The sequence below is a fragment of the Syzygium oleosum genome, unplaced genomic scaffold, assembly GCF_021117445.2.
Source record: "Syzygium oleosum isolate NSW1041296 unplaced genomic scaffold, Sole_v2.1 Sole_v2.22, whole genome shotgun sequence".
Lineage (NCBI taxonomy): Eukaryota > Viridiplantae > Streptophyta > Magnoliopsida > Myrtales > Myrtaceae > Syzygium > Syzygium oleosum.
The window spans coordinates 557,743-697,185 of NW_026607506.1; the positions used below are offsets into that span (position 1 = coordinate 557,743).

Sequence of the window (139,443 nt, forward strand, 5' to 3'; positions counted from 1 at the left end):
ACAGCAGGTTTTTTTATTTATTTGGAACCGGAACCGGGCCTGTAGGCCACGGGCCGGTTCCAGTTCCGAACCGTGGGCCCGGTCAACGGGCCGGTCCCGGGTTTGACTCGGGCCGGTTCCGGGCCAAAACCGGCCCGTGGCCATGACTAGTTGCATGTCTTGGCGACTGCTCCTTGTGGATGGGCCTCTCTGGCTGTTGAATACATACAGTGACGAATCTAACTTTAGGTTCACTTTCTGGCTCAAGAAGTAAAAGCTTTTGAGTTCAATCACCCACCGTTTGCACAAGGGGGTGAGCATGGTCCAGGCGGACGGTTCCCAACATGGAACCAGGAGCCGCTTACTAAGGACCGGTTCCGAGAAATTGGAATCGGGAATTCGATGGATCCACCTGGGAACTAGATCGGTCCTCACGGGAACCGCCGGTCCGGTCTAGTTCCGGGTGGTCCGGGCGGTTTTCGGATCCTTTGCACACCCCTAGTCTGCACAGTTGATGTAGTGTCTCATCTTTCTATTGATAAACTCACTCGTTGATAAGATCCAATTATGATTGATTTTCCAAAAATATTGGATCGGAGGGTGAGCTTGAGTGAAAACTTGTAAGTTGAATTATGTAAGGGGTGAGAATAACATTATTGAGTTAGATAGGTATTACGTCTTTGCAAGACACGACATAGTAACCTTGTCATATATGTGAGAGAGAGAGATTTTCATGGAGAAGAGTCTCAAAATCATGCCCAGGTTATGACCAAAAAAAAAAAAAAAATTAATGCCCATGCAAAGTAACTTAGAAAAACACCTAACTAAGGTTTACTTAGTGACAAGGGTATTTTCGTGTTTTTGGCTTAGAAAAAAAGATATCATAGATTCGATTATAGTCCTAGAAAACTCATATTTAAGTAGGAGGTCACAACGATGGGTTGATGTGATAATTTCCCTTCAGATAGATGATTAATTATGGCCGTGATCTTGAATTACCCAAAAGAGAAAAGAAAAGTGATGACAAAGAGAGGGTGAAGATGCTTTTCCCCGCACGATTATAACTCTCTTCAATCATTTCCATCTCCACTTTCCACCTCCGCCCACTGCAAATGCAAAGCCAACCCGTCTAAGGCCCGTTTGGTTCAATTTTGTAAATGAGCCTTGGGGTAAAGCAAATACCTTTAGGTTAAAATCTCTTGGAGAAATACAAATGGCGTTTGGTAAAAAATTCTTTTTAAAGCTACTTTAGCCCAAGTAGTATTTGGCTAATTTTTTTTTGCAAAGGGCTTTGGGACACTTTTTTATTAAAAAAAAAGTTACCCTTTGCCGGCTACTGCCGCCGGTGAGCCAGATCTGGCGCCGGCGGCCGTCGCTCGAGGTCAGGCGATCCCCAACGAGGGTCGCGCGACCCAGGCGGGCGTCGCCAGTGCCTGACCTTAGGCATCGTCGCCTGGACTTGTGCGACCCCAGGCGACGGCCGCCTGAGGTCGCTCGACCCAAGCACTACCTCAGGCGATGTCGGCCTCGCAACCCAAGCAACGACGCACTACCTCAGGCGATGTCGGCCTGGGTCGCGACCCAAGCAACGACGGCCTAGGTCGAGCGACCTCAGGCGGCCGTCGCCTGGGGTCGCACGAGTCCAGGCGATGACGCCTGAGGTCGAGCGACCCCCGGCGATGGCCGCCTGGGTTGCGTGACCCTTGCCGGTCCTTCGCCGTCTAGATCCAATGTCGTTAGCCACCCTCGTCGGTCACACTTTCGTGAAGAAGATGAACAGTAATAATGGGGCAAAATCGGAATATTATAGAATAAGTGAGGGTAATTTGAGAAGGGAAAAAATAGTTTCGGCATTTGTGGAATGCCGAAAGTCCAAGGTTGGTCCGGACCAGGTTTGGGCTTTCGGCATTTGGCTAATGGAGTCCGAAAAGCTGAACCAAACTGTTCAGTATTTTCCCAATGGGCCTTCGAGGCCGAAAGCCCATTCCCAAAGCTGAACCAAACGGGGCCTAAGCCAACAAATCTCACCTGCAAATTCGCGATGCCTTTTGGCTCCTTTCACCTTCTCTTTTCATCCAGAAAGGAATTAGTGAAAAGCCTAGAACAAATCTCTATGTTGGGAGATTCTGCACTTACACCTCTCCACTCAAATCCTGTCTACTAAAGACTGAATGAAGCACCTCCTTATTCCCTCTAAAGCTGGCTTTCCACTTTCTTTATGTTGCACCTCTTTTTTCGTTTCTTTTTTGCTCCTTTTGTTAGATGTATTCAACCTTCTTTTCGACTCGGATTTGCTGAGAATCTTACTGCGGAGAAGATCGTTACAGCTTTTGAAAGGTGTTCGCCAAACGCTTGATGGCCGCACTACCTTCGCGGATGCAGCATTCGACAGCTAGTTTTAAGAAGCTATCCAGTCATATTTTAAGGCAATGTAGCTCTAAAATATGTATCTTACCGACTATAGGACTTATAGTCGCGGCACAACTACAGCTACATCGAATGGTAATTCCGAGCTGAAAACGGATAAACTGAACTTGCAAATCAAAGCCTATCCTTCCGTGTTGATTGGACCATTTGGTCCAGAAATCAAGGATTCTGAATCCATATCAAATGGGTAGGCTTATCAAATGTGTATACTAGAGTAGTAAAAGAAAGTATTCAGCTCAAGCCAAAATCGAATTAATGAGTCGATGCTGTGAATATTTGCATATCTGCATTTGCTTAGGTTTAATTCTCTAGGAGATTTCCAACATGGTTGAATTTCCTCCTTGATCCTACCTCTGAGCCTTCTTTACGTAGATCCCTAACTAGTTTTGGACTTAAAGGACCTACTACTACAAAGTTCAAAGTTGCTCAATATGTGAAAAGAACTTACAAGTTAGCTAAATATGCACGGTACAGCCACACGTGAGACTAGTCTGCAGTGCCGGAGATTGTCTTCAACCTCTTGCCGAATCTCATTTGACCCGGTTATGGATCTTTCGACTCCAACAAAGTTGGACAGCAATCCGACGGAAACCGAGACGTCAATTCAATGGATCTCGACATTACAGAAATGGTTTGCTTGATCATGTCCATCAAACAACGACAGCTCAAATTGTATGTAAAATTGGTACAAATGGCTACCGATAACATACCCTAGACATAAATTTTCATCTCAATGCAATGCCACAAAAAGTTCATCCCAAGTTCGACAAGTCATTCGCATAGTATTCGCATATGCAAAACATTCATTACATCGACCGACCTTTTCAAATAAAGATCCGTGGTAAAAAATCCCTTGTTTAAAGGAATTTGCATATGGTCACGCGTTGTCTCCTTAGCTATGATGAACTGAACTTGGGTTGATACGATCATTTGCTCCATAATTTTCGCAAAATTCCATGAAGCAGATTACCAGTTTCATGTCGTGCAATTATTGGTCGTCCTTTGGCAATGATAATGTCGCTTCAAAGACTGCTTTTACCAGCGGTGAAACCTCCTGCAAATAGAAAAGAAATCGCTTTTCGAAAAGTAAGTGATCTGCATCACATGATAAAATCAGAAAATTAACATACTTATGAAATTTCAAATAATCGAACTTTAATCATCTTTCTTCATAATGATATAATTAGATAGGCAGTGACTTCAATCAAAGAGTATAATGCATGAGATGATTGGGGATTGATGATCATGGAGAGGGTGGGACCGGCATAATCTTGATCATTAGGATCCATTTAATTAGGGTTCAATTTATATTGCGACTGTTTTCTTTTTAGAACCAATCATATTCGACTAGTGTCGGTATATGCGGCTCTTATCCCTTTTTCTCTATATATATTTTTCTTTTAATGTAATGAAATCTAGGCATTTACGTAATTTTGTGGTCATTATGTTGAATTAATGCATCATAGGAATTAATTTAATTTTATGTTCGGATAGGAGCCAAATGTCTTGTTTCTTGGGACCCCCTTATACGATCTTTCTTTCTTGATGAATGTCTTATAGTCACAATCATGAAAAGAAGAGAAGAAAGAAGAAAAAAGGTGTGAATGCATGTGATCCAACACCCTTTTTGTTCCCCGTTCCTTTCTTTCTTTCTATCTTCTTTTGCAATTCTTTTACGTATTAAATCTTTGTTTCTTTTGGCTAAATATACGTAAACCTTCAGTCTCATTGACTCGAGAGTAGCAGATCAGGAGCAACGACCTGCTACATCCTCAGAATAAATCAAATAATAAGCTCAATAGTATCTATAAACGAATAAAAAACAAATTGATAAATAACTCTCTGTTTTGGACAAAAATCTCTATGAAAATCACACATGAATCTCTACTTTCCAGATATTCAATCTCAACCAATCTGAATCTACCTGTAGTAAGAATTCGTGTCCTCATCTGCATAACATCTAGAAACTTCTGTTGGTGGTGACTTCCTTCTCGAAAATCTCTTTGACTAGCATGTTATAGGAGTCAGTCATTCAAGGCTGCATGCACAACGCCTTCCTATGTATATGACGGAATTTCACGAGGTCGTTTTATGCATATAAACACTCCTAATAAACCCTAATAGTCCCTGTGAAGTGATATGGACGATTTTACTGTTTCATCTGTTAAGGCCAAGTAATTGCAGTAAATTTGGCCTGAACTACCTCTTGGGGGAGTTTTGCTCCGTGTTTAGTATTTCTCCGAAAACCTCCATACTCTTAGTCACAACTTACATTCTTCAAATTGTTCAAAATAAAAAATCTTAAACAAACAAGCCGGATTTAATGTTGGAGATGGGAGAACTACAACATTCTGCAAATTGTTTCTGCGAAAACATATATACAAGCAAACAGCATGGGTGTCTTCTTGAGTCAGAGCGACAAGATACTCTTTAGTCATAAGTTACAGACGTCATTCGTTGTGCGGTGAAATGGTCGTGCTCCTCGCTGTGCATGCAGGGTCAATGAGACAGCGACAAGAGAGAGCGCAAGAAGAGACAACCGAAAAGAGACTCTTGTGGCTTGTCGTATTGCTCACAGTTTCGATTCTTTTTTCATTTTACGTAGACCTAGAAACTGTCTTCTTTTATCCCGATAAAAGATGCATAGAAACCATCAGTCATCAACTCTACATAATTGGATTTATCCGTATTCTGTCGGACTGTCGAGCTTTCCCTTCTTGAAATTCTAAAGAACTTGAAATCTGATATGTTATGGCGTGGACACTTTGGAAGTTTATGGAAGCGATGCTGACTCCTGTTCCCTGTGTTCTCACATTACAGAATAGATTCTCCTTGGCTAGTCTTCCTCATCGACTCCTTTCTTGCTCTTTATCGATCGCTTGAAAGTTCAGTAAATGTACATTAAACTTAGGTAGTGATTTCTTCGGTTTACAATATTAGAGAATGTTAAGCGGCGTATAGTGTCACAATTTTTATTATGATTAATAAAAAGCGTTCGACTATAAATTAAAAACCTTCAGAGAACGTCATCAACTGGAAAAAGTTATCGATCATCCCTTTCTTTCTTCCTAAATATGTGTTATGAACACAGGTTGTGCAAATATGAAATGCAAACATATTTTTCCGATGGCAAGTGCGTATGTACTGGTTTTGGTAACAGTTATACGCACGTATAGTATAGTCCACTAGTTCGTGTAATTCACTTTTTACATAGGCCGTGTGGTACGGTAGCACCCTGTAATTCAAACGGTTGCCTAACTAATGGCTTCTTTCTTCTTTAGACAAAGCTATGTATATGGGATTGATGACTCTATTCAACCATCCAAATGCATTGAAGGTACGTTTATGTTGTAAGTGCAGTAATGTTCCTCAAATCTTGATATACCGCAGAAGAGGAGGATAATGATATGTTGTCTCCAAACAAGTGTTGGTCCTAATCTCACGCGTACTTCGATGCAACCTTGACCTTGTATGTATATGCTAAAACAAAAGATTGAATAACGTGTGGGATTCGAATCTTGGAGTGGTGTTGGGTTGGTGACGTTAAACAACAAAGGGAAAACTACAAAATAGAAAGGAGACGCTCGTTTGACGTGAAATGAAAGCACCTTCCTCTCCTTTCTTTTCTTAATAACTTTTTCTTGAGATGCCAAACTCCACTCCATTTCGCAGAACTACCCTTCTCTCTCTCTCTCTCTCTCTCTCTCTCTCTCTCCACACTTTTGAAACTAGATTTGGCATATATGACTTTATACTCTCGCTCGCGTATAAGCTGATTTAATCATAAAGTAACACAAGATGTGGGCATAACCACATTAAACAGATTACCAGCAATGGAGAAATATACAGAATAACAGGAGTTACAAGCATGAGAAAGTTGAGAGAGACCCATAAGATTCAAACTCTTGACCTGCAGTCCGTAATCATGTTAGGAAATAGGCTTTTTTTTTTTTTCCAAATGGTAAAAGATGATAGAATACTATTAGAGTTATAACATCTATATAAAAATAATTTGTATATAAAAACTCAACTTCTATTGTAACCATTCGTCTTTTTTTGTTTTAAGAGTGGTATGTGACTCGTGATGGTAGAAAATTGGAATATCTGTGCTTGCATTAGCTTTCGTACAATAATTTGCATATATATTATATCCCTAACGTTACTCGAAGCTGAATATCGAAATGAGAAACTTAATGAGTAATTATCGTAAAGACGATATCTTGAGCTTCGGATTAGACATATCTCATCATCAACTTGCCAACACGTTACTCGTTTCTCAAACTGAGCGAGTTTTATCTCTTGTTAATCACGATAGTAGATACTTCCAGTACCGAGCTTTCAAAAAAAAATCGCATGTTTAATCAAGTAAAAAATAAAATGCACCGAAAACATATCCTCTAGAGTTTTGGAGGCTTTAAAGTCCATTGACCAAATGCAAATGGCGTTTGGTTCATCTTTTGGAGAATTTTGGGGAAATGCAATTGCTTTCCAAAGACCTTTGGCCCAAGGCAAGTCCAGAGGTACTTAGGAAAGCAGCATTCTTGGAATACAAATATACTTTTTTTTTCCAACTTTGCCCTCACTCAACTTTCATAATTCCGAAAATATCCTTGAAAAGACTAACTTGCCGGCGAAGGCCTCAGCTACTAGCGAGTAACCTGCAAGCCACCGATGAGCTACCGCCACCCTCGCCTAAGGTCATGCGACCTCAGACGAGGTTGATCGGCGGCCGATTAGCTTAAGCGGTGGCTAGTTAAAAAAAAATTAGTAAAAATCCTTTATAAATTGTAGTTTTTACCAAACGGAATTTGGGTCAAAGTTATTTCACAATGTGTTTTATACTTTACCAAATAATATTTGCATTTCGAAAAATTTATTTAGCCCAAAAAATTTTGCATTTTTCCAAAGACATTATCTCAAAACCGAGCCAACCGCACCAATTGACTACGGTTCAACATAATTTGTGGGTTCTACTTGTTTTTACACTGTGTTTGAGAGAGAGAGAGAGAGAGTGAAGGGGGGCAGAAAAGGACAATTTTGCATGATAGGCTGCCTCCATTTTCCTAAGTGAGTGTAGATTTCAAAGCGGGCGGAATCAATGTCAGAAAGCGGAGTGAGACTCACGGGTTTGTCTCGAAAGCCCCTTTTCATTTCACTGTTCTAGACACTCAGACACAAGATCCTCCTCACCAACATCCGATCATCGTGAGCCCAACTCACAGATACTGTCAGATGAGATGGGCTCCATACGGAAGTCGCGTGATCTAGCGGTAGACGTTAACCGGGCTCACACAATCCGAATTGCACTCGATGTTTAGCTCTTCTTCGGACACATATTCTCCCCCACTTCCATCTATCGAGGACGCAAGACCCCGTGTACTTTACTACTGAATTATGTTAGGAGGGATACTTTCTTTTGGAGATTGTCTTATTAGTGTTTTGAATATAGTTCGTCGTGCAACATTGGAGAGATATTACGATTGATCCACCATGTTGTAAATACAAAAAAACATCCTAACCCCACATTATTTAAGGCGGTGTTTTGTTTAGATTCCCGCTCACGGTCTCCGATGGAATAATTGCATAAATCAATCTGGGTGAGCAGTGTGTCTTCGCTTTTTAAAACTAGAGGAGACTGGTGTGCTTGCTAACTCAGTCCCAAGTTCAGTAGCTATCGCTGTCCTCCATTATCACCCCCTTTGCAAAAGCTTGGCATACTTCACATTCATCTCTCATATCTCAGTCTCAGCCACAGCCACCAAAAGACCATCTGTTAGTCTCTCTTTCTCTCTCTCTCTTGCATGAACTATGGCTCTTCTGCTGGAGAACTCGTGTGAAGGCATACTGCTGTCCTTGGAATCCCAGAAGTCCATACCTGCGCCGTTCCTGACCAAGACCTACCAGCTGGTGGACGACCCGTCGACAGACCACATCGTCTCGTGGGGCGACGACGACACCACCTTCGTCGTGTGGCGGCCCCCCGAGTTCGCTCGCGATCTCCTCCCCAACTACTTCAAGCACAACAACTTCTCCAGCTTCGTTCGACAGCTCAATACCTATGTATGCAGATTCTCTTGTTTCATTCTTTGGCTAGGTTTTTACCCAATTACTTAAGAAACTCGAATCTTAACTTTTGAATGAAGCCGCCCTTCTTGCTTTGTTGCACTGCGCTGACAGCCGAAACTTTTACTACAGTTGATTGTGTGCATTCATTCGCGCAGATTTCATGAATGAATCGTAGAAATCATTTCTAATGAGAAGCAACGAAAGAGAGAATAAGTAAAAGAACATTTCTGCTCTAGTATCATGTAAAATCTAGGTAAACTAATGGTAGGAACCTTAATTTTTTGCTGAGAGGCTTTTGTTGTTCTGTGTGATGATTTAGGGTTTCAGAAAGATTGTACCAGACAGATGGGAGTTTGCCAACGAGTTCTTCAGGAAAGGAGAGAAGCACCTGCTCTGCGAGATCCATCGGAGAAAATCTCCGCAGCCCCAACAATTGCCCATCAACCACCACTATCCACCGTCTCCAATCGGTGGATGTGGCAGCTATTTTCCCTTCGTTGGTGGCCGAGTCAGCTGCTTCTCTCCTCCCGATTCAGACGAGTTGGCCTGGTGTGACTCGTCCCCACTGATCAATACTCCTAATGTTTCAGTGGTGGACAACTTTGTTAGCTACAACAACAGCCCTTCATCGTCATCGTCATCATCGGTTGTTGCGGCTCTCGCCAAGGACAACGAGAGGCTGAGAAGAAGCAATGATATGCTCGCTTCCGAGCTCGCTCACATGAGGAAGCTGTACAACGACATCATCTATTTCGTGCAGAATCACGTGAAACCCGTCGCTCCGAGTAATCCTGTCATTTCGAACCAGGCTTTCGGGAACTTTCCTGCGACAAATGGCCTTAAGAACCACGTCGCTCAAGTTGGTAATAATGTTGCGGACTCTCCCACCAACACTTCACAGAGCTCCGTCACGATTCTCGATGAGGAAGACGCGACTAATTGCAGCAGCAGCAAGATGAAGCTATTTGGAGTGCCTCTCCGGTCGAAGAAGCGGTTGCATCCCGATAAGTACACTCCGTTGAAGATCTCGGAGACTAACAGTAATAAGGCTCGTTTGGTGTTGGAAAATGATGAGCTGAGGTTGAATCTCATGCCTCCTTCCACATTTGCAAGCTATTAGTATTTTGTTATCCCCCCTCTAGCGAGTAGACTACTCAATGAATGCGGGTATGGGTGTTATTGCATTTGCGATTTGTACAGAACATTATTGCTTGTATCATGTTGTTCCGCTAGCTGAGATTGAAAAATCAAGTCTTTTTCTCTCGTCTGTCTTAATCTTACTTGTCTCTCTTTATCTGTTTGGAAGATAAGTGATTTGTCGCTCTCTATACACTAATTAGTAAGCCGACTGATCTGAAGATACTCATCATGGAAACTAGATTATAGATGATGCACGCAGAGTAATAAGAACAATCGCTAGACATGTAAAGCTTTTACTAGATGATTAGCAAAACTTCAGGCCCATTATACCATGAATGGTTTAAATAATCATTTTTGCATGCTGAAGAGGATGTTTCAGGGCACATGGAGGAGAGATTGTCTGAAGCTGAGGAATGGAGATGGTAGGCAGGATGAACCCACAATGTCATATACTAAAAGAACATAATTATGAACCTCATCAGACGCAACTCTTTTGCACTTCGATTGGTTATTGTTTTCATGATTGTGCACAAAGTATAAACAAAATATTGCATTATATATAAATCACGTAGACTAAGCTCATCTAAACAAAAACCTTTCGAGCCCAGTCGTAGGCTTGGTGGGCGTTTTCTTGAAGATATAGTTTTTTTTTATATATTTAACTTTGTTTACAGCAGATTTGCTTAATATAAATATGGTCTCTCTTCACTACGAACACAATGCTGGGATGGTTTCAAGGGAAAAAGGAGTCGGTCTCGGGCTATCGGGCGCCTAAAAAGGGTGCTTTAGGACTGTGTGTGAATTGCTTCCAGCCGCATCGCACCGAGAGAGATCCAATTTTGAACGGAGCTCTAACGAAAGAGAACAAAAAGAGAACGAAGATTTTAAAAAAGAGAAGATGGCTTCGTCTTTAGTTTGAGGACCCTTTTTGGACGCACTTTATTGACATTTCTCTCCGCACATTAGCATGGCTCAATGAATGATTCGGAGTTCGTATTGCAGATCATTTTTAAAGCCCGAAATTGCGACTTACGACGTTATGAACGGAGGCGGACACGATGCACAAGAAAGTGTGTTATAAAGTTTCTTGACGCAAAAGGGACTCCTACTAGTATCGCAGTAAGCGAATAGGATTGCACTTTCTCGAGTCTCCCAAGTCCAACTGCAATTGTGGGACAAAAGTAGGGTTTACTATCGTTTAAACGACAGTGGAATCAGAGTAAGGTGGCATCTGGTGCACTCTGGGATTGAAGTTGCTAATGATGATGATGATGACCGATTAGGGTTTGCTGACTACAAAAATCAGTAGCCTCCTATTCACAAATTACACGAATCTCTCCGACGACAGTGATACTACATGTACTTAGATTGATGCACTAAATTAACCTGTAAAGTCATAGTGAGAAATTGATGTTAGGTTATTTAAATATTACTAATTTAAATAACTACTTATAGTTTTTCTCATATCACTTTGTAGGGAAAGGGGAACATATCAAAATCCCCTACCTCCCCGCACGGGTACTTCCCTCGGTGTCTTGATAAATCTCCACTGTCGATAACAACCCCATTTTCATAAAAACAACGGTTGATAATCATTGAGACACTCGTTAAAGTACTGTGTGGGATAGAGGATTCATGTCCAGGCCCCACCTATTGTACCGGTGATTCAAAGAACAATCGAATTCGTGTCACGTGATAATAATTTCACGCCGCACTAAAATAACCCAGCTCTCTCTTTTCTCTTTGCTTTGCCTCGACGCGTGGAGATAGAGGTCGTTGCCAAGTCCTCGTGACCCTGGATCAAGGTTGATCCTTGGTGGTTGATCAACTTAACAATGAATATTGGTACGGTATGCGGGGACACCTCTCTTGCCCCAATTTTCTACAGTATACTAATGATCTTGTTATTGTTGTATACACATACAAGTATATATATAATTGATGCCGGAGCATTCTGTGAAGATGTCGAGTTGTCGACGAGTTATCGACTCTTGCCGATATTATCAACACCAAGTCGGCTCTTGTCAATATTGTCGATTCAAAGTCGACTCATCGATCACAACGAACTGAAGACTGTTCGGTTCCTTCAAAAATATAAAGGCCATTAAATTATCCACTTTGAAAATGGTAAAATTATGGAGACCTTCAATCGGTTACATTTAATTATCATATATTTTCTACGTCTAGTTAATGCCATTCAAGTTTCTAAAGTCCTTATTTATTTATGGTTGTTTTCTAGTAATTGTTGTTTGTCTTTCCTATGAGTCTTTTGATTTTCCAAAGAGTCTTAGTAATTACTCAAGGTTGGAGGGTTGTTCCATGCTCTATTTAAGCGTGCTATGATAAATAACAAAGCAAGACTTATTTTGAGTAAAATTAATTGAGCATTTGGCTTGAGAACAATAAGGATTTCTTGTTTTACTATTATCCCTTAGGTGGATTCTTACGGGTGGCAAGTATTTGCTCTTATCTCCTAGGTTAATTACTTACGTGTGGCGAGTGACCTATTTATTCCAGTTCTCACTTATGTTGCCTCCTACTTCTCTACACTTTCTCCGGCGTCAAATTGGTATTAGAGCACGATTCAATAGCTGGTCGTCATCGACGTGGACCAAATGTTGAGTCTTCTATAGCTCGAGAAAGAGACCTACGAGACGTGGAGGTGGATGATTTAAGGAGACAAGTGCAGCAACTGCAAGAGCATTTGCAACGCTTTGAACTTCTGGAACGTGATGATTTGCGTCACGATTCAGAAGATGCTCTTTCTGATGAAGAGGATGTTAACCTTTTCACTGGCGCTCGAAGTCATGCTTCGAGTGAGGAGGGACTTCCTCGACGTCAGTATCGAAGGTTTCAAGAAAGTCAGCAAGATTCCTATGTGAAGGTTGAAATTCCTGAATTTGAGGGGAAGATGCAACCGGAAGAATTCATGGATTGGTTACACGCGGTAGAAAAAATCTTTAACTACAAAGAAATACCAACTGATCGGAAGGTGAAACTAGTCGCCATCAAGCTCAAAAAACATGCGTCTATTTGGTGGAAGCACTTGAAGAAGCAAAGAGCTTGTGAAGGAAGAAGCCGTATCGTAACTTGGGAAAAGATGAAGAAAGAATTGAAGAAAAAGTTCTTATTGACGAACTATTGGCAAGATACCTTCGTCCAGTTTCACAATCTCAAACAAAAGGAACTGTCCATGGAAGAATATACTTGGAATTTAATCACCTCATGATGATTTGTGATATTTCTGAGCCTGAGGAGCAAACTGTTGCCTGCTACCTTGGTGGACTTCGCTCAGAAATTGGTAATGTTGTCCAACTTCAACCTTACTGGACTTATAATGATGTTTGCCAACTTGCTTTAATGGTGGAACGGCAACTTAAAAAAGCTCGTGGTTGTGGCTCTCGATATCGAGACAAGGAGGGCTATTCCAAAAGTGGGAGTATTCCTACTAAAAATAAAACAGCCGCTTCAAAGTCCACTCCTAAGAATGAAGGAGCATCGAGTTCAAAGCACCCTAACTCTATCCGATGTTTCAACTGCCAAGGATTTGGACATATTGCCTCTGATTGTCCAAATCGTAAGATTGTCTTTCTAGTAGAAGAAGAGCATGAAGAAGACAATTTCGAAGACTTCCCTAGTTCCAATGAAGGATTGGAAGAGGGAAATAAAGTTATCTATGGAGATCAAGGAGAGTCTCTAATCCTTCGTCGGGTCTTGAATGCTATTCCTAGTGAAGATGGTATGTGGCTTCGCAACAACATTTTTCACACTAGATGTGCTTCTCATGGGAATGTTTGTGATGTTATTATCGATGGAGGAAGCTGTGAGAACGTCATGGCTACAACAATGGTAGATAAATTGCACCTCAAGATAGAGAAACACCCACAACCTTACATGCTCTCTTGGCTTCGCAAAGGGAATGAGGTAAGGGTTGATAAACGATGCCTTATTCAATTCTTCATTGGAAAAAAACATAATGATGAAGTATGGTGCGATGTTGTTCCCATAGATGCTTGCCATTTGCTTCCTGGGAGGTCGGGGCAATTTAATAGAAAGACTAAGCATGATGGTTTCAAAAATACTTATACTTTCAAAAAGGATGGAGTCAAAATCACTTTGGGTCCTTCTAAAATAGAGAGCACTCCTAAACTATCCAATGGGGAGGGAAATAATTTACTCTCCAAATCTGAAGTTGATAAGGCTTTGGAAGATTTCTTGGAGACATATGCTCTTGTGGTGTTAGAAGAGAATGAAGAACATTATGTCGTTCCTTCTCAAGTAGCACCTCTTCTCCAAGAATTCAAGGATGCTGTTTCGAAAGAAATTTCGCCCGGTCTTCCGCCTATAAGAGACATTCATCATTGCATTGATTTTGTTCAGGAGCCGTCATTCCAAACAAAGCCGCCTACCGAATGATATCTAAAGAGCATGAAGAGCTTCAACGACAAGTGGATGAACTCTTGGCTAAAGGAATGGTGAGAGAAAGCATGAGTCCATGTGTTGTCCCAGCTCTTCTCGTGCCGAAGAAGGATGGGTCTTGGCGTATGTGTATCGATAGTAGAGCGGTGAATAAGATTACCATCAAATACCGCTTTCCCATTCTTTGACTCGATGATCTTCTCGACCGACTCCATGGCGCAACTATCTTTTCCAAGGTTGATCTTCGAAGTGGATATCATCAAATTCGAATGAGAACCGGAGATGAATGGAAAATTGCCTTCAAAACAAGAGATGGACTCTATGAATGGATGGTTATGCCTTTCGGTCTCTCTAACGCTCCTAGTACATTTATGCGCCTCATGAATCATATCTTCAAACCATTTATCGGCAGCTTTGTTGTTGTTTATTTTGATGACATTCTTGTTTATTGTTCTACTCAAGAACAACACTTGGAGCATCTTCGCCAAGTTTTCAAGGTTCTTCGGGAGCAAAAGTTATATGCCAACTTGAAGAAGTGTCACTTCTTTACTGATAACCTTGTCTTTCTAGGCTATATTGTCTCTGAAGATGGCATCAAGATGGATCCTAGCAAGGTGGAAGCAATTATAAGCTGGCCCATTCCGACATCTAAACATGACATTCGGAGTTTCCATGGTTTGGCCTCATTTTAACGTCGCTTTATCAAGCATTTCAGCACTATTATTCTCCTATCACCGAATGCTTGAAAGAGGGGAGTTTCAAGTGGACCAAAGAGGCACAACAAAGCTTCGAACTCCTTAAAAAGAAGGTAACCGAGGCTCATATTCTTGTATTTCCAGATTTTAATAAAGTATTTGAAGTTGATTGTGATGCTTCCAATGTGGGGATTGGTGCGGTTCTTAGCCAAGAAAGAAAACCTATTGCATTCTTTAGCGAAAAGTTGAATAATTCCCGTAAGAATTACTCTACTTATGATAAGGAATGTTGTGCTATTGTTCGAGCTTTGGATCATTGGCAACATTATCTGTTGTTTAAAGAATTTGTTCTCTATTTGGATCATGAAGCCTTGAAGTGTGTAAATACTCAACATAAGCTCAACAATCGGCATGCCAAGTGGGTAGAGTTTCTTCAAGCTTTCACTTTTCTTATTAAACATAAAGCTGGAACTCTTAATTGAGTGGAGGATGCATGAAGCCGTAGGCATTCCTTGCTATCCACAATAAAGAATTTATTCTCTATTTGGATCATGAAGCCTTGAAGTGTGTAAATACTCAACATAAGCTCAACAATCGGCATGCCAAGTGGGTAGAGTTTCTTCAAGCTTTCACTTTTCTTATTAAACATAAAGCTGGAACTCTCAATTGAGTGGAGGATGCATGAAGCCGTAGGCATTCCTTGCTATCCACAATGCAAGTGAAGGTCTTAGGCCTTGACATGATCAAGGAGCTTTATGAAGAAGACCCTGACTTTGGGAAAATTTGGAAAGATTGTTCGAGGGGTCTAATTCAGCAATTTTTATTGCAAGATGGATTTCTTTTTAGAAATAATTGCTTGTGCATACCGAGAAGTTCTCTAAGAGAAGCCATTATCCATGAAACCCATGGTGGTGGTTTAGCTGGTCATTTCGTATGAGACAAGATATTCTCTCTTGTCAAAGAAAAATTTTATTGGCCTCAAATGGAGAAAGATGTTATCAGCACCAAGTCGATTCTTGTCGATATTATCAGCACCAAGTCGACTCTTGTCGATATTGTCGATTCCAAGTCGACTCATCCATCACAACGAACTGAAAGCTATTCGGTTCCTTCAAAAATATAAAGGCCATTAAATTATCCACTGTGGAAATGGTAAAATTATGGAGACCTTCAATCGATTATATTTAATTCTCATATATCTTCTAGGTCAGTTAATGCCGTTCAAGTTTCTAGAGTCCTTATTTATTTATGGTTGCTTTCTAGTAAATGTTGTTTGTCTTTCCTATGAGTCTTTTGATTTTCCAAAGAGTCTTAGTAATTACTCAAGGTTGGAGGGTTGTTCCATGCTCTATTTAAGCATGCTATGATAAATAACAAAGCAAGACTTATTTTGAGTAAAATTAATTGAGCCTTTGGCTTGAGAACAATAAGGATTTCTTGTTTTACTCTTATCCCTTAGGTGGATTACTACGGGTGGCAAGTATTTTCTTTTAACCCCAAGGTTAATTACCTACGAGTGACCAGCAACCTATCTATTTTAGTTCTCACTTGTGTTGCCTCCTACTTCTCTATACTTTTTCCGGCGTCAATAATGTACTCACCAATAATATTTATTAAGATTGATTTTTATACTTTTCATCCCGTGTGTTCATATATGTTTTATTTTGGAGGAGAAGAAAAAAAGAATAATAATGGGTCGGTCAAACTTAGACGAAAGACTCAATTAGTTTGTGAAAGTTAAATGATGTCTTATTGCATGAAATGGTGCAAGAAGCAATTTTGTTTCGTAAAGTATAATGCTTAGGAAAAATTTTGTTCTAAAACGTGTGACGCCAAAAAGTTTCTACTTGTCACCTTTTGAGGAGATGCAACATTTGACGTTATTTTGGAAGAGTTACGACTTTTCAAAATTCACACACCTATTCACTTTTTGGGTCTTTAAATAGATCAAAGGAAGACTGAAAAGATAAGGGAAAATTCCAAAAAATGGCCCGAAGTGAAGTCATTTTATCAAATGAGGGCCTGAAATGGACATTATATCAAATAAGAGCATGAAGTGGCCAAATCGTTTCAAGTAAGGGTATGAAGTGGCCAAATTATCTCAAGTAAGGACATTTGGCCGGCCGGTGACTATTCCGTCAACGGAAAAAGGATATTTTAGTCAAAAAAATTATAAGTATATTTTTTTGATTTTTTTTACTTTCTTTTTCTTTTCCTTTTTCTTTTTCCTTTTTTCTTCTTCCATCCCCAGCCGTCACTGCACCTGTCTAATGACCTTCACTGGCCTCAGGCAAGGGCCTCCCTCGACGGCGTCGGCCGAGGGCCGCCCAACCCGCATTGCGCAAGGGTAGCCCTCGTTGGCGTCGGGCAAGGGTTGCCCTCGCCGGATCTGGTGAGGGTCACCCTCGCCCACCCTTGCCGACATTGGGCGAGGGCCGCCCAATCGGCGTCGGGCAAGGGTCGTCCTTGCTCGATCTGGCGAGGGTCGCCTCGCCTAGGCTGGGCGAGCTAGGGAGACCCTCGCCAGATCTGGCATGGGCGGCCCTCACCCAACGCCGGCGAGAGCGGCCTCCGCCTGAGGCCGGCGATCTCCGCTGGCCTCGGCGATGGCCGACGGAGGGAAGAGAGGAAAAAAAAAAAGAAAGGAAAAGAAAAAAAATTCAAAAAAGTTAAAGACGAAAATATCCTTTGGCCAGAGAGGTTAGGTCATTATTTGAGATTGATATGGCTACTTCAGGCTCTTATTTGAGACAAGATTCACTTCATGCCCTTATTTAAGAAAATAGGAACACTTCATGCCCTTATTTAAGACAAGGTCCACTTCGGGCTCTTATTTGAGAAAATGACTCCACTTCGGGCCCCTTTTTGGAATATTCCCAAAAAATAATAATAACAAATCTATATTTGAGATTTTCTTTTTCCTCTCCACCATACAATGTTTCTCTTGAATTTATGGGTTTGAGTTCCTAAATGAAAAGCACTATGAAGTGCATCAATATCGTGTTCTTGCAGAGGCATCGTATCCTAGAGTTACTATTTCCGTTAAAGCCATCTTGATAAAATCATAACTTAAAGTCAATCACGAAATTTTTTTGATGGAATGGATACAATTGGGTCGTGCATGATTAGGACTCTCTTTACTTAGAAGTTTAAGCTTTTGCTGTTGTTGAAAAAATAGAAGTTTGACGGAGAGATTTTGTAGAGAGGGAAAAGGAGAAGCTGAGTCCATGGAGCGCAGACAAGCTTTTAACACAAGTTTCCACAAGGCCTTAGATTTGTTGGGTTGGGCTTCAACCGTTTGAAGAAATTACCTTAGAAAATCATACCTAAATCTACATTACAATTACTTGCTATCGACATTACTAGGGTTCTCTGTTCATGACGTGTTATTCAAAATAACATACATCACTAATTCCCTATTGGCGAAAATCCATGCTTATCTTGTTGTTATTTTTTTTATAAAAATAAGATATAAGGAAAAATAGCTAAATATTACATATCCAAAATAGGAGGCATACCCCTATGGTGGGATTATTCATCGTACTAGAGCACAAAATTCCAACAGTGTGCATACGATCATAGAATTCGACCATCAAAGAAAGTTTTTACATGCGAAATGCTTTCGAGCCCTCAACTTTTTTAATTGGCGTACTTAAGTCCTAAATATATATTGCAAAAATTTTTGAGAACCCTTTTTATAGTTTCTTATCAGATGGTTGATTGTGATTACCTGCAGTACCATATTTTCAAGCTCCTTGAACACTTGTAAACAAAAAAACATATAATAGCACGACGGCCCTTGGTCGTGTCATATTAAAATATGGGATAAAGAAAAAATATTTTAATCTAGGGTGTCTTTATTTCGCGAAAAACAGAACAATTAAAAAAATATTTTTTTTTTAAAAATGATCACTTGAATTGTTTGAAATAATTAGTTAATAAAAAATATTTTTATTATCAACAATACTTTATGTATAAAAATTTTCATGGACAGTGAAAATAGTCTTCATTCATTCACTTTTGTCAACGATATAAGGGCGCGAATGACAACCATTTTGTTTCAGAAATCAATTTTATGTTTCATGGATGAATTTCTCAGCAAAAATACATATTTGATAACAACACAAAATTTTTATTCCCGAAATAAAATTTTGTTTGATAACGGCACACAATTTCTTCCTCTCGGGTGGCCAGCGAGTGGACGGCAGGCGGATGGCGGTGGCGGATGACGAGCGACGGGCGGCGGACCATGGTAGCAAACAGTGGGCTGCGGACGACGGGCAGCAGGCGGCGGATCGTGGTAGCGAATAACAGGCGGCGGATGGCAGGGCGAGGCAGCAGTGGACGGCGACACGGCTAGTGTGGAGGACGGCAGCTGGAGGCGACCAGCGTAGGGTAGCGGCAGGAGGCAAGCGACGGCCGGCGGCGGGAGGGAGGCGGTGGGAGGAGGGCAAACAATGGCAACAAACGGCAGGCGGCGGACAGTGGCAGCGAACAGCAGGCGGCGAACGGTGCGGGGAGGCGGCAGCGGACAGCGGCGCGACTAGTACGGAAGACGGGGGCTGGAGGCGGCCGGCGTCGAGAGCAGCCGGAGGTGAGTGACAAGCGACGGCGGGAGGCGGGCGGGTTGGCGGGTCAGCGGCGATAGGGGACGGTGGCCGGTAGACGGACGGCAGTGGCAAGAGGAAGGTGGCCGGCGGCTAGAGACGGTGGCCCATGGTGATTGGCGGCAGGAGACGGCGAACAGCAGGAGGCGGCGGCCGGCAAGTGGGTGGGCGACCGACTAGTAGCGAGGTCTAGCGATGAGAAGAATTTTTATTTCTCATTTTTGTTTCAGAAATAGAAAAGTTCTTCTTATTTCTGTTCCAAACCTATTTCTGAAATCAAAATTTGTTCCATAAATTGAAAAAAGAAATTGTTGTTCCAAACTTGTTTCTGGAACAGAAAAATAGAAATAGAATGGTTATCATTCATAACCATTTTTAAAAATATATATTTTATATCATTCATTTTTCATAAAAAAAAAACCTTTAAACAATTAATTGTCACGTTGCATCTACTTGGGGCACAAGCACAAAGCGTTCTTAGGCGGTGACGTGGGGACGAGAAGATAAGGTGGTGCAGCCGTGATAATGCAAAGTAAAAACAAATATGAATAGAAAAGAAGAACGCACCCAACAGCGATATCTTTCTCGATTGGATTCTTTTTATCCAATCGAACCTGTTCTTGCAGAGAACATGTCCACTTTATTCATGTGTTCTTAGCTTAAATGAAACAAAAACTTTGAAAAATAGAACATCAATGTCTTAATATATGCTATTGAAATCAGGGTGCTATGTTTGACCAAAAAAAAAAGAAATCAGGGTGCTATGGAGTTTTTCTGAGTTTTGGATTGATGTTGCAGAAAATGTAGTACAAATTAGAGACCAGGCAACAGCCATTCCAACATTTTTCACCCCTTTCCCTATGCATATTTTAACAATCGACCACTAAGAAATCCCGGACATCAGGTATGCCTCTATACCCCCACGTCGCTCGTAGATAGGGTTGTTGCGTTGATGGATAAGTCCCGCGCAACCTCAAGCTAATTTGGTGCCTTTTGAAGGCATGAATGAGCAGTGATAAGAGCGGATAATATTGGTATGGCGCGTTAAGCTTGAATGGGGCTGACTGCCTTTCCCCAGTAATTTCCACTTGTCAGACAATTGTTATGAATTTGATACTTAAGCCTTATGAATGTTCCCGATGGCATAGTGCAATTCTCTCGTGCAAGTCCTTGTAAAGCAAACCCGGCTCCTTATTCGTTAGACCGAACTTGATACATATGGCTTGGTGTGAATCGTTGCTTCGTATAGCGCGATCTTCTTCTTGGGCCGTAGTTTTACTACTCCTAGTTGCATTGTGGGTAGATATGTCAAAATAATTCACAAACCCATTTCTTAACCCATATTTGATTGACTGAATTATTAAATAGATTAGTCATATTTAATAAATAGGTTTAGAATGATTAAGCCTTAAATAATATAGGTGTTAAATAATTTCACAATTTACTTATAGCCAACCCACTTTTATGACTCTTGTTCGCCTTCACTCGATCTCGCGCTCGCTCATTCCGCGCTCTCATCTTAGTTTGGGTATGCATTTTCCTAAATATGGTAAAATGTGGAAGTGTTAGCAATATGGATCGGATAAAGGTTGGGCCGGATATACGTCATTAAATTTGTATTGTATGAAAATAAGTCATAACGGATTAAATAGATCAATTTGGATCAAACCATTTTCGATCCGATCCACCCGTTTGACAGGTCTAATTATGAGTAATGCCTCTGGAAATGAATTTGCTTGTATTAGGTGTGCAGATAATGATCTTGTTATTACTTCTTCCTTTTTGAAAATCTCGGTGATTCAAATCCTTGCATATAATCAATAATTATTTACAAAGAAAAATCATTAGGTTTTTGGGAGAAAGGCAGTGTGACACGTTAAAAATGTTATTGAACCCGTCGATCTTGTGGGCTCTGTGTTGTTTGTGGGTTCTCACAATTTTCTATGTTCTAAATGTAGTTTTCCACAGGTCACGATCATGCAATAATTTCTCAGTTTCTTAATTTGTAGACATTGTTCCGGCCATCTTGTGGACCTGAGTAAGTCCTAAAACTGCTTCATCTGAACTCTTGGACGTTAAATTCGGAAGTAATCCCTAAGGAGAGGGAAGAAAAACTTCTACCTAACTTGAGGGCTAGGCGTGCGGGTACCGGTATATTAAAATAATGAATGCGGTCCTATCAGCCCGTCGGGTGTATACGCCTAAACAGACGAGACAACCCTAGTCGAAAGCTTCTGCTTCCCCTGCTTTAGTGAGGTATTCTCAGTAACCACCACCACATATTCAAGATAGGCCCCGATTTTTTTAGAAAAGTGTGCTAGAAAACGTGGACATAAGTTCAACAGGTCTCCACCTAACAGTGAACAGCCACGTTAGGAATTTATAAATCGAAACCCTAATTATAAACACAACTGAAAAGCCAATTTCCTTCCCTCACCACCATCGCTGCCATCGGAATGTCGTCTCCGTCTCCGTCTCAAGCAAAATCGCCATCGCGACCACCTAATTCGACCGGTCACCCCTCGATGTGATCATTAGTCAGTCTAGTCCTGGCTCTTAGGTCAATCATATACTGTCGTCCAAGACCACCTATCTTAAAATTCTATATATAGTTTTTTGGGTTAGATGGAGCTTGGCTCAGGCCTATTAGGGTTGAGCTCAGCTTTCTAACTCCGTAACCTTGCCCAAACTCGCCAACAATGCCCTTCGCGCTCATTTAGTATCATCCATCACTATGTTGTGGACTCTTTCCGTGGCCTCGACTAGACCGCTACTACAACTATGTCTTTGGCTGGTAACGACGAGATCTAGCGCGTCAGGGTCAATAACTGGTTGCAAGCCATTTCATAGAAGAAAGAAATTAACTTTTCGTCCTAAAAAATGGTCTTGCTATTGGGACAACTTCTTAGCACAGGGCAACTATTTCACCGTCCATACCAATCACAGCAAAAACCTAATGGGAAACGAGCGTGATGCAATGAGATCTCTATCGTCCTCTCAGTGTGAACAGTGCCGCATAGTTTGGCTCTCTAGCCTTGACCTATTCGATGCGCCATAAATGTCACCTAACAAAAGGTCCGCATCATATCACCAAATTGCACCTAGAAATTTCTCTTTCTTCTTCTTCTTCTGATTTTCCTTTTCTTCTTTTCAGATTCTTCGCTTTTTCGAAATCGAATTGCAATGCACTTGCATAATTCCTCCAAAATAGATAAATGGAAAAAAAAAAAAAAAAGGGTTCCTTTGCTCGTGAAAGTTGGTTAGCTATAATTTGGTCCAGCACATGAAACCAGTGAGCAGAGCAGCATCGCAAGAACCTGATCCGTCTCGAAAAGCGTTCCTCTGCAGTATCTATCTGATCAGGATAATAATGCAAAAAGTTGTCTAATTGCATCCCCTTCTCCTTGGACCATCGACCTTATGCTATAAATAAAACAAAAGAAAACTCATATGGGGCATCCATCGTTAGAGCCCTCCTCATAATAATTTCCGGGTATGATTTCTGACACCTGTCATGTGAGTGGGGCTTTAGGGTTTGTAAAGAAAGTGAAATTTGGAATTTGATTTTGTGTTTTTTGTTTTTTTATGAATTTTCTGCATTCACTCTCTACACGGCGATGTGTATTCAGATGAAATAATTCATGCACCATCAAGAGCGCCTACTTTTGGTAGCCCCCAGGAACAGTTGGCACATATTAGCCCTTCATTTTGACGTCATGCACACGTCGTGTATCTAGGTTTACTCCCGTTCACGTGCATATAGTGCTTTGCCAATTGGGAGATGATTAACAGACGAATGTATCGGAAACATGAAATCACAATCGTGACTCTTGAGTTTAGTTCCATCGCTTGGACACACATCTCTCTCGTCCTCGTGTTCCCACGCATGATCCCTTGTCAATTCATTTTTTAAATTGATCTTACACAGGTTCAATCATTCAAAATGGCTAGTTCCTCCGGATTTTTTAGGTTAATCAAGAACGAGCCGGGCGTGCGCGTATGCGTATTTCGCATATGATTTTGAATCCATCATGGCAATTAAAGTCTTGTGCATAAAGATTTCATATATCATCCCCAGTACTCTCTCTCTCTCTCTCTCTCTCTCTCTCTCTCTCTCTGTGAAGCCACCTGCAGTGGCAGCAATGGCTGGATGTGTAGAGGGCATCGACGACAGTAGTGTCTGAGTTGGCCTGGATGACAGCTTCCTATCTACAGTGACTTTGGTCTTTATATATATATATATATTTATAGAGAGAGAGAGAGAGAGAGAGAGAGAGAGAGAGAGAGAGAGAAGAGATAGCAGAAGAAGTATGATGCTAGAGAGAGAAAATCAGATCACAAAGGTGGTGTCATGCGAGAGAGAGAGAGTCGTTGCCGGAAGGTGGTGGTGGTGGTGGAGGATCGTGAAAGACGATACTTCTTCGGCAAAGTGGTCCTCTAACCTTCGAATGGAATAGTGGCGATCGACGGACTAGAGTACAAAGATCTAGATGGTTGGCTAGGGTTTCTTCGAAAGAGGAAGGGGTTGAAATTTTTGTAGGGGTGGTCAAAGTCACGATGGGTTGGCATGCATGTAATATAAGGTTCAATTTTAACGTTAGGTGGTTCTAGTCTAGGACAGTCCGTTTCTTTGCCCAAGCTTATGCTTAGAAGGTAAGATGTGAATATAATAATAATAGTAATGACGATGATGATGACAATAATAGCGGTGAAATGAATGTTAGGGAAGGAAGAGCACAATCGTCGAATAAGACGGAATAGCGGGGCATCATAATAAATTGCCGCCGATACTAGTTATTATCAGTATTATTGTTGAAATATCCCGCATTGTTTGATGATGGGGTTTATATACTTTTTAGATACACGCGATCTCCCTTCATTTGTTAACTTAAACTTTTTGGTTTAACTATTCAACATGTATCAAAGCTAGGTTTTGTCTCTTTCGAGTGTGCGTCCACCTTTGCTAATCAAATTAATCGATCTTTGTGATGCGGAGAGAGAGAGAGTAGGATTCGATAAGTGTGTCTACGGTAAGTGCATGATTTTCTATGAAAATTTGCATCCATTGGCTCTTATAAGAGATTTAAAGAAAGAATTACACTGTGGATCTTGTGATTATAGTCCCCAAAAGTCAAGAGTTATTATAAATACTTATAAAATTATCAAGCGAATCAGGAATCTATCAAGAATGATTATAATATCTTTCACTATATATTTTTTAATATAAGACATCTATCTATTACAACAGAAAAGAAAACATCTTTGTTACATGAATTAGATTTTAATCACACGCACGAATAAATTACATGATTTTATGACAAAATCGTCTATCATACACTTGTTGAGACCTAAATTTCGGGGAGGTCGCGATAACACTCACTAAATAAAACTAGCTACTAATCAACATGATATACCGACTAAAAAGTTTCTCAACTGATCAACTACACATTCGCCCTCCCAAACATACTTGCTCAAGATACCTCCCTAGTTGTCTCCGGCAGACCTGGGGGTAGAGGCGGCCAGAGGTGGCGACCGCCGAGGTTGGGGTCCGGCGAGGGAGGAGGAGGAGGAGGAGGAGAAATGGACATAGAATTCCGTCCCTTGTTATGACGATGTTGGCCGCACATACAGCGGCCGGTAGGCCTCATGATATGACGCGAAACTTGTCCACATCCCATATAGATGAAAAGACATTAGAGTGTACGAATAAAAACAAAAGCTCAACGAATCTACATTAGTAAGAAGGGCCACAACCTTGGAAAAAAAAGAATATTTCTACCCTAAATGTGTGATTTATCATATATTATTCAAGCACTAGAAGTCGCGAACTGTTATATATATATATATATATATATAGTCATCACCTCCACTACATGGACAGTAGTAAGTCCATGATAACACTATTCTATTCCTCCTTCCTTCATTGCTCCTCTCCCTCTCTCCTTACCCTCAAGGCTCAGCAGTTTCTCTTCAAGCCAACTCTTTCTTCCCCATTCCTCTGTCTGTCCATATCAGACCTCTCATCAGTGCACTTTCAACACACTCCACTTCAAGTTCACACACACACACAGACAGAGTCTCTGTCTCCAAGAAAATAGAGAGAAAGAGGCCATGAATAATGTTGATGAGCTGAATTCTTCAGCCACACCAAACCAGCTGGACCTGCTCATGACAATGCACATGGAAAAGCCGCCCGAGTTTTACGACGGTATGTGCAGAGAGTTGGCCAACCTGACACCCCCCGAGTTCAACACCGCCAATATGGATATGAGAAGCTTCGGGGACAATGGCGTTGACGTTTGCCCGCATTTCGTCGCTCCCTACTCATTCCCAAACCTACCCCCGCCGACGTCGTTCTCCACCCCATTCCCGTTCTATGAACAGACCCTGAATGCGCCGCCCCGGAGCATGCCCGATGGCTCGCAATTGCCGTCGATGGCGGCGATGAGGGAGATGATATTCAGGATCGCGGCAATGCAGCCGGTGCACCTAGACCCGGAGGCGGTGAAGCCGCAGAGGAGGAGGAACGTGAGGATATCGAAGGACCCACAGAGCGTGGCGGCGCGGCACCGGCGGGAGCGGATAAGCAAGCGGATTAGGATCCTGCAGCGGCTCGTGCCGGGCGGGACCAAGATGGACACAGCGTCGATGCTGGACGAGGCCATCCACTACGTGAAGTTCCTGAAGGACCAAGTGCGGTCGCTCGAGCGAGCCTCGGCTGACGGCAACAGTGGGGCTCATAACGGGGCGAAATTCCCTGCGGCCGGGTCGGATGGGAGCTATGGTGCTCCGGCGTACCAGCATTCGCATTGTGATGCTAATTCGGGATATGGAGATGATGTTTAAAATGCAACGACAGCCATTTCCCGAATTAACAATGAAATGACTGATGCATTTATGTTGTTTTCTCATGTTGGCATGGTTACGTGGTTTAGATCAAATTAATTTTAAATACACAACTTACATATTGCTTTTTTACGCAATCCACTTCCATCACCATTAATAATTTGGATAGCTGGTCAATCTTTCAAGTCATGACTACCCACATCACCATTATTATGTATCCTATCAAAATCCATAGACTAAATTTATTAGTTCAAGTGAAACTCATTTTAAGAATATCTAAGACTCATGCTAGGTCCCACTAACAAAACACAAGTTTCTTAGGCCCCGAGATCAGTTTGTCCACTACATCGTCCATAAATAAAGTCCATAAATGCTGACATTATAAGTGATGTTGGAAAACCGAACTCTTTCGTTTTATTTATTTATATTTAACATCTAACTAAGGTGTGCCACTTTACATAGTAGGGATATTTTGCGAACCCATGTTAGCAAATCTAGCATTATTCAATCCTATGACAGGCATAACATGATACAGGTGACTTGACTGCTTTATTATATCATTGCAAAAAAAGAGATATTATTAATCATATATTATCAAGCAACGTGAATTTCGAGAGAGACAGAACATGTATAAAAGCCTCTCCGAATAGAAAAAGAATATCTCGCAAACAGTATTCAATGATTAATATGTGTACATGCTAAATGTAGCAAATCAATAATTACTAATAATTAATCTGCATGTCACATTCACATCGTCCTGGAGACTTCTTCATCTGCTAACTCTGCACATAACAAAAAGATTTCGAGTCTTCTACTTTGTTGGGACTAAGTGTAAAATAATTGGAAAATAATAACTAGCTAGGTATATAAGCATAGATATTAAATAATTAAACAAATTCATGATTCATGATACTATATAGTTGCAGAGTAGTTAACAACGTAATTCTAGAAATTCGATTTCATATAATTAATCGGGTGAATTTTAAATACAACAAATGGAAAATCACAGTGTTGGTTGAAAAATAGAGAAGACATGGCAGGACTTGCAGTTTCTAGGTTGTCCTGTGCGACATCATTCGATCTTGGACTATGCATGTCCCGTGATTGTCCACGTCACATTTAATAACCATGTCACCATGTCCATGTCACATTTAACAGCCATGTCACCATGTCAATAGACCAATGTATCTTAACATTTCGAGTCATCTACTTTGTTGGGACAAAGTGTAAAATAATTAGAAAATAATAACTAGCTAGGTATATAAGCATAGATACTAAATAATTAAACAAATTCATGATTCATGATACTATATAGTTGCGAAGTAGTTAAAATCGTAATTCTAGAAATTCGTTTTCATATAATTAATCATGTGAATTTTAAACACAACAAATGAAATATCACAGTGCTGGTTGGTTGAAAAATAAAGAAGATACGATGGGACTTGTAGTTTCTTGGTTGAGTCCTGTGCGCCATCATTCGATCTTGGGCTAAGCATGTCCCGTGACTGTCCACGTCACATTTAATAACCATGTCACCATATCCACATCACATTTCATAGCCATGTCACCATATCAATAGACCAATGCATCTTAGGACCATGTGAAGTTCTGACAACTAGGCGGAAAAACGTTTTACGTAACTCAATTAATGTCACATTGTTGACGAGATAAAATAATGCATTTTAGGCAGTTTTCCATCTCTTTCAATTCACGTTACGAACAGTGACGGGTTTGGAATTTAGATTGAGGAACACAGAATTTCATGATTGAAATATGTTTATATTAGTCCGAAAATTTTTCAAAAGGAAGGTTAATCTTATATATAATAAAGCAAAAAGTCATAAAAAATTTCAAATTATGCTCACTACAACACATTTACTTTGAACTTTTTTGTGATTTCAAAAATCAAACTAAGTCAACTGTGGCATATTTACCATAATTTTTTTCTTGTGACATAGAAGACCCCAAGTTTGTACCTATAAGACACATTTATTTTTCGTTAATGTTCTGTTATATGATTTTTTAGTCAAAACGTCATTTTTATTTTACTTAAATCACATGGGCATCATGTCAACACTATTTGCTTTTTGTCGTCCGTGTATGCAAATTTTGAACGATTTTCATTGACAAAACTTTGACGGAGAGTAAATGTGTCAGGATGGGTATAATTTGGTGACTTTTTCCCTATAATAAATTATATACAGTTATCATTAAGATAATAATTTCTAATGTAGAAAATGCAAAAATATAGGGAAAATTTTAAAAAAGAATTTGAAATGACCTCATTTTCTCAAAAAAAGCCCCAAAACGAACTTTGTTTCAAACTACGTTTTTAAGTGGCCATGACAATTTGAAATAAGACCCTAACCTCGCTGGTCGGCCATATCTTCTGGCATTTTCATCCAAAGGCAATGATTTTATTTATTCCTTTCTCTTCTTTCCTGTTCATATTCTTTTTCATCCAGCAAGATCAACAAGAAGAGCCACCAGAGGGGCGGCCGGGGTGACTAGAGCTGTATGCAAGAACAACCAACTCAAGGACGTGTTAGTACTTGGCGGCGAAGGCCCGGCCATGCCATGGCCAATGTTGCCCTTTGAGCTCCTGGTGATGAGGACCACTTGCTACCATTGTCATGCTCCTCGCGATCGGAGTCAAGAAATCACTATTGCGGCAAAGGATTCGTATCGAAATTGGACAAATAAGTTTGATAGATAAAAAAGGGGCCAGCGTACTCGTCTGCCATTTCATGCCCATTCATTGTCTTCATTTTTGTGTCTTCCGTCGGCTACCCACTTAACGTCAGCGCTTCGTGCTCACGATCCTATCCTTGGGGACCATTCTACTCACGGCGGCACTCCACGGAATCACCAAATTTGCCTTGAATAACCTCATATCTTATTCTGCTATGTTCTTCCCTATTTTCACGATGATGAACAGTGATCCGAGCTGCGCCGGGTTGGGTGTTATCGGAGCTGTGCCCCGTGACTAAGGCTGAGACTGAGTTCGTTCGAACGCGCATGATAACCATTCTGTTTATATGGTTTTCTTATTTTTGTTCTCAGGAACAGGTTTGGAATATAAATCCGTTTGGTAACGCAATTTCATTTTTCAATTTTCGGGACAAATTTTTAGCCAAGAAATAGGTTTCGAACAGAAATGAGAAGTGGAAATTTTCTTCTTCTTTATTTCTGCAATAAAAATAGAAATAAAAACTCTCTCCTCCCACTCACCTTCCACCACTACCACCTTTTCTCTCTCGCCCACAATCACCTCCTCCTCCACCATTGACGCCGCCACCTCCACCACCCCCTCTCCCTCCACCTCCCTCCACCTCCGTGAGTGCCACCTCGTCGCCAAGAACTTTCGATAGGCCAATGAGGAAACCCGCTGCCTTCTCATCGCCCTGGCCGGCGACGCTGCCATCAAGCGCGGCTACGTCTTCTTCTCCGAGGCTAATTCATCGTTGCAGCCGACCTCAAGACGATCAATGACCTATGGCGTTGCTGTAGAAAGCGAGTGTCAGGAGAATCGACTAACCTGTTCAATGCACTCCAAACCAATTTTCTAGGATCGTATGTTGAATCACCAGTAAACGATAAACGAATCTACTTCACGTTGGTCCGAATACAATCACAAGGAAAGTATTCTCGTTCCACAGCGTTAATGCCGATTGTCTTCTCGAAGTAGATATGGAATCCTTATGCGTCGTTCTTTGATGAAGAGAGGAGAGAGAGAGTTCTGATTTTTCAGCATTTTCTTATCTCTTGTTCGATGTTCATTCTGAGGAAGTTATCTTAACTTCCCTTAAGAAACTCCTCTCGTGCCTCTTCAAAAGGTGTCTCTTAGATACACTTATAATTAGAGCAAATGGTGTCCCTTGGTTACACTCATCATGGGCGGACCGACGAAATATAACATCTCCCACTCGCACATGATGGGCTTGATCATGCTCTATCAAGAACATAAGGCATTCATCATTCATCTACTTTAGAAACTATTCATACTGGCAAGAAAGCCGTGTGACCAGTGAGTACATCTGCCCTTGGGAGCTCTAATTATGCACCTGTTAGGGATAACATAATGGCTACAACCCTAAAGAAGAAATAAACAATTGATGTCTCACAGTGCCCCAGACATATTTTGTTTCATCAATCCAAGTATACCTATCCCTTAAAGGCTATACTTGACTATTCTCAAGGACACCATGAATTTACAATTATTTCCAAAACCATCAAAGGCGAAATAATCGGTCGACCGGTAAATATATGTGATAGATGTAAAATAACAATAGTCTTCCTTCGCACTCATGTCTCTCTCCATTTCCGAACAACTGCTTTCCTAGACACGTCCCATAAAGTCATATCTATTCATGACCGCTGGTAACATACTAAAGTAGCAACATTGATCTTCTACTTCGAGAACATAGTCAGAAGTAACATAGAGCACAAAGTAAGATAAATTATAAATTACCTTAAGGACTCACACGATGAATAAATAGGGATAATTATACTCATCTCCCTTATTGGTCAAATAAAGCACATGTAGTATGAATTACATGCTATAGTGAATTTCTCTTTCTATAAGAGCGTATGTCATTTATTAGTCATATCCACTATACGGATCTTAGCCTAAACATGGTCACGTGCTTCTCACGTACTCATGTTTAGCCCAAGTGCTATATCAGCTCGCTTTCCACAGCGCCCAATTTAGTACTCGCATCCGGCTACCTTCAAGTATACATGATTGTGGGACTATCATGTTCGGTCTTATCATATATGAATTACAGACCTCATCTTGATTCCAATCAAGGCGACATTAAATCGTTTTATGTACTAAACTGCTCTTCCAGCATTTAGAGTACATATCGTCTCATCTCAACCCGCTTACTATAACGTTTGAGGTGATTGCTCGTGTGAGTGAGTCAATCATTGCCTGGTAACATACCTTTCAACAATATATGTGTGTTTGTGCTAGTCTCATAATATTGTACTAATTAATAAAATATCAATTCATTAACAAACAAGTACAATACATATACACACATAATCCAGTGATCCTCAACAATATTACATATCACAATCACATTCTACGTAATCCTAGAGACATCCTGTGGGTCAAGAACACGTCTCTAAGAACAACCTTCGTAAATGGATCAGCAACCATCCTGTTGGTTGAAATATATTGCAGGACTACTTCCTTCTAAGCTATTATATCTCTGATGAAGTTATTCTTTATATCAATGTGCTTCGTCCTATCATGGTACTTGGGATCTTTTACATATGCAATGGCTGCTTGACTATCACAATATACTATCACTGGTCTTGGGACATCAGTGACAATGGCTAAATTTTCCAAGAAACGTTTTAGCCATACTGCTTCTTGCATTGTAGCAAAACATGCAATAAATTCTGCCTCCATCGTAGATAAAGATGTGCATGTCTGTTTCTTACTATTCCAAGAAATTGCACCATCCTTAAGCAAGAATGCATATCCAGACGTCGATTTACGCTCATCTAGGTCTCCTCCCCAATCAGCATCAGAGTATCCTAATAAGCGTAGATCATTCCCTTGATAGCAAAGTCGATAGTCCATAGTGCCTTCCAAGTATCTCAGAATCCTCTTAATTGCTTTCCGGTGTGCTAGACCAGGATTTGATTGATATCGGCTCACTAACCCCGTGGCATGACATATGTCGGGTTGAGTACACATCATAGCATACATCAAACTTCCGACAGCACCAGCGTAAGAAACAGTTACCATTTCTTTCTTTTCTTCTGGAATCTTAGGACACATCTTAGTACTCAGGCCTTCGTCTTGCATGACAGGAGTATCAATGGGATTACAGTGCTGCATATTGAAGCATTCAAGAATCTTCATTATATAAGACTCTTGTGACATAGCAAGGAGTTTCTTTGATTGATCTCTTTCAATCTTAACTCCCAATATATATGCAGCTTCTCCCATGTCCTTCATTTCAAAATTAGAGGACAACCATTCTTTTATGGTTATAACCAAACCTTTGTCATTCATAGCCAACAGAATATCGTCCACATAAAGAGATAAAATCATAAATTTATCCTCGGACCGTTTGATATACACACAGTGATGCTCTTCGATCATCGTGAACCCAAAAGAAGTTATGGCTCGATGGAAACGAAAATACCACTGTCTAGACGATTGCTTAAGGCCATAAATTGAGCGATGAAATTTGCAACTTTACGCTCCTGACCTTCAGCAATGAAACATATCTGTTGCTTCATATAGATTTCTTCATCTAGTTCTCCATTGAGAAATGCTGTCTTTAGATCCATTTGATGTAATTCTAGGTCCAAATGTGCAACAATTGCTAGGATAAGGCGTATGGAGGCAAACCTTACAACTGGTGAAAAAGTTTCCTCATAGTCTATATCCTCTTGTTGAGTATAACCTTTCGCCACAAGGCGAGCCTTATATTTTTCAATGGATCCATCCGCCCTTCGCTTAATCTTGAAAACCCATTTGTTTCCAATAGCCTTGCGATCAGGTGGTAGATCAATCAAGTCCCAGACGCGGTTTGTCCTCATAGACTCAATTTCGTCTTCCAAAGCTTTTCTCTATTCTTCCTTGTCAGGAGATGAGAGAGCCTCTTGAACTGTTTTAGGCTCCGCATCGTCTTGTGGAGTAATCATAAATGCTTCCCCTTCAATCCCAAATCGACGATGGGGAATACTTTTACGATTACTTTTACGCAACTGAACTTCTTGAGAATTCAGTTCGCCAGGCAACGCTACACTCCCACTAGGTCTTGTATGTTGAGGTAAATCTGTATTTCCCTCAATAACATTAGTGGGTGTGTTATCGGGATCTTCCATCTCATATAATTGGAAATCTTTATTGATCTCACCTCTACTAGGAAAATCGTTATCCAAGAACGTGACATCTCATGACTCCATTTCAGTCACACTTCCATCAGCTTGTTCACCTATGAACACGTATCATTTGGAGTGTTCAGAGTATCTAATAAAGATACACTTCTTCCCTCTAGGGCCTAATTTGCCATATTTATGGGAAGAATCATGAACATATGCTGCACACCCCCAAGGTCGTAGATTACTTAAGTCTGGTTTTCTACCAGTCCACAATTCATAAAAGGTGGAAGCAATTGACTTAGAGGGCACACGATTAAGTATATAGGCAGCAGTTAATAACGCATCTCCCCAATTTAAGACAGGTAGATTTGCCTGCACCATCATAAACCTAACCATTTCTAATAGGGTTCTATTCCTTCTTTCTGCAACCCCATTTTGTTGCGAAGTACCAGGAATAGTCAATTGTCTTACAATTCGTTTTTCATCACAAAGAGCCTTGAATTGCCCAGATAGATACTCATGTCCGCGATCGGTTCTCAATGCCTTTATTGTTTTGTTCAACTGATTCTCTACCAAAGCTATAAACCGCCTAAAGCAATCCAATGCTTCGGACTTATGGGAGATCAGAAAAACACGCGTGAAGTCATCTATAAAAGTGATGAAATATAAGGCTCCATGCCTCGGACTCACATTTAAAAGACCACAAATGTCAGAATGTATAAGTTGCAATGGAAGTTCAGCTCTGGTTCCTTTACCAAATGGTTTTCTAGTTATTTTTCCCGCTAGACAATATTCACATACAGGTAGTTCAACATTAGCGAGTGACCCCAAAAGGCCTGCTCTTGCTAATCGTTTCATTCTTTGTAACCCAATGTGACCCAGTCTAGCATGCCAAGTACTTGCATTAATCTCCACATTTCTATAATATGCAATTAAAGAAAAACAACCATCAACATTAACTTTGTACACATCATAGTCAATGTCTAACATCATAAAACCATTCAATACATAACCAGAACCGTAGTAAACCGTTTTAAACAAAATGTCAACACAATCACCATGAAAATTAAATACATAACCTAAGTCAAGAAGAACAACTACAGAGACCAAGTTTCGCCGAATATCTGGAGCATAGAAGACATCATGTAGGAATAGGTTTCGATCACCATGAAAGGTTAATTTACATGTGCCGATACTCTTCACTTCAACTCTCGAGTTATTTCCAACATATATCCATTTTCTTCCAGGCTATATCCGACGATACTCCACAAATGCTCCTCGATCTCTAGCTACGTGATCTGTTGCTCCTGAGTCTACAGTTCACATTGGATGAGATTCAGTAAGCATTACAGTACTAGAAACAAAAGCATTACTCAAAATAATGGAGTAATGTGGTACCTTTTTCGGCTCAGTGCATTTACGAGAGAAGTGACACAATTTACCACAATTGTAGCACATCATCTTGGCCTTGTCCTTCTTCCCGCTTCTTGTGTCGAAAAGTCTTGGCTTTCTTGGGAGCCTGATCAGTCTCTTTTCCTTTGTTGTTGAATTTATGGTTCCTCTTGCGCTTAAAGTTCGAAGCTTTGCCCGAACCTGATTCAGCAACATAAGTATGGGTAGAGGATTTTGCAGCCTCTAGGTGCTCATCTTCTAATTCCAAATAACGCGCAATATCGTCAAAAGTGACGATATTCTCATTGTGCGTCATATTGATTTTCATATGTTCCCAGCTGTTAGGAAGAGACCTTATAACAGCCTGAACTTGCTGTTCGTCAGTTAAGGTATGACCTGCCGACTTTAGCTCACGTATCATGTTTGACATCTCCCGAAGATGCTGCCTCATAGATAGATTTAAGCGCTTCCGGTATGTGTCAAATTTAATCGTGAGCCTCCTCAATTTAGTGGCAGATGTACCCCCAAACTTATCTTTCAAGACAACCCACATTGCTTGAGCTTTGTCATAACTTTCAAACTCACACATGAGATCATCTTGCATACAACTTAGCAACGTGATGCGAGCAATGCTATTTTTTCTTTTTCCAAGGTTGATAAGTTTCGTGATCTCTTCTGTGTTGAGCAGAAGTTCCATGCTTAGGTTCATCCATGGTGTGGTTGAGGGTTTCCAAAACTTCTTGCTCCTCAAGGATATACTGAACTTTTCGGTGCCAAATATCATAATTGTCACCGTTCAGCTTCTCACCCTTGTTGAGGTCAGCCACAATGGTCTTGGATGTCGAAGCCATAATCAATTTCTGTTACACATTGATATAATAAACACAAAATGAATACTAGCACATATTCCACATAAACACACATTTTAATTTGCAGCAAAGACAAAATAAATTAATGATAATTCAACAAAAGATATCAAAACGAAAGTTCACTATGTTCCCAATCAGTTTCGACGTACAATTGTTCTATTATCATTAACTTGTTTAATTTGCGCAAATTTTAAGTTCTAGGTGAGAACTCCTTTGAATTCTACCAACCTACGAACTCTCACTAGAAAAGATGATTACGTGACCTCACGTAATGATCACCAACTAACAAATAATTCATTACATCAAATACAATCATATGTGGAATTTGAGATATAAAGATCTCCAGCTATTGTTTTAGTATGCTCAAAATTAGGAAATTGCAAGCACGTCAAACCATATACATGCTATCACCGAACCAAGCTCTACACAACATATATGTGGTTATTTTCACGTAGGCAAGCTACTTTATTTCTAGAACCATAGTGAAATACAGGTTAAAAGGAATAAACCATGTAAATATACCCCAAAAATACGCCTATTTAGGATTTCGTACCCATTTTTTTTACCTTTAAAGGCCTCAAACATATAAAATAACTATACCACAATGTAGAGAATTTGAATACGAACACAACCGTACCAACCACGCTCCAATCAGAGATTCCACGCGCCCACACGCGCTGCCTAAGTGCGCGGCGCGTGTAGCGCATACACCTGCCCAATACGGACTTCTGAGCCGGTCAGACCGGTCCAACCTGTTCGACCGTTGACCGGTCCGACCGGTTGACCGTTGACCGATCACGGGTCGGGTCATCGGGTCGGGTCACCGTTCGGGTCGGGTCGCCGGCCGGGTTGGGTCGCCTCGCCGTCGGCTGGTTGTCGGAGGGTTGTCGCCGGCGAGATGACGCCATCAATGACGTCAGCATGTCGTTACCGATAGTTTTGCTGATGTCATCGATGACGTCAGCACGCGACGTTTGGCCGACGTGCGCGTGCCATTCACGTGCTGGCAGTGCCAGCGCTTTGGGCGCGTGGCTCCCACGCGCCGCGGCTTCTAGCCGTGCGTGTGGGCGCGTCCAGCGTCTTCCGGCGGCGTTCGACCCACCGTTTTGCTCGTCTCGACGAGTTCTTCAACTGTATATAATAATATCTCATTTTTAATGAAAATAAATATTCGATACAGGGTCAAACAGAACGGCGTTCATCCTCCAAACCCATTCATCACGTCCGATCTCGTTTTCGATGATTCATGTTGCAATTTCCGAGCAATGAACATCTAGACGATATGAATTCTCTCGATCCCCGTATCAAACAACAAGCGAAAAAATTCAACGGAAAAACAAGACAGAGATCATAACCGAGGCTCTGATACCAATGTAGGAAGCGAGTGTCAGGAGAATCGACTAACCTGTTCAATGCACTCCAAACCAATTTTCCAGGATCGTATGTTGAATCACCAGCAAACGATGAACGAATCTACTTCACGTTGGTCCAAATACAATCACAAGGAAAGTATTCTCATTCTACAGTGTTAATGCCGATTGTCTTCTCGAAGTAGATATGGAATCCTTATGCGTCGTTCTTTGATGAAGAGAGGAGAGAGAGAGTTATGATTCTTCAACATTTTCTTATCTCTTGTTCGATGTTCATTCTGAGGAAGTTATTTTAACTTCCCTTAAGAAACTCCCCTTGTGCCTCTTCAAAAGGTGTCTCTCAGACACACTTATAATTAGAGTAAATGGTGTCCCTTGGACACACTCACCATGGACGGACCGACGAAATATAACAGTTGCCATAGCAACAATCGCTTTGGATACATCATCCAAAAAAGGTTGTGAGACAAGGTCAAGAGGGGCTTCACGAGGTTCTTCATCAAGGTCAGGTGGATGAAGAAGCTAGACACAGAGGTTGAGTAGAACAATTACAGGTCATTCCCAACGAAGTTCATGTGGGAGCTAAAGGAGGACACTCATGAGGGTCACTTGCCACTCACCAATGCCCTAAGAGGGACTTAGTTGCTCGATAGCATCCTCACTCACCCTACTTTCGCTGACATGGAAGAAGAAGAAGAACAAGAGGCACAAGAACAAGTTGATTCAGCAATCAAGAACGACGGGTTGTTGAAGGGGTTGAAGGATAAGAATGCCTCCTCAAAGCCATAACCCAAAAGGGTGTTCAAACCAGACTACAGTAGAATTGTTCAACTATTGGCATTTTTCACTAAGGGATCTTATTAAGAGATCATTCGAGTCATTAAAAATTCGCTTCTTCATTTTGAGATACATGCCTTCATTTACAATTCGAAAGCAAGCACATGTTGTAATTACATATGCTATTCATAATTACATTTATGATCAAGACATGAGGGATAAGAACTTTTTCCTATATGGAGATCCGGAGCACCTGTTTGGACCTGCACAAGATGACGTTACAGATGATACATAGACCGAGAAGGGAACCGAGATAAACATGCTTAGTGAAAGTATTGCCAATAAAATGGAAAACAATCATAACATGTCGGAGATTCCACAAATTTCTGTTTCAGGAAATAGAAATTTTATATTGTTATCAAAGGAATTTTTGTCCCGGGACAAGAAATTTTGTGTCATTATCAAATACGTTTCTCTACTCAGAAACTCGTCTAGAGAATAGACATAGAAAAATATATTTCTAACCTTAAATTGTTTCTAGGAATAAAATGATTATCGTTGGCGCCCTAATTCTAGATGTGAGATTTCAAGCTAAATGTGAGCTTTCAAATGGCGCGGCAGGTACCGACGCCCGTCGGTGGTAGGACCATACTACAACCCGAAGCTATCGAGAAGATTTTATCATCGTTGACCACAAGCAATGAAAAGCACTACAACCTCCTCGGCTTTTGCTCAAATTTGCAGTTGCTTTGCCAGATCAAGCAACGCTACGCCTTCAGAATCTTGGGTCTCTCTCTCTCTCTCTCCCTACACTTGAGCTCATCATCAAGACATCACGATTTTCACGTCCTGCTTTGCCGTGAATATCTCAAGTTATAGGGTTTATTAGGTGATTGGATTTTTTCCTGTTTAAACAATATTTAAATGATGGCACAACACGATATGTTCACAAAAAGTTTGAGAAGAGAGAGAGAGGTGGGCGCATGGATGTCTTGGCACAATCAAGCAAGCAAAGTTCACTTTTGGGATAAAAAGCAGAACATCTCGATTTAGATTAAAGTAGCAAAGAGTCTCCAGATGTCCTAAACAAGAGCCACCAATCAGGAATTTTCCTGTGTGGATCTCATCCCCGAGGCGAACGAATTCCCACCTTTCCTGCGCAATTGGAATTTATGCCTAGTGTTACTACACATGCAATGTCTTACCAGAAAAGGAGAAAATCACATTACACGAGGTAGGGCACACATCTTTTATTAGCACACGTAAAGTAGTGCGTACAACGTGTGATACACGCCCCGAAATTGTTCGGTAGGCCAAGCACAATCTAAACCGTTGGATATGATGAAATCCATATATTCCCACTCACTTCTAATGTTCTTCATTTCATCTGTCACGTGAGTCTCTTCCTATATATATCGGAGCGTTTCCATTTGCATTGTGCACACATAGACTTAAGTGCTTCAAGACCATTGATATTTTAATAACTTCCCACATCCATGTACACTCCACCTTCATGTTCTTTGCTTTCAAAGCCATACATGGGAGATGATGAGAAGGATTGCGACTTCCTTGAACTTAATCATAAAGAGGCAGGCTTTCTCGACCTCGCTCGCCTCCTGTTTTCTGACAACGTGTGCGAGAGAAAATACATCCAATGCCCGGAAAACTACAAGAACAAGCTCAGGGAGTTTGGGCATAGATGGATCATCTTCCTCTCCATTGTCGCTCAGAAACTCCTATACTCGTTCAAGGGAGTATTAGAATGCATCGGGGAAAAGTTGGAGACCTGTCTTAATCTCCCGTCGACCAACGGAGGATTTCTCAAGCTCATCACCAAAGCTCTCAAAGGTTTCGTGTGCTTCTTCCCATAGCTATAAACATAGGCAACAACTGATAATGCACGCATACATGCATGTATATCCTCAATATTCTTGTGGTTTAATCTATGTAGTCCTACACACTCCAGCTATCTGTCCCGTACTGTGATTAATTCGGTCAACCTCATCACCATGGATTAAGGTTCCATTTGTTTCTCGAAAAATGTAACATTTTTGGAAAATATTTTTCGTGAAGTCATTTTTGACGAAAATGACAATATTTTTCTAATGTTTGGTTGAAACCTGAAAATAAAGTGGAAAATATTTGTTTGGTAAGAAAAATCTCATTTGATTTTCCTAAATAGACAGGCCCTATTCATATGCTAGTGGCTTGCATACAAATAGCCAAGGAACCTGGCATGAGCATTGCGATCTCAAGCCCAGATCCCCGACTCCCAGGCACTAGCACGGACACTGGTCTTGGATCCACTAATATCGAGCCCAAGAACTTGGTGCCCATGCTCAACTCCTTGGCGCCCCAGCCCTAGTTTATATAGGTCGGGTGTAGGACCCTGACGCTTGAGCTTGAGTTAATCAAGGCAGGCCCCGTGACTCCGATACCGGTGCCTACGCTCGGGTCCAACAAGGCCAAGCTCCAAACCCGGTGCCTAGGACCCAGTCCCCTGCGCCCTGACCTGGGTCCATCAAGGTCGGGCCTAGGACCTTGGCGCCCATGCCAGACTCCATCAAGGCTGGGCCCCAAGCCCGGCATCGATGGATCAGGGTGCAGGCACAGGGGAACTAGGCGTGGGCACGGGCGCGGAAATCCCGGGCCAGGACTTGATGCACTCGAGCTCGGAAGTTGGGGAATTGAGCATGGGCACTAGGGTTCGGGGCTTGGCTTCGATGGACCCGGGCTTGGCCTTGATATGACCGAGCCTAGTGTCCCGAGCACGGGCAGTTGGGCACCGGTGTCCTGAGCCCGATTTCATCGGAGCTGGATTTCCGGGCTCTGCCTCGATGGACCCAGGCCCAGCCTCGATATTACCAAGCCAGGCGTCCCAAGCACAGGCACCGGTGTCCTGAGCCCAGGTTCATTGGAACCGGGCTTCCGGGCTCAGCCTCAATGGACCTAGCCTTGAGCGCCAAGGAACCGACCCCACTACCAAGGGCCCGAGAACGAGCATTGGGATTCCCGTGCCCAAGCATAGAATTCTGGTGCAAGTGCCGATACTTTATCATTTTCCTGAATTTAAGTTTTGGTAGGAAAACATTTTCCGTTGACTAAGAAAATATGTTCCATCGATTCATTTTCCCGAGCGATTGAAACACTGGAAAATGAGGAAAATATTTTTCTGAAAATTTCTTTTGCGAAACAAACAGAACCTAAATTTCTGCAAAAAAAAAAAGTTAAAAATGGCTCCTTCAGTGTACAAAGGTGGAAACTTTTTGACGACATCTTCCATGGAGCCATCTTCTTGGTGACAAGGTGTTCGAAAGTGAAAATAGAGAAGTTAAACTGCATAAAAACCATACCAAGCGTCAAACTTTGCACAAGAAGAACACGAGGATCACGTATGCAAATAATGCAGGAAACGTGGCGTGGCCGCAGAGAGACTCGCCAACTTTTTATTCAGCGGTAGGGAATTTGGACCCGAGAGTGGAACTTGACAGCCACCTGACGCATGGAGACGGAGAGTATGATGCATACTTGTCCATGATGGCCGCTAAATTGTCGTACGAGAATCGTTCATTTGTGGAAACCACCATCCAAGGTCTTTGGAAGGTTCGTCTCTCACTGACCCTTGATATAACATTGAAAGATGAGCATATAATTCTAATACATCAATTCTCGTCATAAAAAAAAAAATAAGGGCACTGAAATTCTTAAAACTTGTCATGAAAATGCGATCGAGTCCTAAAACTTTCGAAAAATGTAATCAGGTCCTAAAATTTATCACGAAAGTACAATCAAGTCCTAAAACTTTCAGAAAGTATAATCGAGTCCTAAAATTTATCACAAAAATGTAATCAAGTCCTAAAACTTTCAAAAAATGTAACCAACGGAAGACTTGATTGCACCAATTTGACAAATTTTAGGACTTGATTGCACTTTTTGAAAGTTTTAGGATTCGATTGCACTTATAAAAAAAAAATGAAACATGGTTGCAGCACGATGATTTAACAACTATCCATTGACCTGCTTAGTCATCTCATCTCATGCTAATCTAGCTTAATTAAATCATTCCTTTGTGCTTGATGATGACGAGAACTAATTTTTTTCTCTCTTCTTTTTTTTCTTTTTTCTTCTCATTTTTTATGGCTTTAGATGGAATACTTGCTTTGTCGGGACTTTGACATCGGTAAGCATTATATCTTCCTGATATGTATGTATACATTTTATCGATGAAATTTGGTTTTAAACTTAGTTGCTTGCTTAATTAAGAATATATGAATTATGCTGTGCAATTTTCGTGATCTTATACTCGCTAATCATTCACACAGAGTAACAATTTAAGGACAACCACAAAAATCACAGATTAAATCTTATTTAGTTAAATTGGATTATACTTATGTATCAAGCAATATGACTTTGATCCCGAGCTCATATGGACCAACTTATAATATATAAACATTGACTATTGTTGGTTTATATCGCACTCTTGATGAGAAGCAGTATTAACCATGTATAAATAGGATTTACCTATTTCATTAGAGAGAAGTGTGCGTTGGGAGGCCATTGATACCCTGAAGTTTTACGCATACTCGTGGATCCTCAATTCCGTATGATGCTCCATTGGTATTTTGACAAATTTCTTCTATTGATTCGTGCAAATGAGATTTTGGTTGACGGTTGAGATTTGTCGAGACACTGAAGGGAGCGCTGTCCTAAATAGAGGATTTTCTCTGACATATCAGTGGGTTCATATAACACGCAAGAGAAATAAATGATATTTTCGTGATATCTAATAATTTGCTGAGAAATAGCAAACCCCAATTTCTTATAGTTTTTTGGAAAATCTAACAGGTCAAAGATAATGTACTATTCATTGAATATATGTTGTCACCACATAATCTTCATTCAAGAAGCCTAAATGATAAGCTTACAAAAGTACAAGCTCTTCTTACAAACAACATAAATTCTTGCATTGTCTTGTAGACTTGTTAAAATATTTAGATATTAAATCACATTTTTGTCTAATAACTTAAACTTTTATAACAGTTAACAGTGGTCCTACTAACTCTCACAACCAGGAGCAACCCTCAACTCGAGCCATCATGTTCAAAGACCGAGACCTGATTGTGGTGGCATTTAGGGGTACCCGCCCTTTTGATGCAGACGCATGGTGCACGGACATCGATCTCTCTTGGTACGAGCTCAAAATCAAAGGAGAAGAGGGGAGGGTGAGGATCCACGGCGGCTTCATGAAAGCCTTGGGCCTACAAGAGGACCGAGGATGGCTCAAGGAGATCGATGAGGTAGCCGCAGAAGGCAAAAGCTATGCTTATTATAAGATGAAGGAAATGCTAAGGAATCGATTGGAGGGAGGGACAAAGCTCATAGTAACGGGGCATAGTTTGGGAGGGGCACTTGCCATACTATTTGTGGGGGCGTTGTGCATGCTCGAGGAGGATGCAATTCTGGAGAAGTTGGAAGGAGTGTACACATTTGGGCAACCGAGGGTGGGGGATGAGAAATTTGGGGAGTACATGATAAAGAAGGTTCGTCGTGAGGCGAAGTACTGTAGGTATGTCTATTCAAGCGACATTGTTCCTAGGCTGCCTTGTGATAACAAGGTCTTTGGGTTCAAGCACTTCGGTTATTGCTACTACTACAACTGCTTGTACAAGGGGAAGGTATCACCATCTCTCTCTCTCTCTCTCTCTCTCTCTCTCTCTCTCTCTCTCTCTCTCAACAGCATCTGCTTCAAGCCTCATGATAGTGTCAGCATAGTTGAACAAGAAACCTATCTTTGATTTGATAGTTTGAACTTTTATACTGTAACTAATCCATATTATAATTGCAATGCACCAAACTGTGTTGTGCATATAAGTTACAGGCTTAAAGGACTGAAAGGATGGATAAGTAGGAAAAGGAGGGCTGCATGCAATACTGCAATCATGTTTAAATATTGCACCTTGTATATTTGGCTCTCACACTCTCCTAATTACATGGCAATTGAATTCAGTTGTTACCTGAGGAGCCGAACAAAAACTGCTCACCATGGTTATGGTTCATACCTAACATCTTGATCGCGATTTGGGAGCTGATAAGGGGCTTCATCATGCCATGTGTGAATGGCAAAACATACCGAGAGAGCTGGTTCTTAGTGCTGTTTAGGATGCTCGGCATTGTCCTTCCAGGAGTGTCTGCCCATTCTCCTCAAGATTATGTCAATTTGACTCGACTTGCTCCTAAGCCTCCTATGAAGGAAGCTAGACTCAACCGATCAGGACCATAGTCTATGTACCGAAGTAATAGTAAATGGGAAAAAAATAGTTGTATTAGGTCTTTTATGGTCATGACAGTAACTTTTACAATAATATTTGTCTAAGAGGGCAAACTGATGTTCCTTCGATATAAATTTAGTTACTTGTACTGTATGCTATTGAGGAATTCTGTATGGGTGGAGTGAGAGAGAATAGAAACCTGAACTCTTGAACCTTTGGGTTCTGCAATTAATATTGTCAAGTGGTACATTTTGAAGTAAACATTTAGCTTAACGGTCAATGCAATGAGTTCATCTTCTGAAATATACTTTCTTCTTTTGAATCAAACAGAAGGTTTTCTTACCGGAGACCTGCAATGTTGCCAATAGGAATCCAAAAACTAAACATTTAGCTTAATGGTCAATGCGTTGAGTCGATGAATCTGCAACCCAATTTATAGACGAAAGAGTTTGATTCAGATGGTCTATCATACAGACATTTTGCTTTTGACCGTGTCATAATTTAGACACTGAATAGACAATTTGAGATTGGAGTCATTGAGATAAAAGAAGAACAGAGATTAATGGGATTGTTAGCAAGGATGGTAATTTATATAAGGTGAGGATATTCTTCATGAATTGTTGATGTAGAGTACTATATGTGATTATCAACAAAGATGGAGATGTACATTCAAGAAAATGTATTAAGATGGTAATGTACAATAAATTTAATGTTTGCCTATCATGACTAGTGATTTTTAAGCACTCTGCACATATCCACACTTCACGTATAAACCTAAATGTATGGACATTAGAAATTAAGCAGAGACAGTAGTAGTTAATATTCGTGTGATGTACAAACACAACTGATCAATCACCATCTTAATATGTGATTATGAATATAGGTCCCTAACTTTCTCCCAAAAATAGAGAAAGAAGAAAAAAGGCATATCGATCCCGTATAAACCTTTATACCAAATATGACAAAATCTTTTTGTCGTGTGTCATTTATATTTAGGCTCACGTTATTTTAACCCCTAGATAACTTTAGATACATCCTAAAATTTAAATGATCCAAAATAGCCCCCATTAAGTCATTGGGACCTCATTAAAGCTGAGATTGAGATAAGGGTATATAGATCAATCTATCTAATGAATTTTATCAACATTTCCTAAACTGCTGTTTCTTCTTCTTTTATATTCAAACCAAAGAAGTTTGCATGTTCGTCCTCTTTTTTTTACGAGAGTCGTATAAGATTCAAGTATTTTAATAAAATTGATGGTCAAGATTCTAATTTAAAATAATATTAATATAGGGCATTTATTTACAATATCTCTCTAGAGTTCAATCTCTAATAACTCCTTTCCAAGCTTTTTTAGGGGATACTTCGGTGGAAGCTGTGAACTCTTTATAATCATACTCTATATTTAAGATATGTTCATTAACTAAAGTTAACAACAAAATTCAAAGGAAATTAAGTTTGTAAACACTCGAACGGAAAATAACATAAGGTGGTGGAACAAAATTATCATTGTTTTGACTAATAGGACGGCATTGTATTTTTACAACGGTGTGTGACTTTTGCATTTCCAAAAAATAGCAACTTTCTCTCTTTCCATTTGTGATTTTGATCGATTAGTTATTTTCGTGAACTTGATGAGTTAGGAAGCATAATAGCCATTTAGGGTGTGAAAATAGCGTGAGCCTATGCTTATCAGGCGTACCGTAAAATAATGTAGTTTGAGTTTGATTATTTTCGATTCACTTCCAGGTTCGTGAATATCCACTTCCCTAAACGTGTCCGATCGTGTCATATTACCACATCAGCCTTATCCCAACCTCCTTTCTTACTTCCGATATAGCTTTCTGATTGCTCTTTTCACCGGACATCGTGTCCTATCCGTTGGTTTGGTAGTTTTCCATGCACTCAAACCTCTAGATCTATAGATTTCATCAAGGCCACCTCCCTCTACAACTCTAATCATGCCATCCTTTTATTTTCGCCCGTGTAACTCCCATAAACCACACAATACCAAAGCACGAACTTTCACAACTCCAACTCATCTTTGTTACGGTACGAACCGAACATCATGAGTGCAGTTTGGGCTGATAAGGGGGCATCAGCATTCCATGTTTGAGAGTCCCCGCATACATAGAAAGCCGGTTCTCGATATTCTTTACAATGATCGGCAGCGCTATTCCAGAAACGTCTGCTCATTCGCCCTCAAGGCCATGTCAGCTTGACTCGACCAGACTCCGTAGCTCCCAAGTATTATATGAGGAAGGTGAGCTTGACTGAAATATCAGGTCGTATGTACCGATTATCGTACACGAGATGAGATGTTTTTTAGTATACTTATGAATAGCAGAACAAGATACTGGAGAACTTTCACAATCATTTGCTTCCAAGGACAGACTGATGAACGAAAAATCTCATGTGTGCATTGCATAAAGACGTCTGTACAAGACTAAATTATGCGAACTGTTCTCAAAAGATTACCAGGTATGATGAGCAAACTTACAATGCATCTTAGTATACCTCCTATAGGCCATAACGCATTAGGTAAAATCAGCTCACCGACAAAGGATCGGCAACCTCTGACAATTGAACCAAATTCACAATAATATTACAATAAATCTTAACCTTCTAACCTCTACCCACAGTAGGGATAGATTATAGCAGAAGAGAGATAACAATAAGACTGAATGAATTCCTCAGCATATGAAGATGGAAGCTGTTACTTTCTTTCCTTCTTTTTTTTGAGTAAGTTACAAGCCGAATGAGATAAATGCTACCGTCCATCAGTTTGCCTTCGCCGTCGAAAATGCCTAAGAATGAAGCTGTCTGCATATAAAGGATACTTCTTCCTGATGAGGCCTTTTATACACTTCCAATAAGAAAAGTCAACTAACTCCCCATCCTTGCGGACTATGAACAAGCACCTTGAGCTTTGAAAATCAGGATGGTACCCGACCTGTTAACATGACACAAAATAAACAAAAGTCTAAGTAAAAGGCGAGCATGCATGAGTATTCAAATTCTTGCAATATGATGCAACATGATCCACAAACAAATCGAACATATCGAACTCCACTCAATTGAGGTGTGAAGACAGAGAGATCAACTTCCAGCAAGTACAATTCTTATTATATGTAAGTACAATTCTTTATAAGCAGGATTCAGGACTTCAAGGAGTGTGATATAATGTAACCAAAATAACTATCAATTGTACCGTGAAATCAATAGACAAGAAAATTAGAAAACCCATCCAAAACAACAGTAATTGCCTTCTTTCGGGTGACCAGCAATTGTGGCAAAAGAAGAAACTCAAGGTTTCACAAAGGATAAGGTCAAAGAATATGCAAAGAGGATACGCTTCTATGTATTTAGTAGAGAGATCACACTTTTCTACTCTTTTCCAACCCCATGAATAACGGCTCAAGAATCTGCTTAGATCAAACAGTAAAGCCTTATAACTACAGGTAGACTAAAGCTCTAAGCAACACTGCTACTTTCCTCAGTTCCAAGCATTTTGAAGCAAGAATGTAGAGCTTCATTGAGCTTTAACATGAATATTCTCTCTCACGATACTGAATGGGATATCATCTACATCCTCATCAGGCAATGCATCCTTCACAGGACATATATATCAGGATGATGAAAGCAACACAGAAAGCGAATCTTCCATTAATGTCACTACTCGTGATATTCAATACATAAGTTGCTTTGCTTGAAAAAAGAGAAGGAGAACGGAGGAAGATACCGTGATATAATCAATTCCACAACCGATCTTCTTTTCAAACTCAGGATGATAGGGAAGCAACTTCTCAAGAATGGTTGTCTCATGTTCTGGACTAAATCGATCTCCACTTTGATATCTACAACAAGATAACAAATTCCACCTTTGTTAGTACCAATAAGAATCCAGTGCATTTCTACTTTGGGACTTTCAGACAGTTCTATTGCTATCTTCTTTCTAAAAAATGTCTAAATCATCTAACATGCTCTAAGAGTCCAAATATTTCTTAAATATAGGACCAAAAGCAGCTGAAATGGTTAAATGTGAGCAGTGCAATTGATGGATTGGCGAAAAAGACAGAACGTGCAGCAGCAAACATTCTGCAAACCCATAAATTTATGTCCAATAATAGCGATCAGCTTGCCATGGACTCTTACTACTTAGACAAGCATCATCACATGAAATAACTCAGGAATTAGCACCCAAGGTACGATCATGCTTTTACAAATTGACATACAGATACAAGCAAGCATCCTATTACATTCTGTCTTGTCCATGAAGGTTTTTCTTGTCCAATGACTCTTGTCCATGAAGTTGATAATTGAAAATGTAAACAGATCTCTGAAGACAGGATCAAGGGAACCTTCATATTACAAGGTTTTGACATACCTACAGCTATCACAGAACATTAAGTATGCATTATGAACTGTATAAAGTTAAGAATTAACGTTGTTATTCTGCTTTCCAGGGCACTTGTGGTGCTCATGTGCCAGAAATGAGCAATTATGTTAGGGTAAAGAAGGAACTGGAAGGACAGAGAGAACCTAGACTGCCGCAAGTTCAGATTTGAAAATCAAAAGATTAGTTGGTGGACTGAAAAAAGGTTGCACAAGCATTCGACTATGTAATGAGGATGAAGGGTAAATAAATACAACACTCATCTCTTACCTAACTTTAGATAGCCAGGATCTCAAGGACGAAGGCTTGATCGCAGATATACCAAAGCGTTACTGTAATTTGTAATAGAGAACTGACACTCAATAATGGGTCCAGATCAATAACAGTCCTAAATTTGTGCCCCTTTCTCACCAGAAAGAAAACGGAGACCAGTATGGGCACTAAACATGGAATCCTAATGATATATTAAGCATCTCTGAACTCTTTCGTAACACAAATGGAGTTGCACATTTCCCTTGAATGATAACGGCCCATGAATGCCTTAATGGCGAAGCCTATATTACATACAACTGTAAAGGCATGCGGATTCTGAAGATTTAGTAGCAGTCAAGATAAAGACAAAGTTAAGTCATCCAAAGTTGACATAAAGTTGAATAGTCGCAAGCTACAATTGCACAAATCTGAAGATATGTAGTACGTGCACAGGTCTAAAGACTCTAAACACACACATTAGTGCAGGGCAATAAATACTTTGTATGTCTGTATGAATGTAGAAATATAAGACGGAGTCCATCCGCACATGCCAACATGTATCTACACGCATGTGAGTACGTGAGGATAGCGAGGTAGATAGAAAGATAGCTGGAGGATGGACGACTGGCAATACTTGCGCAAATAAAAGAAATTCCATGGCTGTTTCTCGATTACTCTGAGTACAACCATAACATTCTGTGCACAGAGCTTTTAAGTTTTGATCATATATCTCCACTTGACCAGATTGAAGAAACTTTCAGGCATTTCCATCTTCCAACGATTGAACAAACACAACATGTCGATTTTAACACCACGACAAAACCGACATTGCAACAAGTAAAGCTTCCTACAGGGTGGAATCAGCCAGCCACTACACAATCCTCTCGCAGCGTACGGCTCTACATAACACCGCCCGACGCGTCCCTTTCCAGTAAAAGGGTTTCGCAAGACTAACTTAAGCAAGCAAAAGAGCCACCTAACACAAAAGTGTAGTGCAAGCAGATATCATCTATTTCGGCTTATCCCAACCAACTAGGCAGGATGCATTTACTAACATCTCCAAGTCACAGATTCACCGAAAGACGTGAGGCCTCACCTTCCAGAGTGCAGAATCATCCTCACAAAGCCAACCAGAGGCACGGTGTCCTCCAATATCTTATCCTCCCAATCAACCCATTCCTCCTCCTCCTCCTCCACTTCCTCTTCACTGTCTTCGCCTCCTCTGCCGCTCAAATCAGCCTTCTCCGCTCCTCCGGACGCCTCGTCCCCCACCGAATCCCCCGTCAAATCCTTCGCCGGCGACACAATCGGCCTCCGCACGACGTCCGAGCCCAGCGCCTCCCGGCTCCGGACTCTGCCGCCGCCGCCCCCGGATCCGGTCCACAGCGCGCGGACGGGCGGCGGCGGCGCCGCCCTGTGGAGCGAGAAGGGGGGCATCGCCAGAGGCGAGAAGAAACGGGGCAGGACAGGGCTCCGCGGGAGGCGGACGTGCCGCAGCGCGTTGCCGCCGGGGGCAGAAACCATGTCGGTCATCGAGCTTCGCTGGACAGACGACGGTGGTGATGAGCCCCCGCTTCGAGTCTCATGCGTGATCGTCCGGTGATCGAGAGCTCTTTCCGACGACGACGACGAAGAAGAAGAAGAAGAAGAAGAAGAAGCAGCAGCAGAAATGGTTGCTCGGTCACGTTATCATCATCACTGGTTCGTTCGTTCGTTCGTTCGGTGAAGCAAATGGAGCTCAGCGGATAAGTGCAGAAGAGAGAGAGAGAGAGAGAAGGGAAGCAGCGGGGGTCTTCGCGGCTTTTTGTTGATATTTTGTGTGGTTCGTAGAGCTTCTTTTGCGGGCCGTGGGCCCAATGACCGTTGTGGCGATCTGATCCCTCCCGGTGCGGGCCCACTGGGCCCTTGCTTTATTGGCTTCGAACTTGGGCCTTTGTTTTTCTGGGCCTCCTCGTTTTCGTTGGTTTGATTTGAATTTAGCTACGGGGGCGAGCACCGGGTCCGGTTTAAGTAGGAAGAACTAGCCGAAATCGGCCCCTTCGGTTGGATTCCGAGTCGGTTTCGGGGGAGAACTGGTTCGGGTCCTGGATAAGGGAACTAGCCTGGACAGGTTTGGTTCTTGGTTCCGAGACTGGAAATGCAGTTCTTCTCGAAATCAATCCTCAACTCGATATCGAACCGATTTTTGCAGCATCTTGTTTTGTTCCGCGGCATATTATTTCATTAGGAAAAAAAAAAAGTCTTGCATCTGTCGAGATTTAAATCATTCGCATTTAATGCCAATAAAAACTCACACAATCGCTTGGCAAAGACTTTCGTGTGTTAGGAGATGCAAATTTTTTAGCATTACGTAACTTTCTAAGCTCTTTCCCCTGAAAAGAAAAGACGGCCAGTTCATTGGATCGATTTCGGGAAGAACCGACCCAGTTTGGCTCCCACCTCCGATTCTTCTGGATCGAGAGCTGGTAACCAACTCCACTCCGAAACTAATCACCTCCAGAAAGGACAGGTTCGACACCCGGCATACTCGATCGAAACGGGGCGGGCTAGGCCGGATCCGGCTCCGGCTCCGGATCTAAATATTGCCATGCCCCAAAAGATGGTTTAACTGATTCTCCGGGCCGGGTCAAGTCAGGTGGGCCTTTTCGATGAAGAAAATGCACGGCATAAAAGGAGGAGAAGGAGAAGGGACAAGAGACAAGAGAAAAGGATGAGACCGTTGACCCAGTTTGTCTCCGCATCCCGCGATCCGTCTTGTTGTCTTAGGGAATCGCGTGCGATTGGAAAGTGCAAACTTCGAACCAAAACATATGCCTCGGCAAAAAGCAGTTCGTGGGCTATCCGGACAAAACACACGACCCTGTCCCAACGTCTAGTTGGGATGGAAGATGCTCCGAATGTTACGTCCGTAAATGACAACTCCCCCAAGGTAAAAAAAATAAAATTTTGGACACCTAGTTAATTTTCGGCGAGGGAAAGTACCGGCGGCCAGCCCGGCGCCGTGCACCACGGCGAATCGTATCGTCACGAGATCATCGAACACGATGTGTCGATCGCGCTTCGTAGCCGTTCCATCGCTCCCATACTATCTCACCGAGACTCTGATTCGGGCGAAGACTCTCTCCCCCCCTCTCTCTCTCTAGCTTCTTTCCATGCGTCAACTCCCGCCCGGTGTTGTTATTTTTTTCTACGAAACGCCCATTTCCGGGTTGGGTCGGGTCGGCATTTTCACGGGCCGGTACCCGCCTCCCTCCCTCCCGAGCTCCGCCCCGGAGAAAGTCGGTCTGCACCGCCGCCGGGGTGATAATCACGACCGAATAGCAATTACCCCAAAAAGAACAAAGAATTTACCGAAAACGAGAGAAGGAAGGAACGACGGAAGATCATCTTGTCGGGGCTTCCCTTCCTATAGATCTCCGCCGACACAGTACAGGCGCCGTGCCAAAAAAGTCACCCCACCCCCTCTCTCTCACTCTCTCCCCTCCCTTTCTCTCTCTCTAGAAATTGACTCTTTCAGCTGCTGGCTTCAAAGTCAGTCCCACTCCTCCTGTTGTGCTGTGTGGTGCGGTGCGCCTCCGAGATTCCAGTTCATGCGAGTTAAACGATGGCGTCCATCCCACTCCATTCCCGAGAAGCGCACCAGAAAGCCAGACAGCCCGAATAAAATATCCCCCCCCCGGTTCTCTCTCTCTCTCTCTCTCTCTATCTCTAGCTTTCGCGACTCCACCAGCACGGTGCTCTGCATCACCAGATCACAAGCAAGTCGCCGCCCCCTTCCTATATATATATATATATACGCGCCAGTTCATCCCCCTCCCTCCCCCCTTCTCTCTAGACTGCTCGTTGCAGCGTACCCCAATCCCGATCTCCCTCCTCGAGCTACCCCCTCAGATTCGACATGCTGTCCCCGTGATCGGTTCGGTTGCCCCGGGTCGCGTCCTCCGAGCTCGTTCCGGCTTGATCCGCGATCGGGAATGGACGGCGGGGGCGGCGGCGGCGGCGGCGGCGGAGGCGGGGATGGGACGGTGAGGCTCGGGGCGCTCAGCTTCAGGCCGGACCGGGCGCTCGATTTGGCTCAGGACGTCGGGGTGTCGTCGCCGGTGACGCGGCAGAAGGCGGCCGCCGCCAAGCAGTTCATCGAGAACCACTACAAGAACTACCTCCAGGGCCTGCAGGATCGCAAGGACAGGTTTGGCGATCTCCCACCTCGAATTCGAACGTTCCCTGATCCTCGCCTGATTCTTCGTTTTGTGCGCTTTCTCCGTCGCTTCGCTTCCACCGACCGCATCGGTTTTCGGCTTCGTGATCGTCCGCCGCCCACTGCTCTTGGCAGTGGCGTCGATAGGATATTCTTTAGCGTTTCATTGCTGGCGGTCCTTTACTGGTCTCTGCTCTGACTGAGACTTGGATTCGTTAGTTGCGTGAATGTCGCATTTATATCTCTCATCTAGAAATGGTAGTGATTAAGGAGGTCTCGCTCCATGTCTGGACTCATTAATGCAAATCACCAATTAATCTGGTTTCCTAGCTTCTTAGAGAGCGATATAAGCTTGACTCTTCTGTGTGAAACGGATTAACTTGATATAAACATGCCTTCTTTTCGCATTCGACTCGATTTAAGATACTATAAGCAATATTGTATGCAAATCTGAGACTTACCCGATTAGATAGATCCAGGATGTATAAGCCTAGAATCTCTGTTTTCCGCAATAAGGCATGGGCCTATATTACACAGATCCTCTTCCCCGGGGGGGGGGGTGAATAAATGGCGGCGTAGTACGGCGAGCATACTAATTAATTCTGTGGTTTTGCGGATTAGACGGCGAGCTCTCCAAAGGAGAGCACAAGAAGCTCAGGTGTCTAGCGAGGAGCAGCAGGAAATGCTGAGAAATCTAGAGCGCAAGGAGACAGCGTACATGAGGTTGCAAAGACGTAAAGTGGGATTGGATGACTTTGAACATTTAACTGTCATTGGTAAAGGCGCATTTGGTGAGGTACATGCAAATGATACTTTTGTCTTGTTTTCGATATTCGCTTGAGGATATGCTTTGATTTGCTTTTTAGCCGGTGTGGCTGACTCAGCACTGACTTGATTTGTGTATAGAGTAGTTGTTTTATGATGAGTTCCCTACGCTTCTCTTCCACAAAAGTTTAGGAGTATTTCCTTTTTAGCATATGTTCCTTATTCTTATCAGCTACATTCAACCGATGCAGGTGAGCCTATGTCGTGCAAAGAATACAGGAGAGGTCTATGCCATGAAGAAGTTGAAAAAATCCGAGATGCTTAGCCGTGGACAGGTGAACATCTTAAGCGACATGTTATTGGATCCTACAGTTTGCTACTTTTGTATTTCTTTAGCTTTTTCCTCTTCGCTCTCTTCTTTGAGCCGTACCCATAACCTTGTTTCAGTTACTAATCTAATGATTTGTTCTTCAAATAGCTGATGTGGTTTATTTCTCTGAATCCTTTCTCTATTACATACTGGTTCTCAGAGAGTCGTATGTTCTAGCTTATATAATCTTGGGACTAGTTGCTTTGTAGTGTTAACGCATTTTGTGCTTCGATTCTTTAATCATGATTGTTTGTGTGATTAGGTTGAGCATGTTCGTTCCGAGAGGAACTTACTTGTGGAGGTTGATAGTCGGTGCATTGTTCAGCTTTACTATTCCTTTCAAGATTCGGAATTCTTATACCTCATCATGGAATATTTACCTGGTGGTGATATCATGACATTGTTGATGAGAGAAGACATTCTTTCTGAAGATGTTGCACGGTTTTACATAGCAGAGAGTATTCTAGCCATCCACTCTATTCATCATCATAATTATGTGCACAGGTATTACTTTAAAATTCCGGGTACATAATAACTTGTCATGACTATGAATATGTTTCAGCTTTCACATCTGGTAATATATAGTACTGGATGCTAAGGAGTGCCAAAATTTTAATCGGAGTGAGGTGTGGCATTGGATAGTTATATGCTTACATATAGTCTTGCTTATAGTCCAGAGAAGTTGAAAAATTGAATTCTCTTAATAAATATAGCAGAGAAAAGGATATACATATGGATTTATTACACGAGTTTATGGACCCACAGTTTCGGAGAATGTCTTTTCCAAGCTAAACTCACCTAGTGTTGCAATTGGAAATGGATGGCTACTTGTCTTTTTTTGTGATCAAGTGGTTTGTAAGCTATCGACCATGGTGAATGATTCGATTTACCAGCATCAGATGATTATTTACTGCTTTTCTCAATGGAATGTTCTTGTCTGTTCGAATCCGTTTGAAGGAGTAAAGTGGGAGAGCTGTTTGCAGCTTCTTCTCCTCAATGCACTCCTTAAGAAGAATCTTACCATTATCATTCTACGTATTTTCTCATATTAAACCAATGAGGGAAAGTCAAAAGATTCAGTACCGTTAGTCTCTTCTTCATGCAGAACACCACGCTGGCTAGTGCTTGGCATGTCAATGAGCCCTTGTATTGTCACCATTACATTCTTCATTACTAATCTTGATCTATCATTTCATGATGCTATCCTGTTGCCACTGCTTCAGTTCTAATGAACTCTTTCCAACTTTATTTGTGCTGCTGTTTAGTGATAGATCATACTCGTGTTAGCCTTTCTATCTCTCTGTTTCTTTTTCTTCTGAGGTGGACAGTTGACCGTTGAACAACTTCACTTGTGTTTCAACATGTATATGATTGCATTCAGCTTCTTGAGCTAGAAATGAAACTCCGAGTTTCTTCTTGTTGGGTTATTACTTATTATTCTACAGTTTAGCAAGTTGGGGTTATTTATGTAATTATACAAGGCTTAACCCTAAGCCTATAGGTACTTCTTTTAATCTCAATAGAAAGATAGTCTCTCTTTTACCAACTACACTTCTGAGCAAGTTCCTTCATGTAGGGACATTAAACCAGACAATCTGTTACTGGACAGAAATGGCCACTTGAAGCTTTCTGATTTTGGTTTGTGTAAACCTCTAGATGAGAAGTATTCTACAATTTTGTTAGAAGATGAAGGTTTAACCTCTCAAGAAAATTTAAGTGGATCCGGTGGACACTCTGGTGCTGATGCAGCGCCTTGGTTGATGCCAAGAGAGCAATTGCTACGATGGAAACGTAATCGGCGTGCATTGGTATCCTCTCATCTCTGTGTCCTCTAACTTTTGTTGTCCATCTTAGTCATATTCCGGTTTCATGAAGTAATGCCAAGCATTCCATTTGTTAATTTAATATCTATTTGGCTTATGTAGTTTTATGTATAACATCGACAGGCATATTCTACTGTTGGAACTCTTGACTACATGGCACCTGAGGTACTGCTGAAAAAGGGATATGGAATGGAGTGCGATTGGTGGTCATTGGGTGCAATCATGTATGAGATGCTTGTAGGCTATCCTCCCTTCTGTTCTGATGATCCTAGGATCACTTGCCGTAAGGTGATTTCACTATTACCTTTGGTTGGTTACGAGTTCCAAGGACATACGCAGAGTACTCAATGATTAAGTTTTGCCTCAGATTATTAATTGGAAAGCATGCCTGAAGTTCCCTGAGGAACCAAAGATTTCAGAAGAGGCTAAGGATTTAATCTGTCACTTGCTATGTGACGTTGAAACAAGACTAGGGACTGGAGGAGTGGAGGAAATAAAGGTGACTTGCAGAATAATGCTCTTTCTTTCACACGGTAGAAGAAATTGCCTGTACTTTTTGCTAGTTTGACACTCTTTTTTTCCTTCCTAAATGGAGAAAATGTAAATTTGCACTTTCTGCAGAATATGTCCACAACCACAACCACTTTGCACCGGCATTCTGGCCTGCAATTGCAATTGTGTTTATGCTTGTTGCAAGTTTTCTTTTCAGGCACATCCATGGTTCAAATCTGTTCAATGGGACATGCTCTATGAGATGGAAGCTGCATATAAGCCTACCGTTAACGGGGAATTGGACACTCAGAATTTTGAGAAGTTTCCAGAAGTGAGTACCCGTTTTACTTTGTCAAGGTTATCAAACTCAGCCATGCTGAATGAGATAAAATATCTACAGAAGACTGAAATAAATTTCACTTTCCTGTCTGGATCAGGATCAACATAGCTTTATTGCTATGCTGCTAAATCAAAGCTTTAATGGCTTGACATAGGCTGTTGATTTATCAGTCTTCCATGCTAGATATGGACCCTTGAATTTTTCCCGCTTTTGACGTTAGTAAAGTAGGCAACAAGTATGGGTGAACAAGTATCTGGGTCTCTTGCTACCCTCGGCTGCAATTTCTGTTTTATTCTTTATGTTTCAGGACACGGGGTCGTTTTGGATGGTTTTGATCTAATTTCAAATTTCATAAGGTGTATGTCGAACAGCAAAATTGTTCTGAGTTTTAGCAGTAGGCCTAATCGACTGATTAACTTCTTCAGACATTTGAGAATTCCTTGGGAATCTCAATTTTTGCATAATATTTATCGAGACTTATCCCGACGTATCTTTCTGTTTTGATGTGAGTTTTGGCTGAGACTTTCGCATTTTGACCTTCCTAGGTAGAAGGCCCGCCATCTTCAACGCCAACTGTTGGACCTTGGCGGAAGGTAATGATTCCACCTCACACTGCTTGATTACCATCCGAAGTAAAGGAACTTTGTTAAACATTAACACCCCGCCCCCACTCTAAACCTGGGGCAAATGCATTTAAACGATGATTCATTGCTCGATTTATTTTGTTAAGCTTTCATTTGGTCCACTGGATCGGTTATCACTTTGACATCACATGAGGATGAGGGGTGGCTTTTTAACTGATTTTGCAGATGCTGACATCAAAAGACACTAACTTCATGGGATTTACATTTAAGAAATCAGATGTTCTTAACTCGCTCGAAAGTTCAGGTATGCTGTACTTGAGCGTTTATGTATTTATGTGAAGCGATCGCAGTTTTCCATACAGAAAACCAAACGAACTTCAACATTTTGACGCGGACTGCAGGTGCGGACCTGAGATCGCAGGGAGTTTCAAGGACCCCATCTCTAGTATCCTTGTTAGGTAGGATATGACGCCGCTGTTGCTTGATTATTCTTCCAATATCAAACTTTACCTTAAGAGAAAGCGCCCACACCGATCATGGTTATCAAATCACCTGTTCCTCTGAAATATCTTTTGGCTCGTTCTCAGGTCAGATGGAACTGCTGGAAAACGAAACATCCGGGGACGAGCAAAGACTGGAAGATTGACTCGCAAATTCTACTCATTCCGTAAACGATTGGTAATGGGGATAAGGGAAAAAGGAGAACAACTATCATCGTGGTCCATTCGTTCGTGACGACAATGTAAGAATTCGAATAACGGGAGCTTAAAAGCTTTTGATGTTGTAGTTTTATTTTTTTCTCTCTGGCCTTGACTGTATCTGGCCTAATGAGCGCGTTTGTTGTACAAAAAGAAAAGTTTTGGGAATTCGTTTTCTTGAGCATGATCAAATCATATAATATAGCCAACATTTTACCGATTAAGTTTTTGCTTATATGTTATGTACTTCAGCCAGCTGTAATTAGTAGGCTTTTTTATGATTGCTTGAAAATCTGAATGCAGCAGACTAGCATGAACTTCTTCACTTCATGAATGGCTGGAATGAATGGAAATAATGAATAATTATTTTTTTCTGCTCGTATTTTTCTTTTTCTATTTAATTGGTGCTAATTTCAATCCGGAAAATTCTCCTCGCATCACGATGGAATATCATTATTGGCCGCGGAATTTGATCGGGTGCTCTTTCGCATTCGCTAGGTTTCGAATCGATGTTGAAATGTGGAATTTGACAACAACAACACAAGATTTCTTGCTTCGGTATTTTAGGTCGAAATTGTTCGAGCATGGCGATATGATGATATTCATGCACCTAAAAAAACACCGGGCGATTCAACATTTGTAATTACTCCAATAAGAGAAAAGTAGGAAGTGGGAAAGTCCATGTTCTGGATGCCGCCAAAGGAAAACCTCCTGGAGGACGGTTTAGGCCGGCACCGCTCGTTTCGCAGGGGCACGACAATTCGGTCTTCCGTCGTGGCACGGGTTTCAATCCCGACATTCCGGGACGCGGGGCTCGATCTTCCGTCACGGCACTCTTCTCAATCTCCATCCCGGCGCGTGCGGCGGGGGGACGAGACGACCCGCGGTTTCCGAGCGGGTTGGTTTTTACCCAGTCAACAGAAGATCTGTGTAGCTTCGGGGAGGGCCGGGGGGGTTCCTCCGGTTCACGAGCAGAAGAACTCGTTTCACTCTCCTGGAATTTTCTCACGGGGCTTTCCATGTTATTTCGCCATGTGACGCGACACGCGACGCGAAACAAACGGCAACAACAACAACAAAAGAAAAAGGTGGAAAAAAGGAGGGGAGGAGAGAAAAGCGCGCGGAACCAGTGGGGCGGAGGCGGGGGGTGCGGGCCCCGCCGCCCCGCCGCCACGTAAGCAGGAGCCTCGAATTATTATTATTATTGTTATGAGGGAAGCAAGGGGGAGGGAGGAGCCGAAGATATTTTGGGGGGCCGAAAATATCTGGCCTTGAGCTCATCATCGCCGGTGACGTGGCGCCTGCCGGTCCCTTGACACGTGTAAAAAAGCGGTGACAACTGTATCGCCATCTCCCCACCCCCCCAATGCCCTTCTTCTCCTCCTCCTCCTCCTCCGCTTAATACCATCCCGTTTTCCATCGAAAAACCGAAATTCCCCAAATCCTCCCTCCCCCCCCCCCTCTCCTTCTCTCTCTAAGGCTTCCTCGCCGCCGCCGCCGCCGCCGCCGTCGTCTCCGTCGCAGTCGCAATGGAAGCTCCTCGCCGGACCGATTACTCCGGGACGAGCTCGGGAACCTCGAGCGAGTTCCCTCACCGTGAACCCATGATTCCGGTACGATCGCCATTTTCCCTCTCCCCCTCCTCCCTCCTCCTCCTCCCGCCCGTCGATTTTCTTCTTCTTTTTGTCGTTCGCCCCTCTTCTGTTTTTGGTCCTTCTTCTTCTTCTACGGACACTTCGCGCCGTGGCTGTGGGTTCGGCTTGATTTCGAGCCCTCCCACCCTTTTTCGAGACGGACATCCGTGCCGGAGGGTTTCGATTCTCTGGCGCCGATTCGAGTTCGATCGGTGGGTTCTTGATCTCGTCCATTGCCTCTGGTGGCGGGTTTTTATGAGCATGTTGTCGCTGTTGTCTTGAGGAGGATTGTGTTCGTGTTTCGATTCTGTTGGAAAGAGAGACCGCTGCTTCAACGTCTGTGGTGCGAGCAGCAGATCGCGATTTTATGGCATTGCAGCGAGCTGTGCCCGGTCTTTTTAAGTTCTTCAAGAGGGAGTTTTTCCTATTTTGTAATGAAATATAGACCGTGTGCTTACGTTTCTTCTCTGCTTGCGACCGCCCGTTGTCCTTTTGATGAATTTGAGGCTGAGGTAGATTGGAATCCGATTACGCGAGGGAGACCCCTTCACGAGCTAAAGTTTACCATTACAACCCATAGACCGCAACATCTGATTGTAGAGAGCAGGCAGCGAATATGAGCTATGATACCAAAAAAACAAAAAAAGGAAAATTTTGAGTTGCTTATGATCTAATCCTGTTTGGCTTGTCCTCGTCTCCCCTTCAAGGGAGGAAGAGAAGCTAAAGAATTGCTTATCCCCGTCAGTGGGGGGTTAACATCTTTCTATTAATAAGCAGCTACTGAGCTAGTTGAAATTGGTGGCGATTGTTTTTCAGGACCTTCCGGGCACGGATTCCTCAAACACGGAATGGACAGATGAGAAACACAGTCTCTATCTCAAATCGATGGAGGCTACCTTCGTCGACCAGTTGTACGATTCCATGGAGTTGCTTGGTTGGCACTTGGAAAAAGCAAACTTCGTGGATCCACTAACCAGGCAATCGAACAAACAGCACCCTTATGCACCCTCTGGCCAGGTTCGAATTGATACGTACCCGATGAGATGGGCGATATTCGTTTCTTACTATTCAATGGCATCTCATTTGCTGTTTTTACTGAGCTCTTTACTCGCTCTTATATCCAGTTCAAAGTTCTTAGAGATGGCAGTTGGAAGAAGATCAACTTTGAAAGACCTGACTTGCAGGTAGAGAAAGCCGATGGTTCACGTGATCTCCTAAAAAGTCCATGGATCCAGCATTTTCGACCTGCTTCTAGAGTCCTGAGGTCGGGATCTCCTAATTACCAAACATCCAGTGGAAAAGGGAAAAAGGCTCTTGCCTATGCATCAGCTGGAAATTCAGAGCAGTTTCACGCATGCCACTCTTACTTTGGCAATCAAATCGATAACGGCAATGCAGGTGCTCATGTTATTTCTGATGTATGTGTCAAATGATTTTTTCTTTTACTCGCATTCGCCATACGTGTGCACAATGAATGGTTGTGGTTCTCGTTGTTTTTATGAGTACCATTTACTATGTTCTAACTGTAGATGTAACTGCTCTTATACAAGGAGGCAAAGCAAAGCCATCTTTTGGAAGATTTTAACTGATGAACGCAATTTGAGATTTTAATGTTGACAGACTTGCTGGAACTGATCTTTCTTTTTTCCTCTTACGACTACGAAAGAAATTTTAGCCTTTCTTACGATTGAGTGCAGCTTAGAGTGTTCAGATGAGAGACGGGTAATCTAACTTGTGAATGTAAAATGTGAACTTCTGAATTCAAAATTGTCAAAATATCGCCAGTTATCCACTATCGAGCTGAATAAACATGTCCTATAATTTCGTCTAATCAAAACGGCAAGCTATATCCGTGCACTCTTGTCCTTTGTAATAGTCTCAGCTGTCTAATCAAAACGGCAAGCTATACCCACGAAAAAAAAAAATGCAATGGTCTTAGCCCTTTGTAATTGTTTGGCAATCTTTTGCCAGTTATTTACACTCTTCCCTTTTAAAATGTACTGTTATGTGATTCATGACTGGTGAAGTGCTCACTACAGTCATACTAAAACCCATTTAGCTTGGTATTGATGAAAAAGAAGAAACGGAGAGATGTAGAGTCGTAGAACCTGCCTTTGGCTGGATTTAATGCTTTTGGTTTTTGCAGAGGTTACGGATCAAAACTTTGTGGATGAAGATATAGGAGGAAGAAAGGGGAGCAACATGTGCAGTGCAAAGAAGGCAAAAACTTCGGGGACAGATTCTTCGGACAATGACCAGGTAAATTTCAATTCTATACCAGTCGCTAAGGACTGGACTCCCCAGCTTACATATATTTTACCTGGTTTACAAGGTTGTTCCGTTCAGCAGACCTGCCACAGCAGGAGACGCCGGTGAGAAATGGGCCTCCTCATCGAGATGAAGGATTTCTACCATGAAGGCTTGGGGAACATCCTCTTTTTCTCGCGCCCTAATGTGTCAACAAGTAACGTGAATTTGGATTGCATGCACCATCTGCATGCTCGTGAGAAAGCGAGAGGATTCAATTTTCTAGAGACGAGAACCTGGTGTTGGGGGTTGCTCTTTTTACCTCTCTGACAAGAGGTGCACGGTGCATATTCCCACTCGGGCAAAGGGTTAGGAACACGATCCTATATACTTGTACAACTCTACATATTGATGTGCTGACACAGGTTAGTCGGGGCTAATTCGACTAGGGAGAAAACAAGGTGATTGATTGTACTAACATAACAGGGGTTGTGGAGTTCGTTTCTCTCTTTTGAGTTGATTGATGCTGTAGAACTGTGGACATCGTGTTACCTGTTAATGTTACCTGAACCACGATTTGATTTATTGTTGTCACGGTGCTTCACGGGAACGATGAATGTTTTAATTTTGTGATGGAGTCGGATTCAAGCGATGTCGTCGCCGTGAAATGTCCCGATCTCTCAAATTACTACCGTTCGATTATATAACAGAGAGAGTAATCATTCGTGGATTATGTGTAGCAATGTTAAGCCCTGGTTTCTTGAGACAAGCTTTGCAAACTCAAGCCAAAAACAGCGACAATCGCCTTGCTGCAGAAGGACACTTTTAGTGAAAGGTGAGTATGTGTTTTTGGAGAGGTTGGCAACTCGAAGCGTTACAAAGTTGCCAATTCATATGTTTTTGTCCGCGGCTTTGCCCGCAACAATGCTATAAAAGTGAGACGAGCGCCACTTTCCCTTCGGTCACTAGCAAAGTCACGTATGTTGTTGCGTACATTCGATTGATTTATAAAACATTTTACAAAATCATGTTATCGTAGGAGATTTGGATTACAAATTAATTAAAATAATTATCGATGCGATATGAAAAAGGTTGTGCACACGTAGAAAGAAAACTATATTTTACAATTTGAACTTTTTTTCCGGAAAATTGTATGAGATAGAAAAGGTTCGAAATGAATGATTAAAAAAAATAGAATGATTAATTTACGTGTTCGTTAGGATATTTATAAAGTAGGATATTTTGGAAAAGAAGTGATCCGTAGAACAGAGGACATCTCTTTTGACATAACATGTTTGGATTTCTTTGCTAAAGTAACCAATAGAATTGAAAATGAATATGGCGTGTGTTTGTTTCTCGAAAAATAAAGAATTTGGAGAATATTTTTGTAAAAACGGTTGTTTGCATTGCTTTTAAAAATGAATGAACGGAAAAAATTTTGATTGTCCACGAAAATATTTATATATAAATTATTGTCGGTAGTAAAAAAATATTTTACTAACTATTTCAATCGATTCAAGCAATCCTTTTTAAGAAAATGTTTTCTTATTTACCGCAAAACAAACAAAGTATTAGGCCTCCTTCGTTTCAAGAAAAATTGATGGTTTTGGAAAATATTTTTCAGAAAGTCATTTTCTAAGAAAATGAAAATATTTTCCGGTATTTGACTAAAACCTAAAAATGAACTATAAAATGTTTTCCACTGTTTGGTATCTGATTTGATTTTCCTCAAGCAAAACTACCAAAAAGTTCGAATTTTTTTATTTTTTCCGGCCAAGGAAAAGAAAAGGCAAAAAAAGATAAAGATAAATAAAAAGAAAAATATAAAATCAATTTTTTTAGAAATAATTTTATTAGAACGAATGTTTCATTAATTAAGGACCCAAGCTCGAGAGCCGAGAACTCGAGCACGACCCTTGTGGACCTCGACCAAGTGCCAAGGACTAGAACTCGAGCATCAGGGACCCGGACACAACTTTTCTGCACTTGGGCTTCGGTTCCGAGTCATCAGGCACGAATACAAGAGTTTCGGGCTCGCTCTAGATGGACCCGAACGTGGGCATTAGGGGCCTGGGTCTGGCCTCGATGGACTCTAGCCGGGGCGTTGGAGACCTTATCCTAAACGCCGAGGATTCGAGAATTAACATTGGGGTGTCCAAGTGTAGAATTTTAGGTCCGAACGTTAATTCTAGTCATATTTCGAAAAAGTGTTTTTTGCCTCTTTTCAAAGAGAAAATCATTTTTCTGAATTTAAGCATAAATTTTCCGTTGATCAGAAAAATATTTTCTATTAACTTATTTTCCTAAGCAAATCAACGCCGAAAAATGTCTTCCTAAAAAATATTTTCCGCAAAATAAACGGAGCCTTAATTAATGAAAACATTTTTTTGCCATGGACAATAATTTACTATTCTTTTTTTTTTGGTCGAAGATAACAATTTGTTATAAATTACTCTCTTTCTTGCATGTTGTTGCCACTTAGATTTATTGTTGGCTTTCCCCACGTGTTCCCCAAGACAACCTTGTTCTTCTTCTTCTTCTTCTTCTTCTATTTCCCCTCGCCAACCCGACCTCCAATCGCTGCAAACCCTAAATTCCCAAATTCGTTCCCCCCAAATCCCAGTCCGCCATTATCGCTTCGGTCTCTCTCGAGGTGCTCCGCTCCGTGATCTGGATTCATTTCTCTCGCGTGGCCGCTTGATCCTTCGGCCGCATTCTCGGATGAAACCGCCCGGTTCCCGTTCGGGATTCCGTCCGTTCGGTTTTTGAATGAATCGATCGGAGGTGTCCGCTTGATCCGATTTGATTCGCCGAGGTTCTCGCCTGGTCGGGCGCAATACGCAATGCCGCCATTTCTGTCGACGTCGAGAGCGCTGAGGTCGTCCCTGTCGCGCGGGGACGGCGTCGGGCGACTGATCAAGTCTCGCTGGACCGATTCCCGGCGGCCCGGGCTCGATCGAACCAGGTGCCTCGGCGGCATCGCGGGCCTCGATGCCTCGTTTGGTCGTAATAATAAAGCGTCCGATGCGCCCAAGGACGTCCCGATTGGTTCCGGGCGGCCGTGCGGCGGTGGCATTATGCAGAGGAGGCGGTTCCTGGGATGCGGGGATGGTGAGGAAGGAGGCATTTTGGCAAAGGTTTACGAGGAGAAGCGCGTTTTGGGGTAATTTTCGCGGAAAGCCCTCTCGATTTATCCGTGATCCTGTTAAATTTGTCGATAGTTACAGTTTGATGTGTGCGCGATGTTTTCTCCAAGAACGAGTTCGGAGAATGATGTAATTTCATCTATAGGTACTCTCCAGAACAACTGTTCGACGTGGTTGCGGCTGTCGACTTGTATCATGGGTTTGTACCGTGGTGTCAGCGGTCGGAGATACTGCGGTACAATCCGGATGGGTCTTTCGATGCTGAGCTGGAGATTGGTTTCAAATTTCTAGTTGAGAGTTATGTTTCTCATGTAGAGTTGAACAGACCAAGGACAATCAAGGTAAGCAACTAGCTATCTTCTTCCCTCCGTTTATAATCCCGGCTGTTTATGTATGTATTGACACGTTTCACTGAATTTGAATTTTGGCCAGCCGAGTACACAGTAGCACAAGGGGTTTCCATCGTTGATCACTACAAACACTGCCCCACATATTATGCCTAAACATTGCTTGGCTTCGAGAAATGATTGTATTTCTATCTTCGTAGTTTGTTTTTTATTGGCATTGTGTTGTATGCATTTACTATTGTGATTACTGTTTCCTTAAGCATTAATTAGAACCTTGATGCAACTCATTAAATATCCAGATGGGAAGACCTGTTTCATGGGCCAAATTTCAGTTTCCTACCTAGTTTTAAAAGCAACACTTTGTCCACTTTTGCTTTGGTCCACATCACAATCTATTGAGAGTTCCCGCAGAAGAGTTTCAAAAAGATTAACCATCAGACTTTCCATTCCTCATTTTTTGGCCATATTGATGAATTTCATTTCTGCTCTAATCTTTGTTCCTGAAGTAATCAAATTCAGTTTTTTGAATCATTATATTTGGCAATGACACAGAAGTCATTTACTTGCCTCATTTAGTTGATTTAGGATTGAAGCTTTCTCAATAGTATTTGACAAAAAGGATAAGAAAATTTGACTGGTTCCACCATATGTGGATACTTTAACTTGCACAATACAGAAAGATGCTTGTCCCAAGATAAGCTTTCGTCGGCAACAAACGGTTTGGTTCAGTGATGGCCTACCCTTACCAAGATCTACAAGTCTGGGAATAGTCCCCTTCTCGCTCCTCCCAATACTTATCCTTCATCCAGCAAGAAAATAAGTATGATTTGTCTTGCATGGATTGATGAAAACATTTGTCTGTTTTCAAGCTGCTAACAATTGGTGTTCTTGGTTGAAGTTCTGAGTTGACTAATATGGTTTTGTTTTATGGTAGAGCTAATGTTTTCCCGTTCTCTGCTTTCTTTTCCAGACGACAGCATCGGAGAGTACCGTTTTTGACCATTTGATAAATATTTGGGAGTTCAATCCAGGACCAGTTCCAGGATCTTGTAGCCTTTACTTTTTGGTGGATTTTAAGTTTCAGTCCCCACTTTACCGGCAGGTAGTGTTGCTTCTTGTAATTAATGTGGTTGCATCAACTTCCTATCTCTGTAATCATTCTCTATGAATTTTAGGTTTTTTGATGAGCATAACAAATGCTGAACTTGAGGTACTTCTAGCAAGTTACACTATTTACTTGTAGTGCTCAGAAGTCAGAAGCAGTAGTTCTTACTGTACAGACAATGAATTACTTAGTTTAGTTGGAAAGCCTTGTGTATTTCTTGGCATATACTATGTTCAAATACATTTAAAGACTGCATGTTTCTATTTGCAAAACCACTGTATTCTTTCCTTGTATGGGAACACCAAAATCTTATGGTTGCTCGCAGATTGTTGTGCGGTGCAGCTCACGAGGGTAGATGAGAGTAGCAGCTATCGTCAATAAGATATCAACTGCAATTGCCGTCCCAGAAAGAATCGTACTTAGGTGGCATTTGCAGGGATAATGAGTGGTCGTTACACAGTTAGATCAAGCTATCACAGGATTGCTGACTTTAAAAAATGTACTATCAATAATAGAGATAGACCATAAGTTTGGCATGTTCTTCTGCTAATGTGCTGTAGTGGCCTCTTAAACTTTCAGTGTTCCACATTTGGTAAAGACGAAATTGCTCATTTTGTGAGCTAGTAGAGCAGCCAGCTCATTCACTGTGGACTCTACATTTGTAATTTAGTTAATGCCTTTAGAAAGCCAGATTTTCTGTTGATAAATGCCAGCGAATTATTCACAACTAGTAGTATAATGGCTTTTTCTTCTTCATTGGAGTTGAGGCATGTGAACTTAGTACATATGTGGACTAAATAGTAAAATGTCAATCCATGAGACACGCTGTATAAGAAAATGTCATGGGCTTAATGGCATGACGACTCTTGTTTAACCTTTGGCACTTAAGTTCAATCAGTTATGGTCCTGAGTCCTTTTACATGAATGTAAATATTGTTTGCTGTTGCTGTATGTTATCTCTGTTATATGATTATGTCATTATACCTATGGCATGGTCAGTTAAACTTGTGAGTGTCTGCAGTCGCTGTTATTTTGCATCCCTCTTGGTCAGGTTTCCTCCCACATTATCCTGATTCCATCGTACCAAAGCAGCGAAGTTAGTGTTTTTAAATGAGCTCATATTCTTCTGGTGGTTCAGTGTAGTTTGCTACATTTACTAATAGCAGTCCATCAGATTCATTCATTAGCTCTGATGTTTCTGGCTCTGGCATAAGCTTCTGTACGTTTGGAAAATAATGTGTGTGCCCGTGGACCTTGCTAATATGTCTTTGGGTTTCCTGCCATTAGGTGGCGTCGGTCTTCTTCAAGGAAGTGGTTGCCCGACTGGTTGGCTCATTCAATGAACGTTGCCGCTTGATTTATGGACCTGGGGTCCGAGTCCATGAAGAGTCTTACGGACAGAGGGCTTGAAGTTTGAGTGAGCCTCGTGTTGATCTTAGTCCTTTTGCTATCTATTCCCATGAGTGGCCATCGGGTCAATGGGCAATGAATATTGATCCCCTTCTGTGGTTGCTGCCCCCAGCACATTGCCATTTTGTTTATCGTAGTGGGCCTTTCTAGCCAAGGGATAAAGCCTCAAGAGCGAGCTATCATTATATGTTGCGGATAGATAACATCAGCTGTATCAATTTTTGCAATTCTTTGAATATTTTCCCCCCTAGTTGGGGATTCATGGAATCAAAAGTACATTTTAATTTTAGATTAGTGATACTGGTGTTTTGCTCGAGCGCTTCCAATGTGCTCTGCTCAGCAATTAGCCTGTGCTGCTCATGAAACAGCATGGTCATTGGGTCCTTTCCTAATTTCTGACATCCATGCTGTGTTACGGACTTAAACCTTTTGATTCAGGTTCCGATAATACCGAGCGCACGGACCACAGCTTTTCTTTCGCGAAACTCAAAGGCGGAAAGCTTCGACTAAGGATGTGCTACGGACGTGTCGATGGGTTTAGGTTGGAATGATAAATTCCTCGGACCATCTAACATCATTGTGGCACTGGAATGTACGTTCATGCACAAGCCCGTTAGGTGGCTCTGGGCAAACCATCTCATTCAACTCCATCCATTTATGATTGATGATGCTTCTGTAAGTAACAACAAGGCTAAAAACATCAGCATGTCAGCATCTCGAAACTGAACAATCAATTACTCAAGGTCCACAAATGCACACGATGCATCGTCCTTTGATTAACATCATAGGGGGCAACCTCTTCTCTTTCTTTCCATTAATAAAAAAATAATTGAGCAAGGGATTCTAGAAACAACAAAAATATCCTCTCCCAGCAAGAGGAGGAGAGAAGATCCCAATTCTCCACCCCGCAACCCGAAAAACAGACGTGACATGCCTCGTCTCGTCATCGGGGTTCGGACAAAGATCGGGTACTAAAAAGGCAAATGAGGAATGATAATGATCGGGGTGGCACCAAAGACCCCACGTTTGACTCGAGTGCTAATGTTCAGTAACCCTAAACAGTGTAAAATTTCAGGATGAATCGAGATCCCAAGAACTGTCCACGTTCAAGTGGGAAAACGATCCAACATGGGTCATCGCATGGACCATTTTCTTCCTCAATACGTACCTTCATCTACTTCAATCATGCAGCAAGACATCATAAGGATAATGATATAATTGATCCTTGAAACTTTGGCTCATTGTACGATGTGGTCCATGAATCTTTTATAAATGTTCGAATTATCCCTTAGACTATATGAAAATATCTAATATTATCATTCAATTTAATTTTATTTCAGGGACAACCAACATTGAAACAATTTTATATAGTTTAAGGACCGGTTTGAACACGTACAAAAAATTCAAGAATCACATTAAACAAATTAAAAATTCAAGGACGATATTGCGCAATTGGCTAAAGTTCAGAGACCACATTGAACAAATTAAAAGTTTAGAAACTACACTGCACATCGGGTCAAAGATTATAAAGCATATGTGTCATTTTCCTTATGAAAAACCCACATTCAAAACTAAATCGATACGATAGCAATGGCATGTATAGTCATGCTTATTGTTATGACCCATGTAAGTATTATTCTCTAGGACCACCAAATTTGTCACCACTATCTCAATTCTCACCACAAAACCACACCCTCTCCCCTCCCCTCCCCCCAAACGAATTGGCGTCGTTCCAACTATGATTCCCAATTTTTGTTTTGGTCAATAATTCAATCTGCTTTTGGAGATCCCACAGCTGGCAGATTGGAATGGTCTTTTTTTTTTTTGTCAAAGGAGGGGGTCCTTCCTCCAGTGTTTCAATCCCCCTTTGTTTAAGATGATGGGGGCGAACATGATTAGGATGTTGAGGTCTCATTACGGCCTTTGTGTTCCCTCCTCATCCACAAGATTCTCCTCCCATCATTCTTGTACGGTGAAGCACACGTCTCTTTGGAGAATAATATCTCGACCCCTTTCCACCCCCCCACAATTCAAAATCAGAATCGAAGGGGGGAGAGGGAGGGGGGGTCCTCGAGAGGAGTCGTTTTCTGCCGTATGTAACAAAAACTAAAAGTACCCAATGAGAATAATCACCCCTTTTCTTTGTTCCAATCTCTGTTTTCTTGTGTACTTTTGGTTTTGCTTTCCCCCCCCTATCTTCGCTTTCTTCTTGTCACGATTTCCCTGCTCGTCCATACATGGAAAACCGGACGGACATCCTCGTCGAGGAAAGTTTCAATCTCCGACAAGATGTATTGGGTTGATGGCCTGGCCACCATTATTATCTACATGGTTCTTCTTTCTTAAGATTGAATCGCTGTTGGGATGAACAGGCACATGCGCTTCGCGTTTTGTCCTCATTGAACCTTCATGCACGGGGGAGAGACCGTGCCCCAGAAGGAATCCATGACGCGTCGGTCGGTAGCGCCTTTCGGGGGACCCTACATTTCCAATCGTTAACGTATCGGGAGAGGCACGGTCGGTGAGGTCAAGTGTCCCTCCTCCGCCATGCGAGGAAATGAGGATCCAATTCCCTTATTTCTAAAGATTATGGACAGGTTAAATTAGGACAACAATCGGATAAATATGAAGCGACGAGCGTGCGAAAGTTGACGTGAAGCAGATGAACTTTATGCGGCACGTTCTCGCAGCGCTCCATAAGAGGTTTGATACGCTTGACGACTGCATTATTGGCCGACTTAGGGATTGTGACATCCACTTGGAGGAGCAAAGTCAAAAAGAAATTCTTCTCTAAATTCTCTCTTCCTCTGCTTTTTTGGGGCTCAGACGATTACGCATCGCAATCGGATTCTTTGAAGATACTTTCGGTACGGATCAAAAATATGTGGTCAACCATTTTGTCTTATCTTAGCTACTCTGACACACCCTTTAAAAAAGAATCCGAGAGTTAAATCTCGAACTTTGCTAATATAACGGTCTTTGAGCCTCCGTGAAAGTGAGAGTAACAATATATTATGAATTATAAGTGAATTTCACAATAATTTATAATTATTTGTTATTTACTTTTTTTATGATCTAAAACATGTTATTATTCTCATGGTAGATTAAGGACCGTTACATAAGTATTTCTCTTAAATCTTTGAAAAATAACTTTGCGTAGAAAGTTGGGGGAAATTTCCAAAACAATCTTAAACTTATTATACTTGTACCAATTCAATCCCAAACCCTTCAATTTAACCAATTTAATCCCAGAACTTTTAACGATTTGCCAAATTAGTCTTTCTAGCTAATTTTGAATGGAAATCCTTGATGTGGTACACCCGAAGGACAACGGGCGCTAACGTGGACAATTTTATAAATTTTTTTTTAAAAATATTATGAAATTTTTTTCTTTTTTCTTTTCCTTTTTCTTCTTCTAAGCCTAGCGAGGGCCGTGAAGCCCTCGCCGGCCCTCGCCTGGGGTCGGCGAAGGTTGATCGGCCCTCACATGTGACTGGCGAGTGTTAGCTGTTGACCCTCGCAAGACTTCGTAGAAAAAAAATGGAACAGAAAGAAAAAATAAAATAAAATAAAATAAAATAAAAAGCAAATTTTACAAAAATTATAAAAATTGTCCACGTTAGCATCGGTCATCCTACATGGCATTGCCGGCGTCCCCGTCAACGATTTCCGGCCAAAATTGGCCGAAAAGATTAAATTGGCAAATTATCAAAAGGTTTATGATTAAATTGGCCAAATTAAAATGTTTAGGACTAAATTTGCACAAATACAATATGTTTAGGATTTTTTTGGTTAATTTTCCCTAGAATGTTGGGTAGCCTCGGGTCTATTCAATTTTGCATAGACTCTCCACTAAAAAATTGCCACACGATAATCAATTTCACATCAATTAGAAAAGTACATCCTCCACAAGCAACCACTAGCCACCATCATGGAGCCGTTGCGTGCAACCACTGCAGACTACTTCCCACCGTGGCATCGATGTTCCTCATATTAACTGCCTCGATTTGAAATCTGGGACAGGGCACCACGACATCAGGAAGGAGAGACATAGAGATGATGGGTGGCGCCAGAAGATTCAGGGGGAGAGGACAGAGATCGACAGTGGCGGAGAGAGAGAGAGAGAGAGAGAGAGAGAGAGAGAGAGAGAGAGAGAGAGAGAGAGAGATGTCATTGGATAGTGCCGCTGTGGTCATATGCCATAAGTGGAAGTTGCGTGGTTGGCCGGTGGCAGCCATTAGTGGCGATAGTGGAGGATGCGTTGGTGAGCGTTCACCGAGCCCACTATTCGCGCAGAGCGAGAGCGAGAGCGAGGTACCAGGGATGGTGGTGCAGCTGCGACGGCAATAATCAATCTAGCTAAGACTCGAGTGAGAGTATGTCGAGTTACTTACTACCACCAGGTGCATTGCCCCCCTCGCATGGCACATTCCAATGGAAAACCCGCCCTAGCTAGCTCGAGTTGCGATAGATCCAGACATACTCAACATTTTGCCTTTCGGGCCGTACCAGTTAACCATTTCTACGTTTTTTCTGTCAGCCGTTTTCACTCCAGGAAGATCCTAATTGATTTTAATTAAACGTGGCGCAAATTCTCTATCATATGTATCTCAGAAGAAGAAGAAGAAGAAGAAGCTAAATTGGCATGCGCGTATAGGTAAAGATAGTGGAGAACAATCCTGGGACGCATCTCGCTATCTAGAGCCTCTAGGGGGCTGCTGCAACTAGGCAAGATTCTGCTTAGATTTTCCTTCTTCCTTTTTGTTTATGCAGACGGGCGCAGAAGAATAAGCAAAAGCCAAAGCAAAGAAGGAAGAAAGAACCGATGGTCGACGCACGTAGGTTTTCCATCATCTTTGTTGGCACATGAGCGAGCACACACTGCATGCGACAAAGCCTATTGGTCCGCACTCCGTCACTTCACTCTCGTACTCGAAACATCTCTCTGGTTTGCTCATTACAAACGACGCGGACGACAATGCATGCATGTTTCCTCCCCTTGATTGCTGCCTAGAAACCGGAAAAATCTCGCACGTTTTAGCGAAGCCTGTCTTACGATTCGGATCATCATGTGTGGTTTCGCTCGCGAGGGGAGAATTGAGAACGAACGGCTTTCTATGTTCTGCATGCGGAATATGAGGGATTATGTTATGTGATTCCGGGTCCGCATGGATCGAGCCCTTCATGTCCCGTCTAGTATGCCCTAGCTATGTGGAATTGAAGCCGTGTCTTAGGGTGCGAATGGTAACCATTCTGCTCCAGAAATTAAATTCTTGCCAGAAATTGATTTCTGGAGGAGAAATCTGTTTGGTAAAACATGACTAATTCTGCTCCAGAAATTGATTTCTGGAATAAAAATCTGTTTTGATTTGTTGATTTTTTTTTTCACCTAAAAAAATTTAAATTTTACTCAAAGTGGGTGGCCACATGTATTATAAGCCATTCTGTAAAGTTTTGAAATTTTTGATTTTTTTAATTTTTTTGGGCACCTAAAAAAATTAAAATTTCACTCAAAGTGGGTGGCCACGGGTATTCTAAGCCATTTTGTGAAGTTTTGAATTTTTATTTTTTTATTTTTTTGGGCACCTCAAAAAATTTAAATTTTACTCAAAGTGGGTGGCTACAGATATTCTAAACCATTCTGTGAAGTTTTGAAATTTTTTATTTTTTATTTTATTTTTTTGGACACCTCAAAAAATTTAAATTTCACTCAAAGTGGGTGGCCACAGGTATTTTAAGCCATTTTGTGAAGTTTTGAAAATTTTTATTTTTTTATTTTTTTTTTGGCACCTCAAAAAATTTAAATTTCACCCAAAGTAGGTGGCCACAGGTATTTTAAGCCATTTTGTGAAGTTTTGAAATTTTTGATTTTTTTTGGCACCTCAAAAAATTTAAATTTCACTCAAAGTGGGTGGCCACATGTGTTTTAAGCTATTCTGTGAAGTTCTGAAATTTTTTATTTTTATTTTATTTTTTAAAAAAAATTCACCAAATTTCATATTTTCCAGAAAATCTGACTTTTTTTTATTTTCTGGAAATTTTTATGAATTTTTCTAGAATTTTTCAATTTTTATGCATTTTCTGAAAAAAAAAATTTGTGAGAAAATAGGGAGAATGCATTCCGGAATCAAGAAGCTACAAAAAGTAGCTTCTCTTTTTCTTGTTAAAAACTCGTTCCGGAATCAAAAATGCATTCTGAAATCAAGAATGCATTCTGGAATCAAGTATTTTTAACAAACGCATTTTTATTCCAGAATGCAAAAATCGCTCCAGAATGCATTCCGGAAATTTTTTAACAAACGCCATTCTGTTCCGGAATGCATTCCGGAACAGAATTTTTATTCCGGAATGCATTCCATGCGCACCCTTAGGCTCCGTTTATTCCACGAGAAATGAATGATTTTGAAAATATCTTCTTAAAAAACGATCGCTTGAAATAATTAGTTAATTAAAAATATTTTTTTGTGGACGATAAAAATGTTTTTCGTTCATTCACTTTTGTAAGCAATACAAATAATCATTTATAAGAAAATATTTTTTCGATCATTCATTTTTTACGAAGTAAACGCACTCTTATTGGGTTTTGACTCGAGATTTGATTTTGCCTATCATATCTTCTGCAAAATGAGTTTTCTTAAAGTATTTTCTTAATTGTGATCTTTTTCTTCTCTCTCCCCCCTCCCCCCTTCCTTCTCAATCATTTTGTCTTCTTCGACACGGAAACCAACCGTTATAATTAAGCATATAATAAAAAGCTTTCTATTTCACTGCTCCAGAAATCAACTCCCTCTCTCAATTTGATGACACACTCATTTCTCATATTCAAAATCTTTTAATGTATTTTCAGCATGTTAAAAATCTGCATAATTTTTGGGAGGGAAATTAATGTACTGGTTAGCCAATTGGGCCATTCACTCTTGTGTTGCAAATGACACCTTAATTTTAGATAGGCCATCCTGAGGTTTGCTTCCTTTGTTGATAGGAGATCGAGTTGGATCTAGTTTCATTAGGCAAGTTTTCATGTAACATTTGGGCTTCGCCCCTTTCAGTACCCAAAAAAAAAAAAAAAGCTTTCTTTAATTTTGCTTTATTTTATATTTCTTTTACATTTTGTCTTAATTTAGTGACTCATACGTACATATACGTATTTTCTTATGAGACAGTTCTTTCAAGTAGGTAAAATCAGCCCATGAAACATGCTATTTACCTCATAGATCAGGTAAAACGCAAATAAAACCTGAGGTCGATGCCTCAATAAGAATTGTTTACGGTTGGTGGTGCGGGGAATCGAAAATGCACGCGTCGTTCTTTAATCACTGTTCATTAAGCCCATCCAATAGGGTTTATGTGTGCGCGTGTACCTCCTCTGGTTTTTCTTCTGGGGTGGATGTGGGAGGTGAACTCTGCATGCTCATGATAACGAGAATCAAAGGGAGATATGAATCGGTAGGGAGACAAATATGGAGCAGGATACTTTTGTTCTCCTCATAACTTTATGTGGTCCACCATCTTCATGAAATCATTCGAACTCATGAGAATATCTCGAAGCAACAGAGAATCTGCATGCATGCTCCGAATGCATTCAGCGTGCAAGAAGTCCAATGTGGATTGCAATTGTTTGGCCTGCGTTCCTGCTCGTCCAAGAAGACATCCATCCAAAGACCTTGGTCATTTGATGGTTTATGGCACACGTAGGCCACGGTTGGAATGATCCTCGGAGTTGGCATGGTCGGTTGGGGGTGTTAAAGGGTTTCTAGCTCATGAATTAGAGGTCACCTATTCAAATTTCACCAACAGCGTGTAAATTGCTCTACATCGGGCTTTTGCACGGGCCAAGAGTCTAGACTTAACTAGTTTATGCTGCTAGCAGGAAGTTCTATGAGTTCCAGGTAATCCGGTATTTCCGCTCATGCCACTAGATTATAAATATAGGAAGGGGAAAACCTAAATTTTAAATTTTCGCTCCTCTTCCTTCTCATAAAATTATTATTATTTTTTTAAATTTCAATCGAAATTTTCATTCCCCTCATTTTCCCTCATTTCCCAAATTAAAGATGTAAAGTGAGGCCTTCTGTAAAGAGAATTGATTAAGTGACAATTCTTAATCCATTATGAGATTTTTTTTTGGTCGGAATCGACTGTGAGATTAACAGCATGTTTTGGGCCACAAAAAATAATTATAAATTATTGTGAGGTCTACTCCTTTAAAAATTTGTTGCTCACAACATGTTGTTATTCTCACAGTAGCCCAAAAATTGTTATGCTAGCAAAACCCTTAGGTAAAGAGTCATGTTTACTCCACCCCGGTGGGAGGATACTTCCTCTAACCAAGACATATGCATATTAAACTCATGATAGTAATGGGGCGATGTCCGTATCTGTAAGCTACCCGTTAGATTAAATCAATGATAGAGGAAAACATACCCCTAAAAGTGATTGGATTATAAGTGCCAAACGAGTCTAGCCAATTATAACTCGATCCTATCTAATCATTTGTCGCATTAACGAGTCATTACGTAACATTTGTCAAACAATGTGTTTTGAAAGAGAAAATACTATATCTTTCATAGACTATGTTAACTAAGTCCATCTAAATTGTTGATCAAATAATTAATGATATAGATGATATAATTCCAGACGACCTATAGGTAACTTGTTGTTTTAATAGACTTCTTAATAAAAATTCTCTAATAAACTTTGTAAATGAGCTTATTTGACATAATTATAATCGGGCTATATCTTCCTCCATCGATGATTGAAAAAAAAAAATCGTCTAACCATACATCCGATTGATGGATTTTATGTTTTGGATATCTCTTACATGCAATCTTAACCAAATATTAATGTGGGTGATATCCATGTTTGTAATTTACCTTAGGAGAAAACATGACCCATTAAAATTTGTACTGTATTTTCTTACGTCATAGTTGGAGGAAATTTCCTCTAATAATATGCCCTTGATAGGTGGATGACGAGTTATGAATATCATTCATATATAAATTTAACTAAACATGAAGACGAGTCGCACTCCGTAAATGTAACTCATAAAAAAAAAAAACTGATTGGAACAGGTTTAAAGGAATGACCATGTGATGGAGATTCGATTTGGATTCGGATACTTTCACGAGAAACCCTTCCTCGTCTGGTCTCGAGTAACATAATGTCAAATGCCTGAAGTCAAAGCAGGCGTACGAACTAAGAATCCAGCGGGGAACAGTTCTATGTTGGATCGTTCCTTCCTTCAATCCTATCTTTCGAGACCTTTGCATGATGATGTTGATGCCCACCACCACATTGCCTCGCTGTCGCATGGAGAGAGCCCGGGTGAGGGACGGCCCCCGACCTCGCGAGCTCGACACCTGTCCCCCATCATTCCCTTGGATCAGCATCTCCCCCCCCCACAGATCTCCTGTGTCTCCTAATTCCAACCCTTCTCTCTCCGCATGATTATGTCGTCCTTTCGACATTCTCTCCTCTCTTTGCATATGTTAAACGTCAGAGAGACTGATGAGCTCCTGCCCCGTGCATCGTGGCAGCTCCACCTTCCTGTCAAATAGCAGACACTTGAGAGTTATATTCGTTAGGTGTTTCTTTACGGCACTTTCATCGAATCAGGGATCGAAACGGTACGATATGCCTGAATCCCATGGGATCCTTGAATCACCAAACTCCGACTCACGAAGTGACACGTACCCACGCACGCAAAGGTCGTGTGACCCTTTCAGACCTAATTCCAAAAAAAAAAAACATAAACTTTAGGTCGAATGATAATTTTGGTCCCAACTTTTTTTTATCTCGTAAAAAAGCATAAATTTTCACTTAAATCTCAAATCTGACTCCCATTAACTTAGAACAATTGATTATCCAATTTAACTATTCCACCTCAGTAATAAATCTTACTGACTGGATTTAAAACACTATTCATTATCTTATTTTCTGAGTTACAACTTAAAGAATAACGGTGAAATTGTTCATCTCCTTCGCTTTACTGGCAAGTAAAAAATATCTCCAGATTGAATCTCTCTGGCTAGAATTCGTCGTTTTATCGTACTCTGAAGCTGTAGACCACTACCCGTCGACAGACGTCATGGATGAGATCCACCAAGCTCACCACCATCTCAAACAAGAGTGATTTCAGACAGAGAGTCAACGAGAGGCCAGATTTGGGATAAAGATGAAAGTTGGTGATTTTTTATGAGGCAAAAAAAAGTTAGGGCCAGAATTGTCACTCAACCTAAAGTTGGTATTTTTTTACAAAATATAAAAAATTCGGATTAAAATTGTCTCTCAATCTAAAATTTGTGTTTTTTTTTTAGTTAACCCGACCCTTTCATGCATGTGTAGTCGTACACTGTGTATCCTACTTGAGACAGCACAGCTTTGAGGTGTACGATGTACACTAAAAGAGGAATATGAAAAGACTTCTTGAGACAGCACGGAAGCTATTTCGGGCCAAACACCTCTCATTATTAATCAAAACCCAATGGAGAGAAAGAGAAAAAGAAAAGGTCCGCGACTTAATAGAAGACACGTACGAGGGAGAGGGACGCCGTACCTGATGTTCTTCTCGCACATGATTGAATAGTCCGTTAATGCCGAATGAGAAATCTTCATGCATCAACTTTCTATTTTGTCCCCCGGGTAGGGACTTCAATGACTCGGGGGTGCATGGCCTACGATGTTTGGCAAGTGAGCATTGTCGTGCTTTGATATCGGATGGGTCGGAAATCAATTTAGTAGGTAACACAAGTGCGACAAGAAAAGTATCTATCATACAAAGAATTCACTTAACATTTGATAGGATAAACACTCCTACTAGAGAAATCCACTTAAGAATAAAGGAGGTGTAACTCGCCACTAACGTAATCAACTAGATAGATAAGACAAAGTTAAGTTGAAACACTGATTCGACAGTTCCATTTCAAAAATTCATTAAAACCCTCAATTACTGCTGAGGAAGACTTAGCCGGGTTTATGTACTCAACTTGGAACTACCCTCCAAACTAAGCAAATCCTAAGACTCCTAATATCTTATTTCTCAAGATAATACCAATAAATACTTGGACAAAACATGAATGAGAATGTTGACCCTTAACTCTACTTAAATCTAGAAACAAAACACAATGCGTTGGACTCAATGTTCGCATAAAACTACTAAGAGACTCGACCCCGGATTTCGTGACACCTCGTATGCTTCATAAGGGAGTATAGGAGGTGAGGAAAATTGAGGGGCGGGGAATAAAGATATGAAGAGATTAAAAATTTTCCCTACATAACACTCTTATAAGAATTTGAAATATTTCGTATTTTACACACCCATTTTCGTTCCCCTTCTTTCTTTATTTTCACAATCAAAGCCTTAGCATATTGGGCAACTTCTTATAGAAGACCCTAAATTGCATGAAACTTGATTCATCTAAAAACTAGACATATATGGTTTTCCAACCATATATATTCATGAGAGTTGATTGGAGCACGAAATCCTCTTCGAAATGTATGAGTGACCCTTTGGAATCCTCGATTAGGAATTGGAAAAAACAATCGCTCTGTTGACCTTTCGAGTCGTGTTAATCATCTAGATAGATACTCGTAGTTGCATCGCATGCACATTGATGAACCATCAATGTGCTTTAAGGATTACTTATGACTAAGAATATCATTTTAGAACAATCGTGTAGTGCTTATTACGTGATTTGGCCGAAATCAAAGCGGAAGAATCCTTAAGTTCCAGTGAAACAGCAACCTTTTCTTCATCCGAGTGGAAGAAACCCTAGGAGAGAGGTAATCTCAGTGATAAATACCCATTTCCTTCCTAATAACATCTAGGGTTAATACCACGAAAAACCCTAAACTGATACACTTGTGACACATTTACCCCAAACTATTTTTTTGACCATAAAAAACCATAAACTGGTACACCTGTGACAATTTTACCCCAAACATACCACAAAAAACCCTAAACTGGTACACATGTGACAATTTTACCCCGAACTAATTTCTAATATTATTTTTTATTTTTTTGAATTTTTTCTTTTTTCTTTTCTTTTCTTTTCTTTTTTTTTTCCTTCACCTGCAACCTCTGAGCCGGCGAGGGCCGCCCTCGCCGGCGTCGGGCGAGGGCCGCCCTACGCCGGTGAGGGTCGCCCTTGCCGGATCCGGCAAGGACAGCCCTCGCCCGACACCGGCGAGGGCGGCCCTCGCCCGACACCGGCGAGGGCGGCCCTCGCCCGACACCGGCGAGGGCGGCCCTCGCCGGCTTCCACCTCTGGCCGGTCGCCGGACCGGCGACCGGCCAGAGTTTGAAGATGAAAAAAGAAAAGAAAAGAAAAGAATAAAAAATAAATAAAAATTCGAAAAAAATAAAAAAAAATAATATTAAAATTTTAATTCAGGGTAAAATTGTCACATATGTACCAGTTTGGGGTTTTTTGTGGTAAGTTCAGGGTAAAATTATCACAAAGTGTACCAGTTTGGGGTTTTTGGTGGTCAAAAAAATAGTTCAGGGTAAAATTGTCACATGTGTACCAGTTTGGGGTTTTTTATGGTCAAAAAAATAGTTTAGGGTAAATGTGTCACAAGTGTACCAGTTTAGGGTTTTTCGTGGTATTAACCCTAACATCTAAGACTAAAGTCTCCTTCCTCTTTCATTCTCTATCCTACATTATTGGTTTTGTTTTTCCTTTTTGCCATAACAATATTGTTCGACTTAAGCATTAGAAGGCCAGTCCAAGTCCACAAGCAAACATATTCAGCCATTTTCTTCTATGTGCCCCGACCCTGTTTTCACCTGCTCGGTCCCATAACTTTCATGCCCTTGCAGCCATAATCCCATATGAAGTCTAAATCAAAGGTGATCGACCTCCATGTGAGGCTCAAATTAGGGTTTTGGTTGATAGTCTGGGCTCACCGACGAGGGGCAAATGAGAGAGCAAGCGCGCGCGCACTTACACACACAGAGAGAGTCATTGGGTGGAGCACGAGGATGGAGTCGGAAGCAAAACAATTGTTTAAGTTCCGTAAATATAATTTCAAACATATGAATTGCACCTGATTTCTCTATTTTTGCTAATAGGAAAAGTTGGGAAGAGTAATCGGAATGGCTACTCTTATTGAAGTTACCATAAGTGTCCAATACTAGTGGAACTGGATTAATTCTAATGCACCCGTTACGTATTTAAAATGACTTTGCCAGATCAGCTCTAATCCATCTCATTTTCGTTCCGGTCAAAAAAATAAATAAAGGAAGTTGTCGCCATCCTATTATTCCTATCCCCGCCCATGTAATTTGGACGCTTATCAACTTTCAAGTCATGCACCAAAAGGAATCAAGAAAACTTACATAAAAAAAAAGCTTCGTTTTACAAGCTCAGCCAATGAAATCCCCTCCACTCAAAGGGCGTTGTCCCACCTGGCAATCTCTCTTCCCTCGAGAGAGACTGGACCACCATTATCTTGCCATGCGTTAAACCTCCAGCTAGCATTGATGTGGACTAGCACCTGGGTGATAAGCCTCCAAATGGGACCAATCTTTTTCCTTTGAAGATTTGTGGTAAAAATAGGAAAAAAGAGAAAAAGGCAAAAAAGAAAGGAATATGTATGATGCTTATTATAATATGCACTGTCATGATATAGTGTTACTTGTTTATGTGATTTGTATATATACACTCATAGATATTTATAACATTTGAGCTAATCTTGAACGTGCTAAGCTGAATTTGGGTGTCGAGAAAATTGGGTTGGATTCGGATTTTAACCCAACCATGGGCGATATATGAATTGGTGGGTCGAATCGAATGATTTCCAGCGCCACGTGTGCACCGATCCGTGAGGACACGTGGGGCCCACCAGAATCAATGTGGGCCCCCCCTTCGACAGAAATCCCATCTGGATGGTCGGAGATCCTAAGGAAGCAGGTGAGCTGGATGCCACTCCTCACCCGCGTGACTCATTCTCTAGGGCTTTGATTCTTGATATATTCTCCTCCTCAACTCTTCCTTTCTCCTTTGGTTCCTTTCTCGAAAAAAAGAAAGAAACCAGAAAAAGAAAAAGAAAAAGAGGATCTAATCGTCATAATCAGGACAGGAAGACAGATCATCATGACCCTAAATTCTCTAAAATCTAATAATATAAATACTGTAATGTTTATCATTAGATTCTCCCCTTTTTCTTCCTCCGATTAATGAGTTTCCATAATGTGTCACGTCATCGATCATATATCAGTCCCAAGCAAATGATTATGTACGTAGAATTGGAACTTATATTCGGGATTCTGCAAGATACCATTATCTCGGATGCGCTTGACCTAAGAGGGTGATGAAAACCATGTATTGACTTCGGTTCTGGTTCGTGCAAATCGTGTATACATTAAGCTAGGGAAATTACGAAAAAAAGAAGTCCAAAAATCTGTTACACTTGTGCCAATTCAGTTTTAAACCTTTCAATATAGCCGATTTAGTCCTAAACCTATCGCATTCTTGCTAGTTTAGCCATGAACTTTTCAATTGTGTCGATTGAGTTATAAATCTTTTGACATTCTGCCAATTTAGTCTTTCCAGTTGATTTTGACAAAAATCGCTAATGTAGTGATCTAGTCAACGCCGATCGTCTTAGGTGGTATGGCCAACGCTGACGTGGACAATTTTATAATTTTTTTTTAAAAATCATTGAAATTTTTCCTTGCTTTTCTTTTTTTTTTTCTACCCTTTCTCTCTTTTCTTTTTACCTTATTTCCTTCCATCGGTCGCTGGCCTCAACGTTGGCAGGCAGAGGTTACTGGCCAAGACGAGGGCCGACCATAGGCATGGGCTAGGCGAGGCCACCCCTCGCTAGATCCGGTGAGGGCTGGGTGAAGCCTCCCCTTGCCGGGGGTCAGTGACTAGCAAAGGGAAATAAGGAAAAAGAAAAAAAGAGAAAGGAAAGAAAAAAAAAAAGGAAAAATTGAGAAAATCTATAAAAGAAAATTATAAAAATCGTTCACGTCAGCTCCAGCCGTGTCACATAGAATGATTGACGATGATTGGACATCCATGTTAGCAATTTCGGCCAAAATTAGCCGGAAGAACTAGATTGGCAATCGTCAAAAGATTTATGACTAAATTAGTAAATCATCAAAAAGTTTAAGACTAAATTGGCAAATAGTCAAAAGGTTTAGGACTGAAATGTCCAAATTGAAAGGTTTAGGATTTTTTTTTGGTACTTTTCCTGATTAAGCTATGAATCCCTTGTGAGTTTTTCTTCTTCCCTTTTCATTTCGGTTGGCGAGTCCCTTCTAAGTTGAACTAGAAAATGGTCTATTGCGAAAGATGTTTATGTACGAATATGTAATCGACCCTTAAACCTCTCAAATGAAACAACAAGTCCTAAATCTTTTATTAGAAAGTGCAATTAATCAAACTTTAAAGCATTTAGCTGGTACAATCAAGGCTTACATTTCTATTATAAATTATAATCAAGTCTTAAACATACCTTGAAAAACCCTACGTGAGTCTGGCACTTGAGCAGCTTTCTCATTTCATCAGTAGCCACCATTTTTACTTGGAAAAGGGGAGGTGGGGAGTTCGATTCTCCACCTTCTCAGAATGGTTAGAGGTGGAGATGTTCAATTTCAGGTGTGGGTTTCGACTCCCACATTCTGCAAAAAGTTAGGGCAAAAGTCTGAGAGTGAGTTGAGAGTTAGAGTAGGACATACCAAAAAAAAAAAAAAACCAAAAAGACTTTTACATTTGTTTTGAGATTTAGAATTTCATTTGTACCAATTGAAAAGTTATGGTTCAATAACTTTCAATAGATAAGATTCAGGACTTTCATTGCACTCTTCTTTAAATGCTTTATTTATTGCTACCTTAATTTGTAAAGTGCAATGAAAAGCTTATAATTAGCATGTATATCAAGTGGGAGAAAAAAAAGAGGAAAAGAGCAGACCAGATGCTTTCATTTTTTTTTGTTTATTCTAAGGTCGATATGTAACTATTTCATACCAACGACTCATTCAAGAAGGAACAACACAGTAATCATCAAGTTGACACATGTTCTCCTCTTTACTACTGATGGTAAAATACTAAATTTGAATGGGGCTGATCTCGAATTCAAATCATAAAATTTCTCATTCGGAACAGCCTTGAGGGTCACGTATGCCTACATCGTCCTTTAGATATGCAGAACCTTACTTGATGCATAGGGATGTGGCTGTGGCTGTTTATGGGTGCCGAGGGAATTCGCTGAAGGTACGATTATTCTATGTTGTGAATAAATTTAATAATTAAAATGTCCAGAAAGGGATGGACTATATATGAACCTCCGAACAAAACCCTAATTGCCCACCATCAGCGACGCGCGAATCCAAAAGAAGGAAGTTCCCACGTTCTATTCACCGTCCATGCGCAAACAAAGAGACAAGAACTTCAAATCTCCCGGATGTAACAGTAAACATACTGGCAATTCACTCAATCGACATTGAGTGATGGTGATGCCATGCTGATCGCTCTCGCATGGCAACCATTCTTGTACTTTAGTCCTCGCCAAGCAGGGACGTCCAAAATGGTCAAAGGAAAACTCTAGTCACTTCTCGTAAGTAACATCGACCAACGACGGTGGTTCATTGTGATTACCTGTCCAAACCACCAGAATCATAAGGTTGTTGAATCGTGCGACTTTATTACGGATCCTAGAGAAGTCTACGTCCGAAAATATTGTGTTTTGACCAGTTGAAATCTGAATACTTCCAATTCGAAGATTGCCCTCGAAAGCACAGGTCGCTCCAATTCTAGTAATCTCAAGAACCATACCTGGCCGTCTCTTAAAAACCCTTAATTTGCTTGACAATGATTGTCTTGAGCTGAAGATTATGAGGATATTAGTCACAACTTTCCATAAGAAGCACAGCCCTCAAAAGCTACCTAAAATGGGCTAGATTTTCTCATTTAATGCAAGGTGATTTGTGGCTTGTCTAGGTTGAAAGTATCATTCGTTGGCAGGGAAAATTCTTCATTAGGTTACCATATAAATGTTACCAGTATAGGATATGACACCTAATATACTTTTCTCTACATGGAGGTGGAGCTCAGTTGGATTCACGAATGTTAGACACCTGTTCGTTCGAAATTGGCATGCGAATTAATGTGGATGTATTTATCCTTAGCTGAAGAGATTAATGCTTGGCTCCAAGATAGGGAACTTCACATTCGTACGTAAAACAATATGATGAATTCAAGGATTTCCTTACCATAGCGCACGCAATAGATGAATGAAATAGAACGAACTCACCCCGATCTGGCGTCCGAATTGATCCGGGTTTTGGTTTTCTTTGTAATTTAAATGGCGGCTCCGATGGAGGGATTCGAAAGGATGATATCTAGGGGAGTCTATGAAGATCTTGTGAAGACTATGCAAACATAAGGATAGGATTTCACTAGACACTCAAGCCAAGGAAAGAACGAAAATGCTTTGTGCGCGTATTAACTCTTATACTGTGGACGTACAAAAGTTGAAAAAAAGAGAATCGTAAACCTATGTGTGCTTCACGACCTTCTTTTTTTCTCTTTGGCCCTATCCTCCACACACTTCATGCTCTATAAATACCACCCCCCCTCTCTCGACTTCTCCAGATCGAAAAAAAGTGAAGAAACGTTATACACAGTTTGGCATTTTTGCCACAACCTACCCGTAGTATTTATCTAAACTCTGCTGGTAAAAAGAAAGAAGGAACAAGAACATCATGGGTGAAGGATCCGTTTGTGTTCTCGCCTGTGTTCTTGCTTTGTTACTAGTGTTTATCCTCCTCAGAGATTGGAAAAAATCACAGCGAAAGACCAAGCTCCCTCCTGGTTCAATGGGTTGGCCTTACATTGGAGAGACTCTCCAGCTCTACTCTCAGGACCCCAATGTCTTCTTTGCCACCAAACAGAAAAGGTTCTGATTTTATTTCGGCTCATATTGGAGTCGAATACTATCTTCTTTTTTTATCATAATGAATTATGTGTGACTTTTCAATGTGGTTTTGGAATGATGGTTCAGGTATGGGGAGATCTTCAAGACCCACGTCCTAGGATGCCCTTGCGTGATGCTGGCCGGGCCCGAGGCTGCCAAGTTCATTCTGGTGTCGCAGGCTCATCTGTTCAAGCCAACGTACCCAAAGAGCAAGGAGCGTCTGCTTGGCCCCTCCGCCCTGTTTTTCCACCAGGGGAAGTACCACACTCAGCTGCGGAAGTTAGTCCAGGCGTCTCTGTCGCCGGAGGTGATCCGGAACATGGTCGCCGATGTCGAGGCAGTCATGGTCTCCACATTGGACTCGTGGGTTGGTGGCCATGTAATCAATACATTCCATGAAATGAAAAAGGTAAGTCAATGATTAGAGCAATAATAGTTAACATATATAATTCTCTCTTTCATGATGCCTGACCGCCTTTCCTTTCCTGATTACAATTTGGCGGTGCAGTATATACTGTTATCAGAATATCATAATTAACGTGCCAGTTTGCAATCATCTGCAGTTTTCTCATTCATGGTTACGCTTTTTGTTGCAGTTGTCTTTTGAAGTCGGTATACTCGCGATTTTTGGCCATTTGGAGAGTCACTACAGAGAAAAGCTGAAGAACAACTATCACATGGTGGACAGAGGCTACAACTCTTTTCCTACTATCATTCCTGGAACTCCATACAGACGAGCACTACTTGTAAGAACATGATTCTTCGGTTCCTAGTCCGAGATAACTTCTGTTACTCTTTCCAAAACAGACGCACTAATTCTTCTCAGCAATCTTCGTTTTCGGTTTCCACAGGCAAGAAGGAATCTGAGCAAGATCATAAGTGGGATCATTGCTGAGAGGAAAGAGAAGAGGATGCTCGGAAAGAACCTCCTAGGACATCTTTTGGACTCCAAAGACGAAAACAGTGAGGCTCTCACCGACGAGCAGATCACTGATAATATTATCGGAGTGCTTTTTGCCGCTCAGGATACCACGGCTAGCATCATGACATGGATTCTCAAGTACCTGCACGACAACCCAAAACTTCTTGAGGGTGTAAAGGTACAATACTAAGAATTGATACATGAATTCTCCTCAATACTTTCTCTTAATTCTTGTCTATATTATCTTGCACAAATGCTGGAAAAAGATGTATAGAACTAAACTTAGTCTCGCCGTTGACAATGCTCTCTTGCAGGCAGAGCAGAATACTATCCGCCGATCGAACGACGAAGGTTTCCAGCCTCTGAGCTGGAGTCAGGCTAGAAGAATGCCGATAAGTCATAGGGTGAGCTAGATCTCCTTCAGTTGTGTTATTATTATTGATCTCCTAAATAGAATTTGCAGTGAAATAGCGACTAATTATTTGTTTTGTGAGACATTTTCAGGTTGTTTTGGAGGCCCTGAGAATGGCAAGCATCATATCTTTCACTTTCAGGGAAGCAGTGGCTGATGTAGAATATAAGGGTAAGAGACGAAACCTATCTATTGGCTCAATTAAAAGAAAAGGAAGCTTCTGGCTACAGAATATGCTGATATGTGGTCATAATTGGCATCCGCTGGTCCCGAAAGCGCGATGAGCGAAAATAAGCCAAAACGATAATACCCAACCTCCAAATTTGACAGATCAGTTTCCCTAATCAGGTTTCGACTTTAGACAAACACCCATTGGGACCTTATTGATGTTGAGAGGAATTCTTTGACCAATATAAGAATATATGGTCTAGACAAGGGGACAGAAACGATTACAACACGAGTGTGGGAATACTGATTCTGTACCAGTCGTCTGGAGCATGTCCTATTGTTTCTTGACACATGATTGGCTTGGTCTAGGAAAGTGAGATTAGGCAATAATTCCTTACCAAAGTGGCGTTATATTGTCCGGCTAACGCTAAAGTGTAACAGGTTACCTAATTCCAAAAGGTTGGAAGGTGATGCCTCTGTTCAGGAACATGCATCACAATCCCGAATTCTTCAGTGACCCCGAAAAGTTTGACCCTTCAAGGTTTGAGGTATGACTCCGCATGAAAAATTCCTCAAACACTTCGTGTTTTCCCTCCATTTCATGCATTGACCGGTAGTTTCTCGCATCTTCTTCTCCACAGGCCGCACCAAAACCCTACACATTCATGCCATTCGGCAGCGGAGTACATGCCTGCCCGGGAAATGAGCTTGCCAAGCTGGAGATACTTACTCTGATTCACCATGTTGTCACCAAGTTCAGGTATTGTTTCCACTTTCCAGAAGTCTTTAGAAACTGAGAGTCATACACACGGTTGGCTGAGAATGGATGGAAGCTAAGAAAACTAGCCTTTTTTCTAAGCCAAGAAAAAAAGAATCATAGCAAAAATTAGGAGAAAAGAAGATATTTTAGATGATCATTGGTGCAGGAAGAAAGAATCTCGATGAATGCGATGATGTACTGATAGTGACTATTCGTTTGTTTTTGCAGGTGGGAAGTCATAGGTTCCAAAAACGGCGTACAGTACAGTCCATTCCCGGTTCCCCTACATGGACTGCCAGCCAGATTTTGGAAGCTCCCATCTTGAAGAATCCGTTGAGACATTGATGACATTATCTTCCCCAAATAAAATTAGTTTCGATTCTAACTTGTCTTCTATTATTTTTCCCTAATTTTGATAGTTATTGGTCTTTTCTTTTTCACATTCCGTAGCCCATCTCCTAAAAATGTGGAGATGCTACTCATTTTTATCAATGTAGACCAAGTTATCAATTTGATGATTTAGTTCCTCATTTGTTTCTCTGCTTTCCCTCGCGTTTAGATTGCAATGATTTAAGATCTAAAGTAATCTAAAAGAAAGAAGAAGATCTGAAGGCTAAGGCCTGAAAAAGACAGCAGAGAACCATTGAACTGTTGTTTTCATGACTGCAACAGACCTTGCATAATTCTTTTCTTTTTGGTCATGTGCCTTTAGTCTATTGTCTCTCTTAACATGGATAGTCTCGGTATGGCTGCGAGACAGCCACGTGCAGTAGCGAGACTGGCTGACTGAGCCCTCCCAGCTGGAGAGCATACTGTGTCTGGGACAAAGATTACTTTCATGAGCAATAGCTTGTCACTCTTTTTTACATGTCCAAGATGTGGATGCTAGAGCTTGGTTGAATGTTGGAACTGTGTCTCTGTCAATAGTGGGGTGTTCGATATTTTTCACAAAGAGGATCCAATTCTCCAACATACGTGGACCTAGATGGGATCCCTCAACACCCATCTGCCTGCCTTATGTCTGTCCGATGGCTAATCTATGCAAGCGTTTATTTGTTTATTGTATTTTTATAACAAAAATTTAAGGGAGTCGGCAGATGTGATCCCACAAGGAAAATGTTTGAGGAGGTTGATGGTTGTGAACATGGAAATGTTGGAAGACACAAGCGAAAGACCCTATATGTGAAACAGATCGGCACATCAAGAGGGAAAAGTCGAACTAAAAATTCCTAATGATACATCAAGAGGGAAAAGTTGAACTAAAAATTCTTAATTTGCTCATTTAAATTGGATAGAAACCAACCCTATGTTGCGGCTTAACTTGCATCCTCATACACATTCATACTTTAAGGGATTGTTCGCTAGTATTTGTTGTGTTTTTATTGCTCGAAGCATCAGCAATAGCCCAGACAATCTCAACCACTCTCAGTCGAAAAACTCTGTTATGCGATGATGGATTTTACCATTCATAACAAGTGAGAAGCAAGTATAGCACACGAAAGCAAACTGGAAGACTTTCTTATCACCACACTCCAATCTGAATTACACTTCGAAGGATACTCATGTTCTGCTCTCACGTTAGGAATATCATGCCATTCATTTATTGCACAATCATCAACCGCATAGAACAGGCATTGAAGACAATGACTAGCTGAAAGTATGTACAAGCATCATTATGTGCAAAAGTAAACTTTAGAAAACTGAACCAGAACCCATCATCAGCCTGCTAAAGCAGAAGACGAATACTTAAGAATGGCTTCAGTAATCCTCTCTTTGTCTCTGGTCGGGAATGCTTCCAGGAGGACCCCGTTCTTGTAGAAATGGAAGAGCGGCACGGCCTGCATCATGTGAGTATCTCAGGTTGATTGTTGTGTCTTGAGTGAAGCATACAGGCATAAATCAGATGAAGTTTACATCAATTACATTGAGCTAGCTTTAGCACTTGCTCCACCTCAAGTAAGACCAGAAAATGCAGACTAATCTTAATTAAAATATTGAACAACAGCTGAAGCTTACATTTCTGCATCCTATTGAGAATGAGAATCAATATCAATTATCCAAATGGATAAATCTAGTTAATATTATCCAATAATTGGACTAAATGAGAATAGAACAACTATTTTTAACATTGAGCAGCCAAAGTGATGGGAAGATTTTTCAACCCGAATGTTATCTATCAATGCTAAGATCGAAAGAATTTCAAGAGAACACTACCCTTATTCTAAGCCTCTCTGCAACCTCCGATTCTTCATCATATTCATCGATTACCTGCAGAAAACATACCCATTGTGCTCCATTAAGTACCAGAGGTTCAGTTGAAGCGTCGTAGCCAAAACTCGCATTTTGTCAAACCTCAATCACAAGACCAGCGAAAGTACTCACATTATGCTTCAAGAATATTACTGAAGCCTCTTGATCACCAGCACCTTTGCATATTTTCGCAAATCCTTGCTCTATGTACTTGCAGCTGCCGCAAGAAGTGCGGTAAAAATCGACCACCACCAAAGCGTTAGTCTCTTTGGCCTTCTCAAGAATTCTAAAGAACTCCTCGTCAGTCTTGAATTCTCTCACGCAGTCAACAGGACAGAGATCATCATCCTCGTCCAACAACTTCCCTTGATCTTCATATGCTACGCACTTGACTTTTGCCCTTCGACAATCATGACCAACTTTTAAATGGTTCAAAGCAGCAGAATGAGTGGTGGATGGAAGTGGGACCTTCACCCACTTAGCACATAACCTAACATCATCTCTTCCGGTATAAAAACATGAAGTTGCATAGGTGAACTGGTGATCATACTGTCCAATGGGATTCCCATGGAATCCAAACGGGGCCTTGCAATTGAAAATACTTGTCTTTTGCATCAAAATCACACAGAGAACCTGAACAATTGCTAAGTCTCAACTTCAAGTAGAAATCCAGGGCCTGGTGCAGGCATAAAAATCTGAATACTTTGCAGGTTGAAGATTGAATTGATCAGAGCATAAAAAAATACAGGTCGTCGCTGAAAGAACAAAGAGGTACTTGTCAGATTCTCATAACATCCCTACTGGAATGTCCCTTTTTTTGTTTTTTTTCACAATTTCCTAATGCAAAACACATTAAGAACAACTTAGATTGGCAATTAGCCTGTGAGCATGGAGAACTGTTACTTGCAAAAGTGCTAAGCACAGCATCACGTCCGCCATCATATAGATACAGCCTCATCCGAGGCATGCAGACGGGACTATTCACGTGGATTCAATTAGTGGACATGACAAGTTCAGATGACCGTGCTATAAGAAAAAAATGCTTAGCAAGCATTCAGCATGAAAGGTTTTGATGCAACAGTTCTCAACTCAACTCAGCAGCCAACAAAACAAGCACAAGAGAATTTGTATGTGGATCAGCTTCGCGCGCAGAGCAATGCAATGCAATTACCTGATTGGCGGTTCAGGCTTCGCCCGAAGTTTTTTCTCCTTTCCTCCTGAAGAAGCCTGAATGAGCGAAGGACACGACAAGCAGAGACCAAACTATATCCTCTTCTCCCGCTTGTTCCTGACCACTCAAATGGGCCGTGCACGAGTTTCATTGGGCTTCCATGCAAAGGGCCTAAATCGCAACAGGCTCCATACCGTAAAAATCGTCTCTTTTGAATGAGATTTGTGGCAACTGAGTGAGCGGTAACTGCTTCGCGCCAGAGTATGAGCTCGGCGTTCCAGCTACTGAACCCCAGCGTCCAGTTCTTCAATTCCGCCATCGAATCATACATAGGAACCTTACATTCGAGGTGGGCACTGATCCGTTTTCGGCAACTGCTGCAGTTGAACTTGAAGCCGAATGCCCTCACTTTCTCTTTGCTGATTAAAGCTTATGCTTCGAATCGCCGTCCCTCCGCCTCTGCTTCTGTGAACGCAAAAGCGGAGTTGAATCAGGCTCAAGCCCAATTGGTCAAATCCGGGTTGGATCACTTCGTGTACTTGAGCACTGCTCTTCTTGATCTATACATGAAAGTGGGGTGCGACTCTTGTGCGCGCAGGGTGTTTGAGTATATGCCCGAGAGAGATGTTGTTTCGTGGAACGCGTTAATCTGTGGGTATTCGCGAAAGGGGATGGATTTTGAGGCGCTGAAGCTCTTTATACGGATGCTTGGGGAGGGTTTTAGTCCTCGCGCTGCTACACTGGTGAGTTTGGTTCCTTCTTGTGGTCATCGTGATTTAGTGTTTCAAGGGAGATGCATTCATAGTTTGGGAATGAAGTCTGGGCTTGATTTAGATTGTCATGTGAGAAACGCGTTGATGTCAATGTATGCTAAATGCGGAGAGTTGGATTGCACGGAATCTCTGTTCGATGCAATGGTTGATAGAAGTGTTGTTTCATGGAACACAATGATCAGTGCATATGGCCAAAACGGTTTCTTCATTGATGCAATGTGTGTTTTTAAAGAAATGGTGGAGAAACGTCAGGAAGTCAACTCAGTTTCCTTAGTGAGTCTCTTGTCCGCGCATGCTGATCCAGAATCAACCCATTGTTATGCTATTAAAACAGGTCTTGTCAGTGATGATTGTGTCGTAACTTCACTCCTCTGTGCATACACAAAGCATGACGACTTGGGTTATGCTGAGTCACTTTATGAAAGTTTGATTCAGAAGAATTTAGTATCCTTGACTGCACTTCTTTCAAGTTATGCTGAGAAAGGAAACATCAAGGGAATGATGAAGTGTTTCTTCAAGATACAGCACTTAGACGTGAAACTTGATGCAGTTGCTTTAGTTAGCATCCTTCATGGACTCACACACTTTTCTGCTCATATCAGCATTGGACTTGTTTTCCATTGCTACGCATTCAAAACTGGATTATGCATCCATTCTCTTATTGCAAATGGGCTCATAAGCATGTACTTTAAGTACAACAACATAGAAGCTGCCTCTTTGTTGTTTTCCGAGATGCAGGAGAAACCTCTGACAAGCTGGAACTCAGTTATATCTGGCTGTGTTCAAGCTGGAATGGCAAGTAGAGCGATAGAGTTGTTTGGTGAAATGAGGTTGTCTAGGCACAAACCAGATGCCATCACGATTGCCAGTTTGCTATGTGCATGTTCCCAACTTGGATACTTGCAGCTTGGGGAGAAGGTCCACAATTATGTGCTCAGAAACCATCTTGAATTGGAAGATTTTGTAGAAACTGCACTTATAGACTTATACACAAAGTGTGGAAGAATAGAGCTTGCGGAAAGAATTTTCAAGAGCATCAAAGAGCCATGCTTGGCTTCATGGAACTCGATAATCTCTGGCTACAGTTTGTGTGGCCTCGAACGTAAGTCTCTTACATATTATTCTGAAATGCAAGGACAAGGACTCATGCCTGACAAGATCACTTTCTTGGGAGTCTTGGCTGCATGCACCCACGGGGGTCTTGTCAATGAAGGAAGAAAGTACTTCGATGTTATGACGAAAGACCTTGCCTTGAGGCCGACCTTGCAACACCATGCATTCATGGTTACTCTGCTTGGTCGTGCAGGCCTATTTGAGGAAGCTCTGCTTTTTGTAAAGAATATGGAGGTTGAGCCTGATTCTGCTGTTTGGGGAGCTTTGCTCAGTGCATGCTGCATCCATGGAGAGGTGCAACTTGGTGAATGCTTGGCAAAGAAACTCTGGTTCTTGGATCAACAAAATGGTGGGTTTTACGTGCTAATGTCAAACCTCTATGCATCAGAAGGAAGATGGGATGATGTAGCTAGAGTGAGGGGGATGATGAAAGACATGGGTAGGGATGGATGCTATGGAGCTAGTGTAACGGAGATCACTTCGATGGAAGAAAAAAATAGAACCTTACGCTTTGATGATTTGCGCGTTAATGCCTGATTGCGGCTACTGCTAATTTAAAATGTACAAATCACCTCTACTAATTATGAGGAAAAAAATTAGATAGACCGAGCATCTGGTGCATTGGGCACACAATCATCTCCTGACCTATTTGTATCTCCCCATGCTCCATGTTTTTGGTCTTGAGTGTACCTAATGACAACCTCAAAACAAAAACGCCAGAGATTGCACTGACTTTTTCAGTATGTCCACAGTCGAACCTAGTCACACCGGCCCAGAACCCGGAACATAAACCAGACCAGAACCCTGTTAAACAGACCGGTCAGGTAAAGTTTTCTAAACCCTGGATAAAAACCTGTGCGTAATTGCTCAGTAACGTTCGACGATAAGCAAGAATTTATGAAGGGGACCACTCCTCTTGTCTGTATCTAGGATTGCGGTGTTACCTCCTGAAGCAAGAACAAGGGGACTTTGGGATAAGTGGGCCAGGGCTATCATTTTTCTCATGCAATGAAACCAACGCAACTGGTGGATGTAATTGACCTTGTGGTAGTACGTCGGTATGATTGGACAATGCCTACAAAGACTCACGACACACTACAAGTAGAAACAGAGAGCGTGAGGAGAGAGATGGCGATAATCACATTAACCTGCAACTCCAAGGTCTCTCTATTTCAGCCTTTTTCTTCCAATGCTGCTTCCTTTGGTACCAATAGCTCACACTGCCATGTACGGAGTGTGGCTGGTACATCCTGCAATGGAAGGCCTGAAGACAGGGCCGGAAGAGCCGTGGTTCGGGCACAGCAGCGCCCAACGTGGCTCCCGGGGCTAGACCCTCCACCTTATCTCGATGGAACGTGAGTTTACAGCCCACCAATCTTAAATTTGTCAGCATTTTGCACTATGGTTATGGCTTTTTTGGTCTATATTTGAAATTCTATTGATTCTGATGGTGCTTGTAAAGTTTGGCTGGAGACTTCGGGTTCGATCCACTGGGGCTTGGAGAGGATCCGGAGAGCTTGAGGTGGTACGTACAGGCTGAGCTGGTTCATGCTCGCTTTGCCATGGCGGGTGTAGCTGGAATTCTCTTTACTGATGTGGGTGCTGTCTCTCTCTCTCTGTCTCTCTCTCTCTGAGTGGAAGGAACTAATTCGGAATAGTTGTTTACAGTGATGTTCAGCAGAAGGGTACATGCCGTAATCTTTCTTGATAAAAGAAGTGATGGACCAGAATTGCAAGTGAAACCAACCCAAAATCTAAGTCATATCCAGTTATAAATCATTTTATTTCAATTCTTGGGTATTAGAATTCCTGAGTGTAGCTGAGATTAAAGAGATTCACCATTATATCTAGCGAGTAGAAGGAAACATTTGAGGATCACAAGTTCCCTTCATTCCTTTAATAGCATCCACTTCCAGAGGGGGTTCCCAACGTTGTGCCAATTGCAAAATTCCACACCTGACTATCACTTGATTTTTCACTCTACTCAACAAAGAAAAACGTAACGGACAGCTAGATTTTAGCATCAAGTGTCACAACCAGCCCACGTTACTCATATAGTGAGTACAGTTGAATCTGCTCTGGGTAAGCTGATAGACACTAATTCCTGTTACAATGTTCAATTATGCAAAGATTACTTTGTTGTGGCTGTTGGTGTTATAATGATCTTCAGTTGTGTGTTGCAGTTACTTCGTGTAACGGTTATAAGAGACCTACCTGTTTGGTATGAAGCAGGAGCAGCCAAATACCAAATCGCCAATGCACAGACGCTGTTCATCATTCAACTGATCCTAATGGGGTAAAATTCCCCTCCGAGCCCTACCAGTCTTGAACTTCTGTTACCTTTTTGAACAAGACCTTATCTTTATTTGATTTACGCAGATATGCTGAAACTAAAAGATACATGGATTACATTAGCCCTGGATCTCAAGGTCAGGAGGGTTCCTTCTTCTTTGGAATGGAAGCAGCACTAGAGGGCTTAGAACCTGGGTAATCTTTCTTCTCTCTTCAAATGGTCTCCGATGGAGTCCATCTAACCGTTGTAGAGCTTATTGTTGTTGTCTGGCAATCGAGATATAACTATCGAAATGATAATATCATTGACATTTGTCTGAAACAGGTATCCTGGTGGTCCTCTGTTGAATCCTCTTGGCCTGGCTAAAGATATTAAGAACGCTCGCGACTGGAAGCTTAAAGAGATCAAGAATGGTCTGGCTTTCTTTAAATGTTTCTGTTTTACCTGATACTTTGCAATCTGACAACATTTAACTGAAATGGGTTCACTGCAAAACCATCTATCCGCTGCAGGAAGGTTAGCTATGGTGGCCATGCTCGGCATCTTCGTGCAGGCCTCTGTGACCCGTGCAGGACCCATTAACAACCTTGTGGAGCACCTCTCTGATCCGTGGCACCGAACCATCATTCAGACCCTTGCTAATTCCTCTTCTTAAACATCCATAGAAGTTAAAACACATCTGCATTGTAAAACGATTTTATTGGAATTACAGAATCCGTTGTTGCCATATTTTGACTGCCATTAACATCGAGCAGACGATTACATTCAGTTCATATTTATTTGATGGGGTTCATTGTTTTGCAGCAGTCGGTAATAGATGTAATCTGCAAATACCAGGCTGTATGATCCTAAAATAGCATTGGACAGAATGTATATCATCGATATTGCAACTAACATGATTTGTGTCTACTTCTCAAATTCTTATAAAGCCATCATGCTTCAGACCCTTGTCGAGCAAATAAAAGTTTAAGCGTAATGTTGAAAGTAGCAACATGACCCCAAACCACATTTGACACATAGCTCAGCGTGGCCCTTACTGAGACTGCGCCTTAAATATAATGACAACAGAACTCGGTCATCCAGGATAACAGTACAATTAGCTTTATCCAATACAATCTCATAGAAAACCATTTCTTTCTCATCTTACCAAACTTACAAGTCATCCACGTAACAGTATTCACAAAGCAAAGATATACATTACAGAAGCCATGTTATCACCCCCGACAACAACAGTCATTATTACCCTCTTCCAAAAGCCAACTTCCCATAAACATTACACAATGAAGAAAAAATCATATGATCAGTGTAAGTACACAAACAATCTCTGACATATACATTGGTATAAAACTGTGGCAAAACAAGTTTGAGGACTTCTGTGGTCATACACCAGAGAAAAATGCCCGAAACAGCAGAGGCTAGAAGTCACAAGAAGAGCAGGAGAGAACACAACCTGGTTCAGACAAAAACTATGACGACCTGGATGAATGTGCCTTTCTTCTGGCCAAGAACATCAGAAATTTTGGAAACAAAGATCTCTTTTTCTTTTTGATGACCTTCACATCAAGTGATGATCCACTTCCGCTATTACTTTCAAGTACGTACGGCTTTTGGCTTGGCAAGTAACGTGCAGGTACAGCAGCCATATCTGGTGGTACTTTGACGAGACTATTAGATTCTTTCCTCTCCTCAAAGCTTCTCTCAGGGGCCCTGTTGGGAGCTGTTGGCCCTTGATTAGACTCACTGGCCTTTCGTCGCTGCTCATGCTCGGCCCTCCACTTCCTCAACTGCTGCTCAACTCCCAATTTCCCTTCCTTGGCCTTCTCGGCCTTCTCCATTGCATTTCTCAATGCCTCTTTTCTCATATCCACCTCCCTGTTTGCCTCTTCCAACTTTTCTAGGCTCCTCAACTCAGACTCCTTAGCCGCCTCAATTTGGGAAACGGCTTCTGCCACCCTCACAGTAGCCTGCTCCTCCGCCTCATGAGCCCGTTTGCTGAGGTCGTAATACTCCTCTAGAGAAAGTGTCACACTGCAGGAAGAATCCACGTCATCAGTGCTTTGAGTTGATTCACTCTCTTGCAATGCCTTGATGGCTGCTAAAGCCAGCTTTTCGGAAGCCTTGGCAGCCTCGGTTTCCTTTTGAGCAGCGAGCAACCGGCTCTGCACTGTAGTAGCGGCAGCCTTCGCCTGCTCAGCTTCTTCCTTTGCTTTCCGCAACTCTTCACGAGCCACTTGGGCAAGAGACTTGGCCTGGTCAGCATCTTGTGCAGCTTGCTGCAAATGTTTAGGCAGCTCGGCCATTTTCTCTTTTGCTTCTTTCTCCTTCATCTGAACTAGGGCAATTTCAGATCGAGTTTTGTCCAGGTCAGCTTCAAGGGATGCAACAGCAATAGACGCCATGCCTTCTCTCTGTCTAATGGTGGCAAGATCAGATTTCTTTTTCTCCAGCTCTGCCTTTAATGATGTGGCAGCAACCTTCAAGCAATTTACTTCTTCTGTCGCTTTTTCAATGTTAAGCTTCACTTCCTCGAGTTCCTTTTTCGCTGAAGCAACTGTCTCCTGAAGATAAGCATGAGTTTTCTCCTTCGAATCTTCTGTTTCACCCTTCGAGCTCAATTCTTCATCAGTTTCCTGCTGCAATTTCGACTCCATATAAGATGCCAATTCAGCTTTTAAATCGAGCAGCAATGCCGAAGCACTGTCTAGCTTTGACCTTAGATCCTTAGCCGACTGGATTTGCTGGTTAAATCTCTGGAGCTCTTCCTCTGCCTGCTTCAATTCCTTCTCCCAATTTAGAGAATCCTGCTCTCTGGCCATAGCTGCTCCAATTCTCTGTTCCTCTGCCTCTAAATGCGCTGCTTGAGCCGATTCCAGAGACTCCTTTGTAGAAATAAGCTCAATAGTTAGTTCCTCCACTGTCTTCTCAACTTCCTTTGATGCAGCTATAGCCTCTTGAGCTTTCTTCACTGCTTCATCTTCGTCAGTCACCAACGAAGCATATTCCTTGCGTAGTGCATCTAATTCTTCTTTAACAGATTTGAGCTCGGAGATTGCGGCTGTATGCCGGGCCCTAGCAACCTCGAGTTGTGCCTTCGTAGCGACGCTAGCCTCATCGGCAATCCCTTGCTCCATTTCTTCAACCCTGAGCCTGGCAAGTTCGGAGTCCTGTTTCGCTTGATGCTCTTCTGTCTGCGCCCTCTCCAGATTAAGCTTCAATTCTTCGATGAGTCTCTTAGTACTGTCTAGCTCCTTTAGTACTTGAATCTTTTCCTCTTCTGCTGCCTCCGATCGCCTCCTATACTCGGGGATTTCCTCTTGCGCCTTTTCGAGTTCCTCTTCCACAAGCTTGCGCCTCTGCACAAACCAAAAAAAGAGGTGACCATATAAAATGCAGCTGAGAAGAAGTTACAGTACACTTCAATGATGTGGGATGAGAAAGCACAACAGAAACCTTAGGAAAAAAAATACTACCACTTGGCAAAGTGGTAAAACAGGGGGAAACGAAGAGAAAAAAACTTCTGCTTCCTACCCCGACAAAACTAAATTCCTGCTCAGGTCTGAAATGAAAATGCATTAGTAATCTTCCTTCGCTCATTCTCCTTAAAAAAATATAATATATAAGAGAAAAAAAAAGTGAAAATCAAGCAAAGTGAAAAAATAAACATGCGATGGTGCTGATGATAGCATAAGGCAATCCGACTTTCTGAAATCCAGGTGATCTTCCTGTCGTCAATCAAAGATATTTCTGTTTCTTAGCATCCGAAAGACTCCAAAGAAATTAAGAAGAGACAATAAACCAAAAGTGATTACACCATTTTGCTTAACCACTGCGAACCACACATCCATAAATAAAAGTATTAATTTATTAAAAATTATGTCACATTCAATTAAGGGGTTAGTTGACAGGTCAAAAGCTTGGTTTGGACGTGGCAAATCCCATATTGAAATACATCACTCACTCAGGGTAACTTTAGGCACCACACTTGCCACCTGAGTAGAGCCATAGGGTTACCAGATGCGCATGGGGCCGGGGCGGTTTACATGCATTCTTGGAAACTAGTCAAGCCGAAAATTCAAATACCCCCATGTTATATTAAAACAAAGAGTTCAAAGATCAATGCTCTCTAACCAAAGAGAGAAGCAACTTAATCGCTGCTATGATATATATCAAGAAAGTATTTTTCCAGTCATCAGCAATCTAAGGTCAAATACTTTTATCATCTCATTTAGAAAAAATTTTCTTCTTTGTAAACGATCCTGACTGGCTTGTTCTTGGGAATAACAAGAGGGACTTCCTTTACAGTCCTGTACCACAATTGTCTCCATCAACACCAAAGACAAGTTGAGCAACAGGAATCTTCCAGATTAATGTTTAATGTCATTAGTTTGAAATCTGGTAAACATTAGGCACAGGCATTCTCACTTTCAGAAGAGCTCAACAAACATGTTAAACAAGCATAATGTAATGGAAGGGTAGATCTCGAGTACCTCCACAGTCTGGATTTTATGAGCTTTCCAATCTACAATTCCACCAAACTTGGAAACAGCTTCCTTGACAGATTCAAAAGGTGCTGCTGTATCGATATGCCCTCGGCCTTCTTCTGCCTGCCTAGCTTTTCTCGAAGGATCAAGGACCTTCGGCGATCCAACAGCAGCTGTTTTAACAGTGGCAGGGGACTGAGAAAGCTTGTTGGTTTTTGTAGCGTTATTATCATACTTTGGAACTTTAACTTCAGACAAGGGAGCAGAAAGCAACATTGTACCATCCATCTGAATTTGCAGACCCCCAACAGGATCAGTATCTCGAGATGACTGCTCGCCAGAGACATCCTTTACCTGGCCTTCTTCTCTGACTGTAGGTGGTCGGTCACCCTTGGTATCATCAGCCATAAGTGGTGATGTTGAAGTGCTCTCTATCTGAAGTTGGTTTTCTCCGGAGGGTGAACTTTTGGGAGCACCATCGGGTACATCTTTTAGATCTTGCCTTCCTTGTTCAGTGTGATGGTGATCATGCTTGACTATATCAACTCCAACCACCGGGGTTGAAGCAGGGGCGTTCATTGGAAGCTGGCTATGTTCAGCAGCTGCGTCTTCTGAAGCACCATGAGTCACGTCAACTACAGAATTTTCCACTGTTGAGAAGTCGCTATCGGATTCCATCTTACCATCAGTATCTCGTTGTACTTCAGATTCCTTCTCAGAATAATTCCCATTCTGGGTCGGTGGAGACAGCTCTTGTGAAGGCATCTCATCAGCCATTTTAGCATCCTCCATAGGAACAAACTAGTTCAAGTGACAGGAGTTCAAGAACATTATAAGCAAAATAACAAAAGATAAGTGAAGAAAAGAAATAGTCATGCTGCAAAATAGGTGAATGATACCACTTGACTAACCGAACTTGAATGCTTTATCATAGAAAATTTCCCCTTTGAGATGGTTGTTAACAAAGGGGGATACAATCAAACAAATTCAGTTGCTGTCTTCATCTTTTAGCAATATGAAATCTCAGAGTCATAGATCCTCAAATTTGATCATGCTGATACTACGATAGCAAATTAAGAATGTGAATGAGCTAAATCCTAGATAGAGTGACCATGTAAAAAACATTGAACGTTTCTCTTATTCAGGACAAGTATTGAGCAACTTCCTGCAAACAACGTCTTAGTACTCCTTTGTTTGTAAATTGTGTGGACCAAAGAGAAGACCTCCGGAATAAATGGCGCAATAGCATATTGGAATGGTAAGTGATATAATCATCAGTGACACGTGGTCCGGATGCACAAGCCCCGCGCACTTCCTCCCAAACCATACGTTCAAAGGCACGATATTCGACAAGAACTTGAAACGAAAATCATTGATAGAAGCAGCAACACCTAATCTTTTAGAAAAGTTCAAAACCCTCCACATATCAAATGCTTCTCTAAAGTAATGACACGAACATAAATACGAGCAACCGAGCTCAGGGGGCATCAAAAGGCAGACATACATAAACAGCGACAATCAAGAAACAAACAGCAGCTTAATCGGTTTTCAAGAGATGAAGCACATCTTTTTCAACTCCTCCAGGAATAAGCAGATTACCCATTCTATTTTCTCGAATAGAGAAACGAAAACCCTTCACAGGTCGAATGCTCGATCTTCCTAAACTCAGAAACCTCCAATTACATAAATGAACCCCCAACTAATGGAAAGAAGAAAGGGCCAAAATTATATATGACAGAAATGAACTTCGACGATTTAGTGAAGCTTGAGACTTTCGCAATTTTTTGAAGTTTCATATTTGACCAAGAGCCTTGAACTTGAGCTCATCTCCGTACAGAATTTCAATCGACCCATAATAGCAAAACAAGCCAATTTGATCTCCAAAAGTTTCAAGCACATACTCACATCGAATTCGATGCGGGGAAGCGACCAAAGAGGCCGATACCAACTTAAGCACTAATCACGAGCTAAACCCATAGTCCAGAAAAGATTACCGTAGCACGAGCTGATTGAATCAAGAAATGGTTTTGATATGGGATTGAAATTCTGAGCCAAAAGAATGCATGATTGAAAAGAGAGAGAGAGAGACAGAGAGACAGAGAGAGAGAGAGAGAGAGACATACCCGGGTTGCGTTGACGAAACCCAGAGAGACGACGAGTCAAAACAGAAAACCTTCCAATGATCTTTGGTGAATTGAAGCTGGTACGGGAAGAACTTCCCTTTCTGTTCTTTCACAGAAAATTTACAGAGTTGAAATACGAGGAAGAATTAAGGGGCTAAAATGAACAGCTAAAAATAGGAGGACACACCAAAAACAGGGAGGTAAAACCACGCGCGCAGGAGCGTTCCCTCTCAGTCAGTCACAGACTAGATCCATCTGTCCACACACACCCACTCTCTCTCTCTCTCTCTCTCCCTCTTTCTTCTTCTTCTTTGTCTGCGCTTCAAGATGAGATTTTTATATGATGTTCTTGTCTTTATTCACGCGGAGGGAGAAAGACATGGGGGGTTTTTGGCTTGTGGGTTTCATGAAAAATCAGACCCTTTTTCCTGAAATATTGCAGAAGGACAGAACAGCTTCGAAATTGTTGACGTTTTCCAAGAAAGCCTTCTCCTTTGTTTTTCCAGGCAGAGAAGGGAGGGGGACCAGTACCCCCCCTGTGGGAGTTTTCACCATTATTCCCCTCTCTCCTCCATGTCTGCTTCCCAACATTTTTCTTTCCTTTCTTTTTTGGTTCCCTTTTTTTCTCCATTTGGAATGAGATGGAAGAAAGGGACAGAAGAATATCGAGGTAAGGGAAGGGGGTTTGACACATTGGCGATGGCCAAAAGGAGAGGCGTTGCTAAGGGTTTCGATAATTGTCGAATAAAAAATAAATGAATCTCGCCCGTTGATCGTAAAATTTCCAAAAATTTTACTTGTTAAAATATTTTTCTATGAAAGTAACGGGGAAGATACAAAGCATTGCGACTCGAGACTCCGTCCTCGCTTGACCATAGAATACTTAATAAGATATTTTTCTATGAAAGTAAAGGGGAAGATGCAAAGCATTGCGACTCGAGACTCCGTCGTCGCTTGACCATAGAACTGTCCGAGGAGAAAAATAGGCCGTAACTCGATTTAACCTTCTTGATTTTATGTTGAGGTATTATCATATTTCGCAACTCCCGCAATTTAACACGATTTAACCTTGTAAAATGTCCAGATGTTGATATACGGGATAATATGAGACTTCTTCACGACTTTTCAAAAGTGCAATTAGCATTTTAAATTTCGACGGAAAAATCGACAAGTATTTTTTGTAACTTAAAAAGGCCAAAGCAAACAGGCATTCGGCCAAAAAGAAAGCCCTTCATTATTGATAGTTGCATGAGTCATCCAACATGTGTACTTTAGCTTTTCTTAAGCAAAAATGTTACCTACTCATTTCATCATCAAAACTTAAAGGGTTAATACACGAAAAACTCTAAACTGGTACATTTGTGACACATTTACCCCAAATTATTTTTTTGACCATAAAAAACCCCAAACTGGTACACCTGTGACAATTTTATCCCGAACTATTTTTTTGACCATCAAAAACCCCAAACTGGTACATCTGTGACAATTTTACCCTGAACTTACCACAAAAAGCCCCAAACTGGTACATATGTGACAATTTTACCCTGAATTAAATTTTTAATATTATTTTTTATTTTTTTCGAATTTTTATTTATTTATTTATTTTTTTCCTTTTATTTTTTTTCTTTATCTTCAACCTTTGGCCGGTCGCCGGTCCGGCGACCGGCCAGAGGCGGAAGCCGGCAAGGGCCGCCCTCACCGGCGTCGGGCGAGGGCTGTCCTCGCCAGATCCCTCGCCCTCGCCGGTATCGGGCGAGGGTTGCCCTCGCCGTCGTCGGGCGAGGGCTGCCCTCGCCGGCTTCGGGCAAGGCAGCCCTCGCTTGGGCGGGCGAGGACGGCCATCGCCTGAGTTGGGCGAGGGTCGCCCTTGCCGAGTCGAGCGAGGGTCGCCCTTGCCGAGTCGAGCGAGGGCGGCCCTCGCCGGCTTTCGCCTTTGGCCGGTCGCTGGACCGGCGATCGGCCAAAGGTTGAAGTGAAGAAAAAAAAAAGAAAAGAAAAGAAAAGAAAAAAGAAAAAATTCAAAAAAATTCAAAAAAATAAAAAAATAATATTAAAAATTAGTTGGGGTAAAATTGTCACATGTGTACTAGTTTGGGGTTTTTTGTGGTATGTTCGGGATAAAATTGTCACGGGTGTACCAGTTTGGGGTTTTTTATGGTAAAAAAAATAGTTTGGGGTAAATGTGTCACAAATGTACCAGTTTAGGGTTTTTCGTGGTATTAACCCAAACTTAAATTACTAATTGAAATATAAAATATTTTTAGGTTATATATAATTATACATATATATATGTATGTACGTGTGTTTTAAAATATTTAAGGTGTGTAGCATTAAACAAAGTCGGATTTTGAGAGTTGCGAAATTTGAAGAAAGTGCGAATTAGAAATTACTCCAAACAACAATTTTTTTCATGTGGTTCCTTATTAACGAAAGAATTGAACTCTCTCTTTCTCTTTCGAAAATATTTCACTTTCCAAATTGAATGCGATGGAAGACACAGGAAAAAAAAAAGTGCTGTAATTTTGAATATTAATTATAATAGGTTCTTCTCTTTTTCCCATTAGAGAGAATTTTGCTTTTAGGGTTATTCCCTGAATATGCTTTTGTTCAGCTACTGGTCCTTGCAGTTAGGAAGAAGTTTCAGACAAGAGACGTGTCTTTTGCTCTCGCTCCATCATCAATTGTCGACAGACTACACGGTTAGTCCGCAACTTCGTTTTTCTGACGAAAAATAAATAATTCAAAAATATTTTTTTTAAAATAATCGCTTGAATAATTAATCAATGTTATTAGCAATAATTTATGTTTAAATATTTTTCATGAACGATTAAAATATACTTCATTAATTTATTTTTATTAGCGATATAATCGATCATTTTTAGGAAATTATTTTTTGAATTAGTCATTTTTCGAGAAAAAAATGGAGCATGACTAACCAGCTTACACCATTATTAATATACGAAAGAGCTTTATATGTGAGAGAAGAAAAGATTTTTCTTTTCCTGGTTTGTGGGATACACGTAAGCTAGCTTGTTTTGCCTTTCTGGCCTTTGAAAAATACATAAAAGATAAGGGTAAAATGCTAAGCCTGCCTATTAACCAAATTACAAAAAAGAATTTCATAATTCGACATTTATTATTTCTCACAATTTTCCCTAAGTTGGTCATCAAATTCTCGTCTAAGATGTTTACTACAGTGACACCTATGGTCGCATAAGGGTAAGATGATGATGGGGCTATTGAGCATTTTGAATATTTGCCTTAGATTGTTAATTTAAGTAATTAAAATGCAAAACTTTGGTCTAATATTTAGTACCTCGATACCTTAGAGATGCATGAGTATGTATAGAATTTCAAAAGACAACCATAATGATCTTTTTATTTCTTTTTTTTTTCAGTTTAGTAATTTTACCTAGAATATCTTCATCTTTGCACAAAGTATCCATACAGCAGGTAGTACTTAGAAGTGGCCACCGGGCCACGCTAGCCCGGGCACAACTCGATACTAGCTCAATTGAAACTAAGGACGTGCTAGGAGCTGCCTGTCTAGCCTGCACTCGTGCCCTAAGCCGGGACTAGCCAGTTGGCCCTTATGGGCTGGCCCATGCCCAATTTTCTTTTCTTTTTCTCTTTTTTTTTCGATTTGACTTTTCACGTGGCAACTCGAGCACAATTGCTCAATTCCTTTTTTGTGGATCCGTCGATCATCCCAGTGGCCACTCATACCAATGGTAAGAAATCTTAAGTAGCTCCGAGAAAAAAATCTTCTCTCACTATTATAATCTACATAGGGCATGGTGTTTGGAGGTAAGCATGGTCCGGGTGAGCAGTTTCCATCCTAGAACCGGGAACTACCCACTAATGACCGGTTCCGAAAAATTGGATCCGGGAACCCCCTATTGGTTCCATGGATCCACTTGGGAACTAGACTATCGGTTCGGTTCGGTTCCCGGGTGAGTCAATAGAACCGGTCTCAAATCCCTACAAAATTGCATACATAAATTAACATCTTCTTGATGTCTAGGATGTTTTTGAAAAGAAGATGAGAATGAGGAGGTCCCTCTGTTCCTTGCCTTTGAAGCTTTGATCTAAGCCTCCTTGGTCCCCATATGAAAACTCTATACGCATGTAGAATCAATGTCGAAGCCATCTTCACCGTCACCTTGGAAGCAGACATTGTTGGTTCTTCAACTGCCATCGTTCTTTTTCTTTTCTCGTTTCAGTTTGGCAATTCTTCTTCCTCTCGTCGCATCACATAGGAAAATGGAAGGAAGAATTGCTCTCATTGCACCTTCTCATTATGTTTTGTCACTTAAAACATCTATTCACCAATGCAATTATATATAGATATATATAGATGTCGGTACGGTTCGGGTGGGCGGTTTTATGCCTAGAATCGAGAAATAGACCGCCACTCACCGATTCTAATAAATTGAAACGGGAACCGGATTGATCCCCATGGAAATTACCGATTTGATCCGGTTCCGGGGGGTCCAGGCAGTTCCCGATTTCTTGGCACACCCTTACTGGTGTCCTCATAATCTTTTGCTGTCGGATCGAAATGCAACGGATTTTTAGCCGTTCTATAGATGTTAGCTTAACCAATTAGGTTTTTCCACTTTTTGATTTAACGACGAAAATTTGCGAAGGGCACCCGTTGTCACGAGGGGCCACAAAAACTCATCCCACGCACTAGTAGCAAGCGAGCGAGCAGCTACGCTTTAGCCAAAAAAACGAAAGAAAAAGAAAAGGAGTAAAGTTAGTAAGACATGAAAAGATTTTTGGAAAAACAAAAGGCCAAAAGCGAATGACGTGGGTCGTGTTGGCCGTGGCGGGGACCACGGGTTGCGCAAAGACCGCCGACCAGCTTGGGCGGCCGCACGACAGGACCGTTGTTGGATGGAGGACCTGAGATTGACTTTTCGTAGCGAAAGCTTAGCCATAATCGTGCCCCTATCCTACGGGATTAATTACCATTTTGCAGGGACTAATCCCAATTAAAAATTATAAATAACAAAAGACTCTTTTACTAGGAAAATTCCCCCTCGAGTTTTTTTTTTTTTAATTTTCTTTCCTTTTTCAGTGCACCGGATAGAATCATCCAAGTTACAAGCATTTAACGTAATTTACATAATCTACTTGTTCTAATAATTTGATTTCGAGATTCGTCGATCGAATTTGATCCTACTCAATCCCAAGATGTAGGATGGACAATATGTGCACCCTCCCTGGTCACTCGATTTTTCCATTTGGACGGAGAAGGTAAGTGTTTAGAAGACCGAATTATTTATATTAACTAAGTAGTATTGGGAGCACTCGGAGAGTAAAATCTGAATGTACTGGACCGAGGTCGATATAGGGGAATTCGCCTTTAAAATCTCCCCGAGGAGGTGAGCCAGTCTAGACGCATGAAAGCCGATCCAATCTAGACATATGAAAACATATCCATAAATTACCAACCAAAAAGGAAAGCACGAATGATTTGGAAGATATTATCGTGAAAATGATCGCTTACAAAAATAAATGAATGGAAAATATTTTTATAGCTTACGAAAATATTTAGACATAAATTTTTATCGATAATGAAAAGAATTTTCTGGAAAAATAAAGAAGGGCCCGCTTACGGTGAATCAATATCCAAGACTCATGGGACGAAACGTAGAACCGAAAAGCATGAAATGGTCTAAATGGGACAAAAACAGTGGCCGATTTTTCTTCCAAATCGAGATGGATGCGCACATAAATCGCAAAATCAAGCAGTGTTCTTCGCTAACTTGCTTCAGCTCTAAGCATGTAATCTAACTTAGTTTTTCGTTTTGGGCACTCGAATCTTGGCATGGAGAACATGCTCACCAGATCGGCAAACCATATATTATCATTAGTTTGACCAAAGGCAAAAAAAAGTTATCCATGCGGATGCGCTTCTTCAATCATTACTCATTAAGCCATAATGGGATAAAGAGTCAGCTTTACTGGCTAAGAAGGGCACTATCCGAGCATATCACGCACAAGTACAGGTTCCATCTTTGGTATAACACCACAAAAGTACAAATTTTTTTTTTTATCTGGACCGACCGTCTGAGCTTAGGCGCGCATCTTATTGGTTCCAGGTTCATTTTGTGCTTATTTCGGGGTATCCGGAATACAAAATCAATGTGGGGCTTTCTCGTTATGAAAATAATAATGATGATGATGATGATGATACCAAGCTATTTTAGTGTTGCGAAGTCAAATTATATGTAAAAGGAAAAAGCGCTATGGATGTTCGACAAGGTCTTTTGGTTTGGGCAGTCGTGGCACTGATGGCGAAATGATCCAGGCCATGGGAATGCCCAGCCCATTGAGCCGTCGCTGAACGTGTCGGCCCGGAACCCTGATGTGTAACCTCAGATTTGTCCAACGATGGAACGCGGAAATGGATCGACTCTTATGGAGCATTGCGAGTGACCGCGTGCGGAGATGGAGATTTCATTCTTTCATGACCCAAATGCTAAATATACTTCGATCTAGAGTTGAGTGTATAAAATTACCCGATCCGGGAATTGCACGGATCAAACCGAACCGGTCGGTTCTAGGCGGTTCTCAGGAGCCCCGGTCCAATTCTGGGTTCCATAAAATTGGAACCCTTGATTTTTGATCCGATCCCCAGTTTCAGGAGGGCATTGAACCTTCCGGACCGGATCGATTTATTTATTTTATTTATATATTTTTAAAAATTTCTTAAAGAACCACAGTGATAGTATGTAGTGTGTGTAAACCTTAATCGACTCTCATGCCTCTTGAGAGCCTCTCGGCTCTCACAGTCACGCCTCTTTCCCTCTCGCCTCTCACGCCTCGCTCTTTCTATCTCTTGTTTGAGTCATGTCCCTCTCGCTTGACTCTCAGATGGCACCAACTTCTCTCACCTGAGTCGCGTCCCTTTCGCTTGAGCTTGACGCCTCCCTCTTACTATCTCATCTCGAGTCTCGGCTCCCTCTTTTGCTTTGTTTTTGGCATCTAATCAAGGTAATATCCAATACTTTGTTTTTTGCAATTTTTCGCATTGCATTTGCTGTGTCTCGTCGATTATTTTCACGAGACTTGTTGGATTTTAGCTGCGTTGTGCATGCCTTCGTTGTCCTTGTCTGTCGTTGTGCTAATTCCATAAACCCGTGCGCTTTTGCTCGGTAATGGCCGTTCCATGAGGTGTTCTTTGAATTTGGGTCACGAGCTCCACTTGCTTCTTTGAATTAGATTCCCCGTTTTTATCGTGCTCGATAATCCCATTTTCTAATTAAATTGTTCTGTGGAGCTGGGCTTTTAGCTCATCCTCCATTTGAAGAACATGAATTCTTGTGAATCCACCGGTTCCATTGGATCGCTTGGCAATTGGACCAGTCCGATCCCAGACCAGGTGGTCCGATTTCCGATTCCAAAAACAGGGAACAGGTCCTCCTAGTCCGATTCTCGGTTTCAGGGTGGGAATCGGACCGTCCGGGAACTAATCACCCCTACTTCAATTCAATCTTTTTCGCTGCAATCGCAAAGAAAATCGTGAAGATCAAAATGTCGACGGATGATTAAGATAATTACCCAAATTAAGTCCCGTCGAAAAGCCATGCGTTTCGATTTACGTTCAATGTTGGAAACAAGACCATGGTTGTATCCAGAACTTGTAGTACAAATAAAAATGTCCAGGATCAAGATTATTGTAATCACACCCTTAAATGGTGAGTTTTTTTTTTCTGATTAAATGGATTTCATGGCACTAATGGAAGACCCAAATAAGGAAAAAAAAACCAGACTAAACATGCCTTTTTTTTATAATCTTTTTCATCAGAAAAATATGAATTGACTACCTCAAAAAGGTCTGTCCACAGCAGTTATTTGATATGCCAAACTACACGAAACTTCAAAAGCACAGGAACGGGCGACCATCGGAATTCCATGGTGGTTGCACCTACAAGATCAGGGATTTGTTGAACTAATCCTTTCAACATCCCAAAAGATTAATCTGTCTCGCAACCATCCCCCGATTGTTGCCTTGCACCCAATCATTTTATATCCGACCCGTCGCTGTTGGTCTCTCCGGGGACGATAAGGACCCACAAGCAGATCAACGACGGCCCGGCAAAAATACAAAGTCAATGGAAAGATCGACCAAGTCGGCCTCGTACCTTACTTCGTGCAGAACGACGTCTGATATAATATGATCTGTGCAGATCAAATCAGCTTTTGCTTCCCCAAGATGTGTGAGGACTTGTTTATATGTCGCTGTTGTTCCCCTGTCAATCTAGTCAGATGTTCTTGTTTAACCGATTCGAGAGTTTTGTGCTCGAGTTTTGCCGAGAAAGATGTCGGATTGGAGCAGCACTGGTTGGACAATGAGTGAACGCGTTTTTAACTACTCCACTAACCAGCCACTTCATTCTATCCTAACATTGACACTTAGCCATCCTTGTTTCTGCTGCTCTCTCTCTCTCTCTCTCTTTGCTTCCTCCTTCAAATTTGGAGGCCGAAACCAATAACAGTAGGCTGCTCAAAAGTAAAATGAAGCGCTGTATATATTATTGCAAACAAAATTACTGTCTACGTCTAATTTATAGGAGTGAGCAGCCCGGCTGCTACAACCTGCGAACCGATTTCAAAAACTGAGAACCGGCCTGTTTCTATACCCAGAACCGATCGCCTGAAAACTTGGAATCCGGAAGCTGCAAGGCCAGACCGAACCGGTTTTGAATCTGTTTATCCCTAACAGTAAGTAAGTTCTTTTACTCTTTTTTTAAAACAGAAAATATTTGTTGAAATTGAATATGTTCGTGTTTACACAAAAAAAAATAATAAACTTTTGATTATTATTGTCAAGTGATAGACTTAGTCGATGAAAGTATACCTCAATCATTTATATCGCCTAGGGGGCAAATGGTCAACCATATCCACAATTGAACCTAGTAAAATTTGTCGAAGAAGTTCGACAATAAATTGGGATTAAATAGAGGTGTTTCATACCTATTTGCACGAAATCACATCCTAAATGAGTTGATAATCAGCCTTTGCCAATAGGCTTTGAACTCCCTGAATTTGTTATTTTTACTAGCGAAGATGAACAATCGACTAGTGAACACATTTGTCGATTTATAGCCGAATGCGGAGAAGTAGGGACAAATGAGTTTTAAGACTTAAGTTATTTTCTCTGTCTTTGTTGAAAAAAATACTTTTACCTGGTGCGCTGATTTACCACCTAATACAAAGTGTAATTGGGCAAAGATGGAGAAACAATTCCATTCTCAATTTTATATTGTGACATTCCGAAATTTCGCTCATTTGGGATTTATGAAATGAATTATTTTATTAATGTACTTGTAGCTAGTTCTCACCCGGAACTGATCATTTTTGGGATACTAACCATTAGGGAAAGGCTAACTGGGGACTTAAAATTCGTGCGACAAAGTAAGAATTCGATCGTAAATTGACTTTCGACCATAAAATCGCCGATGTGACATTTTGAGCCATAGTAGGCCGATCCAAGGATAACTAAGGGTCAGTTCGCCACTGTCATAGTAGTGGATCGCGGGTGATTCCGCCGGACCACGAAATGAATTGACGAACGATCCCGAACTTATTCCGAACGATCGTACTCATCGGACCTAGTGATCGATCCTCGCGATTTAAATGACAACCGAAGTCATTACGATCTGAATAAATTGTACGTGACCCGATTTAGTATCAGTCACGGGTCGTATAGGCGAATTTCCCCAAAAGCCACCCGTTAGTCTGAGAAACGCTCGAGTTACGTTATGAATATATAATTGGAATATTGAGTAAAGACCAAACCGAGCGTCAGAAAATTCGGAAAATCACGGCAGGGCCTTTGGACGATGTTGTAATTGGAACGTACAACTCTGGATTTCTTCGGATTTTTCAAAAAAGTTCAATTTCGGTGAGAAACGGAGAAAGTGACATTTTACCCTTGGAATTTATTAAAAGGGTTAGTTTTAAAGGGCAAGGGCATTTTGGTAATTTTGCCCTAAAAGTTGGAAAAGACAATTTTGCCCTTGGACTTTTTGAGAAATTACAAGATTGCCCTTGGATATTTTTGGCAAGAATCGATCTGGGCCGTCGGTTTCAAGATTAGATCGAATCTGGACCGTTGGATCAAAAATGTGAGAGAAGGGTATTTTGGTCATTTGCCAAATTTGGTCAAAATTGGCACTATTTAAGTCTAGTCTCTCTCTCTCTCTCTCTCTCTCTCTCTCTCTCTCTCTCTCTCTCTCTCTCTCTCTCATTCGGTCCCCCTCCCCCACCGAAGGCTCCCCCTCAACCGTGAGCCCCCTTCCTCCGCCGAACGCCACCCCGTGCTCGCCTGTCGCCGCCGTCCATACGCTCGCCGGACCGCCGCCGTGTCGTGCCGTTCTCGCCGCCACATCGCCGCCAGCCCCACGCCGTCCCTCTCCTTCTCTCTCTCTCTCTCTCCCCGTGTGGCCGTGGGTCTTGGCCAAGGCAAGCCGCGCCCCCGCCGTCGCTGTTCTCGCCGCCAAGCCGCACCGCCGTTCGCCGCCGCTCCCGATTAAGTGCCGCCGCTTTCCGTTTTAGCCGCGTGAGTCTAGAACTAGGTAAGTCGCGCTCTAAACCCAATTTAGGACTTCGGGTATCGACGGATGATTTTTGGGGAGAAATCGGGTTTAATATTATGTGGAATTTGCTTGATTTATGAACAAAACCCATGGGTGGGCCTTAGAATGGAATTTGGGAAATTTTGGCAGGTGATTGAAGGTCGACAGTGGGCTGTGGATGACTGTTCATTGGGCTGTGATGGGCCGATCGGGACGCAAGTTGGATTTTTAGAACCGGCAATTAATGGCGAGAAAGTCTCGTGAAGGACCGGAATTGATTTGACGCCATTTGGTTAGAGAAAAATGGCAAATTGTGCGTTTATGGTGTGTTTAAACTGTGACTGAATTTTAGTGATGAAATTGAGTGCATGGTTGTGTAATTGCCTGATTGAAATATGCCTGTTGGGTGCACGCGTGGGCCAGACTGATTTAATTATTAAAATTGGCATTGTCAAATACTGAGTGAGCATGAGTCATGTGTAATTAATGCGTGCACGGGCCACGTGTGATTGGCCAGTTAAATGGGGTAAATGCTTGTGGAGCATGTGCATGAGTAAGAAAGTGGGTGTGGTGTGATATGTGTTCGTGGAAATTGTGCCGTCCTGAGGCGTGTTCGTTTATGCGGGACGATGCCCGGTATTACCTGAAGACTGCTAGCCTAAGGCGTGTACTTCAACGCGGGTTGCGCAGTAGGTGGTAGGTGTTGAGCCTGAGGCGTGTACTTCAACGCGGGCAAGAAACATGGCTTGAGGCGTGTACGTTTACGCGGGCCCGGAAGTGTTGTGAAAAGAGGTCGCAGTGTAACTGAGGCGTGTACTTTTACGCGGGTCACTGGCGAGGAATGTGGAAAAAGATATGATGAGAATGAAATGAATGTCTGAAATGAGAATTGTGCCTGCATGTGATTGCGTGTATGTGATTGTGTTTGTGTTTGTTTAATTGTCTGGAGGTACGTGATAGCCTAGGTGGGGTTTAGGGGTGAACTTGCTGAGAAGTGTTCTCATGGTTGTTTCAACCAACATTTTCAGAACCTCGACCAGATCCATGAATCCTCCGCAACCGCCACTAGAGCGTTTTGGGGTGCCAGTGCACACCGAGAATGAGGTTGCAGAATTTCCGATGTGTGATGGAATGACCTGGATTAAGCATACCACAACGGTTTTCGTAGAAGTAGGATTACCTTTATGGGAGACCCATGTTTATACCGCCTGGTTCTTCCGGGATGTAGATGGAGATGAGTTTGGGCCCGTTAGGGGTTTTGATGTTCCGTTCGATCTCGTTGGGGATTGGGACCCGGCTGCCATACCTCCGATAGATGGAGAGTTGACCAGTACAGAGGTTAGCTTAGCGCAATCTGGAATGCATCCAGCGCCCGCAGCACAGGGATCTTCAGAGGTTGAGCATGAACCCGAGCCCGAAGCATCGCAAGCTGAAGATGATCCAATGGACATAGATTTAGAACCGATCCCCGAGGAAGAACCAGAGGAAGCGGAGCCCGAAATAGAACCCGAGGTAGAGCCTAATGATGAGTCTGAGGAGTCGGAAGAGCCTGTAGGAGACCCGGAATATATACTCCCTTTTGAGCAATATATGGATCCCAATTTTGTGCCTGCGTACAATTTCTTTGATTTTCTAACTGAGGAGAATCAGAATGAAGTTCCAGCTGAGTCGGGTGACATCAATCACCCGATTGAGATTGAGGCGGAGACGGAGTCTTTGGAGGAGCAAGCCGATCAGGGAAGTTCAGATTCAGATGGGGATGAGTCAGACTCAGAATGGACGCCGAGTAAAGGGCGTAGGGGATAGCATTAGGGGTTCGGAATGATAGATTTTGGAGAGTACCATTTTTGAGGTAGAATGCCAGGTCATCGGTCCATTTTGATTTCGATGGTTTTAATACGGTGTGCACATGTATATTAAGGTTTGTAAGATTGTGAATATTATGGTATAAGTTCGAATGAGAAAGGAATATGTATATTCTCCCTGAATGTTTCCCCAGTTTTAAATTGTCCGGGATTAATTGTAGTATCCGCTGTGGATTTAAATCTCTGATGATTGTAATTGAGGTCGGCGATAACCCTGGGATGTCGCATAAATCGACCAGTGGCGGATGTCGCGAGCTCGATAGGGTTCGGGGCGTGACATCCCCGTTTGAATTGGTATCAGAGCAAGGTAAGCTCGATCTAAACTGGTCGAAGTTTGGAGTGATAAAGAGCAGAGGTTCTGGGGTAGAAATTAGGGAGACTTTAGTGAGCCATAAGGCGGAATGAGCTACACGTGTCTCCAGACTGTTTGTTGTGATTGATTGAATGAATTAATTGTTGTGATGATGGAAATGCAAGTGCGTCTGGACCTGAGGTAAGTGTTCAGACTTTTGTGATTGTGGTCTTGTGATTGGTAGTGAGGAATTGTTTGTTTAGTGAATTCTTGTGCTAATTCACTGTTTAGAATCAGATTAATCTAGTGGGCCTAGAGTGCTAATTCCTAAATGGAATTATAGTAGGTAGGAGAGTGGTAGAATTGCGATAATGAGCAGTGAAGGAAGAGGCGTAGGAAGAGTCCCAAGAAGGGGTGCTGGAAGGGGAACAAGAGGTTGAGGTCGTGCTCGAGCTAGGGCTGTAGAGGACCTCGGCATGGGTGTAGGAGCGATAGAAAATTTTGGGTTTGATGCTGGAGCTGCAGTGGACCTCAGAGTAGAAGTTAGACCTGCTGAGGATCCTAGAATGGAAGCTGTTATGAGGACATTGGAGCAGATCGAAAATCTGTTAGGACAGCAGACTCAGGAAAGAGCTGCTGCGAATGCCCAAGCTGCCGAGGCCGCTGTGGCCGCTGCTGTTGATAATGATAATGAGAATCAAGGGCAGGGGCATGTGATTGTAAATAGACCGATGCACCAACTGGTAGAACAGTTCATAAAGCTTAAACCGCCTAAGTTCTCTGGGAAAGGTGACCCTGAGGCTGCACCTCGGTGGGTAGAGGAACTCGAGAAGGCTTTTGAGGTGTTAGAGTGCAATGATCATGAAAAAGTAACTCTGGCGGTATATCAATTGCAGGACAACTCGAATGATTGGTGGAAAGCCACCAAGGATAGGGTGTTCCCGGAAGGCACAGACCGAACTTGGGCTGTTTTTACTGAGAGGTTTTATGAAAAATATTTCTCGGCAAGTGCTAGGGAGAGAAAGTTAGCAGAGTTTATGAAACTCCGTCAGGGTCAGATGACAGTAGATCAGTATGAGGCAGAATTTTCGAGACTGTCTAAGTTTGCGCCGAGAATGGTGGAACATCCCGATGACAAGGCATGAAGATTTCGGGACGGATTGAAGACTGATATTCGTAGCCAATTGTTACTGGTAAATCTGCAGACGTATGAAGATATATTTGATAGGGCCCAGATTCTATAGCGAGATCAGGTGGATAGGGCCGCTGCTTCTGGGTCAAGATTTGTCCAGGGAAGGGACAATCGTAATCTGGGAAAGAGGCCGATGATGGATAATAGACGCTTTACTCCTTCTGTTAAAAGGAATATTGGGAAACCAGTCAGGAATTTCAATGGACAGTATAGAATTTGTGGAGGTAGACATGGGAATGGACCTTGTCCAACCCAGGGTGGAGTGTGTTTTGGATGTGGGGGATTTGGTCACCACATAAGGAATTGCCCCAATCCCAGACAAAACAGGCCGCCTGCATTGCCGCCGCCTCGGAATGGGAATCAGGCCGGAGCGGCTCAGACAGTAAACCAGAATAGGCCTCAAGCGCAAGGACGAGTGTATGCTATGCCCAGACGAGAGGCTGAGAACGCACCAGGGGTTGTCACAGGTACGATTTCTCTGTGCAACCATGCTGCATATGCTTTGTTTGACCATGGAGCTTCACATTCTTTCGTATCGAAACAGTTTGTTGATTTAATTGGTTTGGAATCGCAATTGCTTGATGTGGTATTATGTGTGACCACTCCCTTGAATGATAAACTGCTGGTCTCGTTGGGTTGTCCAAACTGTAAGATTGTGATTGGGGATAGGGAGGAAATGATCGATTTAGCAGTTCTAGACATGTATGATTTTGATGTGATAGTGGGCATGGATTGGCTGTCTAAGCAGAGAGCCGTAATGGACTGCAATAGCAGGGTGATCCAATTCAATCCTGTTGGACATCCGAAATTTAAATTTGTGGGAAGTCGAGGAGGACCCTCGATTCCATGGATTTCGTCGCTAGAAATGACGAAATTGCTGAGTGAAGGTTGTCAAGGGTTCCTAGCGGCAGTAGTTGATTCAACGACCGAAGAGCCGAGGCTTGAGGATATAGCTGTGGTGTGCGAGTATCCCGATGTGTTCCCTCAGGAATTGCCGGGACTACCACCAGCGAGGGAGGTGGAATTTGTAATCGAATTGGCACCTGGAACTGAGTCAATTTCGAAAGCACCTTATAGAATGTCGTTGTCGGAGTTAAAAGAGTTAAAGGTGCAGATGCAGGAATTGTTGGATAAGGGATTTATTCGTCCTAGTGCGTCTCCGTGGGGAGAGCCGGTGTTATTTGTAAGGAAGAAAGATGGATCATTGAGGTTGTGTATAGATTACAGGCAGCTGAATCAGGTGACGATTAAAAATAAATATCCCTTACCGAGGATTGATGATTTGTTTGATCAGTTGCAAGGGGCTTCGGTGTTCTCTAAAATTGATTTGAGAACGGGGTATCATCAGTTGAGGATTAGAACGGAGGATATTCCGAAGACGGCATTCAGGACGAGATATGGACATTATGAATTTACTGTAATGCCGTTTGGATTGACAAACGCCCCTGCTGCCTTTATGGACTTGATGAATCGGGTGTTCAAAGAATTCTTAGACCAGTTTGTGATCGTTTTTATAGACGATATATTGGTGTATTCGAAAAGTCCCGAGGAGCATGAATTCCGTTTGAGTAAGGTCCTACAGACTTTAAGGGAGAACGCACTGTATGCTAAGTTTAGCAAGTGCGAGTTTTGGCTCAATCGAGTTGCGTTTCTTGGACATGTGATCTCGGGGGAAGGAATCTCAGTAGATCCATCGAAGATTGAAGCTGTGATGAAGTGGCCTAGACCCACGACGGTAACAGAGGTTCGAAGTTTTCTGGGTTTAGCAGGATATTATCGTCGTTTCGTAGAAGGGTTTTCGGCAATAGCAACGCCGTTGACGCATTTGCTGAAAAAGGAAACGAGATTTGAATGGTCAGATAGATGTGAGAGGAGTTTTCAAGAATTGAAGCATAGATTGACAACAACACCAGTATTGACTATTCCGTCAGGACCTGGAGGATATGATATATAGAGTGATGTGTCGTTGAAAGGATTGGGATGTGTACTCATGCAAAATGGGCGAGTAGTAGCTTATGCGTCAAGGCAGTTAAGACCGCATGAGTTGAACTATCCGACGCATGACTTGGAATTGGCCGCCATAGTATTGGCCCTGAAGATTTGGCGACATTATTTATGCAGAGAGAAGTTTCAGATTTATACAGACCATCAGAGCCTCAAGTATTTGTTTTTCCAAAAGGAGTTAACCATGAGGCAGCGTCGGTGGATGGAGTTGTTGAAGAATTACGACTGTGAAATTTTATATCATCCCGGGAAGGCTAACCGGGTAGCTGATGCTTTGAGTCGTAAGTCGAGTATAGCTCATTTAATGGTCAAGGAGTGGACACTGTTAGAAAAAGTACGAGACTCGTAGTTCAGATTCGAAGTGAGTCAAGTCTCGAGCTTGCTGGCTATGCTTAGGATTGAACCGGAGATTCAGACTAAAATTAAGATGTTGCAATCTTCAGATCAGGAAATTCAAAAGATTCTAAAGATGGAAGAGGCCAAGAGAAAGCCAGATTTTCAAGTGTCTGAAGACGGGATATTGAAATTCCGAGGACGGTTATGTGTGCCTGACGATGCGGAGCTTAAGGAGGAGATTTTGTCAGAAGCGCATCGTAGCAGTTATAGTATCCATCTAGGTAGTACTAAAATGTATCGGAATTTGAGACAATATTACTGGTGGAATGGTATGAAGGCGGATATCGCTAAACACGTGACTAAGTGCCTGACGTGTCAGCAAGTGAAAACGCAACATTGTAAGCCCGGGGGATTATTGCGACCTTTGGAAATTCCAGAATGGAAGTGAGAGCACATAACTATGGACTTTGTGACGGGATTGCCGAAAAGCCAAAGAGGTCATGATGCTATTTGGGTGATTGTCTACGGATTGACCAAGTCGGTACACTTTTTGGTTGTGCGAAAGGACTTCGCATTAGATCGATATGCTGAGTTGTACGTACAGCAGATAGTTCGATTGCATGGGGTACCCGTGTCGATAACATCAGATCGTGATCCTAGATTTACCGCCAGTTTTTGGAAAAGTCTGCAGACGGCGTTAGGATCCAAGTTGCAATTCAGTACAGCCTACCATCCTCAGACAAATGGTCAGTCTGAGAGGACGATTCAGACTCTAGAGGATATGCTCAGGGCATGTGTGCTGGATTTTCAGGGCAAGTGGAAAGAGCAACTACCCTTAGTAGAGTTTGCTTATAATAATAGTTTCCAGCAGAACATTGGAATGACGCCTTTTGAAGCACTATATGACAGGGCTTGTAGGACGCCCGTGTGTTGGGATGAAGTGGGAGAAAGGACTATAACTGGGCCAGAGCTAGTCGAGCAGTCAATTGAGGCAGTTAAGATTATTCGTGAAAGGCTGAGGACAGCGCAGAGCTGTCAAAAGAGTTATGCAGACAGAAGGCGAAGACCTTTGAAGTTTCAAGTCGGGGATCACGTTTTTCTTAAGGTATCGCCCATGAGGGGACTATCCAGGTTTGGTAAAAAGGGAAAGTTGAGTCCGAGGTACGTGGGACCATTTGAGGTATTGGAAAGAATTGGGGATTTAGCCTATCGCCTTGCGTTACCGCCAAATTTATCGCAAGTGCATAATGTGTTCCACGTATCGATGTTAAGGAAATATGAACCGGATCCGACGCATGTGTTGAATTATGAGGAGATCGAAGTTGATGATAAAGTGTCTTATGTCGAGAGACCGGTAAGAATCGAAGATCGTAAGGAGCGAGTTTTGAGGAACAAGACAATCCCGATGGTCAAAGTTATTTGGGAGCACCACGGGACTGAAGGCGCAACTTGAGAAAGTGAGGAGATGATGCAACGTCAATACCCCCAGTTGTTTGAGCAGTAGTAAGATTTGTAAATGTTGGGTAGTAGTGAGATTTGTAAATTTCGAGGACGAAATTTTTGTAAGGGGGGAAGATTGTGACATTCCGAAATTTCGCTCATTTTGGATTTATAAAATGAATTATTTTATTAATGTACTTGTAGCTAGTTCTCACCCGGAACTGATCATTTTTGGGATACTAACCATTAGGGAAAGGCTAACTGGGAACTTAAAATTCGTGCGACAAAGTAAGAATTCGATCGTGAATTGACTTTCGACCATAAAATCGCCGATGTGACATTTTGAGCCATAGTAGGCCGATCCAAGGATAACTAAGGGTCAGTTCGCCACTGTCATAGTAGTGGATCGCGGGTGATTCCGCCAGACCACGAAATGAATTGACGAACGATCCCGAACTTATTCCGAACGATCGTACTCATCGGACCTAGTGATCGATCCTCTCGATTTAAATGACAACCGAAGTCATTACGGTCTGAATAAATTGTACGTGACTCGATTTAGTATCAGTCACAGGTCGTATAAGCGAATTTCCCCAAAAGCCACCCGTTAGTCTGAGAAACGCTCGAGTTACGTTATGAATATATAATTGGAATATTGAGTAGAGACCAAGCCGAGCGTCAGAAAATTCGGAAAATCACGGCAGGGCCTTTGGACGACGTTGTAATTGGAACGTACAACTCTGGATTTCTTCGAATTTTTCAGAAAAGTTCAATTTCGGCGAGAAACGGAGAAAGTGACCATTTTACCCTTGGAATTTATTAAAGGGTTAGTTTTAAAGGGCAAGGGCATTTTGGTAATTTTGCCCTAAAAGTTGGAAAAGACAATTTTGCCCTTGGACTTTTTGAGAAATTACAAGATTTCCCTTGGATATTTTTGGCAAGATTCGATCTGGGCCGTCGATTTCAAGATTAGATCGAATCTGAACCGTTGGATCAAAAATGTGAGAGAAGGGTATTTTGGTCATTTGCCAAATTTGGTCAAAATTGGCACTATTTAAGTCTAGTCTCTCTCTCTCTCTCTCTCTCTCCTCTCTCTCCCATTCGGTCCCCCTCCCCCCACCGAAGGCCCCCCCTCAACCGTGAGCCCCCTTCCCCCACCGAACGTCGCCTCGTGTTCGCCCGTCGCCGCCGTCCGTACGCTCGCCGGACCGCCGCCGTGCCGTGCCGTTCTCGCCGCCACACCACCGCCTGCCCCACGCCGTCCCTCTCCTTCTCTCTCTCTCTCTCTCTCTCTCCCCGTGTGGCCGTGGGTCTCGGCCAAGGCAAGCCGCGCCCCCGCCGTCGCCGTTCTCGCCGCGCCGCCGTTCGCCGCCGCTCCCGATTAAGTGCCGCCGCTTTCCGTTCTAGCCGCGTGAGTCTAGAACTAGGTAAGTCGCGCTCTAAACCCAATTTAGGACTTCGGGTATCGACGGATGATTTTTGGGGAGAAATCGGGTTTAATATTATGTGGAATTTGCTTGATTTATGAACAAAACCCATGGGCGGGCCTTAGAATGGAATTTGGGAAATTTTGGCGGGTGATTGAAGGTCGACAGTGGGCTGTGGATGACTGTTCATTGGGCTGTGATGGGCCGATCGGGACGCAAGTTGGATTTTTAGAACCGGTAATTAATGGCGAGAAAGTCTCGTGAAGGACCGGAATTGATTTGACGCCATTTGGTTGGAGAAAAATGGCAAATTATGCGTTTATGGTGTGTTTAAACTGTGAACTGAATTTTACTGATGAAATTGAGTGTATGGTTGTGTAATTGCTTGATTGAAATATGCCTGTTGGGTGCACGCGTGGGCCAGACTGATTTAATTATTAAAATTGGCCTTGTCAAATGCTGAGTGAGCATGGGTCATGTGTAATTAATGCGTGCACGGGCCACGTGTGATTGGCCAGTTAAATAGGGTAAATGCTTGTGGAGCATGTGCATGAGTAAGAAAGTGGGTGTGGTGTGATATGTGTTCGTGGAAATTGTGTCGTCCTGAGGCGTGTTCGTTTACGCGGGACGATGCCCGGTATTACCGGAAGACTGCTAACCTGAGGCATGTACTTCAACGCGGGTTGCGCAGTAGGTGGTAGGTGTTGAGCCTGAGGCGTGTACTTCAACGCGGACAAGAAACATGGCCTGAGGCGTGTACGTTTACGCGGGCCCGAAAGTGTTGTGAAAAGAGGTCGCAGTGTACCTGAGGCGTATACTTTTACGCGGGTCACTGGCGAGGAATGTGGAAAAAGATATGATGAGAATGAAATGAATGTCTGAAATGAGAATTGTGCCTGCATGTGATTGCGTGTATGTGATTGTGTTTGTGTTTATTTAATTGTCTGGAGGTACGTGATAGCCTAGGTGGGGTTTAGGGGTGAACTTGCTGAGAAGTGTTCTCATGGTTGTTTCAACCAACATTTTCAGAACCCCGACCAGATCCATGAATCCTCCGCCACCGCCACCAGAGCGTTTTGGGGTGCCAGTGCACACCGAGAATGAGGTTGCAGAATTTCCGATGGGTGATGGAATGACATGGATTAAGCATACCACAACGGTTTTCGTAGAAGTAGGATTACCTTTATGGGAGACTCATGTTTATACCGCCTGGTTCTTCCGGGATGTAGATAGAGATGAGTTTGGGCCCGTTAGGAGTTTTGATGTTCCGTTCGATCTCGTTGGGGATTGGGACCCGGCTGCCATACCCCCGATAGATGGAGAGTTGACCAGTACAGAGGTTAGCTTAGCGCAATCTGGAATGCATCCAGCGCCCGCAGCACAGGGATCTTCAAAGGCTGAGCATGAACTCGAGCCCGAAGCATTGCAAGCTGAAGATGATCCAATGGACATAGATTTAGAACCGATCCCCGAGGAAGAACCAGAGGAAGCGGAGCCCGAAATGGAACCCGAGGTAGAGCCTAATGATGAGTCTGAGGAGTCGGAAGAGCCTGTAGGAGACCCGGAATATATACACTCCCTTTTGAGCAATATATGGATCCCAATTTTGTGCCTGCGTACAATTTCTTTGATTTTCTAGCTGAGGAGAATCAGAATGAAGTTCCAGCTGAGTCGGGCGACATCAATCACCCGATTGAGATTGAGGCGGAGACGGAGTCTTCGGAGGAGCAAGCCGATTAGGGAAGTTCAGATTCAGATGGGGATGAGTCAGACTCAGAATGGACGCCGAGTAAAGGGCGTAAGGGCTAGCATTAGGGGTTCAGAATGATAGATTTTGGAGAATACCATTTTTGAGGTAGAATGCCAGGTCATCGGTCCATTTTGATTTCGATGGTTTTAATACGGTGTGCACATGTATATTAAGGTTTGTAAGATTGTGAATATTATGGTATAAGTTCGAATGAGAAAGGAATATGTATATTCTCCCTGAATGTTTCCCCAGTTTTAAATTGTCCGGGATTAATTGTAGTATCTGCTGTGGATTTAAATCTCTGATGATTGTAATTGAGGTCGGCGATAACCCTGGGATGTCGCATAAATCGACTAGTGGCGGATTTCGCGAGCTCGATAGGGTTCGGAGCGTGACATATATAACGATACTGGATGTATCGATTTTTTATTTAGCGACACACTATCAATACTATAACGAGTTGGCCGATTAGTTCGTTGCTCGATGAGACTAAAAATAGATGCCTTACTTCACTCTCTAAGAAAGAATTTGCGAGTTTGGCTTACAATAGATTGAAACTTAATCTAAGAGAAAAATTCAAAGGCCAAAACTTTGCCGATTTATTTCAATTGGCAACACAAGTGTCTAAGTATGATCAACTACTTAGAGATAGAAATAAAGGGCCACATAAAGATTTTATACAAAACTTGGCTTTCGTGAAAAACCGTGTTAGATGATGAATTTGACCAAGATAACATTCAGCAAAGAAAATTTGAATTTGCAGATGACAAGGGAGCACATGATGACTCATGATTATCTAATTTAAAATAATCGAATAATAATTCTTTTAAAGGGGCATAAGTTTACACACAAAAAATTACCAACTTTTGGTTATTATCGACAAGCGATAGACTTAATCGATGACATTAGAGTTTGGTCATTTACGAAATGAATTACCGATAACTTAAAGGGAATTGACAACTCGTTAGTCAAGTCATTGACGACACAATGTGAAGTTATCGGCGAGAGTTTTGAATTTTCTTGACAAAGTCATCGATATTGACGGTGAGCAATCGACACGAAGAAAATCGTCGGTTGGTTATGTCCTATCCATTCTCGAAGTAACTTCCAGTAACCACCGAAAGGGAGTTATTTGTTCTTTTTAATCAATCAAGGAACCCAACGTTCTCGCAAATATATATTTATCTTTACTTTTCTGCAATTTATATTTTCTGCAATCTAAATTCTCGTACTTTAGTCACAGTTTCAAATACTTTGTTGTTGATTAAATACCGCCATGTATCTTAATTGTAGTTTTCAAATCATTGTCGTCGATTAAATTCTGACGTTGCATCTTTCTTATTGCACTTTGTCGTTGATTAAATTCCGGCAAAATGTTTTGTATCTGTTCCTTGTGTTTCATTGAGACTCCTGTCTGGAATCGCCAAAGAATCCGTCTCCTCTTCATAAAACCGAAGAATCAATTTCGGTGAAAGATATTTCGTCGATTGGGACACATTTCGACGAAATAGTTCGTTACATTATCCTCGAGCAGAAAGAATTGTGTTCAAGTTTGGCACACGTATATTTTATATATAATAAAATGAAACCAAAAGAAAAAAAAAATGCCTTGACTGATTCCAGGGTCAATAAGGCATGTTCCTAGTTTCAAAAACTAGGAATCGATCTTGACATGATAGGTTTCAGGTTTGGAATTGGTCATCCATATTGATTTAGACATTCAGTCTCGAGAAAGGAGCATACGATTCTATTATGTGATGGTATCTTATTCCATGTTTTGATTCATGCAAAGATCGCCAATAATATATTCAAATTCCGCTTTTATTGATAGTAGAAGAATTCATCCTCAGCGGTTTAAAATGGCCTTTATGAGTTAGGCGAAGTGGCTAGAATTGTCCTCTCACATTCATCATACTACTATTCCTCTATATTATTCACATGCGAGATGAGAAACCCCCATTTACTCTCGTATATTAAAAGAGAAAAAACACCAGAAAAGGGAAGAGCAAAAAAAAATTATTTAAACTCCGAAACATGGGAAGGAAAAGAAATGAAAAAAGAATTAATTACATAGTTAATCTACGCCATCAAATTCGAGCGAAGCCGCCTCGGATCCGTAATATTGATCCTCCAGTGGCCGTCCGGCAGCCCCATCCGCCGCGCCCTCCGCCGCTCCCAGTTGAGCTCCGTCCTCCTCCGCTCGGTCAGGGCGCAGAACTTCCTCAGGCCCTTGTCCATGGCCTCGTCATGGAACCGCCACCACCGGCGGTGGGCGACGTCGCTGGCGTACACCCTCTGCTCCTCCACGTCCCAGTTGCAGTCGTAGTCCCGGTAGCACAGCCACGGCTTCCACCCCAGGTAGTGGATCGAGTACAGCTTCGGAGGGTCCGACCCGAAGAGCTGCTCCTTCACGCTCCGCTCCGCCGTGGTGTTGGACCAGAAGTTCTTGAGGAAGTTGACCCGCCGGGGGAGGCGGTGCCACCAGACGAAGACCTCGTTGAGGAAGCCCTGGTCACCGCCGTTGTAGGAGACGATGTCCTTGCGGTTGTTCATGAGGATCTTGAAGGTGCAGCTGGAGGGCTCGAGGACCATGATGCCGGAGTTGAAGATGGAGTTGTCGTTGCCCGTGGCGGACATCTGGGGGAAGTGGAAGAGCAGGTCGAGGTTGCGGAGGACCACGATGTCGGAGTCGATGAAGATGACCTTGTCGTAGTCGGTGAGCTGCCACAGCCGGAACTTGCTGTAGTTGTACTCGTTGTAGGAGTTCTTCTCGGCCCGCGGGTTGCGGATGCGGCGGATGAGGCGGATCTGCCAGCCGGCGGCGGCGAGGGCCGCGCGCTTCACCTCGGAGATGGAGGCGTCCAGGAGGAGGACGAGGTCGCGCTTGGTGCCGGTCCGGAGGAGGCTCTGGGCGAGGGCGATGGCGCCGCACACGTAGGCCTCAGAAGAGTGGAGGACGGTGGCGTAGGCCTCCCGCCGCACGGTGGCGGTGGTGGTGAGGATGTTGGAGAGGTCGTACACCTCGTTGATGCCTGCGGATTAAAAATTTCACGAGCCATTATTGTATCGATAAACTATTACATTGTCTGAAACTTTCTAGGTTTGGATCGCTTAGTATTGAAAGATGGCGAATCTCGCTAAATGTCAACATTAATGCAAAGGAGGAGACGACGCAGATTGGTATTTTTGAGCTGGATTTGCTTGGACTCAATGTCATATAATGCAATGTAATGACTGTAATTAAGCGATCTTACCATTAGATTTTGTGTAATAAATAAATATAATTAGAATGGGAAGCAAATAACCGACAGCGCCTGTAGCTCAGTGGATAGAGCGTCTGTTTCCTAAGCAGAAAGTCGTAGGTTCGACCCCTACCTGGCGCGTTTCACCTCTTCTTTTTCCTATCCCATGCAACCTTTGAATTTTTCTCTTTTCGTTTCGGGTATCTTTGACCAATTACTTCTTTCCATTATTCAACATTTTTAAAGATTTCGTAGAAATTATCATACGTAGTTGTTCAAATGTCAATTTCTAATACATAAGTAATGCGTTTACATATTCGCTAACACCGCTCTCCAAATCTTTTCCCCACTAAAAATTGAAAAATCTCAATACCCACCTCAAAGTTCCATCATGTTTCATCCCCAGAGGAAAACTTCCAGCACAATTCATCTCATTTGGTCAACGGGGACACCAATTTTATTTGGGAAATTATTAGCTAGGACTAATCATGACATTCAAGAAAAAAAAATTAAGTTTAAGGAAAACTTCTCAAATGTTGGGAGGACATTTACCTTGACCCCACAGCGGGAGAGCCAATCGGCAAGACCCAACCGGCAGCGCCACCTTCTGATCCAACCGACCCAGGTCCGGCTCATACAACCACCAATCACCTTCCTTCCTCACCAAGTCTTTGCACCTGAACAGCTCCAGCATCGGCCTGCACCTGCTCCACAGCACCACCCTCACCTTCCTCCCCGAACCCCTCCTCCCCCGCGTCGCTGCCGCCCCTGCCGCCACCAGGTGCGCCTGCAGCCTCCCCAGGTCCCGGTTCCACCCTTCCTCCGGGCTCCGGCACGGCAGCTTCGCCACCACCACGTCCATGGCCTCGTAGAGGGCGAAGTCGGGCATCGGTATCTCGGGGCAGGAGGGCACGTCGCTCTCCTCCTCCTCATCGATCCACTCGGGGAACAGGTCCTTCCACTCGAAGAGGGGCGACACCCGGTCGTACCGGATCGGGAATGCGTCCCCGAACTGCCCCCACTCGCTCACGTCATCGTCGTCCATGTTGATCATCCCGATCTTGTTCTTGCCCCCTCGCTCCATGACCTCCTCCATGAAGCTTGGCGGCTCCATCTTGTGACCTCTAGGCCTTGACCGGCGGTCGAACGCCTTCTCTTCCAACACCACCTTCATCTTGACCGCGTCTTCGTGCTAACAACGGAAAACGAAACTCAGCAAATTAAACACATTGTTTTTTCCTTAACCGATCTCGACTCGACTCAAACGAAACCGTACACGGGCTGTGGCTCACCTTACCTTGTGATGGCACTCGCGCATGTCGGAGCACCGGACGAGCGGCGCCCCGACGTTGTTGCCGAACACGGACGACGGACGGAGGAGAAGCGCAGCATACACGACCAGGAAGAATGCAAGAAACAGCAGGTTGATCCTGATGACCAGAGCCTTCGAAGGCGTGGCCTTCATGATCTTCTGAAAGCCAATGCCTTCGCCCATCTCCTTACTCTGACCGGAAGCTGCGGTTCTTGCCGAGGGGGGCTAGTATATATATCAACTATGCAAATTGCAAGCGGCTTTATTTTAAATGAGATTGGGGGTGGTTAATCATATGATTAGATTTATATTAAGCATTTATAGGGTGTAGTAGTTGGAGGGATTAGGGTGTGAGATCAAAGTAAAAACCACGTAGCTAGTGAAAGAACAAGGCCATTTAGAGAGCTCCATGTGTCGGCCTCTTCGGGTTTGGATTTTCCTTCACTTCAAGACAAAAACGGGTCGGACCCAATGACCCTTTTGCTTTCCTACTATGAGCAGTTGGTGCGGCACTAAATAATTATGACTTATTAGAAATATATCTTATGATTTCGATTTCATGAGGTACGAGTTTTGGTCTCTTGCCCCCGCGAATCGTCGCGTCGAATTTACATTTGGCAATATTATACACATTCATTTCAATTATAAACCTATTCTCTAATTCCCACCAACCGCAAGCGAAGAAATGAATAAAAAAAGAGAAATAGGAAATTAAAAAAAAAGCTCCAAAAATTTTCTTATCCAAGATGGTCTCTCTTCCCTCATGCCTTGAAGAGACCCTTTCAAATTTAACTTGCCAATTTTTAACAAGGGGTCATGCCAAGGTTCATCGATCGGCTGTCGGTTGGCCAACACAATTTCTTATGAGCACTAATCCCCACGTCAAGCGATTGGTAATAAAATATGTCCGATGAGCATGTTTTTGATTTGGTAGACTTTGGAAATTGGTGGAAAAATAAGAGAGACGCAGATAAATTAAAAAAATCGATGGGTCGGATCGAATCGATCCAAGGCTTACGAGAGAGGGGTGATAGAATATTGGTATCGATACGTACATACATATATAAATACGTATGTACACACCATGAAATCTTTAAACAAATCATTTAGGCCACCGATATTGAGAGGAGGAGCTTATTGAGAAGGAAGGGCAAGCTACAACAACTCTCTGGTTGCCCCGTCAACTTCACACATTGCGATGAAAACGTCGCTCTCACCCGTTACGAAATTGCGAAGGCTTCAACCGATGCCCCTTTTCTAATCATTTCCCTCCCTCATCTTTTTCTCATGCAATTATGATTTTTCAAATCATTAAACAAGAGTTTAGTTTAGAAAAAAACGGGGCTGTAGGTCGGGCATCGCAACTCACGCACCCCACATAATGATTCGGTAGGGCGATCGTCACCGTTTACGCACGGATCGAACCTCCAAATGTCGATCTCCTCTTTTTGATAATTGGATTGGATCGTATCATCATCGTGATCGGCTGAGAGCTGTGTTTGATCTGTCTTGCGTTTTCATTCGAGCCCGGAAAGGTAGGCCATCATGATGTAAAGGAGGTTCCACGTTTATGCGATGGAAGTGTATGTTTTTTAGGGTTCGCGGAAAAGGTCCGGCTCATCTCTTTTGGTAGCTTGACTTGGATGTTTGGAAAGATTGTTGGGTGGGAGAGAAAATTTGTACCTAAATTAGGAAAAACAATTTTATGGGGGCTTTTTACTATGATTAGTCTTTGTAATTAGAATGAGTTTATTGACTAAAAGGGAGGTAACTTGTGAAGGGGTTAGGGCTTGCTTCGCTTTGAGGACAATGGACAAAATTGAATCTCATCGTGCTTTTTGACATGGAATCGGACTTTATGTCGAGGATTCGTACTTTCGTATTACATTTCTAAAGTGAGTAGAATCGTGAGCTATGCGATATAATAATGATCCATAGGGAGAAAGATGGGTTCAAAGAGTGCTGGTTTGAGTAGGGTTTGAGTCTATTACGTCGGGTTCGTAGTTCTACAAGGAGATATGTTCAGCCATATGATAACTCATGAAGGAAAATTGTCTAAAAAGTCTTAATCCTATTATACTTTTGTAAATTTAGTCTTAAACCTTTTAATTATGTCAATTGAGTTCTTAACATTTTTACGTGTGCCCAATTGAGTCCATCCGGCCAATTTTGATTGGGAAGCATTGACATGGATGCCTAGCGTCATATGTAACACTACTGGTGCTGATATGGATAATTTTTTTAAATTTTTTTGTTTTCTTTTACTTTTCTTTCTTTCTTTTTTTTTCCCTTCTTCCTCCATGATCGATGGCGGGAGACCGACCACTACTAGGGCCGGCAAGGCTTGCCCTCGCTAGCCGAGTAAGGCTCGCCTCGCAGAGCCTTGCAGGGGCGAGGTCGCCCGAGGCTGGCGAGGGTCGACTTGCTGGCCTTTAGCGACACTAGCTGAAATCAACACAAAGTTCTCTACTCAACAAAGGGATCGATGAATTCTTCGATAAAATGTCGTTTGAAATCACTGGAGGACTTCAAGGCAGTAGTACATCGCTTACCTCTAGCGAGTCCAGAAGGGGAGGCATCAGGAAAAAGAGGGCGGTTCCAAGGTTGAAGACGGTGGCAATCAAACGTACAAGGAAGGAGAAGACGAGAACGACGACGGGTTGACCAAAACCATTTTTCTTGCAACTCTCTCTCTCTCGCTCTCTCTCTCTCGCCGGCTCTAGGTGAGGTTGACCCTCGCCGAGCTCTGGCAAGGTGACCTCGCTAGCTGAGAAGCCTTGCTCGATTGGTGAGGACGATTGTAGAGGAAGAAGGAAAAAAAAGAAAGAAACAAAAACATTATGAAAAAATTCATAAAAATAATAAAAAAGTAACAAAAATAGTACACATTGTCGCTGGTGGTGCCACGCAGGACAACCAACCAACGTTCACATCAGCAATTTCCGATCAAAATTGGCTGGATGGACTATATTGAAAATTTTCAAAATGTATAGAATTAAATTAGCCAAACTGAAAGGTTTAGGACTGAAATGGCATAATAGGTTTATGATTTTTTGGATAATTTTTCGTAATTCATGAACTTGTCTCCTTATGCGAATACTATGCATTTCACTATTTAGCATGCTTTTGCTGTTAGTTTTGATTTTGTTTTTTTTTTTGTAGTATTCAAGTTTGACTTTATTTAACAATATAACTCCTTTAAAACCTTCGCTATGTTTGGGAGCAACACGGAAGAAATTTGGAGAGAAAACGCCACCATCGCAGTTTTCACTCTAATTTTCATTCTCCACTTTTGCGTTCTTTACCAAACGCAGCATAAAAGTACATAAAAAGATTTTAACATTTTCAAGTCATTTAGAATTTTTATAAGTACATCATATAATATCAAAAACGATATATGTCTTTGCGGCATAAAAGCCATAAATACTCTAAAAAAGTCGCAACAAACGTCAATTGTCATTTACAGAGAGGATTGATGCAACATTTCGCGGTGAATTAAAATGACGGATTAAATGCTCTTAATATTCATCTAGTTCCTCTATTAAGCCCAAAAGTTAATCCGTAGTAGTTTGGTTCCATTTGGACAAGAAAGAGTATGGCAATGAGCACACACATGCCGCATGAATGAATCACATGTTCTATATCCATTTTTTCCATAGAAAAGCACACATCTCCCGAAACTTGTGACCTGCTAAAGTAAGGTGATCGATCATTGAAGAGACGTGTGCAATCTCAACTCAAAGCAAAGGCAACGGCCCTTGCGATGCTCCAAGAATCATGACAAGTGAGAAGCAGCCCTCAATTAGGTAAATTGCTTACATGCATGAATCTTGCATGACACAACCTCGGTTAGGCGTGTGAGCAAGAGCAAGCGCAACTTCACCCGCGTATTCGGATGGAAAGATGGGGGTTATCGGGAAAACGACATGTGAATCGTCGAACACGATGGGTCTCTTAGATCGGGAAAATTGCACCGCAAGTCCTAAATCTTATGTCCGGAATGCAATCGGGACCTACACCTTTTGATTGGCTCAATCAAGTCCTCAATCTTCACTAAAATGTTTAATTAAGTTTTAGACCTTTCAATTGGTTCGATTAAGTGCAAAAATTATAGTATACATATGCCACTACTCCGTCACAACCTCCGCTGCATGCTGCACCGCCGCCATCCTCTATCTCAAAGCTTCGATTGAGGTAATGTGCTGCACAGCCCTATGATGTTCCGTCCGGGAAAATTATCGAATCAATTTCAAACTCATAGTATGGATGACAACTGAATTTTAAACTTTCCAATTTTGCCAATGTAATAAATTCCACTATAGTCATTCTGACCATTGGCGGTCGGAAATCGTTGACGTGGCTATCTACAAGTTTTCTACATTAGCATGCCACGCAGGACGGCCAGCGACGACTGCACGCCATGTCAGCAATTTTCGGCGGCAATTGGCCAGAAGGACTGCATTGGAATTTTACGCAAATATTTAGGACCGAATCGATAAAATTGAAAAGTTTATGACTGAATTAGCACCCGTACTATAAATTGAGGACTAATTTGGTAATTATCCCCGTTTTGTCCTGCCAAAGTGCAAAACGGACAAAGAATTGCGGCTATCATTGGAGGATAGAAGCATCCTATGCCCATATGGGTCTATGGAGGCCCGTTTAGCTAGGCTGTCTTCACACATTCCTAATACTGACGCCTTCATTGGGCCAATAATGCTGGTTTCCTTGCAATTGTTACTTCAACCCACATTGACCAAATCCAATTTAATAATAAACAATCGTATGAATGATGCAATCGGCGATGCGCATATCGTAACTTCTGGAAGTGAAAATTCTCTAATAGACAACATTCGGCTGGCTTTATCAATCAGCACTATCATGCATAAACAAGTGTACATATGTTACCGTTTCGACTGTCCACGAGATAAAAAAAAAAAGAATAAGACTAGTAGGACGAATGAAACGTTATGCCTAAAATGAGGTGAGGTCTTACATTCGAAACCTACTCGATTTTAACCACCTAGGATCAGACAGTGAGGAGATGGCCAGTCTCTCATCAGATCGAAAAGACGGACTCAATCTGATGTGTGAAAATTGTACTAAAATATTGTTTGGCCGTCAAACCCCTCACATGGTACCTGTAACGACCCGGTCCGACGAGGGCGGGGAGTGGTTACCGGGGCCAGAGGGCCTGGACAAGGAGTGGCTCCTGGCAGGCTTCTAGGATGGCAAGGGGGGCATGTCTCTTGTCCCACATCGCTTAGGGGGGGAGTCCTGGGCTAGTTTATAAGGCTTGGGTTCTCTACTCTGTGTAACGCGTTTCACACGAGCTTCCGCTGCGTGCTGAGAACAAAGCCTTGAGGGGAAGGGCCAGAGAGCGCCCCAAAGAGGACAATATTGGGCTTGGGAGAGGAAGGGCCAGAGAGCGCCTCTGCCCAAGACAACGCGTTTTAAAGCCGTGAGGGTCAGTGGGCCCAAAGCGGACAATATTACACAGTGTAGACCCCGGGTCCTTACAAATGGTATCAGAGCCGACTCCTGACCGCGTGTGGGGCCACAGCGAGGACGCTGTGCTCGAAGGAGGGGAGAATGTAACGACCCGGTCCGACGAGGGCGGGGAGTGGTCGCCGGGGCCAGAGGGCCTGGACAAGAAGCGGCTCCTGGCAGGCTTCTAGGATGGCAAGGGGGGCATGTCTCTTGTCCCACATCGCTTAGAGGGGGAGTCCTGGGCTAGTTTATAAGGCTTGGGTTCTCTACTCTATGTAACGCGTTTCACACGAGTTTCCGTTACGTGCTGAGAACAAAGCCTTGAGGGGAAGGGCCAGAGAGCGCCCCAAAGAGGACAATATTGGGCTTGGGAGAGGAAGCGCCAGAGAGCGCATCTGCCCAAGACAACGCGTTTTAAAGCCGTGAGGGTCAGTGGGCCCAAAGCGGACAATATTACACAGTGTAGACCCCAGGTCCTTACAGTACCGATGCGATTTGAGCATACGACAAATCGATTTGTTTGATCAATTGTGCAGTAGCTCTTGTTGAGTTGCAATTAGTACGATCCAATGTAAAATTGCTTAACTAGGTAACACTTACAATCACGATAATATGAGAATGAGGATTGAATCTATAAAAAGATGGCCCAAGTCGATGGAAGAAAGGAGGTAACTGCTGTTCCAGATTAATAAAAAATTGGAAGCAGAAAGAGTATGTTGTGTCCCTTACCCAAAAAAAAAAAAAAAAGAGTATGTTGTGTCCTACATAGAGAAGATGCTTCACCAACATTTGCAAATCGAAAGAGCTTCTTCAGTCATTTCGGAAGCACTTTCGACCATTGATGGAGTTCCCTTTTCGTGAAGACAAAGTTGGAATAAAGTACATCCTAGAATGTAGGTGTTCTCTTTTTGTAATTAACAAAAACGTGATTGGCCATGCAAAGCAGGAATTTCTAAAACATATCGGGTCGCATACTATCATCATTTCCTTTTTCAAAAACTCTTTCGCAATTGATTAAGGCCGATTGTCATGGCGTCACAAAACATTGTCACCACACACATGCTTAAACTGATAAGTAAATGGAGACTGCATAAAGAGAATATAAATCCCGTTGTCGAGTGATCTGAGATATTTCAATACACGTGCAGGCTGGACTAGGAGCGGCACGTGGAAATCTGACTAGCAGGGTGAACATGCACGCAAATGGGGTAGAACCTGGATATCATGATAAAAAGTTAACTAGTGAAGCAAGACCTCATGCGTATAAAATGTACATAAATTTCATTATCAATTGACGTGGGTATTTCAATATGTCCGGAATGCAATCGAGACCTACACCTTTTGATTGGCTCAATCAAGTCCTCAATCTTCACTAAAATGTTTAATTAAGTTTTAGACCTTTCAATTGGTTCGATTAAGTGCAAAAATTATAGTATACATATGCCACTACTCCGTCACAACCTCCGCTGCATGCTGCACCACCGCCATCCTCTATCTCAAAGCTTCGATTGAGGTAATGTGCTGCACAGCCCTATGATGATCCGTCCGGGAAAATTATCGAATCAATTTCAAACTCATAGTATGGATGACAACTGAATTTTAAACTTTCCAATTTTGCCAATGTAATAAATTCCACTATAGTCATTCTGGCCATTGGCGGTCGGAAATCGTTGACGTGGCTATCTACAAGTTTTCTACATTGGCATGCCACGCAGGACGGCCAGCGACGACTGCACGCCATGTCAGCAATTTTCGGCGGCAATTGGCCAGAAGGACTGCATTGGAATTTTACGCAAATATTTAGGACCGAATCGATAAAATTGAAAAGTTTATGACTGAATTGGCACCCGTACTATAAATTGAGGACTAATTTGGTAATTATCCCCGTTTTGTCCTGCCAAAGTGCAAAACGGACAAAGAATTGCAGCTATCATTGGAGGATAGAAGCATCCTATGCCCATATGGGTCTATGGAGGCCCGTTTAGCTAGGCTGTCTTCACACATTCCTAATACTGACGCCTTCATTGGGCCAATAATGCTGGTTTCCTTGCAATTGTTACTTCAACCCACATTGACCAAATCCAATTTAATAATAAACAATCGTATGAATGATGCAATCGGCGATGCGCATATCGTAACTTCTGGAAGTGAAAATTCTCTAATAGACAACATTCGGCTGGCTTTATCAATCAGCACTATCATGCATAAACAAGTGTACATATGTTACCGTTTCGACTGTCCACGAGATAAAAAACAAAGAATAAGACTAGTAGGACGAATGAAACGTTATGCCTAAAATGAGGTGAGGTCTTACATTCGAAACCTACTCGGTTTTAACCACCTAGGATCAGACAGTGAGGAGATGGCCAGTCTCTGATCAGATCGAAAAGACGGACTCAATCTGATGTGTGAAAATTGTACTAAAATATTGTTTGGCCGTCAAACCCCTCACATGGTACCGACGCGATTTGAGCATACGACAAATCGATTTGTTTGATCAATTGTGCAGTAGCTCTTGTTGAGTTGCAATTAGTACGATCCGATGTAAAATTGCTTAACTAGGTAACACTTACAATCACGATAATATGAGAATGAGGATTGAATCTATAAAAAGATGGCCCAAGTCGATGGAAGAAAGGAGGTAACAGCTGTTCCAGATTAATAAAAAATTGGAAGCAGAAAGAGTATGTTGTGTCCCTTACCAAAAAAAAAAAAAAAAGAGTATGTTGTGTCCTACATAGAGAAGATGCTTCACCAACATTTGCAAATTGAAAGAGCTTCTTCAGTCATTTCGGAAGCACTTTCGACCATTGATGGAGTTCCCTTTTCGTGAAGACAAAGTTGGAATAAAGTACATCCTAGAATGTAGGTGTTCTCTTTTTGTAATTAACAAAAACGTGATTGGCCATGCAAAGCAGGAATTTCTAAAACATATCGGGTCGCATACTATCATCATTTCCTTTTTCAAAGACTCTTTCGCAATTGATTAAGGCCGATTGTCATGGCGTCACAAAACATTGTCACAACACGCATGCTTAAATTGATAAGTAAAGGGAGACTGCATAGAGAGCATATAAATCCCGTTGTCGAGTGATCTGAGATATTTCAATACATGTGCAGGCTGGACTAGGAGCGGCACGTGGAAATCTGACTAGCAAGGTGAACATGCACGCAAATGGGGTTGAACCTGGATATCATGATAAAAAGTTAACTAGTGAAGCAAGACCTCATGTGTATAAAATGTACATAAATTTCATTATCAATTGACGTGGGTATTTCAATATGCTGCTTGTCTCGATGCCATAACTTCTTTTTTCATGGGTCCCTTAGGTCAGGTGGGGATACTTCTTTATGCTGCCTGTGGCCTTTTGGGTTCATGCATTCTCTTCTAAAGATTCGCGATGGCAACTAACTTTATGCAGGGATACTTTTGTTCAAGAAAGATTTTGCCTTGATGCACATGTGAGAATGTTAGCAAAGTAGTCCCAAGCAAATTATGGGCCTTATGTGCATTGATTACGACATTTGACGGGTTCGTGGTTTAAATTTTTGCCTGAAATCAAAGCTAACTCGATATACCGAAAGGACTCGCTCGCTCCCCCTCGAACTATCTCTCAATGATAGGCAGCGGACTGATTTATTGAATAATCCCAGATAAGAGATTCTTCATGGGCATCAAAAGAAAAAAAAAAACATTGTTTCAAAATCAAATATGAACAGTTTATCCCAAAAAGACAATTGAATTAGGTGCAACAGCCGAAAAAGACGATGATAAGACAACCTTGCAAATGTAAAACCAAAATAAAAAATAATCTTACATATATTGGGTTTTAAATTCAAGAACAATTTATCGTTGCCAATATGTCAAGATTTAGTATGGAATTAGCCTTACCAATTATCTATGAATAATTTATCTCGTGATTCAACGCATGTAATGCAAGCATCATTTACTTCCCCACTAAAATAGAGAAGTGGCGATTGACAATCGAGAATCCGGTCATCCAGGAAAGGAGAAAGCTGCCTCAGGGATGACGTGGCGAGATAGTCCTACACAATATTTTCGGGAAAAGTGCCAAAAAAGTCCTAAACCTTTTGCATTAGTGCCAATTTAGTCCTAAACCTTTTTTTGGTGCCAATTCAGTCATGAACCGTTTGCATTGGTGTCAATTTAGTCCTAAACCTTTTTTTGGTGCCAATTCAGTCATAAACCTTTTAAATTGGTGCCAATTCAGTCCTAAACCTTTTGTTTTTGTGCCTATTTAGTCATTCCGGCCAATGTTGATCGGAATTTGCTGATGTGGACGCCGGCCGGCCGGTGGCCGGTCACCGGCGCCGACATGGACAACTTTAATAATATTTTAATATTTTTTTGAATTTTTATTTTTTTTCCTTTTTTTTATATTTTTTTTCCATTTTTTTTTTGGTCTTTCCCTCCTTCCTCTGGCCGGTCGCCGGTCCGGCGACCAGCCAGAGGCCAGAAGCCGGTGAGCTCGACCTCGCCGGCCACTGGCGAGGTCGCTAGATGAGGCTCGAGCCCTCGCCGGAGGCCGCGGCGAGGGCGAGCCTCGCCATGGTCGGGAGAGGCTCATCCTCGCCGGACCTCGCCGGCCACTGTCGAGGGCGGCCTCGCCCGGCGAGGGCGAGCCTCGCCATGGGTCGGTCGAGGCCCGACCTCACCAGATCTGGCGAGGTCGAGCCTCGACCGACCATGGCGAGGCTCGCCCTCGCCGGGCGAGGCCGCCCTCGACAGTGGCCGGCGAGGTCGAGCTCGCCGGCTAGAGGAAGGGGGAGAGACAAAAAAAAAAGTGGAAAAAAAATAAAAATTCAAAAAAATATTAAAATATTATTAAAGTTGTCCATGTCGGTGCCGGTGACCGGCCGGCCGGTGTCCACGTTGGCAAATTCCGATCAAAATTGGTCGGAAGGACTAAATTGACACAAAAACAAAAGGTTTAAGACTGAATTGACATCAATTTAAAAGGTTTAGGACTTAATTGGCACCAAAAAAAGGTTTATGACTAAATTGACACAAATGCAAAAGGTTTAGGACTGAATTGACACTAAAAAAAGGTTTAGGATTAAATTAGCACTAATGCAAAAGGTTTAAGACTTTTTTGGTACTTTTCCCCAAAATTTTCTCTGCTTGGAGCGTGTGATTTCCCCAAAAAGGGGAAAAGTAACATTTGGGGTTCAATCCTTTGAGAACTCACTCACACGTGGTCGCTCTTTGCCTAGTATAGAATAGAACTTTTGTTCGTACGAAAGGTGGATGAGGGATACAGTTCCCACATTTCGTTTCCATGTATTGTTTCCCACTTACTAGTCCTTATATGTGCGACATTCGCCCCCGCGATACTCGATAATTAAAAAAGAAGAAGAAAACCTCAACTTTTCCACGGCCCTCTCTCCTCCCCTCTACCCACGTTGGCCGCGCATCACGCACGACCCACCAAAGAGAGTAAATTGAAGATGTTAATTTACCCTTCAATCATAAGAATCCCTGTGAAGAAAATCATTGAGTATAGTCAAGAAGAGCTAACAACAAGTAAATGAAATCATGTTATATGAGCATAAGGACCCACTAACTATATCAGGGTACCTCTCAATTATCTCCATTGGATATGGGAATGTGATTCCAATCGTATCGAAGAAAACCTTGAATGTGTATGGATAGAACCCACCAAACAGAGCTTCGGAGGATCTTTCTATGCGTTGCCTCAAAAGAAGGGGGAAAATACGTGTTTTGACCATGACTCCACGAGCCAAAAAATGCAATCAGCATAAGGAGCATTATCCACCAGCAAAAGCACGAACAATGAATAGAATGCGAACCCCCATGGAGAGGCAATTGGGGGTTGCCATTACATTGACTGTTTCTGGACCACCACTGTTGCTACCACCGCATCGTTAATTTTTCTTAAACTATGCAGAGTCACGATAAAAACCTCATGAAATTCAAAGATGTGTCCAGTAGGGTGAGCAACACGGATTATGATTGAATTGAGAACCGTCCGAATCGGACCGGACCGATGATTTTCTTATTTTTTTCATATTTTTTTATTTCTCCCTCAAATTTCTTTCCCTTCCCTTCTCATGTGTCCCGCTCGAAGCTACTTCGTTGTCTATTTTTATCCTTCGTGTTCGGTAAGTCGCTCATAAAAGTAAGCGAAATGAATAATCTATAAATTCTCAAAGGGAGTACAACACCGACCAATTATTATTATAATGGGTTCGTGATGTGGTCAATTCATGAACTAATCGCTAGAAAAGAGTAGTTTGGCTTTTCAATGTCTGGACACGAATATGTGCAAGAGGTTGCATTTTGATTTCATTTTCATCTCCCATTGGACTGCCGGGAACCGGTCCGATCCGATCTAGTCCCTGGTTCCAGAAACTGGGAATCGATTCTTTTGGTACAATTCTCGGTTCCTGAGTGGGACCGGATTGGACCAAGATCCGATCACCCTTTGCATCTGGATTGACTTTTACTTTTCGCTTAATTCAGATATGCGCTTACGCACTTTGAGTTTTACTTTTGATCCGAGACCGCTAGAAGTTTCACAATATATAGTTGTTTATACTCATACTAACATATTT

The 139,443-nt window shown here is 42.0% G+C and overlaps 14 protein-coding genes, 1 non-coding gene and 1 pseudogene across 28 annotated transcripts; 12 read left to right on the forward strand and 4 right to left on the reverse strand.

Moving 5' to 3' along the window:
* Positions 1-7,977: 7,977 nt before the first annotated feature.
* On the forward strand, positions 7,978-9,739 carry LOC115675952 (heat stress transcription factor B-4). Its single transcript, XM_056321255.1, has 2 exons — positions 7,978-8,466; positions 8,792-9,739. The coding sequence occupies exons 1-2, from the start codon at positions 8,215-8,217 to the stop codon at positions 9,590-9,592; spliced, it is 1,053 nt and encodes a 350-aa protein (XP_056177230.1). The 5' UTR covers positions 7,978-8,214; the 3' UTR covers positions 9,593-9,739.
* A 257-nt stretch (positions 9,740-9,996) lies between these two features.
* On the forward strand, positions 9,997-15,208 carry LOC130140847 (uncharacterized). The gene is made up of 6 exons (XM_056321380.1): positions 9,997-10,034; positions 12,130-12,692; positions 12,776-13,945; positions 13,993-14,154; positions 14,602-14,706; positions 14,871-15,208. The coding sequence occupies exons 1-6, from the start codon at positions 9,997-9,999 to the stop codon at positions 15,206-15,208; spliced, it is 2,376 nt and encodes a 791-aa protein (XP_056177355.1).
* Positions 15,209-25,226: 10,018 nt separating this feature from the next.
* Positions 25,227-26,300, forward strand: LOC115675791 (transcription factor HEC2-like). The gene has a single exon (XM_030598556.2). The coding sequence runs from the start codon at positions 25,445-25,447 to the stop codon at positions 26,177-26,179; it is 735 nt and encodes a 244-aa protein (XP_030454416.2). The 5' UTR covers positions 25,227-25,444; the 3' UTR covers positions 26,180-26,300.
* Positions 26,301-29,109: 2,809 nt separating this feature from the next.
* LOC115675847 (tetrapyrrole-binding protein, chloroplastic-like) lies at positions 29,110-37,448 on the forward strand (annotated as a pseudogene).
* A 1,422-nt stretch (positions 37,449-38,870) lies between these two features.
* LOC115675789 (triacylglycerol lipase OBL1-like) lies at positions 38,871-43,985 on the forward strand. 2 transcript variants are annotated; one of them, XM_030598554.2, is made up of 5 exons: positions 38,871-39,284; positions 40,846-41,039; positions 41,583-41,616; positions 42,477-43,111; positions 43,444-43,985. In XM_030598554.2, the coding sequence occupies exons 1-5, from the start codon at positions 38,933-38,935 to the stop codon at positions 43,714-43,716; spliced, it is 1,488 nt and encodes a 495-aa protein (XP_030454414.1). In that variant the 5' UTR covers positions 38,871-38,932; the 3' UTR covers positions 43,717-43,985. The 2 variants fall into 2 exon arrangements, with proteins under 2 accessions (XP_030454414.1, XP_056177124.1); XM_056321149.1 differs by lacking the exons at positions 40,846-41,039; positions 41,583-41,616.
* Positions 43,986-46,104: 2,119 nt separating this feature from the next.
* On the reverse strand, positions 46,105-50,125 carry LOC115675790 (protein DCL homolog, chloroplastic). The gene is made up of 3 exons (XM_030598555.2): positions 49,451-50,125; positions 47,449-47,563; positions 46,105-46,659 (listed from the first exon to the last, which is right to left on the reverse strand). Exons 1-3 carry the CDS (start codon positions 49,885-49,887, stop codon positions 46,477-46,479), a joined length of 735 nt encoding a protein of 244 aa, XP_030454415.1. The 5' UTR covers positions 49,888-50,125; the 3' UTR covers positions 46,105-46,476.
* A 1,713-nt stretch (positions 50,126-51,838) lies between these two features.
* LOC115675788 (uncharacterized) lies at positions 51,839-57,848 on the forward strand. Of its 5 annotated transcripts, none has more exons than XM_056321310.1 (12): positions 51,839-52,543; positions 53,174-53,348; positions 53,569-53,652; positions 53,950-54,191; positions 55,264-55,495; positions 55,634-55,798; positions 55,878-56,009; positions 56,208-56,333; positions 56,888-56,935; positions 57,152-57,230; positions 57,328-57,384; positions 57,514-57,848. In XM_056321310.1, the coding sequence occupies exons 1-12, from the start codon at positions 51,945-51,947 to the stop codon at positions 57,570-57,572; spliced, it is 1,998 nt and encodes a 665-aa protein (XP_056177285.1). In that variant the 5' UTR covers positions 51,839-51,944; the 3' UTR covers positions 57,573-57,848. The 5 variants fall into 5 exon arrangements, with proteins under 5 accessions (XP_056177285.1, XP_056177286.1, XP_056177287.1 ...); XM_030598552.2 differs by having other exon boundaries at positions 52,035-52,543; positions 56,220-56,333; XM_056321311.1 differs by lacking the exon at positions 57,514-57,848 and having other exon boundaries at positions 56,220-56,333; positions 57,328-57,395.
* Positions 57,849-59,065: 1,217 nt separating this feature from the next.
* LOC115675730 (cold-regulated protein 27-like) lies at positions 59,066-62,090 on the forward strand. Of its 4 annotated transcripts, none has more exons than XM_030598480.2 (5): positions 59,066-59,237; positions 60,075-60,275; positions 60,383-60,656; positions 61,405-61,517; positions 61,591-62,090. In XM_030598480.2, the coding sequence occupies exons 1-5, from the start codon at positions 59,154-59,156 to the stop codon at positions 61,657-61,659; spliced, it is 741 nt and encodes a 246-aa protein (XP_030454340.1). In that variant the 5' UTR covers positions 59,066-59,153; the 3' UTR covers positions 61,660-62,090. The 4 variants fall into 4 exon arrangements, with proteins under 4 accessions (XP_030454340.1, XP_056177107.1, XP_056177108.1 ...); XM_056321132.1 differs by having other exon boundaries at positions 61,605-62,090; XM_056321133.1 differs by having other exon boundaries at positions 61,608-62,090.
* A 1,915-nt stretch (positions 62,091-64,005) lies between these two features.
* On the forward strand, positions 64,006-67,800 carry LOC115675882 (uncharacterized). The gene is made up of 4 exons (XM_030598669.2): positions 64,006-64,668; positions 64,797-64,992; positions 65,969-66,100; positions 67,391-67,800. The coding sequence occupies exons 1-4, from the start codon at positions 64,349-64,351 to the stop codon at positions 67,511-67,513; spliced, it is 771 nt and encodes a 256-aa protein (XP_030454529.1). The 5' UTR covers positions 64,006-64,348; the 3' UTR covers positions 67,514-67,800.
* Positions 67,801-85,102: 17,302 nt separating this feature from the next.
* Positions 85,103-88,230, forward strand: LOC115675913 (abscisic acid 8'-hydroxylase CYP707A1-like). Its single transcript, XM_030598723.2, has 9 exons — positions 85,103-85,420; positions 85,526-85,847; positions 86,035-86,184; positions 86,290-86,538; positions 86,675-86,764; positions 86,865-86,943; positions 87,382-87,488; positions 87,582-87,700; positions 87,929-88,230. Exons 1-9 carry the CDS (start codon positions 85,227-85,229, stop codon positions 88,023-88,025), a joined length of 1,407 nt encoding a protein of 468 aa, XP_030454583.1. The 5' UTR covers positions 85,103-85,226; the 3' UTR covers positions 88,026-88,230.
* Positions 88,231-89,189: 959 nt separating this feature from the next.
* On the reverse strand, positions 89,190-91,259 carry LOC115675915 (thioredoxin-like 4, chloroplastic). Of its 3 annotated transcripts, none has more exons than XM_030598726.2 (4): positions 91,122-91,259; positions 90,083-90,705; positions 89,915-89,968; positions 89,190-89,538 (listed from the first exon to the last, which is right to left on the reverse strand). In XM_030598726.2, exons 2-4 carry the CDS (start codon positions 90,563-90,565, stop codon positions 89,419-89,421), a joined length of 657 nt encoding a protein of 218 aa, XP_030454586.1. In that variant the 5' UTR covers positions 90,566-90,705; positions 91,122-91,259; the 3' UTR covers positions 89,190-89,418. The 3 variants fall into 3 exon arrangements, with proteins under 3 accessions (XP_030454586.1, XP_056177263.1, XP_056177264.1); XM_056321288.1 differs by having other exon boundaries at positions 90,083-90,583; positions 91,122-91,242; XM_056321289.1 differs by having other exon boundaries at positions 89,473-89,538; positions 89,863-89,968.
* LOC115675912 (pentatricopeptide repeat-containing protein At2g04860) lies at positions 90,955-93,617 on the forward strand. Its single transcript, XM_030598722.2, has one exon. It carries the CDS (start codon positions 91,385-91,387, stop codon positions 93,542-93,544), a length of 2,160 nt encoding a protein of 719 aa, XP_030454582.1. The 5' UTR covers positions 90,955-91,384; the 3' UTR covers positions 93,545-93,617.
* Positions 93,618-93,761: 144 nt separating this feature from the next.
* On the forward strand, positions 93,762-96,103 carry LOC115675914 (photosystem I chlorophyll a/b-binding protein 5, chloroplastic). Its single transcript, XM_056321287.1, has 6 exons — positions 93,762-94,362; positions 94,470-94,602; positions 95,191-95,303; positions 95,387-95,494; positions 95,625-95,713; positions 95,813-96,103. Exons 1-6 carry the CDS (start codon positions 94,016-94,018, stop codon positions 95,953-95,955), a joined length of 933 nt encoding a protein of 310 aa, XP_056177262.1. The 5' UTR covers positions 93,762-94,015; the 3' UTR covers positions 95,956-96,103.
* A 298-nt stretch (positions 96,104-96,401) lies between these two features.
* Positions 96,402-102,448, reverse strand: LOC115675911 (protein WEAK CHLOROPLAST MOVEMENT UNDER BLUE LIGHT 1-like). Of its 4 annotated transcripts, none has more exons than XM_056321286.1 (4): positions 101,905-102,448; positions 100,465-100,582; positions 99,788-100,392; positions 96,402-98,653 (listed from the first exon to the last, which is right to left on the reverse strand). In XM_056321286.1, the coding sequence occupies exons 2-4, from the start codon at positions 100,571-100,573 to the stop codon at positions 96,767-96,769; spliced, it is 2,601 nt and encodes an 866-aa protein (XP_056177261.1). In that variant the 5' UTR covers positions 100,574-100,582; positions 101,905-102,448; the 3' UTR covers positions 96,402-96,766. The 4 variants fall into 4 exon arrangements, with proteins under 4 accessions (XP_056177261.1, XP_030454581.2, XP_056177259.1 ...); XM_030598721.2 differs by having other exon boundaries at positions 99,788-99,954; positions 100,063-100,582; positions 101,905-102,447; XM_056321284.1 differs by having other exon boundaries at positions 99,788-100,582.
* Positions 102,449-124,648: 22,200 nt separating this feature from the next.
* On the reverse strand, positions 124,649-127,614 carry LOC115675848 (UDP-glucuronate:xylan alpha-glucuronosyltransferase 2). The gene is made up of 3 exons (XM_030598625.2): positions 127,342-127,614; positions 126,597-127,236; positions 124,649-125,834 (listed from the first exon to the last, which is right to left on the reverse strand). Exons 1-3 carry the CDS (start codon positions 127,537-127,539, stop codon positions 124,882-124,884), a joined length of 1,791 nt encoding a protein of 596 aa, XP_030454485.1. The 5' UTR covers positions 127,540-127,614; the 3' UTR covers positions 124,649-124,881.
* TRNAR-CCU (transfer RNA arginine (anticodon CCU)) lies at positions 126,113-126,185 on the forward strand. The gene has a single exon. It is a non-coding gene; the product is annotated as a tRNA-Arg (tRNA).
* Positions 127,615-139,443: the final 11,829 nt, after the last annotated feature.

Excerpts from the sequence above, each read along its gene's own strand:
- LOC115675952 (XM_056321255.1), top strand. The coding sequence starts at position 8,215 with ATGGCTCTTCTGCTGGAGAACTCGTGTGAAGGCATACTGCTGTCCTTG. Across the intron at positions 8,467-8,791 it reads TTCGACAGCTCAATACCTAT|GGTTTCAGAAAGATTGTACC; the intron begins GTATGCAGATTC and ends GTGATGATTTAG.
- LOC130140847 (XM_056321380.1), top strand. The coding sequence starts at position 9,997 with ATGGAGGAGAGATTGTCTGAAGCTGAGGAATGGAGATG. Across the intron at positions 12,693-12,775 it reads AGCTTGTGAAGGAAGAAGCC|TTTCACAATCTCAAACAAAA; the intron begins GTATCGTAACTT and ends ACCTTCGTCCAG. Across the intron at positions 13,946-13,992 it reads TTCGAAAGAAATTTCGCCCG|GAGCCGTCATTCCAAACAAA; the intron begins GTCTTCCGCCTA and ends GATTTTGTTCAG.
- LOC115675791 (XM_030598556.2), top strand. The coding sequence starts at position 25,445 with ATGAATAATGTTGATGAGCTGAATTCTTCAGCCACACCAAACCAGCTG.
- LOC115675789 (XM_030598554.2), top strand. The coding sequence starts at position 38,933 with ATGTACACTCCACCTTCATGTTCTTTGCTTTCAAAGCCATACATGGGA. Across the intron at positions 39,285-40,845 it reads CATCACCAAAGCTCTCAAAG|GAAACGTGGCGTGGCCGCAG; the intron begins GTTTCGTGTGCT and ends CAAATAATGCAG. Across the intron at positions 41,617-42,476 it reads TTGTCGGGACTTTGACATCG|TTAACAGTGGTCCTACTAAC; the intron begins GTAAGCATTATA and ends CTTTTATAACAG.
- LOC115675790 (XM_030598555.2), bottom strand. The coding sequence starts at position 49,887 with ATGACCGACATGGTTTCTGCCCCCGGCGGCAACGCGCTGCGGCACGTC. Across the intron at positions 47,564-49,450 it reads ATGATTCTGCACTCTGGAAG|ATATCAAAGTGGAGATCGAT; the intron begins GTGAGGCCTCAC and ends ATCTTGTTGTAG. Across the intron at positions 46,660-47,448 it reads GTGGAATTGATTATATCACG|GTCGGGTACCATCCTGATTT; the intron begins GTATCTTCCTCC and ends TCATGTTAACAG.
- LOC115675788 (XM_056321310.1), top strand. The coding sequence starts at position 51,945 with ATGCGAGTTAAACGATGGCGTCCATCCCACTCCATTCCCGAGAAGCGC. Across the intron at positions 54,192-55,263 it reads CATCATAATTATGTGCACAG|GGACATTAAACCAGACAATC; the intron begins GTATTACTTTAA and ends TCCTTCATGTAG. Across the intron at positions 55,496-55,633 it reads AACGTAATCGGCGTGCATTG|GCATATTCTACTGTTGGAAC; the intron begins GTATCCTCTCAT and ends TAACATCGACAG.
- LOC115675730 (XM_030598480.2), top strand. The coding sequence starts at position 59,154 with ATGGAAGCTCCTCGCCGGACCGATTACTCCGGGACGAGCTCGGGAACC. Across the intron at positions 59,238-60,074 it reads ACCGTGAACCCATGATTCCG|GACCTTCCGGGCACGGATTC; the intron begins GTACGATCGCCA and ends ATTGTTTTTCAG. Across the intron at positions 60,276-60,382 it reads CTTATGCACCCTCTGGCCAG|TTCAAAGTTCTTAGAGATGG; the intron begins GTTCGAATTGAT and ends TCTTATATCCAG.
- LOC115675882 (XM_030598669.2), top strand. The coding sequence starts at position 64,349 with ATGCCGCCATTTCTGTCGACGTCGAGAGCGCTGAGGTCGTCCCTGTCG. Across the intron at positions 64,669-64,796 it reads GAGGAGAAGCGCGTTTTGGG|GTACTCTCCAGAACAACTGT; the intron begins GTAATTTTCGCG and ends TTTCATCTATAG. Across the intron at positions 66,101-67,390 it reads AGTCCCCACTTTACCGGCAG|GTGGCGTCGGTCTTCTTCAA; the intron begins GTAGTGTTGCTT and ends TCCTGCCATTAG.
- LOC115675913 (XM_030598723.2), top strand. The coding sequence starts at position 85,227 with ATGGGTGAAGGATCCGTTTGTGTTCTCGCCTGTGTTCTTGCTTTGTTA. Across the intron at positions 86,539-86,674 it reads AACTTCTTGAGGGTGTAAAG|GCAGAGCAGAATACTATCCG; the intron begins GTACAATACTAA and ends GCTCTCTTGCAG. Across the intron at positions 86,765-86,864 it reads GAATGCCGATAAGTCATAGG|GTTGTTTTGGAGGCCCTGAG; the intron begins GTGAGCTAGATC and ends AGACATTTTCAG.
- LOC115675915 (XM_030598726.2), bottom strand. The coding sequence starts at position 90,565 with ATGCAAAAGACAAGTATTTTCAATTGCAAGGCCCCGTTTGGATTCCAT. Across the intron at positions 89,969-90,082 it reads TAATATTCTTGAAGCATAAT|GTAATCGATGAATATGATGA; the intron begins GTGAGTACTTTC and ends TGTTTTCTGCAG. Across the intron at positions 89,539-89,914 it reads CAGAGAGGCTTAGAATAAGG|GCCGTGCCGCTCTTCCATTT; the intron begins GTAGTGTTCTCT and ends CACATGATGCAG.
- LOC115675912 (XM_030598722.2), top strand. The coding sequence starts at position 91,385 with ATGAGCTCGGCGTTCCAGCTACTGAACCCCAGCGTCCAGTTCTTCAAT.
- LOC115675914 (XM_056321287.1), top strand. The coding sequence starts at position 94,016 with ATGAAACCAACGCAACTGGTGGATGTAATTGACCTTGTGGTAGTACGT. Across the intron at positions 94,363-94,469 it reads CCACCTTATCTCGATGGAAC|TTTGGCTGGAGACTTCGGGT; the intron begins GTGAGTTTACAG and ends GTGCTTGTAAAG. Across the intron at positions 94,603-95,190 it reads CTGGAATTCTCTTTACTGAT|TTACTTCGTGTAACGGTTAT; the intron begins GTGGGTGCTGTC and ends TGTGTGTTGCAG.
- LOC115675911 (XM_056321284.1), bottom strand. The coding sequence starts at position 100,573 with ATGGAGGATGCTAAAATGGCTGATGAGATGCCTTCACAAGAGCTGTCT. Across the intron at positions 98,654-99,787 it reads ATAAAATCCAGACTGTGGAG|AGGCGCAAGCTTGTGGAAGA; the intron begins GTACTCGAGATC and ends TGGTTTGTGCAG.
- LOC115675848 (XM_030598625.2), bottom strand. The coding sequence starts at position 127,539 with ATGGGCGAAGGCATTGGCTTTCAGAAGATCATGAAGGCCACGCCTTCG. Across the intron at positions 127,237-127,341 it reads TGCGCGAGTGCCATCACAAG|CACGAAGACGCGGTCAAGAT; the intron begins GTAAGGTGAGCC and ends TTCCGTTGTTAG. Across the intron at positions 125,835-126,596 it reads TCTCCCGCTGTGGGGTCAAG|GCATCAACGAGGTGTACGAC; the intron begins GTAAATGTCCTC and ends TTTAATCCGCAG.